This window comes from Barbus barbus (genome assembly GCF_936440315.1).
Source record: "Barbus barbus genome assembly, chromosome: 43".
In the NCBI taxonomy this organism is placed as follows: domain Eukaryota; kingdom Metazoa; phylum Chordata; class Actinopteri; order Cypriniformes; family Cyprinidae; genus Barbus; species Barbus barbus.
The window spans coordinates 17,850,492-17,966,790 of NC_136721.1; the positions used below are offsets into that span (position 1 = coordinate 17,850,492).

Consider the following 116,299-nt stretch of genomic DNA (forward strand, 5'->3'; position numbering starts at 1 on the left):
ACATTCAGCCAAGTATGGTGACCCATACTCGGAATTCGTGCTCTGCATTTAACCCATCCAACGTGCACACACACAGCAGTGAACACACACACCGTGAACATACACCCGGAGCAGTGGGCAGCCATTTTATGCTGCAGTTGGGGGTTCGGTGCCTTGCTCAAGGGCACCTCAGTCGAGGTATTGAGGGTGGCGAGAGCGCTGGACATTCACTCCCCCACCTACAATTCCTGCCGGCCGGGGACTCGAACCCGCAACCTTTGGATTACAAGTCCGACTCTCTAACCATTAGGCCACAACTTCCCCGGCTAACCAGCTACCGAGCGGATAGAGATTCATCACTATCTGGTAAGACCTGCGGAGGTGACTTGTGTGTGTCTATCAACAAAGACTGGTGTAACAATGCTGCGATAATATTAAAACACTGTTCATCGCTGGTGGAGTTTATGGTTGTGAAGTATTGACCGTTCTATCTGCCGCGGGAGTTCACGGCCATTGTTATTGTCACGGTTTACATTCCCCCGTGTGCAAACTCTAAAGACGCACTTTGTGAACTGTATAGCGCCATCAGCGAACAACAAACAAATAACCCCGTCAGCTTTTTCATCATAGCCGGTTACTTCAACCACGCAAACTTAAAGACAGTTTGACTACAAACCACCCCGCCCCCCTCTGAAACCCAATGCAAACCCCTACCTCCTGAAACATAGACCAACCCCAAACCTTACCACACCAAAGAAAAACCTGTGTGGAACTTTTTTTTGTGCAATTCGAAGTGTGCTACACACAGGTGAGTGGGCCTGTACAAACCACCTGTAGTAACACACTTTCTTCTATGTGCACTAGAAACTTTACACACACTGTTGCGTGTACACAATCCCACAAAAGACTCAGCAATATATGTATGTTTACATGCTCATGCACTACAAATCATCCTGCACTGTTCCCCAACCAGCTGCTTGACTCAAAATGTTTCTCTTTGCACATGTACAGTATATATGTGAAGCATTCGTATAGTTTTTTATTTTTTATCTTTTTTTTTTTTTTTTTAGGGTAAATATTTATATATAGTATACTTATAGTAAAAATCTGTCACTAGGTTAGTTGTCTATACGTTTATAGTTTTTTCTTTTATCTGTTTGTGCAGCAACACTTTGAGTTGATGGAAGCCAATATGTGAAGGAAGATTTGGTTTTGTACTGGTAAATGAAAACATAACTATAGCACTGGCATTTTCTCTTCCTGAAAGATATTTATATCACATTAAGTTTGGAGAGAGGCTGATTTACTTGTATTTAATTTAGTTCATGTCTTTTACATTTTAATAGAACAGCTCACCATCATAACATAACAGACAGTAACAAATGTGCTGGAGCAGCTTGCTGTATACCATAACTCACTGTTTATATTAACACACAGACTTTGTCCTCCTTAATTGTTTGGTCCTGGGTTATTCCAGTTCCTGAAGTCTTTCTCTCCCACCTTGAAGAAATCACTGTCCTCTAGAGCCCATTTCCAACTGTTCAGATCACCATAGAATCCTATCCAGGCCAAATAATTAGAAACATCATTCACTCCTTCCATAAACTGGAGAGTGTGTTTTTCATTTTCATTTGTGGCCAGACCAGTGTATTTATCTCTACAGTATCGCTGAGCTTCTGCCCAAGTCTTGTATTAATTCACAAAGACATACTGATGAGGAACACTCAAGATGAAGGTTATAAAACCTGTAGAATATACAGAAGTTGCTTCATATTGCTACAGTGAGCCCATTGCTAAAGTGGCCTTGGGAAGTAAACATTATACTGATACCCCCCCCCCCCCCCCCCCCCCCCAAATAAAATGTGTATATATATATATGTATATATATATATATATATATATATATTTATATATATATGGGGCGGGGGGCATACTCTAATGTAGTACTTCTAGGTCATACATATAATGTGTAAATGTAATGTAATGTGTAATAAAGGAAATATTTTAAAACAAACATATCTTGCATTTGTCAACTAGACACCCTTCTCCCACATATATTTTTAAATAAACAAGTATAAAAATAGGTATAAAAAATAAAAAATAAAAATAAAAATTCCATACCTGAGAAAAGTAGCAGTAAAACATGTCTGTGGAGAAGAAATATGCCTGTTTTATAATAATAATAATAATAATTTAGTAATTTTGTCAGTTAGGATTTCAAGACTTCAAGTCCCCTGTCTCAGCAGTTTCTGTTTAATATATATTTTTTTGCAGCTCTCTTTATTTGTGGATGTGGACATTTTCTTTCACAAAACCTGCAAGGTGGCATAAATAAACTACCAATATGGTTTTGTTTAACAGAAATGTACAAAATATAGATAGAATCTGTATGTGAACACAACATTACATTAACAAACCTGTTAGACTACGTTATTGAAAGCCTGAAAGTGAAAGACAAGCTGTAAACTGAAAATGTTTCTGTTCAGCAGTTTCTATGCTAGGTTTTCATACAACGTGCATCAGGATCTTTATTATTTTAGACAATGATTTAAATTAAAATTTGTTATAAAATAGGCCTACAAGAAACATGAATTGCCTACCAAAGTCAAGACCTGACAAAAACAAACTGTAAACACTGTTGACCTCCATGACTACCAGCAAATGTTTGGTTGCCAACAATCTTAAAAACTATTTTATTTTGTGTTCAACAGAAACACATACAGGTTTGGAACAAAATGAGGGTGAGTAAATCATAACACAATTTTCATTTTTGGGTGAACTAAAATAATAAACACTTTTATGATTTCTCCCTCCTCCTGAAACTAAAACACAAGTCCTTAACTTACAATACTTATAGTCTAAAAAAAAAATCTAAATATGTTTACAAATATTGTGATTTGTATGGATGTTTCTCTCCATTCAGCAATGGAAGACATAAGTCTGGCTGTTACAACCCTGAGTGTCCTCCTCATCTATTGGTGGCATATTGTGGGAGTTTCAAGTAATCAAGACTGATAGTCAAAGAGATGGCCATCACATGTGTTCCATGATAGAAATCACAAGCTTCCTTAGATTGACTTTTCCCCCACACATAGAAGACACAGACCAGACTGAAATGCCTTTGTCCACAGAACATGTCTTTTTGTTCTACACAGAACTTCAGAGACTGTCTTTTCCATATGCACCTAAAATAGGGTGACCAGACGTCCCGAAAAATTCGGGACAGTCCCGAAATCTAAGCTGCTGTCCCGAATCCCGAATCCCGCTCTAATTGTCCCGAAAATTATACTGAAGCAAAATCTTAAATAGTTATTGTTTGATAAAACATAAAAAACTGTCCGTGGAGCGAGGTTGAGTCATCCTGCAGCCTGGCAACCAGCCCCCGCCGGCTGCTCATTGGCTGCAGCATCTTGTTTTTTTTTTTTTTGGTTCATTAACTTCAGTTTGAAGTATAAAAATAGCCTAACGTTACTTCTATATTATATAAAATTATATGTATGTAGGCTACTTATATTAATAAAAACATGATTGGTTCAGTCACTTTCGTTTGAAATTCATTATCTTTATTATTCATTACCAATCCCCCCCCCCCCCCCCCCCCCCCCCCCGTCCTGAATTTCAACCAATCTCATCTGGTCACCCTAACCTAAAATCATCCTAAAAGGACGTATGAGCAACTAATCATTACCATGCATAAATTCAGAGCCGGCCCAAGGCATAAGCGAACTAAGCGGCTGCTTAGGGCCCCGTGGCCACCAGAGGGCCCCCAAGAGTAGTCTAGATGAAATGACCGTTTATTTTATTTTATCTTATATTCGTGATATGTCAATGGACAGTGGTAATTATACAAAAGTGAAATATTAAATAATTAAATATTCTATACATATATTTTTTTATTATTTCCATAGCGACGTGTCATGCAGGCACAATAATGAGCATGTTGATAATAACCTATGCGCTGCCGTGTGGATCTGTCGGATTAACATCACGTAAATTCACCTATTTCTCCCGAAATACATGAAAGTAAGTGGTCAGTTAGCTGGGAGAAAAACAGAGTAAACTTGATGTAGACTATTTGATAGGAATAAAACATGTCGTCCATTAATTGAAAGGATTATTATTGCCGCTTTCCACAGAAATCAGCGCGTAGCCTATTTAACAAATTAAATGTATTTTTTTTACTTAACTGAAGTGTATTTAAATGTCTGAAACCTAAAATAAACTGTATTTGTTTGAGAACACTGAACAGTTATGAAATATGAAAAGCACAGAGCGCGTCTTTCTTTTTATTTTTTTCTGAGCTTGTCTTTCTCAGGCTCAGCGCCAGCCAAAGCGATCGCGTTTTGGGGGGGGGGATTTCAACATGGCACAAATTTGTGGCACAAATCAGAGGTGCGTTTCTCAAAACCATTGTTAGCTAAATATGGTCGTTATTTCCACTGAACTCTATTTGTAACGACAGAGCTTGCGACCATAGTTGCTTTTGGGAAATGCACCCCTGGTCAGATCAGTAAAAATTGCCATAACTTTCCTGGGTATATATTTTTGTAATAACAATAAGCTTCTGTTTCATAAACTGATAACAGCTTAACATTATTTACTTCAGCCTACATTTTGCGTCTTTGCTATTATATTCCAATATCATTATGCCTCAATTAGCTAGATATAAATTAAGAGTTGTTGTTTTATATTTACAGATGCTCTCTGTTGTGTTTAATATTTATTATAAAAAGTATGACTTGTAATAAAAGTACAACTTCGATTAATATTTATGTTGTTAAAATAACATTCTGTTCTGTAAATGCATTGTCTGCTGGTTTATTTAGCTACTTTTCAGCACATTAAGTATGCCACTTAATACTTTACCCCCAGTTTCTTGTTTCACAGACAAGGCTTAAGCCTAGTCATAGACTAAAATGTAAATCTGAGCTATTTCAACTGAAAGAAACTTGCACTGACTGATCTTAAAACATGTCAGTGCTTTTGTTTTGTCTTATGATGAACACCAGTAATTTTTTTTCTAAGGCATGTTTATAAACATCACTTAAATGTCCTAATTGAACTATGGTTTAATCCTGGCTTAATCCTGGTTTAGTCTGTCTGTGAAACTTTGACCTAAGACTTTGAATGTTAAAGTGAAAATTAACACTTGACCACTGTTGTAAGTTTGCAACTAAATCACAGAAGGGTAAAAACATGCAGTATGATGTAAAAGGAAAGGGAAGTGGTCTGTGCCAAGTATGGTGACCCATACTCGGAATTTGAGCTCTGCATTTAACCCATCCAAGTGTACACACAGTAGTGAACATACACCCGGAGCAGTGGGCAGTTGGGGGTCCAGTGCCTTGCTCAAGGGTCTCACCTCAGTCATGGTATTGAAGGTGGAGAGAGTGTTGAGTATTCACTCTCACCCCCTACAATCCCTGCTGGACCCGAGACTCAAACCCACGACCTTCAGGTTATAAGGCCAACTCTCTATCCATTAGGCCACAACTGCCCCCTAAGCAACACAGCTACAACAAACACTGATAATGGGTGTGTTAGATTTATAGTGTGTGAATAATCAAGCTTTGACAATAACCAGTCATATTGGCGGCACCAAGGGGCCCCCAAATAAAATTCTGCTTAGGACCCCATAAAGGCTTGGGCCGGCCCTGCATAAATTCATATTATGTATGTAACCCACTCATTAGACTATCATGGTTTAATCACATATTATATACTGTATGTCTTTTTACTAACTATTGAATGACTTATTATGACTTATGAAGGATTTATATTCGTGTTTGGTACATTTACATTTATTCATTTAGCTGACGCTTTTATCCAAAGCGACTTACAATTGCTATATACAGTATGTCAGAGGTCGCACGCCTCTGGAGCAACTAGGGGTTAAGTGTCTTGCTCAGGGACACATTGGTGTCTCACAGTGGATTCGAACCCTGGTCTCTCACACCAAAGGCATGTGTCTTATCCACTGTGCCATCACCACCCGTATGTATGAGTTTGAAAAATCATGCTTTAAACGTTTCTTCCCATCAATTCTTTGTCAAATGTATCATAGTCTTGTTATAGAAATCATGTCCAAAATTATATTCTACAAGAGCGTGTAAAATTTAGACAATGTGACTGACCACGACATGTTGATTTATTGATTGGGTGGAGAAACAAAGCGATACCCCGAGCCAGGATAGGATCTAATTCGTCAAGACAACCATTGGGAGGTGTCAAAAAGCAGAGTTTAAAAACTCAGGACACCTTCTTCCCGCTCTCTCCTGTTTTTGCTTCAACTTTTGCCACAACGTTTTGACGTTGTTTTAGCGCTCTTTGAGCATGTGTTGGCCTACATGCCAGCTGCTACCACAATGAGAAGAAAAACTACCTAGTTTCGTTACATCCTTTTATCTTTTTATTTTAGTTTCTTTTCTTTCCGTTGAGTTTCGTGTTGAAAAGTTAAGTTTGCCGCAAAGTCCGGTTCGACCGCACCCGCTTCAAACTTCAACTAGCAACTTAAACCATCGCCAGCCAAAGCCCATTGGCTTCCCAAGACATCACTACAAATGACCACAGCCAATCAGCAACCTCGGGAAACCTCATGTGTTAGATTAGTTTATGTCTTAGGTTTTGTTACGGGGTCAACAAGACGTGAGACGTGCGGATCCATTTGCAAGGCTTTATTAGCAAACATGGTCGTAATACAGGCAGGGTCAATGGGAGCAAACCGGTATGGCATAGGTAAGACACAAGAGCAATCCTAGAGCAAGCGTGGGTCGACGATCGGCAAACAGTATCCAAACAGGGCAAGGCAGAGAGAATAATCCAGGAACACAGGCAGGAATCAAAACACAGGAAATCAAACAAGCTATACAGGAACGCCTTGTAAGGTAGCTAGGCTAGACAATACTCTGAATGGAAGTCCCAGGTTTATATAGTGTGTGATTGGGTGATGGTGATTGTGAAATGGTTCTCAGGTGTGGGCGTGATCAGTGTGAACAGCTGTGTCATGGCAGTGGCTGATGGGAAATGCAGTTCGACAGAGAATTGTAACAGTACTGTGGTGTAAAAGTCATTATGGTGAACGAGTGACCTCAGGTGGTGAATGAATGGAATTGCACGGACCAGATTCGTGACAGGTTTATATAAATAAAATCTTATTTATATTGAAAAGAGAAGTATCTTATGTTTTGTGCTTACAAGTTAATGTCTTAATCTGCCGATCTTGTTACTGTGCTATTAAATAGTGTTTTCACTATATTTTGGATTTTAATATCCAGTGCAGAGTTGATGTTATACGGCTGGTCCACTGAATCACTGCTGGCTCAGTGATCAGCTGTGAAACAGTGAGTCTGTTCAAATTCCCTATAAAATCATAAACGATTCCCTTTGAGCTAAATTAAACTGTTTGCTTTAAATTACATGTTACCCTTACATGGTCAAATGTGACTTTAAAGTAAACAAATGGTGGACAGCGGGCAAGAAGAAATGGAGATAATAGTGTTTGGACTGCTTTTTACAAAATATTGCTGAAATAAAAGATAAAAGTTTGGATGAAATTGTGGAAACAGCATGAACACAGAGTTTACAGGTGAGTAGATGAGTAATGATTCTTGATGTCTTCCGTCAGCTCGCTCTCTGATTGGGAATCGTTTCGTTCCACGTAACAATCTACAGAGTGTGAGCACATTTGTCCTGGGGATGTACCACACAACATTTCTGATTGTAAATATTATTGGATATTTACGATTTAAGATTGGTCCGGCGCCAACATTCTTCTGAGCAGATTCAATTACTCTTTAACACACACCACAAGCAAAACTGATAAAATCATCTGTAGAACCATCAACATAATCGTGACTTTGATTATCTTGTAGTGTGTGCCTCACTTTACTTTACTTTACTTGCCCATGCATTATGTGTACAGTACATGTTCATTTAGCTGACGCTTTTATCCAAAGCGACTTACAATTGCTACATATGTCAGAGGTCGCACGCCTCTGGAGCAACTAGGGGTTAAGTGTCTTGCTCAGGGACACATTTGTGTCTCATAGTGGATTTGAACCCGGGTCTCTCACACCAAAGGCATGTGTCTTATCCACTGCGCCATCACCACCCATATGTACAGTAGGACAACCATAGTTTCTGAGAGTTGTCAAAGCTGTACTAGTAAAATAAACGAAAGGTGAAATACCTTGATGTTCTGAGATAAGTGCACAGTACTTGTCACACAACATTTTTGTCCTGCATGATGCCAAGTCGTGACATTATGAACCCGCAACCAAATGTGCCTTTAAAGATGACAAGTACATCCAACATTTCCTACTGTGCTATGTGACCTAAACTATGTCTATGTTCGTCAAATCTACTGAGATAAATGTAGACTCATTCAAAAATCATGATTTTAAAGGAATGATGCAGTTCCACTATTATCATCCGTGACTTGCTTTAAATTTTCATAGATGTGTCTGACAAATCTTACATATCTCTCAGTTTTAAAAACACCAGAAGTCAAGCACTAACAATGGACATTTACGCTTCCACAGAGAAAGTTGTTGTTAGTGCTGCCTCACAACTTTATCATTAAAATTGTTTTGCAACTGAAAAGCCCCATATATGTCTCAATAGTGAGCTAGCAAAGTGCTGCTCTTGAAGCAGTAAAACATACAGGTTTTGCTATTAGTTGAAACACTGCTGCCGGACACTGTTGAAAGACACACAGACTGAGGTAATTCACATGCTCAGTCTCTCTCTAATAACTGCATTAGTCTGCTTATCAAGGGCTCAGTCCTCTGTTACCACCAGCTCTAGAATTATGTTTTGAAATTAGCAACAGAGGCTTCAGATGAGAGGTGTAAGAAACTGGCACTGGGGCAGTACCCTCAAAATGACTTCTTTGTACCCTATTTACCCATAAAATATTCATAGTACTTGAGTACATATTATTCTATGGTACTGACATGCATCTTTTAGGGTTAGATAAGGTATAAAGTTGCTGTTTTATGGGCACTACATCAGTGACAAGCAGTTGTACCTCTAAACGTACAGTTTTTACATATTTTTCCTGACAGTGTAATGATAGGTCAACTGAGGTGAGATGTCTTTCCCAGCGCAGACATCCGTCTTCCAAGGTAAGGATGGGAATCAACTTGCTGACAACACAGATATGCTAATTTGTTTAAACAGTCACATGTTGTTCTCTTCTAAAATGTTTGATTTAACTTTTTTTTTAATCATGGTTTTATGTGTGAATATTCCCCAAAACAAACACTGCTATATTTGATACATATCCAAAACAACATCAAATTACGTGTTTATTAAACTAAAAATGGATGGAAAACGTGTCTTAAAGGGGAAATTAAATTGCTGGTAGCCTATTTTCAGCATCTAGTTATTTTTTTATAATGCAACAGAATTGAGATTACATTAAATTAGCACATTATCGTGAATCACACAATATCTGCCTGTGATCTCGTAGGTGTCTGGCCCACTGCGAGAAGTGAGAACTATCCATCTTGACTGCACTGTTTCTCTGCTCCCCTGACTGCAGCCGTCTACTCTCATCTGCTTGACAACTCAAGGCTTTTGGTATCTCAAATTAGTAGTGACAGCTACTCTTTTTGTTTGTATGCAGTATGTTTATCCAGTTATGACACTGTATTTAATTGGGTTTCTTGAAAATCTGTGTTTTAAATCTTAATTATTTGCTACATCTTAATAATTAGTAAAGGAATAATTCACCTAAAAATTTAAACTCTTATTTCATATTCCATCTATGTTCTAAGTCCTAGTAAAGAAAACAGCTACTGGATGTGCAAAGGAGGGGAATTAGCAAACAGGAAAGTTTTGTTTTTATGTCCATATTCTTTCTTATTTTTGCACATGATGTATTTAGTTACATGCTCTTCAGCACCTTACTAGGTAAAACTGAGGAGAAGAAGGTTCACTATCATTAACTCTGTCGTTGATTCTATTGTGAAAGGCCCAGCAGAGGCTGTATTTCCTTTGCCATGCAGAAGTTGTTCAACTTGCCACAGGATCTGCTGAAACAGCTCTACCATCAATGAGTCTGTTCTGCATTCATCTATAACTGTTTGGTTTGGCTCAGCTACCAAATCAGAAATCAAGAGACTACAACTGACAGTCAGGACTGCTGAGAAGATTATTGGTGCTCCCCTGCCTGACCTTTCGAGAGCTTTACTATCCCAGAGTGAGAAAAAGGGCTCAAAAAATCATCCTGCACCCCTCACATCCAGCACAATTCCACTTTGAACTGTTGCTCTCTGGTCGGTGCTACAGAGCACTGAATACCAAAACAGCTAGACACATGTTTTCCTCCCAGGCCATATGCCACCTGAAAACATATAACACATCTCAGGACTTTACATCTGTCAACAACTTATCAAAACTTTAATAACAGCACAAGTGCATATTCAATATACTGTCTGTTGACATTTTCTTTTTCTCTAAATTTGTATTACTTCATTGTTATTCATAATTTATTGTCTGTTCTTATTATTAGTATTGCATTAAAATATACAGTATGTATGTATGCACTATGTCACTTTGTGTACTGGAAGCTCCTGACACCAAGACGAATTCCTTGTGTGTGTAAACACACCTGGCAATAAAGCTCTTTCTGATTCTGATTCTTTAATCATGTTTTCATCCCTATGACCCACAAAACAACCACAGCTTCCTTTCAAAATGTCAAACTTTATTTAATTTTACAGACACAACATTCAGTACCATTGTTATGCATAACTTCAAAACAAACACAAAATCCCCCATTAACTTATATTAATATTTTTCGTATTCAAATCATATTGATGTAAAAAATCATTGGTATAATGAGTATAATGTTATTGTTTTCACCTGATATCCCTTTACATGAAAAACTATTGATTATGTATAGCTGTACTTTAAGCCCAACTTTCCATCATTCTAGTGTTAAATTCAAGCTACATTCATTTAGAAACAAAGCCCTTCACTGATTTAATAGGTTCATTAAAGCATCCTCTGTCAGGGATTGATCTTACGATAGTCTCTTAAATTCATGGTGACGTTGCTGGGAAGTCCGAGCCTCATCAGCTCCTCTTGTAACTGAAAATACATGAGCTTTATGAGAGTCATGCACTGATATGATATGTCAGTCATATTGTTTAAGTATCAAATTTATTTATTTTATTTTATTTATTATTCAAATTTAAAAGTATTATTGTACTGTTGCCTAGTTGCCTCCATTCTTTTGAAATTAAATGTTTATATAGAAAATTATATGAAAACTAAATAAAGTATTAAATACAATATTTATGTAAAAACATGGTACATATTCATTACCGTAGATAAATGAGTTATATTGATTTTGACTTACCTGTATAATCACAAGCTCTTCAATCTGAGACTGTGATAAATGTTCTAGGCTTGTAACTTCTACTCGCATTCCCATCACTGATCAATTATAAAAAAAAATTTAAAAAGATGGAACAGGTCAGGTGTTAAAATGAACAATTATTACACTCACACTGTATAAGATTTTAGAGGTCAAAACTAAATATTTTGTTAAAAAAATATTTCAGTTCTGTTTTAGTCTCAGTTAAATAGTGTAAATATAAAACTTCAAAAATCCAAGACTTCCAAAATCTTTTACAATGCATTAATGTACTGAAAACAGCAGAAACAAATAGATCACATATATACTAAAACATACCATACTCATCTGAATAGGTTGATGTGAAGGTCATTAGGTTCAGCAAAAAAACAAAAAAGAAGTCTTACATTGGCAGTACTTTAGAATAAATATCATATGTTACATTCATTATATAGATTTTTTATTTTTTATTTTACAGAATCCATATTTACATCCACAATTTTTGTGTATAACAGCCTGATGTTTATTATTTTATGCCATTATAGTACTGTGGGTATATTTGCTCACCACTGTAACAGAAGAAAGGCAAACTGGCAAAGCATCTCTCATCTGTCCACTGACCAAAGTGTTGTAAAGACACAGCTGTGCAGTGTTGAGATCCCTGCTCTCCTGGAACATTTGCACCATTATCTGGTTGTGCAGCAACACCTTGAGTTGATGGAACCCAATATGTGAAGCTAGAGCTGCTCTGATCTGACCACAGTCTGTTTCTGTGCAAACCGATCCATATATACGGATAATAATAATACCAATAACTACGTCCAATGCTCAGTATCTGTTGATGTTCTGTTTCATTCCTCACACTGGCCAGGTCTGTGTATGTTTCTCTGCAGTAGCTCTGAGCTCCAGACCAGGTCCTCCCCTGAGATACCCAGACATATTTCTGAGTGGCGTTTTCTCTACCTAAAATAAAAACATAAAATTGAATAAGTCAGTTAATTGTTTAATTCATCTGACTATCCATCTTTTAAATGCATACAATTATATCTACAATATACTGACATTTACAATTATTTTTAAGTTTACAATTTGAACATTGAACATCTTTACACAAGTGTCTGCTTGTATCGACGTAACACTCAATAAACCTGATGTTTTTGGGTGGTACATTGGGTTTTTGATCCAGGCCAACAAAGGCAAGACACGTTCCAGAGATTTTAATACAATGACATTAACGTTGACTTAGGCTTTGACTTTGCAATTAGTGTTTTACAGAAAGGAATCTAAATATATACATTTGGTTTAAAAAAAAAAAAATTACTGGAATGTCTTACCATCATAACAGACAAATGGGTAATTACCATCACATGAATAATCAAACCATTGTCCATTATAATCCATGTAAACACACAGTTCATTCCCAGCCTCATTGTTTGGTTCATGATAAAAGTTTCTGAAATCTCTCTCTCCTTCCAGATAGAAATCATTGTCTTCCAGTGACCATCTCCAGCTGTTCACATCATCATACAGTCCAATCCAGGCTGAGCCATTGTAACTCCCATTAACTGTGTTAATCAGCCTGTTCATTTCCTCCATGCTATCAATGGTGGCCAGATCAGTGTAATTCTGTCTGCAGTATCTCTGAGCTTCAGTCCAGGTCTTAGATTCAGACACAAAGTGATACTGACGGGTGCATGAAGATTGCGTGCAGGTTCCTGTGAATTGTATTACAGCACAGAAAAAAAATGTTGCCATGAGCTGATCACTGATAAATCATAATATTGTGAACAACATTGTTCAAATTAGTTGTTAATTATTTTCCTGTCACGACTGCATACCAAATACAGTGGATTATAAAACAGATTAAATTTGTTTTATATCTGGACAAATTAAATCTTTCATGTTGGAGAAAGGAGATTAAAGTCTTTCTCATTCTTGCCAAATAATGGCATCCAACAAAGCAACTGAACTTACTGCTGTAGCAAAAGAAAGGCATCCTGGATACACAGATCTCATCTGTCCAACGGCCTGAATATCTGAATGATACTGCAGTGCAGTGCTGATATCCCTGTTCATAAGCATGGTAAAGGCCATTATCTGGTTGCGCCTGAAACCCAGGAATTTGTGGCCTCCAGTTTTGATATGTAGTATTCTGACTGTTTGACCAAATCCTGTTTCTGTACAGTCCTATCCATACTCCTCCACCTGTTTTCTCAAGGATCCTCTGGTTCTCAGTCTGATTTCTCACATTGGCGAGATCTGTGTAATGTTCTCTGCAGTATCTACGAGCCTCTGACCAGGTTTTCCAGTCATAGATAAAGATGCAACTCTGTGTTGCAGTCTCTCTACCTGAGATATGAAATATGACAAATGTAAATGCGCATTTGCTCTCACTGAAAAAAAATATCTAATTTATAAAAAAATTAAATGTCCTTACCATCATAGCAAACAAATCGCAGTGGTCTGTCACATGAAATATCATACCATATTCCATTATATAACCCAAGTAAACACACAGCTGGTTCCCCCCACTATTGTCCGGTTCATGATACCAGTTCCTGAAATCTCTCTCTCCTTCCTGATAGAAATCATTGTCTTCCAGTGACCATCTCCAGCTGTTCACATCATCATACTGTCCAATCCAGGCTAACTCCCATTAACTGTGTCAATCAGCCTGTTCATTTCCTCCATGCTATCAATGGTGGCCAGATCAGTGTAATTCTGTCTGCAGTATCTCTGAGCTTCAGTCCAGGTCAAAGACTCATTCACAAAGTGATACTGACGGGATGATGCTGATGCTATCAATAGAGGAAACAAATGAAGTTTTACAGTGTGTGTGTTTTGAATATATCAAAGTATCCTAAATATTTCTGATGAATTCAGTGGAGTCCAAAATCTGAGACCGCAACCAAAGATTTAGCAGTTTTTACATTTAATGAAATCTTTACTATTTTAAATTATGTGATCAGCACCGAGTGAAAAGATGGATTGAAAAATGGATGCAAATATCAAAATATATTGTTGTTTTTTTCCCTTTTACTTTAATGACATCAGCCATCAAACTGCATGAATTTCTTATGTTTGTGTCAAACCTTATGATAATGTTCTCAAACATGATTTGAGGTGATCCAAAAAGCATGTGCTTAGAAGCATAGAAGACAGAAATGCATACAGATTTGGAATAATATGAGGGTGAATAAATAATTAATAAAACATTGGCAGCGGCTATTTGCACTAAGTGTAAATAGCGATAGATGCCATTTACACTAAGTGCAAATAGCATATTTTTTAGCAATAGATGCTATTTACACTAAGTGCAAAGAGCATATTTTTTTAGTGATATTTACTATTTACACTAAGTGCAAATATCAATGGATTCTATTTACACCGAGTTAAAATAGCAGTATTTTTTAAAGATATGCTATTTACACTGCAAATAGCTATACATTCTATTTACACTGTTAAAATATTTTCTGCTATTTATACTACTTATTGCAAATAGTGGCAATTATCTGCACCTCAGTATTGTAGTACATTATAAAACATTACGCAATAACAATGTATTGAGTGCAAATTATAGTTTTAATTCAGATTATTAAAAGGATGCCACCTTATTGGGACAATAAAGCCCTCCCTACACCTACCCTAACCCTACCCGATACTCTTATTTTCAACTTTTTTATTATTTTCATCATTTTTATTTAAAATACATGTCTTTCTGATGCAATATGAGATTTGAAAAGGGAGAAAAAAGTTTGGCAAAAGGCAGACTCAAACTCTGGTCGATCGCGTCAAAAAGCAAGAACCTTATCAGCAAAGCCACTAAAACTGAAACTGAATTGGCATCTATTTTTAGTCTTGACTAACGCAATCACACGTTAGTGGGTGGAATTAGTGTAAATAGTCTTTGCCAACAAGACGGGCTATTTGCACTTAGTGTAAATAGACACTCTGTTAAAAATTTTGGGTGAACTATTAACCAATTAAAGGGCCGTTCACAACAAGAATGATAACTATAAAGTGTCCACACCAATGCACGATAAAATTATGTTTTTAAGCACACTGCATTTATGTTGTCTGCCACTTTAAATGCTCAAGTGAATTCTGATTTGCTATAGCTGTAAACGTTTTTATCATCCATCAGCTGGAAAAATCATTCTAAAAGAGATTCCAAGAGTGATATTGTTCCTTATCATTATTATAGTTGTGCTGTGCATTTTTATTGCTATTGTTAGATATCATCCTTGGTCTGAACGACCTTTGAGATCTACTCACCATTGTGGCAAAAGAAAGGAAATGCATAATTGCAGTTTTCATCAGTCCATTTGCCAGAGTCACTGAATGACACTGCAGTGCAGGTTCCTGCAATATCTGGTTGCCATGTGCTCCAGTAAGTAAATGAGGAGTTGCTCTGATCTGACCAAGATCTGGTTCTGTACAGTCCAATCCAAACATTTTGATAATAATAATAATAATAATAATAATAATGATTTCGTAATAAATCTTCTGGTTTTCAGCCTCATTTCTGATACTGACGAGGTCTGTGTGATGTTCTCTGCAGTAACTCTGAGCTTCAGTCCAAGTTCTGTACTGGTAAATGAAAACATAAGTATCACTGGCATTCCGTCTTCCTGAAAAAAATAAATATATACATATATATATGAATATCAAATTTAGATTAGAGAAAAGATGGTTTAATTTTTTTTTTCAATTTTGTTCATCATCTTATGCATTTTAAAGGAACAGCTCACCATCATAGCAGATCGTAAGATAAAATCCAGCAGAGCAGCTTGCTGCATACCATATCCCATTGTTTATATAAACACACACACTTTGTCCTCCAGAATTCCCGGGTCCTTGGTTATGCCAGTTCCTGAAGTTTTTCTCTTCAGCCTTGAAGAAATCACTGTCCTCTAGAGTCCATTTCCAACTGTTCAGATCATCATAGAGTCCAATCCAGGCCAAATCATTGGAATAATAATCATTCACTTTGTCAATCAACTGGACAGTTTGTTGTTCATTATCAATGGTTGCCAGATCAGTATATTTATCTCTACAGTATCTCTGAGCTTCTGCCCAAGTCTTGGATTCATTCACAAAGACATACTGAGGGGCACACAGTGTGAGGGTAAAGAAACCTGTTGAATACACAAAAGTTGTCTTATGTTGAGTTCACATTACCACATCACATGATACTCAGTTATGTTTGTCCATTATCAGATACAAAGGGACCCTGTCCCACTTTCCACATTTTCCTGATGCAATGGCACTTTGACTGTCAGGTAGATGCTGCTGTGGATCTCGCCTTGGTGTGGGCTCAGCTGAAGTGCGCATCGAGGGAGCATAGTGGCCACAAAGGGGGCCTTTGAGTGCACCCTTCATAACGTGACGAATGGGACACCGGTCTTGTGGACTTAATGGTCATGCACACAGAGCAGCCATTGGAAGTCTGCAAGAAAATCCATTTCTATAATGGCAGTGAAAATTGATCATTAATTATCCTGATAGGTGTCAGTATAAGGTCCAAACCACAAACCGCCATAAACCAAAACTATTTATTCACAAAATACACCACTGTGTCTCTCAAAATGACCTGTATTCAAAAGAAGACAAGAAAGAAAAATCTCTTTCTATAATGTGAAAAGGTATCCAAATATGAGGTCAAAACTCCCCACTTTTTTCATTCCTTCCTTGGCCATAACAAGTGTTTTTGTTTAGATCTGCAACCACACATTAACATTTTATATCACATAAATATAAAACATAATATTTTTCATAAGAAAGATTGATAGCCCTAACATGAAAGTTTTGTGTCTTTTAGATCATGTGTATCTTTGATCCCATTTATGTCTCCAAATATTGACAAAATTAACTTTTAGAAAAAAAACGAAAAAAAAAAAACATTTAACATATACAGACACTTTTAAAAGAAATACTGAAAATATTATTGACTCCCAGTGGTTGTTTTTACACTAAATTGTAGCAGAGATTTTTTTTTACTTCTTTAAAATGGCTTCTTTTGGTTACTTTTAGACTGGAAAATTAAGGAAATTACATTAAACAAGCCAAATGGTTGTAACACATTAACAAGGAAGAGCAGCAGTAGTTCTGATGTAAGGTTTACAATGGTGGAATTGCAAACAAGAAATGCACATTCTGAAGACAATAAATTAATAACTGGGAATTTTATAAAGCTGACTCATCTCAAACCGCACTGACTTTTATTCAACAAAATGCTCTCTAGAATGAGAATGTGCCTTCCTTAATACCTCCTGCCACCAACTAGTAAATCATGTTTATGGCTGACTTAAGATATTTGTTTTTTAAAGAGATTATATGATATGTCCAATTCCAACTTGTGTTTCAATATGTCACAGAAAAGAAAACTGTGCTCATCAAGCCAAGAATAACCTGCACATTCTTGACCATCTTTTCCCTGAACAACCAATGGGTGCCACCATGATCGCTGGCTACTGTTTTCCATGTCCAGGTATAAATTAAGCTGGTAAATGTGAAACAATTATCACTATATAAAAATTATTACCTGTTTTTTCAAGCAGCAATGCATGCTAGGAACTTGGATATATAATATAAAATTGGACACATTTTCAAAAGGTCAACAAAACAACTTTTGCTTTTGCATGACTACAATATTTTTGCTCAGTTTACACAAAACAACAAACTGACTATTATTATTATATATGATTTTTCCCCAAGCTCTCTTTATAGCAAAATGCATAATGTGGGTGTGACTCATTTCTTTAACATCACAAAACCTGTATGGTGGCTTAATTAACTTACCAACTTTTTTAAGCAGAACTTAACATTAACAAACTTGTCAAGATTACTTTATTATAAGCATAAAGTGAAAGTCTTGCTGTATACGGAAGAATATATGAATGTTATATGCTTTCCATTCAAATTCAACACTAGATTTTTATACAAAAAAAAAAAAAGCATCAGGATCTTTATCATTGTTGATGGTGATTTAAATTATGACTTATAAATTTAATATTTCAATAGCTTCATTCTCAAATACAAGAAACTGAAACTAAAACAGAAGTATTTTGCACTGGTCGACTGCCAGACACCCTCCCCCCACGTATATTTTTAAATAACCAAGATAAGGATTCAACATAAGTAAAAATGTTCCATACCTGATAATAATATCAGTGAAAACATGACTTTGGAGGAAAATTATGCCTGTTGTATTGTAATAGATAATTTGTATATGAGATAAAAAGTAACTAAGCACCAGTTCTGTCAAAGTCCCCAGTCTTGCTGATCGGTTTATGTTTGAAGCTGTATTTATATTTATTGCAAAATGTGGGTGGGATCTTCTTTAAAATCACAAAACCTGTTGGGTCGCCCAAGCTACCAGTATGAGTTTGTTCAGCAGAAATTTACAAAATGTAGACGTGATCTGTATAGCACGACATCAACAAATCTGTTAGACCTTAGTAAAAGCATAACGTAAGAGACATGCTGTAAATTAAAGAATACATGAATGAACTTCTGTTCATTGTCAGAGAGTTTCAGTCACCACAGTCACTGCAGTCATCGGCACCCACGTTCACAAAATCACAATCACCTGCATTCTGATTCCCTGCACCTGCTGCAGCTAATCAAGCTCCACTATATCTGCACACTCTCCCCACTCCTTCCTCGTCCGGTCTACCGTTCACATTACTGAACCAAGCCTGATCCCATTGATACTGGCCTGTGTGTTTCCCTACCGTAGTCGTTCATGTCATCTCCACTGCTCATGACGTTCCATGTGATTCCTGCAATTGAATCTAAGGACTGTTTCTGCCAACGAAGCCATCTGGATCCACTCTGACTGTTTTCTACTCACCCTCCGTCACCATCAGATTCTCTGCACTGTGTCTTACCAATAAATACCCCTGTTTGACCAATTACCTCTGTGTCTCCTAGCCTGTGTTGTGAGATTCATCAGCGTTCCATTCAATTTCTACAGTAGCTTTTCATACAAAAAAGGCATTGGAACTTCAAGAAACATGAACCCAGAACTTGATATCATGAAAAAGGGAATTGTGTACTAAAGTCAAGACCTGACAAAGCACAAGACAAACCACAATTAGTCAGGGAGAGGCATTGGGGAAAAAAAATCAAGTAAACAGAAATGACAAGTCAAAGCAAATCAATGTAACACACCCACAAGAAAACTTGCAAGAAACAATAGATTACAACAGGAACTACATTCCTTTTCAAAAGATTTTGTTCAACTAGGCCTCCTCTACCATTCTATAGTTAAATATATAAAAGTAATTCAATACAATAATACAGATTATCTCCAAGGAGGAATTTAAGTATCAGATGTCTGTTCGTCATGGTTATGTCTCTAAAGAAATATGATATACCGGTTTAAGTGTAGACTATGTTTGCACAGATTCAGTGAAAGAAACCATCCAAACATAGATTGTTTCAGAATGTGAACTGTTTACCTGAATTTATTGGCAACATTTATCTAACCTACTCTACTAAAATGGACCAGCATTTATATATATATATTTTTTGCCAGACCCATTAATATATATTTTTTATTTATTCATTTCTTTTTTTTATTTATTCATTTCTTTTTTTATTTTAAATCAGCAACATTGTGTAACTCACCACTATCCTTTACATTGTTTTCACAGCTGTTTTTGACTGCTCTGTAAATTCTTATTGCATTAATGGTGATTATACTAAATAGACATGATCGGGCTGAATGTGTTTTAAAAGAGAAAGCAACTGTCTGTACTTGTTGAACACAAAGACAGATGAACAAGGTGCCAGAGAGTTAAAACAAACCCTGTAAGTTAACATTTTACTTGCTATATGAAAACTGGAAGTGAGAAACACATGACAGAACCATATAGAAAACCTTTGATTATCTCAGTTCTTAATCAAAAACACCTGCGTATGCATGACATTTCCCTCATCCACCTGAATCTAACAGCTTTGTCGATGCTCTGAAGTGATGTGTATCATCAAACTTTTTTTTGTCCTGCTTGTATGGTAGCACTAGAGACAAAATTGTCCCAGCTATAGAGATCCAGCACTTAATATTATGTGAACCAATAAAACGTCTTTAAAAATTATAAATAAAGCCAACATTTCATATTGTGCTGCATGATCTTTAAGTTATGTCCAGGTAAGCAAGTTTACAGGTTTCGTGTCTGCTGAGATAAATTAAAAAATCTTACTTTAAAAGAATGTTGTGGTTTTAGATCAAGTAAAGCTCTACTAACAGCATTTGTGACATGCTTTCGATTGCCACAGACATATCGGACAAATCTTGACATATCTCTGTTTTAAAAACAAACAGAAGTCAAGCACTAACATTGGAAGTTATGCCCCAGATAGCAAGATGACATTGATTCAGTGTTGAAATTCCATCAGAATCATCATTTTGATTGAGGTTGAAAATTCAATAATATTGGATCAATGTTGATAATTCAATGCTTTTCAGTGTTGAAAAGACAAATATTGAATCAATGTTGATTTTTGGTCAGCATTTCACTGGTGAAAGTTTAGACTGTCAATCCCTCATTCCACACTTAAATATGGTACATTTTCCTGAAATAGTGAGCATATGCTCATCAAACAATCAATTCTGTAAATGTTGTTAACTTTTCACCACTAGCAGCACCGTTAAATAAACAAATAAAACTGTCTGAGTGTGTGGATTAACAAAGAACTGTGACCATTAGATAGAACTCAGATAAACCAGCAGGATTATTATTATTAGCAGTAGTAGCAGTAACGTTAGTTATGTTTTTACAGTAGTAATTAATGTGTTCATTACCTGTTTTTGGCTAGCTAGAGGAGTACATTCAGCCAGAGACTGATAATGACTAAATGCTCCAATGAATGTCCTTATAATTATTGTGGTCACCCAGTTCATTAACTTAAATTAAACATTTTTATTTTTAAACCAAAATACTTTTAAATTATAATTACACATTTAAATTATAATGATCATTAATATTATTTATAATTTATATATTCATTATAATTATTAGATTTAAATCATGTGCGCCACAATCCAGGCCATTAGGTGGCAGTAATGCAGCTAAAGCTGGCTGCCAACCGCCAATCAAATCAAAGCGCGGCAGAACAGATTTCAAATACGAAACGGACGGAGACTGGGCCTAAAGGGCAATGGCAGTGGGGTTTTTTATATTTAGAGGTAAGTAATAAAAGATTACTAAAAAAAAAAAAAAAACTTGACAAAACATAACGCCTAGAAATAATTATATATATATATATATATATATATATATAAAAAATCCTTGTAACTTAACTTACTTTCTTTACAGAGAGTTCCCTTTATGTGACTCCAGTTGACAGATGTTGATCCTTTACGTTTTTCCTCAGAAAAAAGAAGTGGTAGTGATTTCATTTAACGTGTATTTCACTATTATCTTCCGTTACAACTGCATGAATGAATGATGCATTTATATAGCGCTTTATTGTGTATTGCTGTACACCCAAAGCGCTTTACAATCATGTGGGGGGTCTGACACAACTGATGTGTTTTTCTGGACAAGTCCGAGTGAACTGTGAGTCACATGAACGCGCGCCGTCCAGACCAAGGTAAGCATTTTCCTTAAATATATTCATCAATTTCGCTTTGTTTTTCCACCAAACCCTACCAAACACAATAGAGAGAGTGTAAGGTTTGTGTTTGAACACTGTGTGTGACAGCACACGCAGCCTGATCGCGATTTTGACTTTCCTTCCTGAAAAATAAATAAAATAATGCGTAATAACCATGTAATAACGTTACATATTTCTATAATATTCGTGCCATCGACCTTATTTGAATTTCATGTGAGGGAAAATATGGAAAACCTTGTATTGTATGATATTACTTTTGTTTTACTGTACCTTTTGACACACCTTAAGTCAGTACCTCACAAAACCATTTACAACCAATATCTGGTTTACCTAATAGCTATGTTTTTCATTCTTCATTTTTCATTTTTTGTAGGCCCAGAAGAGGGACATTTCCTTGGTTTGCTCATGTCTGGTCAGAATGATTTTCTGATGATTGTAACTTACCTGTGACAGGTGTTGCATACTCTTAATTTTTACTTCTTTTTTTTAAATCTTGGTCAGAGGATGGACTCTCCTGGATCAAGGTTAATAATAAAAGGCAAGTCATTATTAAATGTACAAAATACATGTCTTGACTTAAAGCATCAGGGGGGGCCTGAGAACTGGAGCTGAGAAACTCTACACTAAAAATTAAGGCTGTGTATCATAGTTGTTGATATACTGTGTTTTTTTTTTTTTTTTTTCTCAAACTGCTTTCCCATTGCTTATTCTGAAATGACTAGAATACTGGCTGAACTAGTGTCTGGAGGTCTGGGATTTCATCATGAGATAGCAGCTACCAGAGCGGATTCTTCAAAGTGAAGATGCCAGATGTGTGATCATTTTAAGATTGATTTATTTTAGTTTTATTTATTTATTGACAAAAGCCAGTTTTTCATTCAACACGGAAACTACATTCCCATTACATTTATTTGTAACCTATCCATGTTTTGTGCAAATATGTTCCTGGCGCCCTTATAGGTTGGCTGTTTTTCTGTTGGAGGAGCATCAGTTGAGGCATGTATTAGGACGCTGGGCTGTACTCTAACCAATGAGCCGGCTTCTCAGATGAACTGGGCAGCAGGAGACCAAAAGATCAGCATGAACAAAAAAAAAAACAACTTATTTAGAGACACCAGGCCCCAAGATGTGCATGGTAAGTCTCCACATGGGTCCTTTGGTCTTAAATTCAGTTTGATCAAATTTAAATCCATTAAAATACTTAAATATCTTAAATGTAATGAGAAAAGCCTTAGTTATGTTTTCAAGAGGTCTTAAATTTGGAGACAGGAATTGCAAAATGGCCTAATATGGTTATTAAGGGTTAAGGCCCATTCAGACCAAGAGCGATAGCTTTAAAGATAACTATGTTCATCTGTTTATTCTAAGCACACTCATCTTCTTTTTAGAACCATATCTTTAGCGTTATCGTCCTTAGTGTGCACAGGCCTTCAGTTCACTCAAAAATTACAATTTTGCCATTTATCCGCCCACATGTTGTTCCAAACCTGTATCAGTTTTTTTTTTTTTTTTTTTTTTTTTTTTACAAAAGATATGTTTAAGAATGTTGCTAACCCAACGCTGACAGAAACCATTGACTTCCATTGTATGGGGAAAATATACTATGGAAGTTAATGGCTACTGTCAACTGTCTGGTTCCCAACATTCTTCAGAATATCTTATTTTATGTTCAACAGAAGAAAGAAACTCATACAGATTTTGAACATTTATATATTGACTATATACTCTTTGAGTTTGTATGATGTAATTTATAAACAATATAGAATGAAGCAATGCCATTTATATCAATATACAGTAGTTTGATATTATTGGCACATCTTAAAAATAGAGGGCACAGAGTGAGCTGCTGTGTGGAAAGTGCATAATCCAATTTGTTCCAAACATGAAAAATTATTTATATTAAGGGTTTCAAAATAATACGCATGTCTATAGGTGCTTAATTTCTATATTAAAATGAAATACTTAAATTTGAATTCACCATGTTTTAGCCTGAATGTAAACTTAAAAATGTCCAAATACTTAGGACCCACCTTCTTTCAGTTATACACTACCACTAATCAAATGTTTTACAACATTGTGCAGTTTTAACATCCTGTTTGTTTTTATACTTTAGATGCCTAACAACAACAAGGGAAAGCTGAAAAAAAGGTGTCAGAGATCATCTTTGCTGTGAGTGCAAAAATGGCTCCGTTGTGGTCCTGAACAGCTTGTGAGCATTGCCTTGTGGTGGAAAGCCCTGAGTTCATCAGACTATCCGTTTAATGAGGAGTAAAGACATCTTTTTTTAATCAAAAAAGTAGCTTCAATCCGTGAAAAGCTTCAAGTCCTAAACAGTAAACTGGTAATGTTTCAGTCTGTAGTACTTTAGTGTTTCTGCCTTTGATGGTGAGTTTTCATTTGTATTTACTTCCATTTTGCAGATGCAGTTTGCACTTGTTAGTCCTATATGTTGTCAGTTTTACAAGCTCTTCTCGTGGCATTTGCTTTATAAATTCAGAATTGACTGTTCCATGTAATTAAGTCACTTTGTCATTCATTTTATCATATTTTGTATGTAAATTGTATTTTAAGATCTGTCTCCCAGTTTCACAAGGCTAGTCCCAGACTAAAATGCATGTTTGAGCTGTCTTAACTGAAAATAACTTGCTTAATGTCATTGCCTGTCTCAAGATGCACACCAGTTATGTGTTTTATTTATTTTTTTGCATTTTTATAAAAGCAGTTTAAGTATCCTAATTTAAGGCCTAGTTCTGGTTTAAGCTAAGCCCTGTCTGTGAATCCATACCTATATGTTTTTGAAGTTTTTTGTTTTTAAAGAATCTCTTGTTTTACTTGAATGTAGTGTTATTTTCCTGTTCAAATAGTGTGTGGGGGCAAAAATAAATATTTTTGTATGTAAACTGACGGATGTTGTTTACTTTGAGTGACTTTTTGTTTCAAAACCATATTAATTGCAGTCCTGCATGTTCTCTGATTGAAAGAAGTAAGAAGCAGGATTGATTTGATATTGTTTCAATGTTGATTCAATGTTAAATAAGTGATTTAATTTAAGTTGAAGAAACTTTGATTTTAAACGTTGATCGATTTTTCATCATTGAATCAACGTTATCTGAGGGTGCAAATCTGACGAAAAATCGATGTTAAACCTCAACATCGATTCAATGATAATTCGATTGATGCATCAACATTGATTCAGTGTTGGTCTGCAATCTGGGGCATTATGGCAGGTTAAAAAACACAAGTTGTAAGTTGTGCAAACCATCCTTTCTAAAATGTTTCCTGAATAAAGTTAGACTGTTGTTTACAACATGCATGGACACACTAGATTTTTTCATTAACTACACTAAAATGATTAAAAACATTTATATTCATTAGAAATAAAGCTGAAAAACAAACCTCAGATGGATATTGAATAATTATATTATATAGCTATAATTAGAATTCATTTAATAAAATTATAAGCAGGTTTAATTCTAAAGAGCTTGCTTAGGTCATCTTATAATCAACAGTTCTCTTTTGTATGAGATACAGTAATCCTATCAACCAAATCTAACATGGTTTATCAAATTAATAAAAGTAACTTATTCACTTGTCTGCTGAATCATTGAATGAATGACAGTCTTAGGAAATAACATCTTTCACTTTTCACTCTGCTTGTTTCTTAAAGTGCCTCTATTATGGAATATGAAAGGTTAATATTTTGATTTTGGAAGTCGCCAACAAGGCTGACATGCATGCAAAGTCAAAAAACACTTTCATCGTCTTATATGCATTTATTTTTACCTTATTTGCTCAAAGACTCCCAAAGGATTCACTCACCGATTAATTTCTCCAAACCCCTCCTTTACGTGAGGCTAATCTGCGGTGATTGCTCTGATTTGTGATTTAATTTCCATTTCATCATGCCTGTAATGCCTGATAAAGCAGCATTTGTGAGGCAGTGCTGCTTTGTGTACAGCCGATACCGGGGAAAACCGCTATTTTACTGCTTCAAAAGCGACACCTAGTGGCAAAGAATGAATTTGTATTTTCATTCAGACCAACGCGAAAATCGACTGATGGTTTTATGCCACGATTGATTCATGATGCCAGTATTTTGTCTGGGACAGCCGAAAATCATGCAGTGTGTCTCAGGCTTAAGTCACTTCTTCATCATCGATTCTTCACAGCCTCGTCCTTTGGCAGTAAAAAAAAAAAAAGGGATCCAACCCCAGCATAATTTTGGAAAAATGTGCAAAGTAACCCATAGTATAGTTTTATGTTTAAATGTTGACATCAACATGAAATGGCTTGGGATTTGTTTTAATAACTAATTTAAATGATTCAGAGATGACACTTTCTTTTGAGAGACAATAACTTTATATACGGTGCACTTTCTTTGCAGGATGTTTTCATTCACTTAGAGCTGCATGATACATACCGCATGAAAGCTAATTTTCAAAACTCCATAATAGGGGACTTTAACTTTGCTGTAGCCTAGATTAAAACAGATATTAATGATAACTATGTCCCCATTTTTCAAAACGCTTATAAATGATACAGAGTGAGGGTTTTTTGAGAAAGTAAACTGCACAGTTTCCTGTGAGGGCTAAGATTAGGTGTAGGGCAATAGCACATACAGTTGGTACAGTATAAAAACCATTACGCCTATGGAATGTCCCCACTTTTCACAAAAACAAACATTTGTGCAAACCTATAACCCATTCTAACATAGTTTTATGTTTAATTTATATATTTATTATTGATTTTTATTTTCTGGATATTGTTTATTGCTAGAAATAACACACATCAGTGTTTAAACTATATTTCAGCGTGTCCTATTGCAAAAATGGCAAACCCCACTGAAAATGAATAGAAAATAAAACATCTACAAAATTTAGTTTGAGCTTCTTCTTTTTTGATGAATGTCAACTGATTCTCTGACTTTGTTTCTGTGTTCAGTTCAGTACAAGTTTACTGCGTGGGTCAAATCTGCGCTATCATTTTCACTTTCACTTTGTGATTTTCGTCTTGAATATGACTGGTATGCATCTTTCCTATGTACGTGCATACCAAAACTGTTAAAAAAAATATTGTAAAAGCTCACATATTATATTCAAATATATTTTTACAAACTAAAACAGCGCCACTGCATTCAGTCTCATGAAACACAATGCAACGAATCTGCGACTCTGAAACGCAATGTTCTTCAATACGCCATATTTGTTTCGGCGTGTGTTGATATGTGTTGGAGCAATTGTTAGCAGACATATTTTATCCCACTTTTCCCACCTTTAAAGAGATGGTTATACATTTCTAGCAGTTTATCGCTTATTTCGCATGTCTTGCGGATATTATCAGGAATGTATCGGCGCGGGGGAAGCAAGACGGGCCACAATAAGGCGACTAATAAGGAGCAGAGCGACAGCAGCAAGTATGCGGAGCTGCTGGTGTTCGGCTACGCCTGCAAGCTGTTCCGGGACGATGAGAGGGCCATCTACCACGATCAGGGCAAACACCTTATCCCATGGATGGGGGACAAGAGCATCATGATCGATAGGTCGGTTAAACAAACCTAATGGGAATCATTACTTAACCAACTTAATGTCTTCCAAAGGGACCTTGGATGTATTTGTTGTTTTGCAGCACAGGAGGAGCTGATGGCTTTGTGTGATGTTTACATGGCCAAACCTGAATAAAAGAAGCATGACATTGACAGATCAAAGATAACTTGCTTGGATTGTGATTATTTGTAAGCTCAATGCACTGACAACGTTGACAAATGTTTCAACAGAAAGATCAGCCTTCGATGGTTTGCTGGTCTTAGCTGGTTTAAGTTAGCTAGTCTCCCAGCCTGAGAGTGTAAAAAGTGCCCAGACCCCTCTAAAACCATTCAGGAGACCAGCAAACTAGTTTAGGCTGGTTTAAGAGTTTTTTTTTTTTTTTTTTGTGCAGGGTTAGGGGATGTTTTAAATCCAAAGCAGAGTCCTTGCTCACTTGGCCCTCACTTGTATAAATTAAAATAAATTGAATGATGTTACAATAAGTGAATATGAATCCAGTGTACTGGTCATGTGAGGCCACTTCAGGAATTTGCTTTGGTCACATGCATTTATTTCATTAAATGTGACCACAAAACCAGTCAGAAGGGTCAATTTTTTGAAATTGAGTATTTCCATGGTTTGTTAGGATAGGACAATATTTGGCCAATATAAAATTATTTGAAAATCTGGAATCTAAGGGTGCAAAAAAAATTAAAATAAAAATATTGAGAAAATCGCCTTTTAAAGTTGTCCAACTGAAGTTCTTAGCAATGCATATTACAAATACAAAAATAAATTGATATATTTATGATAGGACATTCCCTAAATATCTTCATGTAACATGATCTTCACTTAATATCCTAATGATTTTTGGAATAAAAGAAAAATGTATCATTTTGACCCATACAATGTATTGTTAGCTATTGCTACAAATATACCTATGCTACTTATGACTGGTGGTCCAGGGTCACAAATGCAAACCACAGCAAATTCACATTAGATTAACCAGCTACTGTAAATTAGTCCGTGCATTAAGGTGGTTCTCACATATGAAGTCTCATATGATTCAAATCTCATTATATGAATTCTGTCTATGTGCATAGATCCCAAGCCTAACATTGTTCTTTTGCAGGAAGTACTTTTAACACATAGTCAGTCGAATATTGCATTCTTTATCTACAGTATTTTGTCTTTTCCTCCACACCTTTTCCAGTTCAGCTGCAGTCCTTTTAAAAAATGTGAAAATTGGTAACGAGCCAGGAGTGTGTTGAAAAGCAGCGGGTTGCATTGAGCCACCTTAATCTGCATGGATCTGTTTTCTTGTTTCCTATGTGTATGTGTGTGTCTCTCTATCACATAATACAGAACTTATTTCCTCAGCAATTAAGGCTAAGGGGTCCCGCCAGGCCCCGATTGCCACCTCATCGCCCACTTCTCTCTTTTGCCGAAGAAACTGGAACTGAGAAGTGGAGTACAGGAGCGAGCGCAGGAAAATTTCCTCCATATGGGTTCTTACGGATAGGTATTTATGTTCTCGGGCTTGTGTGGATGTACTTCTTTTACAGTATATTTAGGAATGATGATGGCAGTTGTCTCAAAAATGGTTGGAATGGTTTGTTGAACCATGTAAGGTAAGATGAGAGTTGTTGTTTGCGTTTTTTTCCTGTTCTTTACTCAAGCCTGTTGCGTCTTTTTATGGTTTTAGTGAAGAATTAGACGGATTTAGTAAGTTTATCATGCAAATGCACTCATTTGTTGACCCGTATACCATCTGGAGTGCATCACATAGGCCGTCTGCTTTTTTCGCACCTCCTCATGCGAACCTTGTAAGCGAAGTAGCTTTTTGAAAGAAAGCATATATGTGAATATAAAAACGGCTTTACTTTTAGGGTTCTTCAGTGTGGTGAGTATTTCTTGTATGCAATCCAATGTTAATTTCCCCTCGCCTTTAACCACGTGATTCGTATTGCAGGTATGATGGCCGCGGTCATTTACACGATCTTTCGGAATATGACGCAGGCTCGTGGAATCATGATTACCAGCTGTCAGAGGAGGAGGCCAGGATAGAGGCTCTGTGTGATGAGGAGAGGTACCTGGCCATGCACACTGATCTACTGGAGGAGGAGGCCAGGCAAGGTAAATGCACATTGATCTATAATTAGCTCAGTCAGTCTTCATGCATTATTCAAATGTGTGAAGTTCATGTCAGCTCAAGTGCAACGTTGATTTTTACTTTTTTTTACTTTTTTTATTTACTCTTGACTGAAGTGGCATGTGGTTTTTGCTGGTTTAGGATACATTTGGGTGTAACCTTATTGAAACAAATCACTTTTTTGTGTTTTTCAAATTTTTCTGAAATATTTTCATAAAAATAGTTTGATATTATATTAAAACAAATTTGTCAACTGTGCTTTTTAAATGTTAATTTATAAATCATTTATTTTTCTTCATGACGCACATTTTTAAATTTTCATTTTATTTTTGTTGACTTTTTTTTTCTTTTTTTTGTCATTTAAATCTTAAGAGATTCTGAAATCTGTATTTGTCGTTTTTATTTAATTTCTTTATTTTCTTAAATGTGTATATATAGTATTTATAGAGTTTTAACTTATAGTTTTAGTAACTTTTTCTTATTTCTAAGTCGCTTTGGATAAAAGTTAATAGTTATTGGATAATAGTGGATAATATTGGATAATTGGAGCTGTTTTATAACTATAGATTTAATTTTAGACAAGTCGTGACAATTTGAGAAGGCTAAATATATCAAACATAGGCTATGATCAACTCACTGTCTGCCGCTGACCGCTTGCTCGTTACTTTAAAAAACAAAAAACTTACATTTAACAAAAAAAAAATGCTCCAAAATTTTTCTAAATTAACTTAATAAAATAACGAAACAAAATACCATCACTTTGCTATTTCATACAAAACTGAAGTATTTTAATAGCTGAAACAGTATAAGCTGTTTTGGGAGAAGGGGGAAAATAAGATGGGCTCGGGTCGGACTCGGGCCTGTAATTCTGATAAGCTGTCGGACACAGGCCGTGCTAGGGCCTGAGCGTTTCGGGCCAGGGCCGGGCTAGGGCCTATATTTTAGGCCACTCGCAGGGCTCTACTCTGTGATTATAGTAAGGGGTGTTACATTTCCAATGTGCACTTGTGGTGTTCAGCCAATCACAATGCACTGTGTCAGCTGGCCAATCAGAGCAGACTGCACTTGTCGGAAGGTGGGGCTTCGTAGAAAACGACAGATTTCAGAGAGGAGGGGCATAAAGGAACTACAATAATGCACAGTATTTGAAAAATAATGTGTTTTCTGAACATTAAAGCATGTCAACATATTCTGTTACACCAAATACACAAAATGATGATCTTTAAAATAGCATCATATGACCCCTTTAAAGCTGCAGTCCGTATGTTTTGCCTCTTTGTTGCCATGTCTGTTTGAAACCTGCAATTGCAGTCAGTTGTGGAATTATTTTCTTCACCTGCAGCATCCTCGCATGCGATATAGACTACTAGCTGGGACTCCTTCATGTTTACAAATGTGACACAATTACTCTGCGGCATGCTCGAATTTTCTGCGAAAACCTACCAGTACCACTCAAATTAGGGAAGTAAAATATATATATATATATATATATATATATATATATATATATATATATATATATATATATATAAAAATATAAATAAAATTCCATAATAAAAAAAATATATATTTCTAAAAAAATATCTAAAATTAACTGTAAAATTAATAGTAATTCTGTGATAACTGTCAGTCCTCTGTCGTGTGTGTCATGTGTTCCTGCCTCTTGTGTCCATATTTGGCTTGTTTCCTGTCCTTGTTAAATGTTATCATTAGTTAATTCTTGTCCAGCTGTGTTCGTCTCGTTATCTATGATTATCCCTTGTATAATAGTCCTGTCTGTTGAGTTTGATTTCGTCTGGTCTACTCGTTACTCCCCGGTGTTTGATGTCTGCCTTGCCTTGTCCTGCCCTGATGCCTTCATTAAAATCTATTATTTGAAGTTATTTCCTTGTCCGCGTGTTCTCGTGTTCCTCCTCGTGTGTGCATCGTGACAATAACATGATGGCAAAATAACTAAATAGAAGCTTTTCCACTTGCAATTTCAGACTTTTGGACTTAACCCATTTAAAGTTAATAATTTTTTTTGTACTTTTCTATAAATTCATAAACTATTAACATTTTTCTGTTAATGTTCTGTTAACGCCTGCTAACCTATTCAATTAGAAAAATGCAAAATAGATGCATTTTCATTAGCCGTTTCAGACATTTGTACCCTACTTAACTTAAGGTGCCATTTTGAAAGCAGTCTAAAAACTTTCACCAAAAGAGGAGCCCCTTAAATGTGCATTTTTTAGATGTTTAAGCCTTTATTTTAGGTAAGTTTCACTACTTACTGTAAAATTAAGAGATTAATGTTCATACATTTGCATATTATAACCTGGAACTTGAATTTGAGAAATAATTACATTAGATCCAAAAGATAGTTTTAGCAACACGGTATTCCGAGTATGGGTCACCATACTTGGCCACACACCACTTCGCTTTCCTTTCCCTTAACGACTTTGTAAATAGTCACAAAGGAAAACTGTCCATCATACACTAAACGACTGAGGATCACACACTAGCAGACTTTAAATTCCTTCCGATCACAACAGACTCACACAGAAATGTGCGCATTGTTTCTGTGTTCATGAAGGAAATGTTTTATTGAACGTGATTTACTGAACGTGGACTAGTCTTGATGTTGCAGTGTCCTTAAATGACACTTCACTATGTATAACTGTGTATATATATAACTGATCAAATTTAATGCCCTGTTGCTTGATTTTAGTGTTTAGCGCTTTTTTATTTACTTTGTACCTTCAAATAAAACATTTTCCAATTATTTTTTAAAAAGATTTTTAAAAATAAATAAGAATTTTTAATAAAACTTGATGTGAGCTTAATGGGAACAGGGGTGTGCTTAAAGGGTACACAAATGTACCCATTGAGCACAGCCAAACCTTTTGAATTTAATGATGTATATCTTAATCAAAATGTATTTGTCATTTTAAATAAAATTAAATATTTTTATGTGAGAGATTAATATTTTATTTTAGCATAACTTTTTGTACTGAAACCAATATCTTGTGCACTAAAAATGTCTCAATGTAGATTTTGGTAAGCTTAATGGGTACATTTACCCTAGCCGTCTTATAGACTTATAGGTTATAGACTGGTGCGGTCAGGCTTTAAGTGCTTTCCTCTAATATCTTTTTGATTGTATTACATTTCCACAATAGTGAAAGCTACTTGTGCTTGTTTTGTACACCATGAAGAGATCCATAGAATGTGAAAGTGTTGTTGCTATTGGTTTATACTAAGTCACCAGACTGGCTACCATGCATGTTATTGATGTAGATGTCGGTTAAAACTTGTTCTGAAATATTTCTGTTCAAGAATGCGGTCCAGAATGAAGTTTGTCCCTTGACTACACTTAAATTTAACTGTTTAATTTATTGACGCATGGTCTGATTAACACAAGATATTATCAAATATGAGTTCTAAGAAAGCAACAAGCAATGTATTGCTTCGGATGCACTAAAATATCATTCACAAATATTTATTTTACAAGGGTATCAATCATGCCTCATCCAAATCACTTTTTAGAGCCGGAACAGTTGGGTTTTTAATGTTTGTTGGAATGTTTTTAAACATTTTCGGAATGTTGTTTCGTGACTTCTTAGTCTTAGAATTTATTCTGATGAATCAAATAATGATAAATCATTATGGCACATTCTTATAACGCTGTAGATGCATCAACAGGTTAAAAAGTCCAAAATTATGCTCATGGGCTCAATTTTCAGTTTAACAATCTTTAAACAGAGGTGCGCAGTAAGTGGAAGTGAATTATGATGTCCTTTGCTGATAGTGTCAGTACGCCATAGTCATTATCTCTGTCGTCATCATGTGGATTCGCCCTTCAGGGGGAGACCTAACCTCATTAAACTTTTATCAATCTGTCTACATTAACATCCTATAAACTGTAATAAAGCATTGTGATTGTTTAATATTGGACTGTCCTTGTGCTGTATTGCAGTTGTAGTAGTTTTGATTTTGTAGTGAGATCATTAAAGATGAGAACTCACTGTGGCTGTTTGGATATGTGGATTGGTGTGAATATATGAGGGTTTCAGTCTCGGTTTTTAAGTTTTATTGTAGAATTAATACAGTTTTTGTGCAGCATTTTTGCTATAAATTATCTATGCACAAGAAAGAGAAATCTAAATATTATAGTTACAAAAGATTTATATTTCAAGCAAATGCTGTTCTTCTGAACACTCTAAACATCAAAGAATCCTGAAAAAACGGTTATGAGAAAAATGTTACTTGACCACCAAATGAACATATGTGACCCTGGACCACAAAACAAGTAGCACTGGTATATTTGTAGCAATAGCCAACAATACATTGTATGGGTCAAAATGATCGGGTTTTCTTTTATGCCAAAAATCATTAGGATATTAAGTACTGATCATGTTCCATGAAGACATTTTTCAAATTTTTTGATTTTTTTTTTTTGCACCCTCAGATTCCGGATTTTCAAATAGTTGTATCTTGGCCAAATATTGTCTTAACAAACTATACATCAGTGGAAAGCTTTAAGCTTATTTATTCCGCTTTCAGATGAAATAAATGTCAATCAGAAAAAAAAAAGACCCTTGTGAATGGTTTTGTGGTTCAGGGTCATTTCTGAAGAGTCACGTGACACTGAAGACTGGATTAATGGCTGCTGGAAATTCAGCTTTGTCATCACAGGAATAAATTGCTTTTTAAAATATATTTAAATATAAACGGTTATTTAACATTTTTGATCATTTTTCACAATATTACAGTTTTTTTAATGTATTTTTGATCAAATAAATGCAGCGTTGCTGAATGTAAGAAACTTTTAAATACATAAAAAATCTGAGCAAACATTTGAATGGTGTATGTAAAACAAAAATATAAACCTTGACTAAGGATAGAAAATCTGATAACACTTTAGTATAGGGACCAGTTCTCACCGTTTAATAGTTGCTTATTAGTATGTCTATTATTAACATATTGGCTGTTTATTAGTACTTATAAAGCACATATTCTGCATGACCAAATTCTACTGTACATTCCTAATACCTAAACTTAACAACTACCTTTCTAACTATTAATAAGCAGCAAGCAGCAAGCTTTTCTGAGGCAAAAGTCATAGTTAATGTTTTGTAAATAGCGAGAATTGGACCTTAAAATAAAGTGACTAAAAAACTTTTTTTTTGTGTAGCATTTCTATTTGAATTAAACTAGTTCAGTAATGCTTTGTTTAATCTAACTTTGCAATGTTTGAAACTTGTGAATCAGCTGTGGAAAAGAATAGAAAGAGAATATTTGAGTGTTTTTTTTCATGTGAATTTTTCCTGTGCATCATTCTGTTTTCAGAGGAGGAGTATAAAAGGCTGAGCGAAGCCTTGGCCGATGAAGGCACCTACAACGCAGTGGCCTTCCGTTACAGCGCTGACTACTATGACCCCTCCCAGCCCACTGAGGAAGATGAGGCCAGCAAAGAAGCAGGTGGGATCCGTACAAGTCTAGAAAACACACAACTTCAAAAACCACATGCTTACTTTGAAATGCTGCTTGTAAGTCTGCCTGAGGAGATTCCGTTTCTGAGACAACTTTCTCTGCATACTTTAGCCTACGAACTTCAAAATGCTCCGGGATGAAAAGAGGCCATTTCCCTTAGGTCAAATAAGTATCGTTTTTGAGCCTCAAGGCACTGAAAAGCTCAAAGTTTTTTAAAGACTGAGCGAGGCAGGCTGTGGATATGCAGGGACTGTTAATGACCAGCAAGGTCCTGCGGTTCACCACTACAGGGTTTTATCAAAAACATCGCACTCCATGGCTGATTGCTTTATAAATACAAGAGCCTGGAATTAGTTATCAGAGCTCGTCTCAAGCAGAAATTCGGTGACAAATGAGTTTCTAAAGCAAACAGTAATCACCCTCAATGCTTTTGTACTCCTCATTCACACCTGCTCGCACCAGCACTCTTCAGAGAACAAGACTTGGCCCACGGCGCATAGTCTTTGTCCACCCACTCACTGCGCACACACACACTGTGTCAACTAGTGGCATTGATGTCTTTTTCTTACAGTGACTGTAGGGATGCAATGATTATAGATTTTGCTGGTACGATTATTGTCTGATGAATAATCACGGTTTTACGATTATGACGATTATTAGGCATTTATTCATTTCCCAACATTAATAATGTATAAAATCACATGAACACTCTTTAGATGTTAAAGTGTTATTTATTGCTGGCTTTTGAAACAGAAATAACACAGTAACCAACAATACAGCACAAAATAATAATAAACAAACAACAAACAAAAGTCCATATCTTCCATTAGAATTAAAAAAGGTGACCGCTGCTCTGTAAACATCCATGACAGTATTTCTCTTTTGAAAATAATGAACGAAAGAACAATAGGTAGGTCCCATTTGTTAACATTAGTTAAAGCAGGTTAACATTAACTAAAAATGTGCAATAGCTAATTGTTGCAGTAGTTAATATTCTTTGTTAATGTTGATTAATAAAAAATACAACTATGTTAGTTAATGTTAGCTCCATTGAATTATATTAAGACAACTTTTGATTTTATAATGTATTATTAAAAGTTGAAATTAAGATAGCATTATTAATAAATGCAGTCATTGTTTTTTTCATGTTAACTAATGTAACTTGTGTTACTGAACAATAATAACGAATCAGTCGTTGATATATAGATAGGCCCACTGTTCTCTATTATAGATCAGTGGATGGGCCATGCTTTAGCTTAGAAAAAATGTTTGAAAATAAATAGCTCATTAAGTCTTTAAGTAAGAATTATTTGAGGCTATTGTGAAGACTAAAGTGAATATAAATATCTAAATGACTGTGAGTGTGAAACATTATTTACACAGTTTTAGGAAAGTAGCGCAGCTGATTTGTTTACTGGGTTACCGGGGGTAACGGCAGCGGCAGCGCCCTCTAGTGGCGAATGTGCGTCATTCAGCGCGTCTTCATATTACCTCGCTCCGCTTTTCTTCTCATCTGTGCTCATTTAAATTAAACCGTTGCCTTTTTAAAGTTCTAAAGTAATCATATGAGGCTGCATCGCAATTTTTCCATAAATAAACAGAATAAATTAATACGTTTGTTATAGGCTACTGTATAAGTTAGGCTGTTTTGTATTTTTTTTTTTTTGTATTCGCACTTGTGCTCCTAAATACATTTTCCAGTTCGCACACATCTATTTTTAGTCGCAAATGCGAGTGAAATGCTCGCACTGTGGAGCCCTGCACACTACTATCAACAGGCATTTCATTGGTGGAAATAAAGCTTTGCTGTTTAGTCCCTCTGTCACTAATGTAATTAGTGTAGTAGCCTCCGTGTCTCTGATAAGCAGCGCGTCATTTGAAGCTGGTGCACCACTAGTGTGACTTTGTTTTCATTTTGCACAAGCTGCAACAGTTCAGCTCCGTGCAACAGAAACACTCGGTTTTGCGAAACCTTTACGATTAATTAACCGTGACGTTTTAAAGCGCGGTTAATCGCTGCATCCCTAAGTGGCTGTGATGAAGTCATAAATTTTGTAGCTGCTGAACTGGAATCCAGACACCTTTCTATCCCCTTCAGGATCAGAGGAAGCGCATTCACAATCATCAGCCTCGGTAGTCATGCCCCAAAGTTCTTTCACTTGCCATCTGATATTGCCCACAAAATTGGAAAGCACTTTCTGGATGTGGCTAGTTCTGAGCTGATTGGCTGACTTTAGATGACTTATAAGGGTGGAATAAGGGTGCACATGTTTGTTTGTTTGTTTTTTTTTTTTTTTTTTTTTTTTTTTTTTTTAATCATTCCACCTGGAAATAAAGTCATGCTTACAAGGTACCAGTGCCTAACTGCTAGAAACCCCTAAAGTGAAGAAAACTCATAGTTGTAAGTGTAATATTACTATAAATTTCTTAACTTAAGGGATTTTAAGAAATTGGGTGCGAGTTTGTAGAACAAGAGCTTTTGAAGATGCAATATTTGCTAGTTTAATGCCGTTTAAGATAGTTCGCTGTGTTTAAGTAGGGATACACCAAAACTGGACTCCTGTACTCTTTAAAATGCTCCTATACCAAAAGCTGATACACAGCATGTAAACAGTGCTCCAGACAAAGAAACACTGACAAGAGAAAGCAGAATGTAGTTATTCCTGATTAAGGATGTCTATGAAGTACTTGTTGTATGGAATCAATATAATGTTAAACATTCAGTATTCATGTCTGTATAGCTGATGTGCGTGAGTTGATATGCAAATAGTGTGAGAGCTTGTCAAGACTATATCGCATTCTCACAAACATCACTGGGAAGTATGTAGTTCGTTCAGATATGTCAAAAAATAAAACAATGCAGAAGTTACTAAAGTTACTTGAGGGTAAAGAGAGGGAGAGAATCAAGCACTTCTGTTGCATGATCTTTATTGATGTTCACTCTATTAGCAGATGCATCATTTGGATTAAAACTAAATCGCAAATAAAAAAAAATATGGTTCGCCACATTATTACAGGATAACGTCTTGTGATTACACTACTGAGCTGCTGCAATGGAGCAGCTCTAATGCACTATTAAATTAAAGATGAAATACCATAATGCAATAAAATGAACAGTGAAAGTAACAAAGGCTTGTACAATACATTTTAACGGGCATAATTAAAGCTTCAGTTTGTAACTTTTGGTGCTCTAGCGGTTAATAAGCAGAACTGCGCGTGTCTTAGGGAAGAATATTGTAGCTGGAGCTGTTTATCTATGTTTATGTCTATGACGAACCACTGGGCTACTCATTTTGTACATTTTGAACACAAAAAAGTTACGGACTGCAGCTTTAAATGTGTGAAATTAACTGAACGAATTATCTGTTTGGTAAATAAAGCCAGCTAATATGTTTTATTTTATTAATTAATTTTTTTTATTACAAATGCAATGAAAATACAGGTATCTGTATTGGCAAGTACCAAGAATAAAAGCATTTCCATCCCCATTAATCTTACAGGAATACAGTGATAAATATTGCTATTTTATAAAGGGAAAGAGCATTGTGAGAATTATTTTTGGCCATATTGCCCAGCCCTATTTCTGAATTATTTCTGTGAAATATTCTATGCTTGTAACTTTTGAATGGGCAAAATATAAATTCTCAGCCTGTTCTCTAGGGTTTTCTGTATAACTGAATGACATGTTTTAATGCTAGTCTATTATTATTGTATAATCTAAATATAGAAAAACAAAACACACAGTGCTCAGTCATTTACATGTCATTCTGATGGTCTGTTTCTAATTGGCTGGCTCTTGGCCAAAATAATCTGCAGTGTAGACCAGACCTTATGCCATTTACACTAAGATTTGTGAGACCATGTGAGATGATTTGATTGTGACCAAAAGTGTTGAGCGCGATTATTTGATTGTAGCCATCAGTGTAAAAAAAAAAAAACGATCATGTGACATCTTACTATTTGTTGGATAGGTTTAGAAGAGCTGTTTGATTTATTAGAGCAACTAATGGGGCACTTTGTAACTACTAGATTTGATTATTTCCTCCATTAATGCACCAGCAGTGTGTTTCCATCTTCTGCCCCCATTTCCTTCACACTGTATTCTACATCAAATTTTAATTTGGTTTTTACCTGTCTTGGCCAATTCGTGGAGGCAGAGGGTGGAAGAGTGCATAGAGGCAGCAGCAGTAAACAGAGCTGACGGGGCTTGTGGTCTCTCAGAAAGTTGTAGTAACTCAAAATGAAACTTAAAGTGCCTCCGGTTCTTTTAAAGTGCCCTTAGTTAACGAAAGCTTCGCAGTTGCACTAGTGTGTGCGTGTTTTTCTCGTCTTGCTCCTGAAACTCTGATTCTTTGTCATTTAAAAAAAAAATAAAAAATGTTTTGCCATGCCAATCTGATTTTGGCTATTCATTCTGTTTTTCCCACCTTTGCCCTTCTCTCAGAACAAGAGCAGCAAGAAGAAGAGAGTGAGGAGCCGTTTGTGGCGCCCCCTGGCCTCCTCATCCCTCCGGATGTAGAGCTGGTGAGCAGATAATGAAGTAGAAAAATTCTGGTCGATACCCATAAAACAGTAATTATTTTCATGTTATGGCCTTTAAAAGATTCAATACTATTTTGTCTAAATAAATTAAACTTATGCACTAAACTAAAATCAATCATTTTTAAATTCTGCAAGTGAATTAGGCATCACAACATAATGCGTAATGTACAGCATAAAAATGGATATTCATTTGGAGATTTACTGAAGATTATATATAACCGTTTTTAAAGATTAACTAAAGCTAAATCGTTCATTTTAAATGCTACAAGTGAATTTAGGCTTCACTGCATTATATTGAACATCACAAAAATGGATATTTATTTGGAGATTTGCTGAAGATTACGTATAACACTATTTCTAAACATTAACTTTAAGTGAGTTAGATGGCGATTCAGAATCTGGGAAATGAGCACACACTTTTAAATATGCAGATCAATTAAAGGGTTGGTTCATTCAGAAATGAAAAGTTTGTCATCATTTATCCTCCCTCAAGTTGTTCCAAACTTTCTTTTTTTTTCCAACATTCTTCAAAATATCATCTTTTGTGTTCAGCAGAAGAAATAAATGTATAGAGATTTGGAACAGCTTCAGGATAAGTAAATTATGTTTTTAGGTGAACCTCTAATAAGTGAAATAAAAGTCTCTAATATCTGCAGATTAATAAATATATTGTGCATCCCTATTTGCAATCATCATTACCTACATATTTTAATTAAATAATATGTGCTTGATTTGCATTTCTGGCGTTGGATGTCTGATAACTATACTGAAAGATTGTTGATTTGCACTCTGCAAGAGGCCATTTATGACTATGCAAGTAAAGACTCTATTCTCTGGTCTTTTCTATTCAGAAGTTTCAGATTTTGATTGAGCTATAAAGATCTTCCTTTGTATAAACCAGCATGCACACGGTGGGATGCAAACGTCAATCTGTACAAACCAGACATGGGCTTTTATCGCCGCAGGATCCCTCGTTTGGGAGCCACACAATCACTGATCCTTTTTTTTTTTAAACTGTGTCTGTAGCTGAAAGCAAGTTGATCCCACCAAATTATACTTTTCTAAAAGCTCAGGAGTCTCGATGCCCCTCCTTTATCTTCTTAAACCGGGGATTTGTCAGCGCTTTTCCACAAAGGCCTGCTGGAAACATAGAAAACATAAATACTTCACCATCCAGTGAGCCACTTGCAACAGTATACCCCAACCAGCACTTTTTTTGGTGGAGGGAGTGATATTCGTCTCAAGGTTGGAGGATTAGTTGAAACCTTCCGTTTCTAAGGCTTGAAAACCCCAATTACTTTCAAATCTGTGAGGTTCTTTGAAGGAGCCTTTTGAATTATTAATCTTCAGCTGCTCTGATTATCTTGCTTATTGTACAGCACATAGCTTGAAGCAACATAAGAATCTGATTTTGAAACAAACGTTGGGTTGTTTATCTTCAAATTAGCAAGTCATTATTTGCCTCTCTAGGGCTTCGAATACAGTAGATTCTGGGTTTACCTGGACATTGGAGCTAAAGTGCAGCCCTTCGAAAAGTTCTTCTCATGCAGTATTCATGCTTCCCTCTAATGAAGGATATGTGTCATTTGGAGCACTATTGGTGCCATTTGTCATTTAAAATACAGCATCGCCATAAATCAGCTCGGTACATGAACATGATTTTGTCTGCAGCTTGAAAGATGTGTGACTATTTTAAATCTGCATGTGTAGCTGGAAATGAATTAATGATGTCCCTGGTTAGATTCATGGAATGCCAGCCGACACTCACTCATAAATTGTTTGTGTGAACTGCAGTAGCTAGAAAATCCTGCGCCCGAAGTCATTGATGATAAATACTCTATACGCATTTTTCCTTATACAAATTTTTAAATTAATCATTTTTTTTTTAAATGGCATGTTCTCTTATAAGCCTAATCAGAATTTCAGTCTTGTTTACCCCATTTCTTTGGCATCTATTTCAGCCTGCGACCACCAAGACACACGCTATTATTGAGCGCACCGCCAACTTTGTATGCAAGCAGGGGGCCCAATTTGAAATTGTGCTGAAGGCGAAGCAGGCTGGGAACTCCCAGTTTGATTTCCTGCGGTTCGACCACTACCTGAACCCTTACTACAAACATATTTTACGAGCTATGAAGGAGGGGAGGTACACACCGGCATCAGAGGGCAAAAAGGACCAGCAACAGGGTAAGTTTTTCATGTGTTACAGTTTAGTACTCTAAAGGCTAAAATATAGAAGTGCTGGTACTGTGTACCGACCCACTTCAAGCACTGACCGGAAATAAATGTCATTTTAAAATATGTTAAAATAGAAAACAGTCATTTTAAATTGTAATATTATTTCAAATTGTTATTTTTGATCAATCAAATGCAGCCTTTGGGAGTATAAGAGACTTCTCTTAAAAACAAAAATATTAAATATATTACCTCAAACATTTGAACGGTTGTATATATTGTATCATTTTGTAGTATATATTGTAAATTTAAGTTGAATTGAGTCAATTGTTTTCAGAATAATGAACAAATGTGTCATTTCTGAAGTCAGTTAACAATCCAATCAATTGGCTCTTTTGAAACAGAATCAAAGTCAGACAATTCTGACGATGACGATGATGACGATGGAGATGGAAACTACCTGCACCCGAGTTTGTTTGCATCCAAGAAGAGCTCTCGTCTGGAGGAGATAATGAAGGTGCGGCTTCAAACATACCCCATGCTGTTTAGGAATATTAGTACTCTTTTGACAGTTTTCAGACTGTGATTGTGTACCGTGTACCCTGGATCACATTTTTTACACACCTGTTCATAACCAAAACAGCAGTAACATGTAATTTACCCCCCTGCTATACACGCTGTGCTTTTTTCGCACTCAGTTAACCTAACTTAATAGGCTTTTGCTATTATTTTCTAATTCGATGGATAAGTGTTCAAAGCATTTCAAAATGTCAAATTGCTCTTAAGTTGCTATATTTCTTGGCAGAACTGGGCCTGAAGTGAAAGCATCTGACATCAAAGTGTTCCCTTTTTATGTATTTGTTCAAATAAGGATATGAAGTTCTCATCAGATGCTTATACCTTTGATTTCTTCATCTAATATTCTGTATGTTTAATCTGAGTTGCACTGGCACAGAGAGGCATTAGAGATAAAAGCCTGTAAAATAAACTAATGTTATATGATTTGGTTTCTTAATAGATGTCTTTCGCTCTCACCTTGACAGTATAAAGTTTGCGTTTCAATCATGAACTTTATATAAACTTTTTTTCTCTCTAAATTAGACTCATCTAATTTATTTAAAGGAGCTAACTCCTAGTTATTACAGTCAAGTACTGCCAGAATTGTCAGAAATTATTAAACTAAGTTTTGTGATGCTAAAAGAAGAGTGACTGTTGAACATTCATCTCAGGTCTTATGTTTGAGATCCCTCTGCGTGTCATGTTTTTCTGTGGCTTAGTCAACCTGTGTGTTCTGGTTCTTCCAGAAAATGGGATTTATGCCGCCCACATGTTATTGTGGATTGATAACTTAATAGCAGCTCAAGTAACCAGTCATGCATTCATAATGACACAAGCAGCTTTATCAAGTTTGCAGTTTGCAGGGCATGTACATGTAATTTGAATCAATGTAAAAACATAAAAGATTAAGATTTTTTTTAGGTCTGGTCAGGCAAGTAGTTTAGATTTTTACTTACACTGTTACATATAAATATTTTTTTTCCTGAAAAAAAAACAATGATTTAATGCCATATATATTAATGGTTCTCATAACGTGTCACAATAGTTGTAGCATTTTTTTTCTCAGAAAAGTATATATTTTTAATTAAATATGAATGTTATGTATGTAATGTAATGAAATTACATTTATAATATAGAATTATATAATGATGTTATATAATGCAACTCATTTTAATATAAATGTTACAGGATATACATTTATTAGGATTTAAATTACCAAGAAATTATGCAGTTCTAATGAAATTCCAGGACAACTATAAATTCATAAACAGACTTTAAATTATGGCATATGGTGGTTTGTTTATAATTGTCAACTCATTTTAAATTATGCTTCGAAGACTATCACAAATCATTTTTGCAATTTCCACAAGACCTCATGTAAGCCAGGTAAATGACTTCCTTGACATATTTAAATCATCAGAGATCACAATGTGAATGTTTTAATATATCACAGAAAACCAGATGTTTAGGTTTGGAAAGCACACAAACTTGATTGATTTCTAGTGATTTCTAGCTCTTTTTTTAATGATTTCTAGCTCTTTTTTTAGTGATTAATAGCTTGTTCCTATAGACATTTTCTTTTGCATACTTCTGTCGTTTCTCATACATTTTCTTTAGTCTGTATGAATGGAAATGTAAAAAATGAAGCCAATTTCTTACCCATAGGGTAGAACCTTTTTCCCAAAGAGTTCATTAATTTATAAGCTAGAAATATGAGCCCTTGAGGAATGATTTCTGCTGATGTGATGAATATTAAAGAGCTTTTACTTGTAATATTGCACTCCTGGTGGTGAAAAACAGTACTTCAGCTTCAGCTGCATAAGTTTGTCACCCAGAAATGAAAATTCTGTCATTATTTCCTCACCCCTATGTTGTATCTTAAAATACAAGTTTGTTATTCAGTGAGCAACAGGCGAGCAAATTGGATTTTGAAGGCATGGTGTCATAATTGCATGTAGACATTTGTAGAGACTAGACAGAAAATACACTGGAAGACAGAAAAAGCTGCATCTGGTGAACGGTACTTAAAAGGTCACCTCCTTAGGGGACAGAAGGGAGTCCAGTAAAGTGCGTCTTCAGCACATCATCTAAAAAGAAGTGGTCTCACTGGGTAGAGAATGAAACCGTTCATGCAGGATAGCAACAAGCAGAAGTGATGACAGCATGCAAAAGTCTATAAAGCATGGAGTGACATCCAGTGGCAGAAAGTACTGAGGAGAGACGAGTGCAGACTTTAAATCTTTGGTTCACAGTGACATCCCAATACGTCTTATTCTTATAATTTATTCTGGCTACCTTATACCCAATTGGAGATCTGTCTGATCACATGGACAAGGAAAATCCCTAAGTGCAGCCAAACTCTGTGAGAAACCTGGAAGACGCTGCCACAGAGCCACCTGAGAAAACTACAAACAATGTGCTATATTTTCTGGGTGGGATATATGTATATGGGATATAGATATATATGCTGAGGGAAATGTTATACACCCCGTTGACCTTATGTTTGCATGTGTTCTAGCCTCTTCAGGTCATTGATCCAGATCACCCGTTGGCTGCACTTGTTCGAAAAGCCCAACTGGAGAATAATGGCGCTGCAGCGATGGCGATCAAAGCAGAGGAAGCGCATCAGTCGTCGGCAGTAGCCACACAGGCAGAATACACATCTGACCGTGAGTATAATGGCAAATCAACATGTGATCTGTATGGTTGACAAAAGGTCCTCAAACAACTTTTTAAAAGTTAAAAGACCTTAGGTCTGCATAATTTATAAAAACTAAAATCAAAAATTGTGTCTGACTCACTCCATTTCTCCCAGCATACTGCCGTCCAATTTTACCATGCCACTTATGATGTTTACAAATTTCTTTCTTAATCAACAGATCGAATCAAACAAATATTTAAACATAATAATAATTTTCTTAAATGGATACAACAGTTATTATTGTTGTTATTATTATTATTATTATTGTTGTTAATATTATAGTTTTGTATCAATAATAATAATAATAATGCAGTTTAATCATTCCAATTGCATGCATATCATGATTGTGATTTTATTTCCAGTAATTACAGCTCTATGCATATTCTTATTCTTATTCATTACTACTAATAATAATCACAGTAATAAAGCAGTTCTAAAATTCCAAAACCATGTATATCATGATTTTAAATGTACTTTCCTAAATTGTGCAGCCCTGTGCATAAAAGTAGTAGTAGTAGTAATAATAATAATAATAATTTTTAAATATTTTATTTTTATTTAAATATTATTATTATAAATTATTTAATAGCATGCATACCATGGTTTCGATTTGTGCAGCTGCCCCCACCTCCAAAAAAAAAAATCATGTTCAATGTGCATGCTAAGACAACGTTTTTCAAATTCAGCAAACTTATTCATGAAAATTTCTGTATGCATTTTTTATGACATGCTTTAAAGTATTTGCCTGCATTGCATATACGCAATCATTTTGGTTGCTCTACTGAAAGAACAGATTTCGGTTTTTACACACAATGAACATAAATGGACTTGACATTTGCAGTGTGCTGAGACTTAAAATGCACCATAAAGCTTTACACGAATGAAACTGCAGCATGATAGAGTTCTGTGGGTTTTTTTGGATCAGGTTGGTCGCTCTTGTCTCTTACTGATGAACAAAGACACATGTCCTCTTAAAAAGAGCCTTTTAATGGATATGGGTGAGGACTACAATGCCAGCTCTTTAAAGACTGTGGCAAATCATTAACACCTTAAATTATTTTTAGGATGATTGATTTTAAGGGCGTCCTTGAGTGAACATGAAGCTGACCCTTCAATGCGAGCAAAGTTCATTAAATTAAGTACTAAAGTGGGCAGACTGCCCATCGTGACCTTACAACGTTAAAGGCATTTTTACTTTCACCACTTGAATTGATTCTCACTACACCCTCTGATTTTTGCAGCTGTTGAGTACCATAGCCAATCACAGACATGTTCGATGTGTTGGTGAATTGGAGGTGCTCAAAATAGTCTATAAGTCTATCAGAAACAACATCTGTTCCTAAAGAGTGAGTTTCAAGTAGTCTGATCCACAGATGTGTGCTTTCTGTGAGTGAGTGAGTGCACCTGATGCTCAGAAAGCAGCTTTAGAATCAAAGCAAAAAGTAATCTGTGGTAATTTGGAATAATATTGAATTTGCTTGATATTGCAGCACTTGCTTGCAGTGTAGCACCCGATATACACTGCAACTAGAAGAGTCCTATTATAATCAACAGTGCAAATAAGAGATTCGTGCAATAACAGATTTGCTGATTATAATGGGAAGGGAAAATTCTGCTTTTGTGTAGATCTATAAAAAAATAGTTTTTGCTGCTGCTAAAAGGACAGATATGAAGTTGAAGTTTTGATTTACTGATAAAATGGCAATGAATTACTTTAGGAACAACGTTCTCAGCGTGTTTTGAACATCTAGCTACAGATGTAAAAAAGTACATTAATGTACATTCTAAAATTCAGCATTGTAAAAACAGTGTTTTATCACTTTAAAATAGCTTTTTTTATTTTAGTTTTTCAGTTTTAAATTGATCTTACATTTTATTAAGGTTATTATGTACTTTGTTTATTATTTGCTCTATTTGCTATTTGGCTTTAATATATGTTTAGCTTTAGTAATTGCTGTGCTTCAACATATGTTTTATTCCAGGATATATAAAAATAATTAACATAAAAAAAAATTTTTTATCTGGTCAAAATACTAATGTTCTAGTAAGTGTGTAGTGTGTGTAGTAAGTGTATATATATAATATATATATTACTTATTTACTTTCGATTTAAATGCAATACAAACGTCTTTTTGGTCAAATAAATCTGCTGGTGCTTGCCATCATTATTTAGCTTGGCGGATCCGAATGTTAAACATATCATTGGTGATAGAACTACAGGACGATTATGACAAAATTATTTATGACATAATTATTGATATATATTGATTGTCCTACTACATGCTCAGATCTTTATCCTTGAACTGAGTCATACTTTTAAAAAAGTAACAAAAAAAATTAAAAAAGGAACTGCCCTGCCAATTAAAATAGCAAGTGCCAGCAGATTTAGTTTGACCAAAGAGAATAACAGAAGGTTTTGTCTTTTAGAATCCCATGGTGCTAAAACTTTTTTTAAACCAATTGCCGTTAGCTGGTCCTCTTACTTTAACTCATAAGGATTTAAGGTACTGTGGGGAACGAACAATTCACCTTTTATTGGAAATAGAGAATTTAGCACTCAGCTGGTGAAACACTCAAGCTGGGACTGCTGATTTGTCTCAATTAGCCTGACTGAAGGAGCTCTACTGGTTTCTTGAGGGAAGTGCCACAGGATAACAGTGCCCGAAGGCGCTTGAGTGGGCCAGTTTCTCAAAAGAAAAGCTACTTTGACTGCAAATGTGTATTTTCTAGGATTAACAGCGTGACAAAAAGGTTCTGTAGGCTTAACCACAGTCATCCTATAATCTCTGTCCAAATGTGAGGGTTATTTTTCCAAGGCTTTGGCCTGTATCTGAGGTTTGCTGTGTATTTGTCTTTGAGGGACGCCTGGCACTAAATTCGAAGTTCGGTTAAACATTGTTTCGCTCTCTGCCCAAATCAAGTTTGAATTACTTCCCCCTTCTTGATATATTTAAAATGGTTGCTATCAACTCCAGCCCGAGTTCCAGCCATGTGGTGCGAAGAAGCACAGAAATGCTTTATGAAAGCAGATTCCTTTGGTTAACTGGCAGCAGGATGTCATGGGGCTCATGTAAGTGCACACTCAGCGGGGCTTGAGAGACGTGCATGGCTCAAGCCATCTTGGATATCCTCGTTTACAACCACAGTTTAAGCAGACTGCAGGCTTATTACGTCACATACACTGTTCTGCTCATTCATCCCAGAATGCTCTGCTCATTGCCCGTGAATCACCCCGGCGCCACACCACACGCCATGCCAACCTCGACCTCCCCATAAAACATCACTCTTCTGCGGAAAAGAGCAGGCCGTTTTGTCCATTTCACATCACTAGGACAATTACTCTCTCATTTCATCAGGGCTCAGTAGACCTTGGTGATCTGCGTTCATTCAGCGCGCATGATTAATGAAGTTTATTAAATATGTTGACAGTGGGGAGGTGTGACCTTTGAACCGCTCAGTTACTGGACTAAGCTGCTGCCAAAACTGCAATCCCAGTAGAACAAGTTGTCTGTTTTTATTTAATGAGTCATGAGGGTGGTTAGAAGAGTGTTTGTAGGAACTGCATAATTGGGTTAATGTGTTATTGTTATAGAAGACCATACTGAACTACTCTGACAGTGTTTACTGTACGGCAAAAAAATAGTTTTGGCTGGGTTGTGATCTTACAGTTGAATGACTCTTCTGAGCCAGTTCTTTTAAATGAATCTAACCACTCACGAATGAGTCACAGATGAACTCAGAGGTCCAAAACAGATTACTCTCTCATTGAATTACTTGAAATAGGTTTTGAATGAACTTACTCACTGCCATACTGTTTGTATACACTTCTGTCTAAAACGTCTGGTGTCTGTAAGATTTGTTTTTGAAGGGAATGTTTGTAAGAAGTGTCTTATGCTCAACAAGGCTGCATTTATTTGATCAAAAACTTGTGAAATACTGAATACTGAAAAACTGTTTCTTATTTAAATGTTTCAAATGTATTTTATTATTATTATCAATAACGTTTGAATAGACGTTCAGAATAACATTTATTTGAGATATAACTTTTTACTGTCACTTTTGATCAATTCAATTTGTTCAAGAACCAAAATTGGTTCATTTCTTGTGATTTCCATTCCATTCTATTAGGACTTGTCTATTAACCTCTGAATGACATTTCATGCTCTGTTCCGGTCTCGGTATTATTTGGGGCTACAGCTTGTCTTAGCCAGCTGAGGTGTCTTGTGAGTTTCATATCGTAATTCCTTGAAGAGAAGTCACTCACAGACTTATTTGCCAGAGTAAGCATACACTTTTTTTGCGTTTTTGAGACGTGCTCCCTCCGGCATTGAGGATTGTCTGTTGATTCTTCTGGCTAATCTTTCTCAAATAGCGCTCGAGTCAAATTCAACAGCACGTGCTCGACTCCGGATCTTCCACAGCTCTCTGCCTCTTTATCTCCACAGGGAGACGTCATAAACGATTAGATCCCATCATTGAAAAGGAAGCCTGCTAAGCTGGAGGTGGAGTAAGGACCCATTTGTTATGAGATATGTGAATTCTGCTGTGGTTTTTAATGGAGCTGGGATGTCATTCAGTAATATGGTTATGATGGAACCAGGCCTGTCAAAATTATTTCATAATCATCCGTTCGTGATTATTAGATGATTATTGCAGGTATCTGATGAGACGGCGACTTCCACTTACAAACACAATTTTTATTTGAATTTCTTAAATATATTTGATGTACTATTATATTTAAATAAACGTTGTAGTTAAATGTGAATGTTTTCATATTTCTTCTAATATTATTATTATTTATAATTTGTTTATATTCATATTTACCATGCTGTGTGCTCAAGGGGTTTATTTTGCAATAATGAGTAGCTGTGCTTCATCTCACTTATTACAGTCTGCCTTTATATATAAATAAATAGAGAGAGAATATTGTTGCATATAGTTCTTCTTTATGTAGTTTATTCAGAATTTCATAATTGTGAGTCACAGCCCTACTTCTGCCACATATTTTATAAAATCTGGAGATACACATGCCACACACGTCTCTCGCTCTCTCCTTCTTTCCATTCCTTTTCTCCCAGAATCTCTTTGTGGCTCTCTCTCTTTTTCTTTCCCTTTGCTCATTTCTTTTTTGGCTCTCGTCCTCTTGTGCTTAGTTCCCCTCTCTCTCTCTCTTTCTCTCCACACTCACATGTGCGTTCACACATCCCAGTCAGTCATGAAGTAAATGTATCCAGATCCCTGCCGCCCCTCTCCTCTTCCTCTTTCAGCTCTCTTTGATGTGTTGCTGGAGTCAGACAGAATGCTAAACTCGCTTAAATGAGCAGGACTATTGGTCTCTTCTAGGTCTTGAACAGCCCTGACTTCAGGAGTACCCAGGAGATGGTGTTGCTTTAATCCCTCTAGCTTTTAAATTTCTTTATTGTTTCTTTTGTAGTGTTTCGTCAAGAGTGCTGCAGCTTCATCTCTTTACCTCTGTGAAGTCTAAACACCTTTATCCTCACTTAAAGGGACAGTTCACCTGAGAATGTACATTTTGTCATTTACTCACCCTCATGTTGTTCTGAACCTGTATGAGGGTGAGTAAATGATGACAATTTTATTCTTGAGTGAACTAAACCCTTAAAATGTTGCGCGTAACAGATATTTTCTCTATTTGCATAATAGCAGAGATTTGGTTGTGTTGATCTTAATAGAGCTTGAACTCACAGCTCTGTTTTCTTTGGGTTCTTATTAAACTGCTTTGTTTAATGGTTCTTTTTGCTGTTGTAACAGTTGACTGAAGGGAAGGAGCAGCGCTTGACTGCAATTAGGCTTTATTAAGTGTTTTTCAAGAACTGTATGTCTACATGCCTGCCATCTCAACATGAGGACAGTTTGATCCTAATTATTTGTGGTAGAGCAGAACAAACGAATGCGATTTTTCTCTTCCGCTAGCTTTTTATCTTCTACTTGAAAAGGAAATTTAATTATGCGGACAGTGATCCAAACGTAGATTATTTAAATTCTTAATTTGCATTAACAGTTCCCTCGATGTACTTTCCCGGGTATGTAACCAAAGCAGAAATGCTATTGATGACTAATGTTTAATGCAGGGCTCGGCAAATATCACCAAAAATATTCAGACAAGTAAAACTTCGAATGAAGCACTTCCTTTACATTTCAAGTGAGGCAGGGAAAAAAGGGGTTTGATTCAGAATTATTAAATGAGGCAGGCATACAATAATTGTATATAAAAATGTGTTATATAAATTCCCTAGCATTCTGTATTTTTGTTTGTTTTTTAAGGAAATTAATACTTTTATTAAGCAAAAATGCATTAAACCGATCAAAAGTAATAGTGAAAATATAACATTACAAAAGATTTCTATTTCAAATAAATTTAGCTCTTTCCAACTTTTAATGAACGAACCCAGACAAAATATTTTTTCCTGAAAAATATTAAGCAGCACAACTGTCTTCAGCTTTGAAATGTTTGTTGGAATGATTTCTGAAGGATCATGTGACACTGAAGACTGGAGTAATGGCTGCTGAAAATTCTGCTTTGCCATTGCAAAAATAAATTTCGTTTTAAAATATATTAAAATAGAATCCAGTTATTTTAAATTTTAATAACATTTCACAATATTATTGTTTTTTTCCCTTTATTTTGAATTAAATAAGAGCAGCCTTTACTAACTGTTTGTGTGTTTGTGTTTGTGTGTGTGTGTGTGTGTGTGTGTGTATTTCACACATCAAATGTGGCAGCAATGTACTATGGGTACTGTATGCTGCCTGATGGAACATACTGCCTTGCCCCGCCGCCTCCTGGGATTGATGCCAGTCCATATTACACCTCGCTGCCCACTGGCATGATGCCAGCTCCTCCTGCATCTGGCCCTCCTCCTCCCCCTGGCACTACACCTTTGATGGATCCTGTGGCTACAATCCCATCAGCCCCTACTGCAGGTCCAGTCACGGTGTCAGCTCCTGCGTCTGCCCCGCTCTCACATTCTGCTCCGGCCGCCCCTCCAACTTCCAGGTGTGCACCCTACCGTCTTTGCTTTCTTCAGAACAAGTGACATATTTCAAAAATCCTATATTTGGCTTTATTTTTCTTTTCATCCATCAGTTCTCGACCTCCTCAAACCACCGTTGCACCCACGGTGCCGGCGGCTGCCGCCCCTGTCGCAGCCATCATCCCTCCTCCTCCCGACATCCAGCCTGTCATTGACAAACTAGCTGAGTATGTGGCCAGAAACGGGGTGAAATTCGAGAGCAGTGTGCGTGCCAAGAATGACCCGCGGTAAGCAGTTATGCTCCTGCTCGTTACAGCCATCCTTTAGATACGAAGGTCTCACCGCTCCTATTAGATTACTGTAATATGTAATAACTATAACCCTCTCTCTGTGTGTATGCGTCTTTTACACCCTAAAGGTTTGACTTCCTGCAGTCCTGGCACCAGTACAACTCCTATTATGAGTTCAAAAAGCACTACTTCATGCAGAAAGAAGGCCTGAGCATGCAGGAGGTAGTTTATGCTTTTACTTTTACTTTCTCCTTTGTTTCCTCTCTCGCACACTGGTTTTTGTTGCTTTTAAATTCACTACTAATTACAATTAAGTGTATTTATGGAGCAAATGCTGTTATCTAAGGTGACTTAAGGGAATAGTTCACCCAAAAACGAATTTTGCTGAAATGTACTCATAATCAGGTCATACAAGATGTATGAGTTTGTTTCTTTATCTGAACAGATTTGGAGAAATTTAGCATTACATCACTTGATCACCAATGCAGTGAATGAGTGCCGTCAGAATGAGAGACCAGACAGCTGATAAAAACATCACAAGAAATCCACACGACTGCAGTCCATCAACTAATTTCTTGTGAAGTGAAAAGCTGCATGTTTGTTAAAAAAAATAAAAAATTAACAAAGGTGTTTCTAACTTCAAACTACTGATTCAGGCTAAAATGCAAGTCTTCTATCCATAATATTGCTTTCTGAAGTGAAAAAGCTGTCTCTGAATCAGGAGAGAAATATGCACAGATGAAACACTGTTTACAGGTAAACATAGTCCAAAACGTGTTGGTGGATTTTGATATGAACACATATCACATACTGGAGGAAGCGTTATTATGAATTATGCCGTCAGATTTTGGCCATAAGCTGTGGTTTAAATTTAAAATGCCACAGTGATGGAGTTGCTTCCTACAAACACACAGCTTTTCACTTTAAAAGTTGTTAATCGATGAACTGGACTACTTGTGAACTTGTGGATTACTTATGAATTATTGTGATATGTTTACCAGCTGTTTGAACTCTCAATCTGACGGCACCCATTCAGTGCAGAGGATCCAATGGTAAGCAAGTGATGTAATGCTAAAATTTGTCCAGATCTGTTCAGATAAAAAAATGCTCATCTACATTTTGGATGGCCTGAAGGTGAGTAAAATTTCAGCTAAATTACATTTTTAGACAAACTATTCTTTTAAAGTACAATTGTTACAGGAACAGCTCCTTGTCCTGTGTGAATGGCTTCTCAGTGTAGGACCTTGTCTTTTTGATACTCACAAACAGTTTTGCATGTTTATGGGATGCTAATAAAACAATATGGCATATCTAGCCTCTCATTAACTACTCATTTGGTTTGAGAAATTGATGTTTACCGACTTAAATAATCATGTTTCATAACCTTCAAGGTTTTTAATACTTGCTGGCTCTTCTCCAAGGCCACTTCTGCGGATTCTACATTACTGATTCACCCCCGTATATTTTTGTTCATTAATTTCTCACATTTTCAGTGAGAGAGCCTTGATTTGACATTGCTGCATGACTTGCATCAGTAGAAATATTCAAAATCATCCATATTCAAAATTCAGTATGCGGATTTTGAGAGAAATGTGTTTTACCAACCGCTCAAGATGGTAGCTTCTGTGACTGATGGTTTCTTGTGTACCGGTAGGATAAAACAATTGTAATACAGACGCAAAGCCCAAAATATCATTTTTCCAAGTAAAAAACCTATCTTAATGTAGACAAATTATAAGTCAGTGCAGTAGGCAGATTAGTGCCTTATGGTCCTCTTTAGTAATGTAGAAACAGTGCAATACAATACAGGAATGCCATTCAGTGTAATAGTAATTCAATAAGGCAATTCAGGACAGTGTAAAGAGTGTAATATAAGGGCAATTAGTAAAGAGTAGAGGTTTTGTGCAGTCGATACAGAAGTAGTTTATGCTGATCCTTGCTTTAGTTTAACACTGATGTACTATAGAGAGAGATTTGGCAGCTGTTTTCAGCAGATGTAAAATAGGATGCTTCTCATCAGTTAAGAAAATGTTTGCTGAATCAGTTTAATTGAATTTTGAAGAATTTTATTAGTCAACCTTTTATGTTTAGTATGATATTAATTCTAATAAAATTAGTATTAAATTAAGCTTATGTTTAAAAAAATACATTTCTTTCAATTATTAACATTGAATCAATCATTGATTAATCTTTAAAGCAAAAGTGATATCGGTGATAGGGATATTAAAGTAATTATTTAAATATTAAAATAGTCTCTCCTCTACCTGACTCAAACTCTGTAGCGCCACCGTCCAAATTTTCACTCATGTTTATGCTACTAACTTTTGATCCGTAAGACACAAAATGAAAATTCACAAAAATGTGAATTTTTTCCTCTGAATCCTTGGCTCAAGCCGAGTCGAAGGAAGTCCAAAATTCAAAAATCATAAGGTTTAGTTTTTTCCCTATTTTCAATTGTTCGTAAAACCTACTTTTTCGAACTCGTCCTAGACGGCTGTAACTCTCCGCGCGCCGACTCGTTCACTTTCAGATTTTCCTGATTCACAGAGAAACCTTAAATACTCAGATACATATAAAACTATAATCAATAGAATTGAAAAAGCTTGAAGTGTCTACTTTTAAATAAACTAATTCAAATCAAAACGAATATTCCTGATTATTTAATTCGTATGAAAGCAAGGTTCAGTCTTTCCCGTATCTGAAAGCTTGAAGTTTCTACTTTTAAATGAACTAATTCAAATCGAAAATTAATATTCCTGCAGCATTTTTGTTATAAGAAGGTTACATTTTTTTATAAAAAAAAGTTTACAGTTGTTTTAAAGCTAAAAGGCTAAACTATTTTATGTTTGACTCAAATTGAAGAAATAAATGCGGGAAAATTCCAACAGTGCTCCCGGAAGTAAACAAAGACAGGAGTAAAATGCAGCAGACAGCACACTGCTATTACATTATTATTATTACAAATTTCTATGAGGCTCCGCACCTCCTCACAACCCCAAGTTTGTCCGCGACCGGCCATGCTAAACTGCAAACTGTCAACAAACACTTCCTCATCCCACAATGCACAGTGCAGCTGACTACGGCAGCTGGTTTAGTCCATAAATGCGCAGTTCTTTTTGCAGTTGGGTCTGTTTGAGGTCGGATCGCGTTCTCACCACAAACGAACCGCTCCAGGGTTTGTTTGAAAGCGTGCCGAAACCACCTCTTCAAGGAGGTCTCGGTACGCTTGTTTGGTCCGCTTTTGGTGCACACCCGAGTGCGATTGCCGCATTCTCACCTGCCCAAACAAACCACACCAAGAGGGAAAACGACCTCTAGTGCGATTCAACCGAACTAAGTGAGGCAGGTGTGAAAGCACCCTTAGTCTCTCCTATCCCTTTTTCATGTTCAACCTGCTAAATTTTACACTCAGCCAGTGGTATTAGTTTGGGGCAGGATTGTTTTTTGACTAGTAGAAAATTGTTTACCAGATTATTTTTGGAAACCCATTTGGTAAAGCCAATAGCACACTTCAGCTTTAACATCACTGTGTGTACTCAGGCTAATCCAAGTTTATTAGCGACTGGTCTCAGACTGTGAACAGCAAATTATGCCAATCTTGACCGCTGACTGCCAGAAAATGACATCTTGATATATTTACCGGTCAATTAGTCATGTTGACTTGAAAAAGATGTCAAGAAGAACAGGAATAATTAGGGCTGTTAATTCCCATCTTGATTTTTTTTTTTTTTTGTGCTTTTTTTCTTAACTTTATTTGTCGTTGTGTATTCTGCCTCTAATGGTGTGTGTGTGACGCTGTAAATCCATTATGCTAAAACTACTTGTTTTCTCTGTCATTACTGCTTATTAACTCACTGGTCATCCTTAATGGATTGAGAAGCAAGATCGACTAACTGTGCAGCTGTGCGTCATTGAATATAAGGAACGTTCCAGTGAATTAAATTAGAATAAGGGTTTTTATGGATACATCTGCCTGTAAGTGCTCAGAGTGGCCTTTCTGTATTTCTCCCACGCATGGCACTAGCTAATTCAAATTTTGTAAGCAAGTGATAGACTGAAATTATGTTTATAGTAGAAAGGAGGTGGGATTCATCATAATATCTGTATGGTAGAACACATACATGCTTTAAGCGATCGTTGACCTGTGATCTCTGTAAATCAATCTTATGCTAATGAACCCATTCTCAGCTTTAAATTGATATTGCATGCGTGCAGTTCAACGTTGAAGTGATTTAAATTCAGAGTTGCCATAATCTGACTGTTTTCAGGTGTTGTAATGTGGCTTTATATTTAAGGAGCACATTTAGCCTGTAAATCAAACTGTAGAGCATGGCGCTAGTAACACTGAGGCCATGGATTGGATTCCCAGGGAATGCATGAACTAATAAAATGTAGACCTTGAATGTAATCCAAGCCGCTTTAGATAAAAGCATCTGCCAAATGCATAAATGTAAAGACCATAACAGTAATATGTGCTTCTGAATATTAATTATGCTTGCCAAGGGGAATTACCTGACTGGCTATTAGGAAGACATTAAGTATGTGCTAATCAACTGGTGAATTAAAAAATCCTATTATTGTAAAGGTGTCTTTGTGAATATTTATTAAATTACTTGACTGGACACTCATGGAAGGTTGCCAAGCAACTTCTGCATAATCTAATTAATATTCACTGTACCTTAAATTCACTGGGTGCACATACATAACAAGGTTAAATATTCAGAAACGGTTAGATGAAGAATGACATAATGAAATATGCATATATTAGATAGAAAGTAACAAAAAGCAGCCAATCAGTGTGAAGTGTAATTTGTATAGATTAACGAGTTTTTATTATGGTATTATAAGATTTGGTAGCAGATGTCACTTGCGCAAGTTTACATACATTGAGTTGAGTCTGTAGCTACTGTTTTTCCAGTGTGTGATTATGATCAACAGTTTGTTTGAAGATCCTCCTTTCCTTAATGAGACCGCCTGCTGCGAGCTTTGGCTGTGTGCCTCTGTCGGTGTGTGTTTAGGTCAGAAATGTGAGGATCAGGCTCTGATGTGCGGTTTTGTGTGCGCTGCACTGCTTTCATCCAGGGCTAAGAAGAGACTTTGGGAGCTCAGATGATATCGATTCCTTTTGCGGATGCCATTGTGTAGTCATCCCTGCAAAGTCTGGCTCTTTTTGATACCTCAGTGTGTTTTTGAGGGTAGAGTTCCTGCTTTGGTCAGTTAACATACCTTTAATGTTCTTGGATATCAGTTGAACGTGTTAATTTAGTGTGATTAATTATTAAAAAAGTAACATGTTTAAAACAACTCTAAGCAATTATTTATACTTAAATGTATTTTTCACAATTCAAGATTTAATTTGATTAATTAATCAGGCATATGCAATTAATTATATTTTAAACATTTGGGCATTGACAGCCCTAAATGTTGGGTATTTATTTTGCAGCATGGGTTGTTTTACATGTAGTTGCAGACAGAAAAATATGAAATAAGAATATGCCCAATTGTATGCCATAAAAGAAAATTTTTTTCTTGGTGTGAAGAACATCTTAAAAATCTAAAGAACTTTTTGTGCAGTGGAAAGGTTCCATGGATGTTTTTTTTGTTTTTTTTGGAACCGTAGATGCCAATAAAGAACCTATTTTTAAGACTGTACTATCATCACTGTGTGAGAAGAGATGTTAGATCTTCTGCCTACATCTGTCTAAATATGGAGCTTGGAACTAATAAGGAATGAAAGGAAATAAGAGCTTAGAAAATTGAGGAAAAAATGGAAGGAAAGTGTTTTAGTGGGAAAATTAGACGAAATGTTCCATTGCAATCAACGCAACAATGCAGTGCTCACAGCAGGATCTTATGTTATTTGCTTGCCCTGCCAGTAAATATTGTCTCCAGAGACAGAGCTGGGCTACGGCTTTAGCTAATTTCCCTGCTTGTTCAGAACTTTTTGCATTATAAGCTGTGAAATGTTTTGTTGTTTATTCATTTTGAATGTCTTCCACTCTTATTTGTACTTCCAACTGGGTGGCAATCATTTCAGCTGCCGGATATGCTGAATGCTTCCCAACCTCTTAAAGCTTTGGCTTTGCTTTGGGTGCACAAAATTCGACATGCATTCCCCAAATTAACTGGGTAGAGAGTTCTGGAGATCCCTTGAACTCGTTTTTGGACTGCTGCTAAGCATTGTCTGAAAGAGTGATCAAGTTATATACAGTGGTCCTAAGAAGTATTTGGATTCTCTTGGAAGCTTAAAGGAGTAGTTCACCCAAAAATGAAAGTTTTGCCATCATTTACTCATGACTTTGTTTCTTTCATGGAGCACAAAGGAAGGTATTTATTTATTTTTTTAAATGTCTTTTGCAGTCAAAGTAATCAAGGTTCAATATTATTTGAACCCCAGCTTTCTTCCCAATCTGTTTGTAACAGCTTTATGGTGAGTAAATTTCATTTTTAGGTTTAACTGACCCTTTAAATCACTCTTAAAATATCTGAATATCATTACATAAGACCAAGCAAAGCATCAAATCAAGAGGCAAATGCAAACAAATAATGCTGAGAGTATTACACTTTTCTTTAAAGTTTTTTTTTTTTTCCTTGAATTAAAAAAGAATCTTAATTCTTTTTTCTTTTCTCCCCATTTTATACGTATGTGGCTTAAGGCTGTAGTTTCTTTTATGCAAAATACTGCTCCATGGCCAGTAAATTTTCTCAGTTCAAGGCTGGCATCGCAAAAAAACATTTTAAATTATGCTTTTCCTGCATGAGCATTTTGTTTAATATCATCTTAAATTGCGCGTTTTATTACATCATTAGAGTGAGTAAGCGAACTGATAGAAAAACTGAACCATGTCTAAGCACTGTCAGATGAAGCGAGTTTGCAGTGCATCTGCGTTCATGCACACTTCAGTGCTTTTTCATTTAAGTCATTTTGGAGGATTTTTATTTGCGCGGTCAGGATAGAAATCCGAAGGTTCAGAGGAAGGACAGAGGAAGCCCCAAGCCTGTGCAAATCAATTTATTCTTGTAACTTGTGTGTATACCTCAAGGACACCATTCCTCAACCTAGTTCTTTGAGCATCATACTACGCGATGGAGGTTTATGTGGTTAGTCATATTTCACTAGCACCCACTGCCTCATTAAAACCAGTTTCCCACCAAGTGCCTGAAAGCCCTTTTTCTGCTTATGGATGAATAAAAGTTGTATCAAATTAATAATAAGGGCAGAATATCCCAAACGCACTCGCAGAAGAACCACAATATAATATCTCAACATGAATGTTTTTTGGGGTTTTTTGCATTGCATTGCATGATGTTCCTTTGTTCCTCCTCACTTTTTCAGGATCCACTGAGAATGCTTGGCTTGATTCGCAAAGTTTAGCATCCCTGTAAATTCGTCGGTCTCAGCCAGCATTTAAACTTGATGTTCTGGGATCTTCTTCAAAGGGAGTGATATTTGGTTCAGATTTCTCCATCTCAGCAATGTCTGACTGCTTTAAGTCAGCTATATTTAACCACATTTCAAGTGTTTTCCCCCCTTAGTATAATTTTTTTTTTTTTTTTTTGGAAATATGTGAGGGAACTTGTGCTGTAAAAAGCTTTTACAAGGCAGAATTGTGTCAGGAGACTCTCAGGGACTGCTGTGGCTTGACTTTTAGAGGAAAATGTATTGTATTGTTCTAGATGGTTCAAGAGCTTTGAATAATTTTTAAGGTCAGGTGAGGAGTTTGACTTTAAAGCTGGCAGGTTCTTAAAGTCACAATTCTTGTAATTGCAACCCAGTCTCGTATTAAAAACCGTCTGCTTTAGCCATCATCACAGTTCTTGAACTGTTCTCTGAAGAACTTGTACTTATGTTTAATAAGGTCTTTTTAAACATGATAATGGTTGTTCCGGAGCCCATTGCCCTGTATTATTTCTCCTTATCAGACTTTTCTCAGACAAGGTTTTTATATCAGTTCCATTAAAACAAGTCTAGTATGGCACATGATGTTTTTATCAAAGAAAAACAGGGTCTGGTGAGTATGTCAGATTATAGCATAATATTGTTGCTTCTGTGCTCTCATTAATGTTCTAATTATTTGATATTTCAATCTTTTGACTGTAAAACTGCTAAAGATCCTCCAAGTTATCGACTAAGTTTTGTTCTTGTTTGGCATTCTAGAAACCTGAATGGGGAGTATATTTTTGCTTGATTTGGTGAGGTCCTTGTTAATATTTTCTTGTGTAATAATGTAGGCTTTTTGGATGGTCCCTCAACTTCATAAATCATCAGTATTGTTTTTGTGCTGCAGCTTTTCAGCTTCTCCATAAGACATAAATGCTGCACCGCTGACGTTTCCAGCTCTGAGGTTTTGGCACGCACTCATGTTTAAATGAAATAGTCGGCCTTTTAGCTGCTTAGAATGAAAAGTGGAAACATTTCTCTGCCGTTCCAGACCTCTGTGTAACTGAGCTTTACATTTGATGTTTTTTTTTTTTTCTCCCCGCTTTCTTTTTATTGCACGTAATGGAAAGGAGCGGGTTGATATTTCATTTGTCGTACGTGTCTATACCACCAACAACTATATATATTCCCATTATAACATGTTATTAAAAATTTGATCAAGAACGAGCCTCCATTCTCCACCCTTGAGCAATTATTTTTATACAATAGAAGGATTTTTATAACTGCACAGAGCTTTCTTCTTGAATGCAATAGAGCATATTCTCTGCTTGGCTACATGGATCTCTAGAATACTTGATTCTTATAGGCTGATCGCAGTATCCTGCTGATATTTTTGTATAATGTCTACTGAACTAGATATGTGAATGTTGTCCCTGGCAGCCAATTTCCTAGATAGCTAGTTTCATCTCTCTCTCGTAGCACAGTGCATTCTTTTAATGTTAAAATAATTTCAACTTGGATCAATATTTCATGTCCTTTTTATTTATTTATTGATAAGCAGCCATCTAAGCAACATGATAATGAACTGTTGTTTGGTCATTATCGCAAAGTAAACCCCTTCAAGGTCTTACAAAGCCGCTCCACTTTGCATTGGGATCCAAATCAGCCTTTTGATGTTTAATTTGCAATAATGAATGGTGTTATCCCTTACATGTAATCTTTGATATTTTCTAATAAATGTGACGTTATTTTTTTTTATTAAATAATTAAAAAAATCCTCTCTGCTCTTTTTTTTTTCTCGAGTTTTTGCCTCTGCCAATATTTCGTTTTTAGAAGTGTTTATTTTTACCCTCTGGCATGGTTTCTGCATTCCCTTTCATATCCAACAGACTGCTTTTAAACATGAAAAGTGAAAGACAGGAATTATCTTTGTTGTGGTTTTTGAGGACGGTAGGAAGTGAAAGACATGTCCTCTGTACATATAATGTTTTCCAAATATTCCTCTGAAAATTATTATTAATTAAATTATTATTTTTATTTATTTATTTATTTTTTGAATTACACGTTTTGTTTAATCAAAAGAATTCTGAATATTTTTCGATGATTAGTGGTGTTACCTTGAGGCGGTTAAAAAAAATAGAGGGCTGCAATAATATCATCATGTTTTACTTTGGCAGATGGATGAGCGCTACACGTCAGTGACTTTGAGAAATGCCTTCGAGCACCAGTATCTCAGCTACGACAGTGGCGCTTAAAGGCTGTCTGCACATTTCTAGCAGTGTCCCACTTTACAGCACCTCTCTAGGGCACTTTTACCTCAGCTAAACCATTTTTGATCATGTGTCCCTCTCTCTTTTTTATGTACATCCAAGGCTGCAGCTTCCCTTTGGTTTCTGGTGACTTACAATTCTTGAAAAAAGAGAAAGAAACCCACAGGGTCTTGAATATAGACTACAGGTTGTATGTGGAGGAGGAGACTGACCACTTGTAGAAAAATGTATCATAAATTGCTGTGCTCAGTATAGTGGGTGTAGAAAAGGATGTGATTGTTTTGTAGGAAAGAGAGCATTTTTTAATTTCAAGCAGTCAATTAGCTTATTGGTAAAGGCTTATTCTGGTCTAGTGGATTATCTGGACTAGCCTCAAGAGTACAATATATTTGAATGATTTGAGGTAAAGAGTTGAATTTTAATACCATAGATGTAAGATGTTTTGGTTATTCGACCAAATATCGTGTTTTTGTACACTGACATTCAAAAGTTTGGAATCAAGGTATTTAAAGTTTTTGAATAAAATCTCTTATCCAAGGCTGCATTTATTTTAATAAATAAATAAATTGTAAGGAAAACATAATAATGTGAATTTATTTCGAAATATAATTTTTCCTGTGATGCCAAAGCTGAATTTCCAGCCGACATTACTGCAGTCTTCAGTGTCAAGTGATTCTTCTTTCATTTTTGTTTGTGTCTCTCCTCATACTCTCTTGCAACATGTTTGCTTCTCATCTTGTCCTGTCTCACGTCTCACATAGTTCACTTAAGGACCAACTGAGGTGCCAGGTTATCTGCTTTCTGTCAAGTCCCAAGACTCCCTTATTCTCTCGTACCTACTTTAAAAGCACAGTCTGTAATTATTGCACCTGGCAGGCCATTTAGCAGTGGTGCAAGAACAAACAGCAGCTCTTCCTGTTCACTTCTGTGGTGATTAAGCAGACATATTTGCAAACCCCAACCTCTGTTTTAAGCCTATGTGCTGAGTCTTTGTCTTTGAGCGTCTGCTTCATCAATTATAGATTGTATCTGTAATTAGAATCTCTCTGTCAATCCTAGCATTTTGCACTCCATAACCTCCTTTATTACGTCTGTTCTAATTGTAAAGAAAATTATCGAGTGTGTTCAATCAAAGCCTTGATGATTACAGTCTTACAGTAAGAATGCCTCAGTGTTTCTGTGGCTATTTTTGAAATAATTATTTAGTTTCATCCCTCAGTTTGTAAAAATTACAGATGGGTCACAATGGATGACATCCATTTTATTTTTTTTTTTACTTCTAAATGCACCAGTTTTCTTAAGTCACAGTATACATTTAAAAAGAATGATTATTTCTAATTTTTTTTTTCCATCAAAAAATACGTCCTTAGTAGCAGAGGGAGCTCCCGAACAAAAACCATTATTATATTTTTTTGACATACACGGAGCATAAATAAACACTAAATACTAAATAAACAACGCTAATGTTACATGATTGTGATAGAGAATGAGAAGCTGACGTCTGATTTCTTCAAGCGGTCGTAACTTATTTACCATGTTTACTACGGTAACGTTAATGGCCAGTGTGCATGGTCTTGCATCGCTTATAAATATTTCTGCCTTGTATGGTGATCATAATCCACATTGAATCTTAAACAGAAGTTATTTCAAACGCTCGCTGCTGTCTGAAAGTGAGTTTTGAGGTAAAATTATTTTAAAAGTCTTTAATGCTGGTGTTATATCTGTTAACTGAAATGATCCGCGGCGCTGATGTTCTCCAGATGCGGAGAAACTCCGCCTTTGTTCATAACCACTCCTCTAGCCCCAGCTGGCCCGCTTCAGCCCAAAGTTTTCGTCGGGCCAAAAAACCATGGTCGTTGTCCCCGAGGAAGCACCGATGAGGCATGATCAAGCCCTGGAAATGACAGTGGAAAGCGCGACTGGCCCTGGCACGCACTAGCACGCCCGCTTTTGGCCCGACTGGAAACACGGCTATTGTAAATGCCTTGCCCTGTAGACTTCCACTGCAAATGCCTTGCCCTGTGGACTTTCATTCTAAATGTATTGCCTCTAGACTTCCATTTTGAATGCTTTGTCACATTGGCTTCCATTGTAAATGCCTTGGCCAGTAGACGTCCATTGTAAATGCCTTGCCTCATAGATGTCCGTTGTGAATGCTTTGCCCCATTGAAATCCACTGTAAATGCCTTGCCTCATAGACTTCAGCTGTAATTGCATGCCTGTAGACGTTTTTTCATATGCAAGCGATGTGTAGTATATTTTTTTTTTCGTTTTCCATCCCTCTCTTTTCCCTCAGTCTCCTCAGTCCTCCTGTTCATTGTTGTCCTTACCGTATCTCCATGTATTTTATCTAACTTTATAGTCCAGTTAGCTCTGTGCTTGCAGCTTGAAAACAATTGTTCTTGATTTGTGCCTGTCTCTTTACTTGGTCTGCAGTACTTCATCTTGCCTTTGAATAGGTGAAAGAGCCAAAGAGTGCTTCAGTCACCCTGCTTTCTTTGTTTGCCGCCTTTCGTTGTATTCTCCTCTGGGGAAATGAACCACATTTGCACCTCTCCTCCCTCACCCTTCCTTCCCTTGTTATTCCAATTTGTTTTGTCGCTTTTTTATCCATTGTTGGAGTGCCCTGCATTTCTGTGAGCAGGAAGGGAACGCTGTGACAGGGCGGCAGTAGATTCGCAAGATTACCCAACCGTATTCGGGCCAATGCGTTGATGGCTTGATTAGTGGAGATGATCAAACTGTACACAAGGCCTCCAACACTTCATTTAAACTGAATAATTAAGAGAACAGGGGCAGCATCACTAAATAAGTCACCAGTTTCTTTAAAGCAGTATTTTTGTTTTGTTGTGGAATGCACTTTTGTTTTACTTCTGATTTTCTGGAATAAGAAACCTACTTTTGTTGTCACTTTCTGTGCTTTCTGCCACCTGAACTTTTAGAGAATCCTTACATGTTGTTACAAAAGTGGTTTTGCCACTGCTCAGAAGAAAGTCTGTTTTGTGAACATTGTACTTTCAGCATAAGATACGCTAGAGTTTTCCGTCTGTTTGACATCATCAAAGTTCAGTTCGGTTTGAGTTAGGATGTGAGGAACCTCACTGAGGAAGAGTCTGGGATTCGATTTGGAGAATATTCTGGTTTCATTTGCCCAAGTGAACTGATACTGATGATGTACTGATGACGACCGCACTTGCGGGGCATCAGTCCCACGGCACCAAATCCTTTCCTTTTGCTGTTTGTCTCTGCAGAAAAAGCCTTAGGTGAACAGCTAACGTTCTTCGCATCTTTGATGTAAGACAGATGCAATAAGCATGTAATACGGATCACAACCATTTGCTTTTGTAAATTTACATTTCTTACAACATGACAGGTTTTAACACATAATTGTATAATGTTTGGTATGACTTTTCAGCTTAGGATGTGGACTGAAATGTTATGATACAGTCAGTTGAAATATTGAAGCATCTTCAAATAAGATGAGGTACAACAATCCTGTTGATCGAACATTTATCAACATTGTTTTCTTGCAGTTGAGGGTGTTTTGAATGGCAGCATGTAACCTATTGTGACAGAAAGGTTTTAAACTATTTTTTGGTGTGGCTTTATCTTTTGTTGTTTTTATCTGAACTTGTGTAATAAATAATTAACATGTTATGCCCAATTTTTTATGCCTTTCTTTTATTGCAGTAATAAGAAAATAAACTACACTTAAAGACTCCTAGACTATTTAGTTTGTTTCCCCTTGTTAACCTTTCCTGTTGTTAACGACTTTATTTTAAGATTAAAAAACACGTGCCATCCTTTAGCTGCTTTTTGTTCAGACTTTTGCTTTAGCATTGCACATGTAGGTTTCAGTACTGCACCAAATGGACAAAAACATGAGTTTAAAAAAAACAACAACACTATTTTTGATGCCTTCCCTTCACATTTGTTACCTAGCTACAGAGCTAAACAGCTGTTGCTATTCATGGTTGAACTGTGTTAATGACGCAACTTTGCTACTGTTCAGAACCAATTAATGCAATCTTTGGCGTCAAGGGAATAGGGCTGAAATGTGAACTCAGAAATGTGAAAATATTCTGAAATGGACATTGTGTGAACTGAGCAATTTTGTTAGTGAGTAGTCTGATTGAACAAGATCACTAAAGAGTGTATTTGATAATGGGCAGATCATTATTTTCTTAGAGATGATGGCAGAATCATAATTCCCATGGCATAACATCTCTTCGTATGCCTTCATGAGTGACACCTACCATCATACTCTAAAATTACAGCATGCTAACTCTCCCATAGTCACATTGCTCATCCGTGTTTTGCTTTTATAGAGCTACTTTCACATGCCATGGTCCATCAGCATGCATTTCTTCTGCTGACTTTACCCATAAACCGGATTATGGGATTACCACCTTTATATGAGAGGATGAAGACATTCTGTATGGCACCATCTCTACAGGGGAGAATGTCTTTAAGGAAACCCAAGGCTGAAGAAGTAATGTTGCTCACAGGGGGAGACTTTAGAACAACCCTTGATTTGTTATTAATGTTCATTTGATATTAATTCAGTGATGTATGTGGACAGCTAATGAAGGATTCTCTGAGAACCAAAGCTCACTGAAGTTTAAAACAGAGCAAACAGGCGGAAACAAATGGACCGCTCAGGAGAGAGCTTGGAATTCACAGCAGTTTTCTTCTTTATGTAGGAGTAGTGATGGGAATCGTAAGGTTCTGCTTCTGATTTTAAATATATATATTTAAATTGGAATGGAATAACCTGTTTTTTTTTTTTTTTACTTTTTTTTACTTTTGTTATTTAAAAAAAAAAAAAAATGAATCTGAATAAAGCTCATCAAATCTGAATGAAAACCAGTTCTTAATTCTCAACACTAGGTTGGAGGACAGGCTACACTGAAACATTCACTCTCCCCACAGTGACTCTCTTCCCTTTTTTTTTTTTATCAAGTTTCTGGTCACAGATCCAATCTCCCGCTTTAAATCCTTCATCTTGTCTTTCATCTTTGGGCGAGAGATTTCTAACTGGGTTTAATGTCCTCCTGACCCTTCATCTTACCCAGGGCTACAGTGAGGATCTACAGACACTTCTTTAATAGAGCTGTAAAATATTGAAAACGTCCATTAGGAACACTAAACTCTCAGAATCTCTCTCTTTCGTCCTCTCACTCTGTCATTTGTTTCTTGTTACATAAAAACCCGGCTGTGAGATTATGGATTATCACAGCGTGTGTGATTCTCTTTATTATTAGTGGCTATGACCATTAGCGTACAGCGGTGTAGAATATTCATTTGTACACTTCCGCTGACTCAAACAAAAGAATAAAAAACACACAGATTTGGGTCAGTATAAGCAAAACAACATCTCATTAGTGTGGAAACACTGTAGCTCATTAATAAGTTTTTCACCACCCCACAGTATGGAGTCCAGTCGTCCACATTTATTGAGGTGGAGTCAGAAATTTTTGAGCATGCAATCTGCAGGCAGATGGTTGATAAATGAGCATCAGTCCTGCATTGCTCTCACGCTGCATGACCGTGAAGGATCTTGTTGTGATTTTCTCTGCTGCAGAACGTTCCTGAGATTATACTCGTCCATCAGTGTAGCTCCCTGAGTGATACTCAAACCCTGCATCTCATCCTAATAAAGCTCAGACCAAAGTGCATGTAGCAAGTCGGAAATGCTCTTTTTGTTTTTCTTAGTTTAAAGTAATTTCTGTTGCATGAAACATAATTGCAAAAATAATCATTGTTTCCAAACAAAGCTTACAATGTTTCTACACATTAATCAGAGTGAAACGTATATATATTTTTTTCTTTCCTGTAGTATAGATTTTAGGAAGGAAGGGAAAATGGAATGAAGGAAGGAATTTTAAATGGATTGAAGGAAGGAATGGAAAAGCGGAACAAAGGAAGGAAGGAATGGAAAATGGAAGGATAGAAAGAAGGAAGGAATGTAAAGTTGAAGAAAGGAAGGTAAAATTAAAGAAAGGAAGGAATGTAAAATGGAAAGAAAGAACTAAGTTGGAAGGAAGGAAGGAAGGAAGAAGGAAGGAATGGAAAATGGAAGGAAGGAAGGAGGAACCGTAGGGGATGACAACAGGAAGGAAAAAATAAAAAGTTAGGGATAAAATCAGGAGGGAAGAAAGGAAAAAAAGCAGGAAGAAAGTAAGGCGAAGAAACTAGAAATGAAGAGTAAACAAGCAGGAAGAAAGTAAATAGGAAAGAAAGCAGTATAGAAAGAGAGGGAAGGAAAGAGCACATAGAAAGAACTTTAACATCAAAATATTACACATGTGGCCTTTAAAGGATGAGGTGTTTTTTCTCTCAGGCTCTTCCTGTAGCCTGAACTCCTTCCATTTCCCTCTGTGCCTCCTCTTCTTCACCTGTGAACAGTATAGAGGAATTACTGGCTCAGAATAACCACATTCGGTACAAAGAAAGTCCTTTAAAATACTTACAAGCTCTTGAGAGAGCCTTTGTCTGAAAACTGAGAGCTCAGGATTTTCATCCATAACCTGTCTGTAAAGTAAAGTAACTTTGTGTCTCTCTTCCCTGTCTCTCTCTGTTCCATGTCCTCACAGGATTCGCTGCTTTACAGCAGTGGGGGGGATAACACAGCGAACTGCTCTTCTGACAAGCAGCAGAACGAGGGCAAGCTCATTAAAGGTAAGACAGCTCTGCGCTCCATGATCAAGCCCCCTACAAGCTGACCTCAGAACATCCATGTCAGCCATACTGACATTTCAGAATGTCCTCATGCACCATCCCATGTCTCTCCGTCTGTTAATTGCTGTTGTTGTGCTCAAGCTGCGTCACTTAGCTTTCAAAAATGGCGCGCTGACCCCTGTCTCTCTGCTGATGTAAATACAGATGAGCTGTTTGGGCTTGACTGTAATAATCACATCTTTGACCGTAATGACAGTACTTATGCAGCAGATTTGTGCTAAGTGAGGAAGGTTAACGACAGTAACTAAATAAAAGCGTGTCTTTTATTGTCTACTTCCCAGCCTCCTTTGCGCCCATCTGCTTTGCTATAAAGTCAAAAGAAAACGACCTTCTGCCTCTGGAGAAGAACCGTGTGAGACTGGATGATGACTCGGATGAGGATGGGATTAAGGGGGAGGTGCAAGAGGGAACGGAGTTAGCGATAGGATTGGTCGAAGCAGCCACCAGAGAGCCACCTCAACCTCCATTGGCTGAGGAGAAGAAACCGGTACTGTCCCAGGAAGAGCTCGAGGCCAAACAAGGTACATCAAAATCTTTCACTCGAAATTAAACATTCTGTCAGCATTTACTCACCCGCTTGTTGATCCAAACTCTGTGGAGTTTTGTGCTAAAGTCTGAAGTCATAGTAGCTTTAAATGACAAATTAACCAAGATTTAAATCTGCAGAAGGAAGGAGGGATGAACAAAGGACAGGAAAAAAGGAAGTAAGGTAGGTGCAGTTGGTAGGACGGACATAAGAGAAGAAATTAATTAAGGAAGATGAGAAGAATAGACGGAAGCAGAAATGAAATACGGGAAGAAGGAAGGATAAATAACAGGAAAGAATGTAGGAAAAATGAATGAACAGAGAGGAAAGGAAGGTTGAAGAAAGAATGAAGGAAAGAAAAATGGAAGATATGAAGAATGCAAAGAAACAGAAATGAAGGATGGAAAGATGAAGAAACAAAACAGGAATAGAGGAGGGATGTAGGAAGGAAGAATGGATGAATTACAGAAAGAGGGAAAATAGGTGGAATGGAAATAAAGGGAAAAGAAGGCCAGGAAGGAGGAAATAAGAAAGATTGGAGGGAAGAACTAAGAACAGGAAGAAGAAAAAAGGGAAGGGAAATGGAGACGAAAGATGAGAAGAAGGAAAAGAAAAATTAAGAAACAGAGCAGTAGAAGGTCTGTCAGGAAGTAAGAGGGATGAATGGTTAGAGGGAATATAGAATGAATATGAAGAAAGGAATGGTGGTTGGGAAAAAGAAAGGATGGATCAAGTAACAAAGAACAGGAAGAAGGTATGGAGAAAAAATAGTAAGAGGGACGAGAGGGAAAAGATGAAGGAAGAAGAATGGGATGGGAATAGAAAAGGAAGGAACAGGAAGAAAGAAAGAAGAATAATGGAAGGTATTTGGATGATATTAAGGGCAGGACGTGGGGGAAACGAAGAATGGCAGTAAAAAAGGAAGCATAAAAGGAATAAAGGCTGGAAAGAATAAGTAAAGAAGATTATTTAAATTTGATGGTGCTCTTTTGAATTTTTTTGAGTTTCAAAGTCTCTGCTCACTTTCATTATGTGTAAAAGAGTGGCCTCTCAAAATGAAGAAGTCAAAGGGGGTTGGAAAAACATTAAATCAGTTGTTCATTTTTGAACCATCCCATTAAAACCACTAGACTCTGTTCTGGACCATTGTCCATCTTTTTAAATGCCAAGTGTATCAGCACATTTTAGACTTGAATCCCTGTCTGTAGAGTTCAGAAGTTAAGTTTCGTAAGTGTGTCATAATTGAAATAATTCCTTGTCTGCTGTTTTCAAGGCTGTTCTTTTGTAAATGTTCTGAAAAAAATTGTTCAAACAGAAGAGATGAGTCAGTTTGTGGATTATTACAGAAATAACTCATGCTGATTTCCCTCACTGTAATTGTTGCAGCCCAAATGTAATTTCTCATTGGCCAGAAGCTTAGAAGCCAGACTTGTACTGTAACAAGAAATATTGAGAAACAAACTGAAGTTTATCATGATCGCATTAGGCCAAGAGTTACCGGATTTTGCTGCACTTCTAGTTCTTCTTCATTGTTCTTTTGACCATCAGAGACTTAAAATAGTGAGCTGATCTGATCGCTGTCACATCACAATGACTGGCAGCACATTAAATTACTCCGACGAGGGCCAGGGATCTAATGTAATAGCTCTGTCCATATGGACCAGTAACTGTCCCCTGTAATTAAGCGAGTGTTTCACACAGATAAAAACGAGAAGGACACCTCTCAATCAAAGACACCGACAACGTCTACACTGGAAATGGGATCTGCAGATGTGCGTGAGAGATTGTAAATGTGTTTTTGCCTCAAACACTAAATTTTCGGGTACAACTACACTACCATTCAAACGTTTGGGGTCAGTAAGATTTTTGAAATAAGTCTGCATTTATTTGATCTAAATACACTAAAAATAGCTTTTCTATTTTAATACTTTTTTTAATGTTTACTTTTTATTCCTGTAATGACAAATCTGAATTTTCATCAGCCATTACAATCTAAAATGCAGATTTTCTGCTCAAAAAAACATTTCTTATTATTACCAATATTGAAAAGAGTTGTGCTGCTTACATTTTTTGGAAACTGATACTTTTTTTTCTATGAATTTTTGATGAATGGAAAGTTTATAAAAGAACCATTTTTAATAGGTTTTTATTTGTACAGTCTTTACTGATACTTTTATCAGTTAAAAGGATAATTCACTGCAAAAAAAAAAAAAAAAGTCTCACCCTCAATTTGTTCCGACCCTGTGTGAGTTTCTTTTTGTTAAACAAAAAAGAAGATATTGTGAAGAATGTCTCCATTGACTTCCATAGTAGGAAAAAAAGCATGGAGACCATATGGGGACCAGAAAATTATCACTTTAAAGACACTGATTAAAAATATAATTTATTAAATATGTCGATATTAATAAAAAAAAAAAGATCAATATTAATTTCTTAAGGAAAAAGACATAGCAACCCTAAACTTTTGAATGGTAGTGTATATATGATGTTTTTACTATAATAATTCATTAGTATATTTTGGATAGTTCATCCAAAAATGAAGCTCTGCATCCTTTATTCACTCTCATGGCATTCCAAAATCATATGACTGACTGACTTTCTTATAACAGTAAAGGATATTTAAAAAAAAAAAAAAAAAAGATGAACTAGTTGCTGATTTCAATATAATGACGGTCAGTAGGGATCCATCTCCAAAATGACTGAAAATCACGTCAGAAGTCATATTATTTAATATGATGGTCTAATTTTGTGTGAGACTCATTCATCTAAAATCTTGCCTTTTGCAGTCAGCATCTATTAAAATATGACAGGTTTTAGATGTACAACATCACTTTTTATTTCTCTGATTTGCCATTGCATCAACTCATTGTCAGCTAGGGGGAAGACTAAGTGCATAAGTATACAGATACTGTTTGGACTACTTTTATGCTCCTTTTTTATGTTTGAGCTTGACAGCTCCAGTCCTCATTTACTTTCATTATATGGAAAAGGGTTGAGCCAGGATATTGTTCAATATTTCATTTTCCATGGAAGACAGAAAGTCATAGAGTTTGGAACGACACGAGGGAGAGGAAATGATGACAGATGTTCGCTTTGGGTGAACTATTTGTTTAACAAGAGATGTACCTTTCATTATAACATGCAGACTTTGCATTGGTTTTAGATGTTCCCCATTAAAAAATAATTTATTTAAATCTCATCACTGACACTGGACTGCACAGGGCAGACACCGCTGCTGAGCAATAATGGTTCTGGAACGCAGGGTAATTACAGTAATAAGACCAGATGCCCAGAGGAAGTTTACTGCATGAGGAAGTGAAATAAATGGCACTGCAGCAAAGAAGGCCTCACTCAGTGGCAAACTAGCTTAGATTGCATGACTATCGACCCATCCAGAGGAACATAATCTGCATTGATGAGCTGTTAAAGAATCACAGATGCACGATTCAGCAAACACTCATGTGTCCATCTATTACCTTTAGTTTATTTACTGAATGGAGTAAGTTTGCGTGATCATGAGTGTGAGTTTTATTGGGTCAACTCTCTCCTGTTTCTTGTGGTTGCTAAAGCAGCGAGGCAAAGTATCTACACCCCTTGTGTATTTACCAGAGCTTACCTGTTTATATTGCAAATTGTAGTTTCAAAATTAAACCTCAAAAGGTAGCCTTATTGGATTTTGTCAATGTTATTTGCTGCCTCAATTGCAGATTGACTTCTGAAGTGTGCAGATGAGAAATCATGCAAGAGAAGGGGAAATTTGCTGGAAAATGCTGGAAATTACTAGAGTCATTGCTTTTAGAAATGCCACAAGCAAATTACAGGCGTTAAGTGCTGTGGGTTGCATTGAAAAGGCTTGTCATGTATAACTTTATTGCAGTCCTTTTTCTAGGGATGCGCTTTGAAAAGACAAAAATGATCAATAATATAAAAACAAATGAATTACATGTGACTTGATTTGTTTGCAACTTCAATGCATTGTAAGCCAATCGAATTCTTGTAACAACTGTCAAAATGGCTCATCTTTTTATTTATTTATTTTATGTTTTATATATATATATATATATATATATATTTATTTAATTTTTTTTTATATATATATATGATTCATAAGTTGGAGTGATCCGATTCCTCAAGGATTAGATAAAGACTAATATTGTAATATTATAATACAGTATTACAATAGTATATTATAATATTGTGCAAGTAATCTACACAATACTTTCTTTCTTTCTTTTCCCTTCCAAGAACACATCTGAAATAATTTAAGAGTAGCTGCTCTTCATTTCATTGCGGTTTGTCTCTGAGCTCTTTCATTAAGGTGAGGACACAATGCCTTGCACTAACAGAGGGTTAGGGTAAATTGTAACAGGGACAGCAAGGCTTCAAGATTGCTTTTGTTTCAAGGCAGTGAAAATAACTTATGACTGTCAAAATAATTGTGGGAAGTAGCTTTGCTGATTGAGGGACATCTCAAAAAATTTCTTTGCCATCTCCTCTTTCTTTGTCACTGTTACACACAGTATTATCTCACTCTCAGTGACGTAATGAAGGAGAACCCTCTGTTCTCTGCAGTTGCATTTGTTCCTGAGTTGTACGTGATTGTCTGTGGCAGGGAGCCTATTTTTAGTGTGGACACTGACAGGGTGCTCTTCTTGTTCTTGTATAATATAATGACTTGTTTTTTTCCCCCGTTTTCCTTTTGTTATTACTGTTCCCATGAACAAAACCTGAAAAATTATACATGAGTACATAGCCTAAACTGAGACGCCGTCGACCGTTATACAATCTGCAGCCAGGCAGCATTTAACACCTAAGCAGAGAGTTAATGTCAGAAAGGATAATTCTATCACGGTAGATGAGAAACATTAAAATGCAACGCATTGTAATCTTGTAGCTTTTTAAGCTCCATGCAGTTTTTATGAGGTTACAAAACCAGGTAAGTCACGAGCAGACTAGAAAGGTTTTACATTTGCTTAGCAGCAGAAACACAATGCACTTATGCATGCAAGCTCCCTTGCTTTTATTTGCCAGAGCATATGGTGTGTCAGGAAAAATGTGTGCATGTGTGACCTTTCTTCCCTGTTCTCTTCCAGCCAAACAGAAGCTGGAGGACCGGTTAGCAGCCGCAGCGAGAGAGAAACTGGCCCAGGCCTCCAAAGAGTCCAAAGAGAGGCAGCTTCAGGCTGAGCGTAAGAGGAAAGCTGCCCTCTTCCTGCAGACTCTGCGAGGGCCAGAGCCTGAGGTCAAGCGTACTGAGGAAACCGCTGCTGCGCCTGAGGTTTGTTTGTTTGTGTGTGTGTGTGTGCGCGCGCGTTTTCCAGCATTGTCCGTCTACCACCACATACACCCAGGCTTCCTCTTTTTTTTCTTGTACTAGTAAGAACTGAATTTGAAATACAAATCAAATACGTATTATATACTTTACCCACCATTTTGACATTGAACTTTGACATTTAAATGAACAGTTTCGTGTTACTATAATGCTTACACTTGCAAAGAGCTGCCCGCACTTAATTTTCGCATTCATTGCATTGCTTGACATGCTCGCCCTGACAAAAAATTCTTTGTTTTTGCTGTGCGCTTCAGAATCATGCTCAGTGCCGTTACGGGTGTAGATTTTGGTGTTTTTATTTAATCGGTCAGCATCACGTCAGGATTCCTACTCGATAACGCTGCTCTGGTTTCCTTGTGGTTTGCTTAGTCAAGTCCTCCTGTAAAAATAAGCAACATAGTTTATCGATCCATCAAGAATCTTGGGGAAATGCTCATTACTGCAAAATGATTCCTGACAACCGTTTTTTCAGCAGTCTCTGGGGGTCAAATGTGACTTTGCGTGCTGACAGACTGGATGAGATGAAATGAGAACGTATAGACGCTGTTAATTCTATCCCTGTTGTATTTTTATGGACTTGCAAGAGGAGTTGTTCCTAATTAGTTGTGCTGACAAAGCTGGTGTCTCCCAGGATAAACGTCTGTTTGTACTTGAGTTTATTTGGATTTGTTTATCTTGTGTCAGCGTTTGTAGCCAGTGAAGCAGTCCTGATGATTTCTAAATCCATTTTCCTCTTTTACTTCACCAGCTATGTACACTACCATTCAAATGTTTGGGTACAGTAAGATTTTTTTCACCTAGTTCACCTAAAATTAAAAATGGTCGTCATTTACTCATCTGGTATGACTTCCTTCAAAAAGATATTCTGAAGAATGTTACAGCTCCAAAAGCATAACAGCACCGTTAAACAATTTTCAGTGAAAAATTACTTCATAAAGACACACAAAGTCATATGGTCCACTGTTATGGTACTTTTTTGGATTTCGAAAGTTTGTAGAGATACCCATTCCAGAGTTAGTTGAGTTGTTAAAGGATTTCTGTCTTTCTCTCTAGCTACATATTGTGTATGGTATATTCTTAGAGTGGTTTCGCAGCAGGTGTTTTTGAGATCATAACCATGATCTTCCTATACTCTTGCTATAATGGCCAGTGCTGCCTGTGTACAGCTTATATATCCCCTGATCTTCTCAGCAGGCTGCAAACACAGTTTCTCCTCCAGAAAGTTTGCTCCACGGTGTCCACGGAGGGAGAACGAGAAAGGCAGAAGTGTGAGAGTGAGAGATGCCATTAGGAAAAGCGAGAGAGACTAGGAGTAGGAGAGTGGCGAAGACTAATCTCGCCGTTTGTCTCCACAGGCGTACGGTTCAGCTCCACATTAATGAGGCCAATGAAGCGTGAAATCAGAAGAAGCAGCTGGTGGATGCAGGACTGCTTCCTCTGGGATTTTACCGTCCTATAGAGTCTCTCGCTCACATATACACAACACTACTCGTACGTTCCTAACCAACTAATCCATTATGAATGTCCCTTCTGCTTTTTATTCTTGGACCCCCAATTACTTGCGGTGGACGCCTTATTTAGTTTCCAACTTATTACTTTACTTTACTCTAAGGCCTGATTTAAGATGCACCTTCCAATAGCTTACGGCGGTTCTGTCATTCACCCTCAGGAAAGAAACAAAGATAGTTTGGCTACCCAGGCAAGACGCAAAAAAAGTGATGTGCGAAAAAAACTTTCTCTTGTATCTAAATAGTTTTTGTCTTAACTAGCTCTGTCCACAAAGTCTGACAGGATATTTTGGAATTATTAAAAACATTTTTTTTTTTTTTTTTGCTCATCTGTTTGAATCTATGTAGGTTTTTTGCAGTTTAATCAGGAATTAAAACTGCATAATATCATTTTTATTTTCAAATTCTAATTCAAATAGTTATACTATACTATAATACCAATAGTTTCACCTTGAGTGTAAATAGATTAATTGTTTGTTGCTGGGAACTTTGCATCGCTCTTGTTGTAATGTTGTTCCTGTCTAAATGTTTGAAGTCCTAAAGGCCTGATTTATGTTTATGCAGGCTTATTTTTCCGGCCTGTAAATATGGATGCATCCTGCTTTTATCTGCTGACTGGACTCTATTGAACCCACTTTAAGGCTTCACGGCTTCAAGGATTTTTGTTGCATCTTCAATGCAAATCGGTGCGATCGGTCATCGCTCATGACTGCAGTATCATCCTTTGCATTGCCTCGCCATTATCTTTTTCCATCTTTTTCCGGTGACTCAGTAGTGGTAATGATTTCAGTCAATTTACGCTTAATGCCAGCTAGCACACTGGTTTGAAAACTGAAAATGAGTGGTTTAAGTTAGCCTATAACTATATCATAACTAGTTACCTAGCTGGGGACTACTTTCAGGTGCTGCATCATATCACTGCGCCTCCTGCACCCATGGTACGGCAGCAAATTTCCTTGATTATTACGCTGGAACGAGAGTATAGTTCCAAGCTATACATTATAAAAGTAACATACATTTATTTTTTTCATATATATTTTTATATAATTTTTCATTATTATTATTTTTTTAATTATAATAATAAAAAACACTTTTATTGTATTACCTTTCTTTTGTTACACTTTTAAGATAGCATGTCCTGGCTGAAAATTTGTGTTTTTGTTTTGTTTTTTGTTTTTTTACTTTATTAATGCTTTTAACTGCATTCTGTGTCATTTGTGATATACTCCTTTCAGCTTTTTTTTTTTGTGCTGCAATATAGAAACAAGTTCTGTGCACCACTAATTCCTTTCTAGATCTTTCCGCAGGTGAGAAAATAGCACAGCTGAGAGACGCATTCAGAATGCACAGAGCTCCCATTGTGTTTGCAGCTCCCGCTATCCAGATATACAGCCTTTGGCACTTTACTGATTGCTATGGCAACAAAAATCAAATCTAGCCAATACATCATGCATCAGGTCATGTTCCCTAGCTTTTACCAAACCAAGGACATGCTACAATGTCTATAGATACATTTAATAACTGCAAATAACTGCGTTTTACAGAGAACTCGGCAGAGGCTGGGGTGGTCAATGGTTGTACATTTTCGCCGCGTTGAACCAACAGTCGTCTCATTCCATCACAGCCGGCCGTGACTGCAGCCCTGTTTGTTCAATGAGAGTTTCTTCTGGAGATAGCATAGAGTGCTTCTGGCAGAGCTCGTATTTGTAGTATTTCATCTCTTGTTTGCTGGAGAACATGATTGTGCCACAAGATCACAGAAGCTTCACAGAGGCTTGATCTGCACTGCTGTCGCAGGGCTTAGTAAGATAGATTTGTTGTGAAAGACAGGAGCGCTTTAAAGTGGAAATAAGACCCTGCTAATTGTTTGATGTTTAGCTAGAACCTTTCGTCACGCTAAATGCTGTTTGGCAGGTCTCTCTCAGAAAAAGCCAAGTTTGAAACAGGAAATGTGGACAGTCATCTGTGCAGCCAGGTGGCCATTTGCAGCGAAGCCCAGCAGAGTCTCTCTCTGCTTCCATCAGCAACTTCTTCTATATTGCATCAATGGTTTTAAGCTCTTTTGTTTAAATTATTTAGCTCATTGTTTTATTTATTTTGTTTTATTTATTGACAATTCAGTTTTTTATTTTAAGTTTATCTTATCCAGCTTTTTCCATTTTCTTATTTTAACATATTTCCTCTTTATTAATATATAATAAAACAGGAGCTTGAATTGAGGAATTGTTTTTAGATATATATAATTTACATCAGTAAGTAGGCAAGTATAATACTTAATGGAAAATAATGTTGATTTATCAAAAATAAATAAGCTATATAAATAGTAAATAGATGATTTGCTATTGACATTATTATTATTTTATTTTTAAATTATAATAATAAAAACTGCTTTTATGTTTTTACCTTGTACCTTGAAGTCACTTTCTAATACTTTTAATTCTTCTTAGTTTCTGTGCTCCTACTGGTTCTTGAATTTAAAATAAATAAGAAATAATTTAATAAACTGCATCATAAAGTAAGCAAGTATAATTCATAATGGAAATTAAAATGGATTAATTAAAAACAAATAAGTTAGCTGAGTTGGAAAAAAATGGACAAAGAACATCTGCCAAAGCACAGTTTATACAACTGTTTCTCAGTCTGTCCAAAGCTTTAGCTGGATGTAGTGAAAATATGTGTATCTGAATCAATAAAAGCTGATACGGGGATACAAGTTGTCCAGTTTCAGCGTTTTCTGCAATTGATTTCAATCAGTAAGAGCAGCAGAATTGAGAACGCAGCAGCCAAAGACACATTTATTGAATGCAGGAATGAGATCAGGACATTCAAAGATGCATCTTTTTTTGCTGCGACCACCATAATGTTGTGATGGAAGTCAATATTTATTCATGTTTGTTCGTTGTGTTATTTTGTTCACGGCTTCAGACACGCTGTGATTTGAAACATCGTTTTCTCCTGATGGCATTGGTTTTGTCAAATAGTCTACTGTGATTTTGCATCTTGTTGAGTGATAGATGATGTTTTAACGTCTGTACAGCTGAATTGAAATGACGGACCATATTCTTTCCCCATTTTGGGTTAGACCCTATACAAAGTAAAACAAAAATTTTAACCAGAGAGTTTAGACATAGAATGTTGTCTAGCAAAACCCAATGAGAAATAATATAAAATAGCATTTCATGTATTATCTTATATCAGGGATCTCAAACTGAAACCCCCTGAAGTGTTAATATTTTATCCTTAAATCCAGCCTACAAATTTAATTTACTTTCTGTTGTTTGCTCTGTGCTGTAGTTCTAGATTTTTGTACTGTAGGTTAATATTTATTTTTCCACAGGCCATATAACCAGTTCTAGTGATGGTAACAACAACAAAACAAGCCTACGTGTTTGAAACTGTCAAATAAAAAAAAGTTTGGTTCCGTTTGTGTGCTGACAGTTGCTGTGTCCGCAATCTCTCGCTTGTTTGCTTGTTTGCAATTCGCTATATAGTGGATTCCATGTAGTGGCTGATAATCAAGGAAAAAATGGCAGTTCTCAAGGAATGCAATTGTTAGTCCACAAAACTTTTTTTTTTTGTAACGGGCAACTTGAGCTTGAAGCTTCAAGCACTGCCGTTATGAAAGAATTATGATATTAACTTAAGCAATTCTGTGTTCAAGATCTAAAATGAGACTAAAGACAGAACCTGTAAGTCAGCTTGCATCAGAAATTCAGAAAGAACATGGCAGGCCTCGGAAGACTTGGGGAAGAAGGAGACAAAGAGAGCTCCTTTGTCAGTGTCTGCAGTTTTTTCATCGCTGCTAGATTCAAGATTCAAGATTTTTATTCGTCACATACACAATTATACAGAGTATAACCAGCAGTGAAATGTAGGTATCGCTGCTATACCTTCTGTGAAACAAGAAAATATTTTTTTTCCTGTTTTTTGTGAGTATGTGTATTCAGAGGGTTTGAAAATCTTAACAAATGAGTATGCAACTCAGTCTGTCCAAAGCTTTGTCTGGGTTTAGTGAATTTTTTTAATATAATTGTTATTTTTATAATCATACTTCAACAGTTTCTGTGTAGTGTAGTCCAAAATCAGTCTATTTGTGTTTCCCCTCAGACAGGAACAAAATACTCCAAATTAGCACTTTGGAAAAACTGCTAAATCAGTGCAGTGCTTTTTGTGCTTCATTGCCATTGGATGTTCTGCCAATAGCAGTACAGCTTCGGGAGGGCTGCTTGCCAACATATGGTCTGGAGTAAGTGTCCTCTGACCACTGTTCCGGTGTCAGACATTGGCATGTTTACTGGAAAAAACCCAGCGGTCAATCGAGCACACCTCAAAACTGTATTGGATTTGTGCTTATGGATCTGTCTGTCACTATGAGACGGTATCAGGACAGCTTATCCTGTAGCCTCTTTCTGTAGTATCCGTGTGCATCCTCACGCCTCTGTGCTGTTTTCCTTTAAACAAATAGTTTGCTCCCCAGTGTAATCCTCCACTTAACACCCACAGCCAAACGCGAGCTTAGCAGTGATCGATGGGCTCCGACAGATTACAGTTTTAAAGAACGCTATACTGACTAGAACCGACTAACCTTAATCACAGCTCTCCGGATTTCATCTGAAGTAAGTCTTAATGGGCTGTTGCCATGCAGCCAATTGAATTAATTGAAAATCTAGTTTAAATAGCTGTGATTACTATTGGACACTTGGCTTAGTGGTTCGCTATGTTGGTTTAAGTCTGAAATTATTATTTTTTTTAAATGGTGTTTTTTGTTTTTGTTTTATTATGTGGCGCTTTTGAGAAGTCAACCTTTATTATAGGCCGGCAACTGATGAAACAAGGTGTGATGAATTAAAAACCAACCATCAAATGGAAAACCTGTTTTCGGTTAAAGCAAATATTTTACTGGAGCCATCCTTTTTCCTGCTCATAGTCACAAGACGGAATTAAAAAGGGGAATGGAATCAATAGACCCTGAGGAAATGAGGCGATCTGAAACTGTTGAGGCTCCCCGCCACTGTGCCTGTGCTTGCTCTAATTAGTTTATACATAAATCCATAGCAAAGATTTAAGAGCCCACTATAACTTTTATCCTGACCTAAATGGAGTAAATTGGCTACGGATTAGCTCTCAGCGAATAGAAGAATTTTTACCTCAACAAAGACCTTGTTTTCACTGGTGAACCATTTGTCACAAATCCCAAATGTCATTCAGAAGACAGAAACAACTTCTTAAATGGGTTAGTTCACCCATAAATGAAAAGTCTGTCGTCTTTTAAGCCCCTTTCATGTCTTTTGAAACCAAAAACCTGTTTTTAAACAAGTTATACATTCTTAAAAAAAAAAAAAATGCCAGATGATTTTGCCAACTTTGAACATCAACAGAAACTTCTGACTGCACAAAAGGTTCTTTTTAGGAGAAAGGGTTAGATTATTAATGTTTTTATACTAAGAATGCTGAGAACTGTTCCATGAAAGCTTCTTTAAGGAAAGCTTCTTCAGTTACATTGCTGTGAAAACCCCTTTTTGGAATCTAAAGAGTGTAGTACAATATTTGAGATGTTTTTTTTCCAATAGAATGAAAGTGAATTGTGACCATGATTGTTTTTAAAGTAAGATTTCCAGTGAATAACAACATAAATTTCAATCTGTGCTTCATACAAAGACTTCAGAAGACTCTGAATATTGCGTAAGAATATTGTGATTAATTTTGTGGACATTTTTTGGCCTTTGGTCCCCATCCACTTACATTATATGAGAAAGAGCAGCTCAGAAAGAAAGAAAGGCATACGGCTTTAGAATGACATGAGTAAATGCACATTTTTATATGAAATTTATATTTAATAGTGGTGGTCTACTGCTTTTTAGTGTTTTTACTCTCTCTTTTTCCCTCTGCCATTCTTGTATGTTTTATCACAGGGCTCAAAGCATGCATGTGCAGATGATGTCAAAGAGAGGTTAGAAGAGGTTGCCTCAGTCCCTGTTGTGCTGGCATTTTAACACAGAGCTTTTACAGCATTTGTGTTTGCATTTGTCAATGCTTTTGTATGTGTTCATCTGAAAAACTGTATGTTGGCTGTGCAGTCTTCAAAATGGCATATTTTTGGCATTTCCACCTCCTGCCTCAACGGCTGGGAAAATTTAGATGCGTTGCAGGCTTTGACTCAGTATGTTGTCGAGAATTATTCTGGGTGCTAAATAAACAGCCGGCGTGTAATCATTAAAGCCATATTTTTCACCTTGAGTGTATTCGGATTAATTGGGAAATGTTCCGGCCTGCAGAAAATCTTTGTGCCAGCTGGTCGTTCCGCTGTCTTTCGCTTGACGAATGCACCGTAAATTGTTCACAGTGGATTGCCGACTCTCCAGCGACCCTTGTGTCATCAGTCTTAGATTGACTTTTTTATTACTATGGCTTTTACTTTAATCCTGTTTCTTATTATTGACCTTTCATTATTAAGTTGAACACATAGTGGAGTTTACAGCATGCCTAATCATTGCCGTTCTGTTTGAAGGGGAAGAATATCAGATGTGACAATATGGCCACCTTGTTGACCTTCACTTTTGATTTAGTGTTTTCGCTTAGGACTGTGCCCATTGTTCAGGTCAACCACATACTGTCAGAGTTTAAGAAATAACAATACCCAGAAGCCACACAGATCTCACAACGGCTGAAATAGAAACCAGGCCAGTTCCCACCTCTCTAATTCTTGTATTTACCGTCCATCTTTATTTTAAGACACCAATTTATTGGTGCCTTTTCTTTTTGAAGAGCAGGTTGTGTGACTGTTGTTTCATAATAGAGCAAGGTTTTTCAACCTGGTGTCCGTGATGTGTGATGATATATAAATTATAGACTTCGTCAGTCATTTTTAATGTAGGTTATTTAAATATTTAAAACAACCAACAACATGTTTCATATGCTATTTATGTGTGTTTATCTTCAAATACCAAAAAAAAAAATCCTGTGAATATCTTTAAATGATTTGATGCCACTTACCTGGCAAACGCTGGCAAATTTAACCCTCAAACGTGTTGTTATATCAGCCCAGTCCCTTGTTAACATGACTTAAAAAAACAATCCTTGTGTGCTCTTACACTACTTGCCAAGGCAGCCAATCAGAGTCGAGCTTACCAGGTGGATAAAGTGTTTTTCCTTTATTTAAGCAGTATTTATCAGATTGAGTATAAGGGCAGCAGACATCTGAAGCTAAGACTAAGGTCTCCCTAGTGTCACATTTACATTTTCTTTCATGTGTGTTAGTTTTTACCCTGGATGCGATGTTGTCGGGACCTGTTTGATGTGCCCTTAGTGTGCGTCAGTGTAAATGAGCTTGTTCACGCTCCCAGTTGCACACACTCCTGCCCCAGGGCTGTGGCGTTTCTCTTTCTCTGATGTGTGATTTACCATTTAATTGATTGGGCGCTTTGTGTCCGAGCTGCTCTTTTTAAAAGAAGCTCTCATGGGAGAGGTGTTTCCAGCAGGTACTGCTTTAACAAGACAGTCAGCACTCAGGAGGGAACACGCTCCTGATTAGTGACAAAAGCAGGGGTGCAGAGGTGAGACTCGGTGCCATTGCACTTCTCTTTTGTCCGTGTTAAATGAGAATGCAGGGATTGGCGGTGTCACTGAAGTGTTTTGTGTGTATCATGGCTGGGATAGATATTTCTGAAGCTGGTGTTGAACTCTCTGCTTATTTGACATGCAGAAATTGTGTAGGCCGTGCCTCATTTCCCTAAGAAATAATATTCATAGGTTGATTTCATCAAAGAGTAAACACTGTGTGTCAGTGGTGCTTTCAAAACATAGCTTTGTTTGTTTGGGCATCCCAACCAGCTCAACACGGCAACAGTAAGTCAACCAATGGTGTGAGTTTGGGGTAGGGCTAACTGTTTTTTTCTGACCAATGGCAGGTGGGTAGGTTTTGTTTAAAAAAAAACAAATCATTATTTACTTCCTCTTGTCATTCCAAACCTGCATGACATTCATTCTTGTGTGGAACACAAAAGTACTGAATTGAGTTTGCAAATTTATTGCACTTAAACAGTTAAAGGGGTCATATGATGTGATTTCAAGTTTTCCTTTCTCTTTGGAGTGTTACAAGCTGTTTGTGCATAGATAAGATACTCACCCTCATGTTGTTTCAAACCTATATGAGTTTCTTTCTTATGTTGAGCATAAAAGAAGATATTTAGAAGAATGCTGGCAATCAAACAGTTGATGATCCCCATTGACGTCCATAGTATTTCATTCCCTATGGAAGTCAATGGGGACCAACAACTGTTTGGTTCTTCAAAATTCTCTAAAAATTTTTCTTTTGTGTTCAACATAAGAAACTTAAACGAGTTTGGAATGAAATGAGGGTCAGTAAATAATGACAATTTTCATTTTTGGGTGAACTAATTCTTTAACTTTAATTGTTATAAATTTTGATTTAACTTTCAACTAGGGATGCTCCGATCAGGATTTTTACAGCCGATACGAGTACCGATTTCTTGTCATGGTGATCGGCCGATACTGATGCCGATTCTGATGCGTCAAGCTTTATATAACATATGTAATAATATTATATAATCATAAAAATTATTCCTTATACAGTGAACATTTTAATATTCCTTTAAAATGGTGTTTATGCATAACATTATGTATATCAGGGATACTTAATATAAGACAAAAATAAATGCAAACAAAATGTATGATGCAACCCAAGGCAGAGATGGGCTAGGACTCGAGTCGCATTTTTATAGCCTTCAGACTTGATTTGACCTGAAATGACTCCAGACTTTATTCGACTCGAGGAAAAGGACTTGTGAATATTTTAATAGCAACTCGAGTCTTTTATCCTTAAATACTTCTATAAGTGCATCCGCACCCTGGCATCCATCCAAACTCCGAGCCGTAACAGCAGCACCATTTTAAGTAAGCGGCGCATCAAAACAGCGGAGCGGATCACATTACAAGCGCTCCGGGTTGTTTATGGTAAATATCTTTCAGTGCTATATCCTCGTATATTTATCTAAAGCGAAACACGCTTTATTCAAGCCCTTTCAGCTCCGTGCGCTTTCTCTCTCCGCATGCGCGCCGGTGCCAAGTTCAAGAGCTGCCGTGGTTATTTTAACAACAACAGAAACACGGTGAGAGGCAAAATTATTGATTACTTTCACTAAAATACAGCAGAAAAAAAACAATGCTGCAAATACAGTTATTTTTCTTACTATTTATCTATCTATAACTTATGACTCAAACCAGATGTAACAAGATGTTTCTGATCTACATTTAGCAATATATATATACACACATATATATAAACTTCAATATGGCAAAGTCTGATGTAACTCATAAGGTTTAATGCTGTCCAATATAAGACTGAAGAGGAAAAAAGAAATTTAAACTACTGAAAGAACAAAACGGATCGCCGCGATCAGCTCCGGTGCCCGTGCCGTTAAGCCTGCGCTCCACAGACGCGTGCAGTGATGCGTAGATCAGCTCTATCGTCACTGAATCTGCTGTTAAAAATGAACCATACATTCATAGTATCATAATGCAAAACATACATGACATATAGTCAAACAATTTTTCATTGTTTCTTGAAATGTCATAGGATTTCCACATTGGCGATGACTGCAGCATATGTCCCCATGCATCATATACGTCGCCACACGTTGACGTCATCAAATTGTGATCGGTACATGAGATCGGCCAAATGTATGAGTACCGATCGAGTCATAAAATGTGAATATCGGCCTATACCGATCTCCGGCCGATCGATCGGAGCATCCCTACTTTCAACAGAGTCTGTTTAAACAAATAACACAAATTTTCTTGTGTCTATTGAACACAGTGTGAAAATACTAACATTGCAAGGAGAAAAAACTATGCAAAGTCTAAAGTCTCAAAACCAAAGAGATATTCTTTATAAAGTTAAGACACGACCATGCCCTCTTAAAATGGCTTATTCAAACACACCCCCACATGTCTACGTCACTGTGTGGGAAGATTTGCAAAACACCGCCCAAATGTGTACGCAAAGAAAGAGGGTATTTTTTCTGTAGTATTGTTGCTGCCACCCGCCGGCGCCATGTCGTGGAGACGCTGTGTTTCGTTGTGAAAGCGAAAGCTTTTGGGCTTCCAAAAGAGGACACAACTAGAAATCAGTGGTTAAGTTGTATTTACAACACTGTCCCAGAACAGTTCAACCCAAATATTAGAGTATGTGCAGCGCATTTTACGCAGGACTATTTCCTGAATCTGGAAGAGTTTTGAGCAGTGTAGAGTAGCGCTTGTTGCTTATCGTTTTGCCGATCATAAATTTACATTTACATTTATTCATTTAGCTGAATAAATGTATTCATAAATGCAGACATAAGCCCTATTCGCACAGGATTAGTATTATCTGGGGACAATGTGTGATTCTGAAATTACCCCCCCACACATCTGAATTTCGTGTGGTGCATTTGCACGGGATAAGCAAAGCCTGCGATTTTACTTGAAATTACTGACTTATCACCCGGATGTCAAGGCTTTGAGAATCCCGTTCTATGGTCCAATTAGATGGATTAAAAAAAAAAAAAAAAAAAACTAATATAGTTTTGTGCCCCGTGTCATTTACATTTCATCAAGTTAAAATAATATCTCAAACTTTATGCTTGATTTATTTGTAACGCATTAAACCTTTTCAGCATTCTCTTTCTGCAAATTGTATGGTGTAGCGATATGACAGCACCCAAGATACTATCAAACACTCCAACGTAGCTCCATTCTTTGCGAAAGATGGATAAAAAGGCGCACAGGAAACAAAAACCTTGAAAAATGATATACGACCCGCCAAATGCTGGCCAAATCACAGAGATGCCCATTCGCACGGGACTAATATTATCATAGGACCGCGGTGTTCGGCGAAATATGGTAGGTCATTTGCGGGAGAATTTTTACTTTACAAATTACAGACATGGCCGATTCGCACGGGATTAAGATCACAGGCAACCTCCGCAATTATTACAAATGACTGGAGGTCACCAGGTAATACTAATCCCGTGCGAATAGGGCTATAGTAATATTTACGCAATGCAACGCAACGTGTAAAAAGACAGTATAAGTCATTATAAACAGTAATTATGTCCCCACAGGATGCAACAAATACCTCATTTATAATGGGTTTTTATTGGTTTTGTGTCCTCGCGCCAGGACACGACATCACAATATGGTAAGGGGCATAACATTTCTGGCTCAAACTTGAGGTATTCGGTCAATCACAACGCACTGGATAGCTGGCCAATCAGAGCATGCCTTGCTTCTCAGAACGATGAGCTTTGTAAAAAGCGGCGCATTTCAGAAAGGCGGGGCATGGAGGAGCAAAAATAATGTACAGTATGTGGAAAGTAATGTGTTTTTCAGAATCAGAATGAGCTTTATTGCCAGGTATGTTTACACATACAAGGAATTTGTTTTAGTGACAAACTCCACAGTGCAACAGAATGACAGCGACAAGACAAGATGCAGATAATAAAAAGAATAATATACAAAATAGCAAAAAACACAATATATAATATAGACAATTATATATGTACAGTTATGATATGTGCAAATTTGAATTGTAAATAAGTATGTGTGTTAAATAAATGTATAATAGTGTTGTGTGTTCCACATTTATTGTCAAGTGTTCAGGAGATGGATTGCCTGAGGGAAGAAACTGTTTCTCTGCCTGGTCATTCTGGTGCTCAGAGCTCTGTAGCGTCGACCAGACAGCAACAGTTCAAAGAGGGAGTGTGCTGGATGTGAGGGGTCCAGAGTGATTTTCTTAGCCCTTTTGCTCACTCTGGATAAGTACAGTTCTTGGAGAGTTTGAGAGGGTTGTACCAATGATTTGCTCAGCAGTCCGGACTACCCTCTGTAGTCTTCTGAGGTCAGATTTGGTAGCTGAGCTGAACCAGACTCTTATAGAAGTGCAGAGGATGGATTCAGTGATGGCGGAGTAGAACTGTTTCAGCAGCTCCTGTGGTAGGTTAACTTCCCCAGCTGGCGAAGGTAGAACAATGTCTGCTGGGCCTTTTTCACAATGGACTCAATGTGATTGTCCCACTTCAGGTCCTGGGAGATTGTGGTGCCGAGGAATCTAAATGACTCCACTGCAACCACAGTGCTGTTCATGATGGTGAATGGGGGGAGAGCAGGACTTTCTCCTGAAGTCCACGGTCATCTCCACTGTTTTGAGTGTGTTAAGCTCCAGGTTGTTGAGACTGCACCAGATAGCCAGCTCTTTAACCTCCTGGACTCGTCACCGTCCTGAATGAGGCCGATCAGTGTGGTGTTGTCTGCAAACTTCAGGAGCTTGACAGAGGGGACTTTAGATGTGCAGTCGTTGGTGTACAGGGAGAAGAGTAGTGGGGAGAGAACACAGCCCTGAGGTGCTGTAAAAAGGAATACTGCAAAATTGACAAATATCAAGTGGTAATTGCTTCTAAAGGAGAGTTTATGAGTAAATATAAGGGTTTGTATTTTTCCACCCTGCACTGTAGTGTTCAATAAAGACATGAATTTCTGTGTTACTTGTAATAGACTGTAAATATTGGACCTTAAACCGCATAAACACATTGCATTACACCAAATACACAAAATAATGTTCTTTTTTAATATGCAACTTAATATGACCCCTTTAAATGCACAAAGTAATTTCAAAATGTTCAAAGGCAATATTGTTGTGGTATCAAAATATGGTATATCTCACCTAGGGATGGGTATCGTTAAGGTTTTAATGGTATTACTACTCTTACCGATACTGCTTATCGATCCGGTACTTTAACGGTATTCTTATCGGTACTTTTTGTTTTACTTTGTTTCTTTGTTCATATTCTTACAGTATCTTATCTTATGTATATAAAACACTAAAAATGCCTGCACTTCATCAATTTGTAAATGCACCAGTGTGCAGGTATTTTTAGTGTTGTATATACATAAGATAAGATACAGTAACAACATGAACAAAGAAACAAAGTAAAATAAACTGACAAATACAATAAAACAAAAACACAAACGAAATGAAATGAAATAAACAGTGCTTTAATTTTTCCATGAAGGTCTACTAATATTAATGTTCAGGTAAGTAATAGTTTTCACTGTATGTACTGATAGATTTATGTTTATTAAAGCTATAACGTTGTTCAGATTAAGAGCTGTGGGTGATTTTCTCTTTGCATTTTGTTCTTTGATTAACATTGATGGCTCAAGCTCCAGTCTTACACTTTAAGACAATATACTGACACGCATCGGATTTTCTCCCAACTGTTCTCGTCCACTTAAAACATAAAAGTGAAGACTCTCATAACCAGCCATTTTGACACATTGTGTGTGTATTTTTTGGCATATTTTTGTGTGTTATTTCGACGCGCCCGAAGCGTCCGTTTTGGAGCACGCCGCCGCGCAGGCACACGCGCGCACACACATTTCAGCCTGGGGAAACAGCATCACTTGTGCAGATTGTACTTTCAAAGTTTTAGTATCAAATATGTCCTGCAATGTAGCAACAGTAAAGACGGCATTTTATAACAATCACTGATTGAGCTGATTCAGATGTTAAGTTTTGGTTCGGAGGAACGAATCCGCGCCGCTATGAAGGGAAGTGTGCTAGAAGAAATGCGGCTATAATCCTTGGAAGCCAAAATCGAAAGAAAAAAAATACTTGGCTTAATATAACAGCCACAGGCCTAAAGTGTGAGCAGATGTTTGAATAGTTGGTTCTCTCTTCTATCATAATTAAACAGGACTTTCATGTTGCGTGTGCTGAAGCTCCTCCGCGTGAGCGCGATCTGGCTTCTGAATTGCGCATAGCAAAAATGCATCAGACAAATGTTTGAATATTATTGCACATAAAAACAGCTGGCGACATTATATATATATATATATATATAGAGAGAGAGAGAGAGAGCGAGAGAGAGAGAGAGAGCAACAATAAATGTATGTGTGTTTTCTTAATTTCTCCAATACCGACAGAAGTACCGATAACGTCAGAGCTTATCGATACTCCGGTCTTTCATAATTTAGCCCCGAGACCGATTTAATACCGAGTTTCGGTACCCATCCCTAATCTCACCCCTTTTAGACGCTCTTCAAAAAATAAATTACACAGAACAAAGTCATACAGGTTTGAAAAAAAACATAAATAATGAATTATTAAAGTTATAATCATCAACTATCCCTTTAAATACGTTTTTGTGTTAGTTTGTTTGACTCATTTGAGAATGGCTGATTATTTTGTTTTCTTCCATGTAATTGCATATAATTGCATTTTACAGATTTTGAATTGCAACAAGTCCGCAGGTCATCGTTTTTCTAGCAAATTTGTTATTCAGCAAAGCCATTGTTATAATAGTTCCCATCAGGATTGCCCGACAGTTAAATAATCAGTGTTTCTTTTATAGTTCACTTCCCTGGTGGGAACCTTCCAGAATGTCAGTAAGAACCCGTTGTGTTGCTTTTACTTTGCCAAGCAGTTCCTGACAGATGTCCATTCATCATATTGGCATACTGCAGAAAAACAAGCTAATTATTTTGACTTAGAAGCAATATTTCTACCCCTCTGAAGATGAGAGCTGCACCAGCATTGAAACATTAATGTATTGTTCATAATAACTTGCCAGTTTTTAGATTATGCATTGTTTGCTTGATCCATCGTTCACTGCTCATCCACCAGCACTGACCAGAAGAGCTGCAACAATTTCCATTTAAAATCACTGATGTTCAGTATCCCTATTTGATGGGAGTTGGTAACCTGCAATCTCTCAGGTTTAAGACTTTTTTTATTAAAGGCTATTGTAAGATTGAAGACTTGATGTCGTACATTTACTGGGAAAAGTATGTGCACCCTTTATATTTATCTGAATTTCTACATGAATTAAATTTAATAGACAGAACATTGCAAGGAGAAAAAAATGTGAATACGTAGGCCAATACATAGTCTGTTACAAGTAACACAGCAATTCATGTCTTTATTGAACACTACAGTGCAGGGTGGAAAAAATGCAAACCTTTATATTTACTCATAAACCCTCCTTTAGAAGCAATTACCACTTGATATTTCAGTTTTTCAGTATTTTTCTTTAAAGACTTTTCAGTATAGAAAATTCTTAGAATATCTTATAGAACTCAATCTCTTGAGGTCATGCCGAAGCATCTCAAGTCAGAATATTTTGCACAGTAGAGAGATGGTACACCCAGGTGCTCTCTTGCAAACTCGCAAGTATTGTTTTGGAAAGACAATCAGTCTTACCAAGGACTGATGAACAACAAGGCTTTTAGAGACCCCTTTCAGTTTTCTGCAGGTCAACAATTCTCAATCTCGGATGTTCTTAGCACTCTTTTGCTTGAGGTTTGGTACACATCAGGCAATGCTTTTTGTGATTAGCAAATCCAAAAGTATAGGTCGGCACTGACCAACACCACCAATCTTGCCTCTCTTACTGAACTCTAGGTTAGTTGAACCCAAGATTACCTGAGTAGCCATTAGCCTACGTATTCACAGTTTTTTCTCCTTGCAATGTTAGTATTTTCACACTGTGTTCAATAGACACAAGAAAATATCAAACAGTTGATGGTCCCCATTGACGTCCATAGTATTTCATTCCCTATGGAAGTCAATGGGGACCATCAACTGTTTGATTGCCAGCATTCTTCAAAATATCTTTTTTTATGTTCAACATAAGAAAGAAACTCATATAGGTAAATAATGACCAAATCTTCATTTTTGGGTGAACTATCCCTTTAATCGAAAGAGTTCCCATAGTTTTTCCATGTATCACTTATTAAAGACAGGATATGCTGTATCACTCAGATGATTGAATGCAAAAATGTGACCAGCTTGCATTGTTTGCATGGACTTAGGGAATTTACTCTAAACTAGCCTCTCAGTAATTTTTTCCCCCATAATCCCTCGCTTGCCATCCAGCAAGATGCAATGGCTTTACCGCTTCCTTTCAATTGCTTACTACGTCTCTCCCCTTCCAACACTCAGAAATCAACAAATCATTCTTCACCCTACAGCACTTACTTAGTTTTGAATTTCCACTGTCCATCAGATGCCAAGGCGATTTGGCAGGTACCTAACCATGTGTACGGAGTAGTGCAATTGCACACAGCAGCTTTCAGAATCTCTAAAATTCCTTCATCTACCTCAATCAGAGATCCTGTGGGAAGGAAAGTGTCGTAATGTTTCATGCGAATGTCGGGTGAGATTAAAGCTTCCCTGTGGTCCCTAACACCACTACAGTGCTCCTTTAAGAGTAGTGTGAAAAGTGCTTCAGACGTTCGCTACCATGATTTGGAGATCAAAAGTGTGGTGTTGAATTTGTGTTTGAGAGAAAACATTTTTCTTGTGGCAAAGAAAATTCGAGAAGTAAATAATGAAGCCCATTACTCTTTACGAAGATAATAGCTTTTTAGGCTCCCATTAGTTGTGACATATTGTGTGTGTGGAGAGAAATCATAAATAACTTCAACTCCTGTTTCCCTGAAGTACCTTTGGAATGATTGTCCTAAACTTCAAGCTCACCAGATGCTCCTCCAGAATTAGAGAAACAATAGCCTTTCATTTAGAGAAGCTAAAGAGTATCATAAATAATGGTTCGTTTCAGGAAGCCCAAGTTAATTAGCGTAGCGCTGAGTGTCAGCGCGTTGTCTGTGCCAGAGTCGCTGCGCCTCAGTATCCGAGGAATAGAGAGCGAAGTAAACTGTGCAAAGATCAAAGAGACTCATTCTAGGTATCGTTATTTGAATGAAAAAGGGTGTCTGTACTTTTGCTGGCTATAGGAGAGAGAGAGATGTCGACTATCTAGAATGTTGTGTTGCTGCTCATGCATTTAAATGCCTCTTATAACACACTGAATCTGCCTTGTGCAGTCAATGTTTGGGGAAAATCTGAGGAGATTGAGGTGATTGTGTCAAAAGTTGAGGAAGACTGATCTGCTGGCTCGTCTCTGATGACGCTTCCCCGCCCTTTGTGACCTGGAGTGTGTATTTACTGTGAGAAATGTATACAAGGAAAAGGCTGCTGGCTGTAATTGCACACTTCCACCTGAGGCACTTCCTCCATGACATTTTCTCTTAAGCTGTCAGTCCAAACACTTTCAATCCATTGGAGATGGTTTAAAAAATAAAACAACTACTGTGGTAAAAACTTCGGATTCTGGCAGTGTCTCCAGAGAATGTGAACTAAATAGCAGCAATTTACCCCACTTATGGTTGTTTTTCTCTGCAAGTATGAAGAACAGATGGATTAAATATGCTGTACACTTCTCACTGCAGACGGATTTAGCACCGGCGCTGTAATGACTCCATTCTTCTGATGTTTTAGGTACCACTTCTTTGAATGCGTTTCATTGTCTCTTATTGTCTCAGAATATTTATTTTATAGTTGATAGATACATATAGATGTATGTATGTAGATAGGTATGTATATACCTACGTATGTTTGTACTGTATGTGTGCGAGTGTGTACATTTTTATTTTATTTTTTATTTATAATATCAATGTAATTTTATAGTTTTCTTTTTCTCCCCTTAAGAAGCTGTGAATATTCCAATAATAATCAGTTATTTATTTATTTTATTTTAGTTTTTTTGCCTTTGGGGCAGTTCTCAAATACAGTCAGTGAATTAATCGAAATATTGTATAATTAATTTGATTATTTATTTATTTAATGCAACTTAGGTGCTCTAAATTGCTCTTATTTAGGCAAACCTTGTAAGTGGTTGAATTTAACCCATTATCAATTAATACACTTCAAAAAGCGGAGACAGGCCTGTTTTGCAATCATATTCCCAAGTGCCTTTATTGACCAAGTAAGGCTGTGATTAACCCCTAAAGCTGTCGAAGCAAACTACCATTCACATACCGTTTCTTTACTCAGGCTGATTTGCTTTAGTCACAGTCTCAGGTTGAACAAACACAGTGTTTGATTTATTTATAGATCGATAGATGACATACAATCTTCAGATTGCGATTTGTACCATGTTTGTGTGTGAAGGACCAAATGAAAACGTTTACGAAAGAAATGAAAGATTAGACCTTGCTGTTTGTCTCCTATTAGCACTCCCACCTTTCTCTCAGACTCAATCTTCCTCGCTCTCTCCCTTTCACTTGGATTTCTTATAGAGTTCTAATAGCGGAACAGCAGCTGTTTTTTTTATACTGTAGGGATTTGGACGAACACTTTCTCCTTATTAACATGCGCAGTGACTAAGCTCTCTAGCTTTGCTGACCTGGCATTCTCAGCTCTTCTCTGAAGCTGTGTACTTGGTGATACTTAAAAGGCAAAGCATCACTATTGCTCATACCTTGGGTTATGGATTTTAACAAACCCCTAACCCTAAGTATTAAACTTCTTAAGTCATCCTACACAGTTTGTCTTACAAAGGTTGTGCACAAATCATGTGGTATGTTGCACTATTACAAATAAAACTGTTCAGAAAATCTCAAAAAATCCATGTTGAAGGTGGCACCCAAGCTATAACTAGTGACCAGAACATCATAGAGACTTGAGGCTGTCCTTGCGTGACTTTGCCCAGTAAGCAACATGATAGAAACTTTTTTTTTTTTTTTAGTAAATCCAAAAATATACACATGCCCGATTACATGGGCTCTAGCAGGCTTGATATTTTGGAGGGCACTTTGTCCCTATCTCTTGAAAACAGACATGAGAGACCGGACACTTGTGCCACGCTCTCCTTTAGGGTTTATCTAGCCAAATGTCAACGCAAAACCCCTGAAATCAAACCCAACCCTGTGTCCCATTATGTAACACCAGTTAGAGAGTTATCAAATTGAATGCACTTTTCTAATCTTCCATCTACAGCACCTACTCCAACACCCTCTTGCCCTGAGCAGTACTATCTTTTACATAAGAGACGTTCCCATGCTAGATATAGAGAGAAAACACTATTTCTAGATTAATTGGGACACGTTTAAAAATACTTTAGAATGATATTGCGTCCTGGTTCCGTTTAAGCTCTCCAGAGCTGTATTATATGACCTGTAGCCCTTAGATTTCAAGCCTGACTTTGAGTCCATCGCCTTTTCTGCCTCGTGATAAAATAGACTTTTTATTTCCTTGCGTGTGATGAACCGGGACCCGCAGATGTGGTTTCGACGGCGTGAGCTGCGGCATTGATTGATGAAATTCCATTTCTGATGTGAATCCAACAGCAGAGGGGATCTCATTTAACCAGACAGACACATATTGAAGTGATTACGACAGAAGAGAATGGCCAATTATGTTTCTGCCAGACCCATATTATGCTGCGAAACAACCAGTATTTTTAATTAGCGCTATTTCGGGGGTGGAAGGAGCGAAGTGGAGTTATTAAGACCAGGGATAAAAAAGTAACTGCTCTGGGGAGCCCTCCACATACATAGTACCATTGCTTCCTTTCACATGGAGACATACACTGATGGCAAAAACCTTTCTAAATTGGATACGGTCCCCGAGACCGCTCAAAGCCAGTTGCGGCTCTATTGATCGTTGCAGATGCGCAAATTTAGAAAGCCACTGGGACCACCTTTCATCTCACGTGTGTCGTAATTTTGTCCAGAGAAAGCAGCCTGATTGGATTTTGCTCATTAAAATGTCAGTTTTCTTTCATGTGCCCGTCTGAGTTAAGCTTCAGGTCTAATGTGTCTAATCCCTCTTTCTTTGTTGTGTCTCTCCAGCCATTGATGTCCTCCCTTCCCATGAGCGGCATCCCTCAACACATGTCTCGTATACCAGGCTTTGACTACCAGCCTTTGGAAACTGCACTAACAAGACGTGCAAACACCCCTGCTTCTCATGTGCCCACTTCTTCTGCCTCGTCTTCTTCCCGTGGGCCTGAAAGGGATCGGGATCGAGAACGGGATAAGAGGAAGAAGAAACATAAGAGAAGGTCTCGGTCCAGGTCCAGGTCCAGATCCCGCTCGCGCTCCAGATCCAAATCCAAAACCAAGCACTCTTTGCCTAGTGCCTACCGCACCTTCAGGAAATCCAGGTAATGTCTTGGGAGTTGTAACATATTTCCAGGAACGATTTAAACTGTTAAGAAATAGCTTGTTAATTGCTAATGGCATGTACCTAGGGCTACATTTACTGAAATGTAATTATGTTTTTAAACTGCCTTTTCCACCTTATCCATCCAAAAATGTGTTAATCTAAGTGGCCTTTTAAGTTAAAAGTTAAATGTGGTTTTAGGGCTTAAAATTTGGAATTAATCATTTGAATATTTCACTTCTTAAACTTAGTTGCAGAAAAAAGTATGTTAGCCCTTGGGTTAATATAAATTTGTAATATATAAATTTGTTATAAAATGTGATCTAATCTTCAACAAAGTCGGAACTTTAGATCTGCTTAAATAAAACACAAACAATGAAATGCTTTAATTGAACACGCAGTGTAAACATTCAGTGCAGGGTGGAATGAGCATGTGGAAACTTAAACTTAAAGGTGATAGTTCACCCAAAAAGTTTCTCATTTTCTCTTCTTCATGTCATTCTAAACCTGCCTGTCTTTTTTCTTCTGCACAAAAGAAGATATTTTGAAGTTGAAAATTAAGCATTGACTTTCATTATATGGACAAAAAAATTACCCAGACATTTCTCAAAATATCTTCTTTTATGTTCCTATACAGGTTTGGAACAATATGAGGGTTGGAAAATGGTAATAGTATTGAATTTTTGGGTGAACTCTAAATTTAGGATCTCAGTGTGCATCAAATGATTCCTGTGATTTCAGCTCATTTTCAAATAGGAATATCTGAAAGAATTTAGGAGTAATTGTGACTTTAATGACCAGTATATGCAGAAATCAATAGTAATAGTCCAAGGGTTCACATACTATTTTTTTTTTTTTTTTTACTGCATCTATATCAATAAATACATGTGGGGAGAGTGGCTTGTCAAAAGTTTTACTCCCAGAAGCTCAAGGGATGGATGCAATACCCCACCTCTAAACTTTTGTTCACCCCTCCACCGCCCTTGTTTTTTTATTCGTCCTCTTTATTGGAAATCAAGGCCGATTTGTCATTATCCGCTGCTGAAGTTGCAGTAATTACAGTCCCCTCATCATGCCCGTCCTGACACGCTGTAATATAATTTCTGGAGATTAAATCATTTCGGCCCCAGCATTTAAATCACTTACAGTGTGTAAAGGGCCTCGCTTTCTTCTTTCTCTCTCTCTCTCTCTCTCTCTCTCTCTCTCTCTCCATCTTTCACAATCTCTGGCTCCTTTCCTTGGTTATATTTCCATGCAAACTTGCCAAACAAGGGTAAAAAGTGTGGCTATAACTCAGATGAATTTAAGTAAAATTGCTTCCTCTAATATGAGATAAGGAATGACCTCGTTCTCTCTCTCTCTCTTTATGTGTGTGTATATATATTTATATAGATAGATAGATTTATATATATATATATATATATTTATATAGATTTGTAGAATAAATCTTGTGTCTGAGCAAGAGAAAGATTGAGTTGAGTTTTGGGCAGAAGCTCTTCTTAGACTACTAATCTAGTTTGGCTGAGCCCCTGTGGGGCTCTGTAGATATCGCCTTGGCTTTAGCCATGTTCTCCAGCTAAGAGCTATATGAGAAATCTTTCTATCCCTGGTGGTTTTCTTATTCCTCTGTTATTGAACTGCAGTTCATCCGCTTACTTCATAGGCTTTGCACCACTGCGCAGACTGCAGCGTCTGCATTAAGATGACAATCCCATCTCCATCTAATCCAGATCGTCTCACTTCCGAGTTAATTTCTCATCGGGTACAGCCTCATCATGGCCTTCCAGTGTTGCCCTTTCCCATTAGTCCTCAGATGACCTGAGATAATGAGTGTCTAGAGTGGCACTACACCTTTGTCCACACTCACCCTATCTGTCATGTCCTTCCACAACCGTGTCATTAACAGGCATGGACATGTTCGTTTCTCAAGCCAGACACGTGACCTTGTGGTTTTGACCTTGTTCCCTGATTGCTGTTAAGCGGCGGAGAGCCTTTAGACCACGAGTGTTTGTTTTACAGCAGGTCAGCTTGTGTTTAGGCCGAGTCCTGGTCTAGGATGTCTGAGTATCGCCACTTCAGTAAAGGAAATGAGTGTTAAAGTGTTCAGCTGTCACCTTTTGTACTTTCCCCCAGTAAGTGCCATTCTTTGTGAGCTGATTTTGAATCTAAGAGGAATTTAATAAACTATTTGTGTCATGTAGTCTTGAGAATATTGAGGTCAAGAGCTAAAGTGCATGTCAAGCTTTCAAATACTAGGAAGCAGGTTTTTAAAGAGATTTATGGTTTTATATTTAGATCTGATTCTTACAACCTGTGAGTATTACCTTTCTTTTTGACTTAACTTTGTCTTAACTTTTAAATTGGTAGAATAGTTAACATTTTTTAAATCTAACCAACATTATTTGCATACTGAATCTCCTATGCTTACCTTGGTGAAAAGAGTAATATTATTACAGTTGATGGCAGCTGTTAATTAAAATGGGTTATCAGATGCTACATGCACTTTTACAAGTTGTTTGAACTGAAATGTGTGTTGGCAGTGTGTGTACACAACCACCCTATAATGATAAAAATCCACCCAGTGTTGTTTTTTTTTTTTAATCTGGTTAAATCTTTACCCCTTTCTCAAATCGAGCCGATCTCAGATGCCTGTCTGTGTGACATCACATAGATAGGCCCCTCCCACGATAGTTTGATTGACAGTAGCGTTTCAGCACAGACTGGACTGGTGTCTTACCTTAGACCCGCCCTGAGTGAGCTGTCATCAGTCCGCCATTGTTTTGACGCCGGAGCAGATGTAGACAAGAATGTCTCCATAGTGATTGAGGTGTTTTGTTGTTGGATGTTATAATGAACGTAGCAGTCGTCATTTACTCCCAACATCTGAGCTGCTGAAGATGCAGTGGATTACGTTTGTTTGTGAAGGGAATGCACCCCCAAACTACCTAAATGTGTTTGTTCTTGCGAATCATTCGTGATCCAGCTTCACCAACAGATGAAGTGAGTATAAGTTTTTTTTTTATGAATCTTTGCTAATCGCCTTTCCTTATAATGTGCTAATTAGCAAGTTTCACGATGAATGCGACTAAAGTAAACAGTGCCTCAGAGAGCGGCTTGGAAGAGAGGGTCGGAGTCAGCAGAGCTCATTTGCATTTAAAGGAAAATGCTACAAAACAGCTTGCTCTGAAAAGAGCTGTTTTTGACACTACCATTGAGAAATTTTAACCAAAGTGTTACAGACTTTTCATTAAGACCCTAAAAAATCATATCAACTAGTGGAAAATGGGCATCCGATGACGCCTTTAAATATATTTTAAAATGTAATTTATTAATGTGATGACAGCTGAAATTTAGCCATTACTCCAATTTTCAGTGTCACATGATCATATTAGAAATCATTTTAATATGCTGATTTGGTGCTCAAGAGACATTTCTTATTATTATCAATGCAGTTGTATTATTATCAATTGAAAACAGTTGTGCTAATTAATATTTTTGTTGGAAACCATAATACAAAATAACTGTTTTAATTGAAATAGAAATTGAATGCAACTTTGCTGAATAAAGTATTAATTTCTTTAAAAAAAAAAAATTGTTTTGAATGGGAGTGTATATTGACCGATATTGGATTTATTTATTTTTACTTCATTTTGACAGATTAGTATAGAATTTTTGTATAAAATTTATTATTTATTGGTTATAAAAGAAGTAGCATTTAAATAATTCAACCCAAAGCCTAAAACCTGATTCCAGTCTGGAATTCTAGTTTTATCTCCAATATTTTACCATATCATACCAATAGGCTAATATACCAATTATAGCAAATATCTACCTTTTATTTCATCTATAATTATAATACGACATCATAAAGAAAACTAGAAAATGGCTCATTTGACTAGATAACATTTTATACATAGCATTAGTAAGTGGTATAAATCAAACTTCACCACAAACCATGAGCTTGTTGTTTATATTATAGCCTTCATTAATAACAAGCCCATATCTCAGTCGGTGACTCTGACAGTGAGCATGGACATTGAATTGGCAATCCTAGGGCCACAAGTAATTATAAAGCGGCTGTTTTTTGTGACATCAAACATGACCAGTGTTATGCCTCTAATTGTGTTACTACTAATAATACCGGTGTCAGTATTTAAAGCTACTCACTCATTTTTATTTCCTGCCTCCTGACATCTCGTCTCCAGTCAGTGCGTCAGCACTAGGAACCAGCCACACATTTATCCTTAATGAGTATATCTGTCCAGTGTAGCGGAAAAAGAAAAGAAAAATGAAATTCACACTGGACACAATTATAATAAATGGATGCAAATGTGTTATGGTGGGAAAAAAAAACTTTCCTCTTCATCAAATAATATCTTTGACACCCCTGCAGTAGATTATTAATGATTAGATTTAATATCTGTTTTACGTTCTTCTTCCTGTCTGTATAAATATATATTTCTGTCTCTCTCTCTGCCTGTTCCTGATCCCCACATTTTCATTGCTCTACTTGTTTGAAGTGCACGTGCATATAAGATATTTATTTTAATTCACATTATCCTTCTGTTTGGTTATATGCACATATGATTACATTTCAGCCTACGCACAACTCTTAATAACAGTCCATCCGTTTTGTTACAGGAATCTGTTCATTCGTCGTCATTACGAGCATTTCCCAGGATCAGTGAGGCTCATTTTGTACGGTTATTGAACATTAAAAATAATGATGCGGCCGTGCCCTGCAATGAATTAAATGCATAAATCTTATTGAAACTGAATGGAATTGATATTTTATAGAATTTGGAGAGATGTTTCACAAGGTGTTTGTTCTTTTACTCTGAATTTTATTTGTCAAATTCACAGCATCGCAGTATACTGCAGTACTTGCTGTCAGTGAAATCTGCTATAAATGTGCCAGTTGCTGCTTCATTTACAACTGTAAACTGTAAACTCTTGACATTTATGATGCACCAGTTGAGATCCACTCAGGTCTAGTGTCAGTCCCAGACGGCTTGCACTGGACAGCAGTGCTCACTGATTTGCCCAAATTTTCCAGGTCCATGACATTTCTTCAGTGTATTTGCAGTGTTTACATTGATGTCTGCTGTGCATGGCACATAAGTCTAGGACTGTCAAAGATAAAAAATGTGACAGCTATTTCAGTGATTTATGCCATATACTAACAGGACATTTTGTGTGTGTGCTTTTCCCAAAAAACTGTAATAGCTTGCAACATGTTTTAATTGTCATCAAAAATTAACAATGAAATCTCACAAGCAAAACATATTTACCGTCATGGTTTTAATGTCATCCACACAAAATTTAGCTTTTTTTCAGCTTTTTTTTTTTAATATTAAAAGTAATTAAAAATTTTACTTTATCTAATAGTTTTTGTTTGTAATAATAACCTTCAGTGTCCAAGACCTCAACTCCTCATTACTTATTTTTTGAACTTTCTCATCTGTCAAAAAGGTTTTAAAGCAGTAATAGAGAGCAAAGAGTAAAGGACCATCATCAGCTGACAGTTAATTTAACAGCATCAAGAAGTCTAACCTGTGGGTTGGTTTCTTGAGCAAGACTTCTAAGTTTACCATGTTTCTTTCCTTTAATCTCTTTTTCTCTTTCTCCACTCTCAGTTCTCAGTCTCATTCCCCGAGCCGCAGAGACAGACAAGTTCTCTCCTCGGACAGAAAGCGTGATGAGAGAGAGAAGGAGAGCTATGGGCCAAGCACCTACCGCCTTGGCAGCAACCCAGCACGGGGCAGGAAGCGCTCCAGATCAAGGTGGGGTGGCACTTTAGGGTTCTGTGACAAAAACAAAACAAAAATTGTTTTCTAAATATACACTGTTTGTGTTTTTATTCAGTAAGAAATTAATACTTTAGCAAAGATGCATAAATTGAAACGTAACATTAAAGAGTATAATGTTACATTTTGATTTTTTTGATTTCAAATAAATACTGTTCTTTTGAACTTTCTATTCATTAAATAAATCCTGATAAAAATGTATCATGGTTTCTACGAAAATGTTAAGGAGCAGCCAATATGGAAAATATAGTGATATTATAATAATAATAATAATAATAGTATAACAATAAGAATAACAATAATAAGAAGAAATGTTTCTTGAGCACCAAATTAGAATATTAGCATGATTTCTGAAGGTCATTTAAGGTCATTTGCCACTGAAGACTGGAGTAATGGCAGGTGAAAATTCAGTTTTGAAACAGGAATAAATTAAAGTGTAACACATTGAAATCCAAAACAGTTATTTTAAATTGTAATTGTATTTAACAGTATTCCTGTTTTTACTCTTTTTGGTCAAATAAAAGCAGTTATTGTGAGCATAGGAGACTAAAATACATTTTAGAAAAATGTACCAACCACAAACTTTTGAACAGTAGTGTATAGCCATTCAACTTTGCATTATAATTAAGAGCTATCAATTTGATCTTTTATTAGACTTTAAAAATAACTTCTGATTTAAGTGAACTTAAAACAATCTTCACATAAACCCATTATAATAAATGAATATGAAGATTGTGACATATCTACCTTTGTCCCTCAGGAGAAATATACAGAAATTGAACACTAAATTTTTAAACTAAATACAGATGAATCCTTAAAACTATCAAAGTTATTGATTTCCTCTTTTGTTCTTGATGAACAGACATCACAGCAGCTGGTTATTAGGTTGTTTTGGCTGCTATTTCTTTAAGAGCTGCCGCTACCGAACATGACGCGGGTCTGACACGCATCATATTTTCATATTCGGACCCATTTCAGTCTCTTCTAATGAGCTGACGAGTTGAATCGAGTGGAGACAGATGCTCCAGGACAGTTTTGAAAACCATTTCAGAGACAAGTTCTTAACTCGTATATAACATACTACATGCACGCACAGTTTTATGGCAGCTTTAATTTAACCTTTTTGGTAACTTCATGACTTAACTGATTGTGACATTGAATGCTCGTAGTTTCTTTCACGATTTGATATGAAATGATACAGGCTGTGCGCGCACCGGCACCTTTGTGCTTGTATTGAAGAGCAAGCACTGCGAGCACAGTACAGTTTCTGCACTCGTTTGACTCGCGCCTGCCGCTGAAATGAAGTTGAAGCGCGCGATTGAAACGTCTCCTGTTTGATGTGCTCCTAAAGATGTTCTGCGACTGAAATAAATGCACTTCTTGTCAAGAAAAAAGAGACAGAATTAGCAGTTATGAGTGGGGTTGCCAACCCTAGGTCCTGCCCCAGCGTTAACGACGTTAATAATTTTAAGGTGTTAAACTGAAAAAATGAATCAGCACTAATATAATATATATATATATATATATATATATATATATATATACATACTATAGATTTGTATTTTTTAATTTACAGATTTACAGTGCCACACTGCTGTGAATACAAAATATAATGACAGCAGGAAGATCGTGTGTTTATATTAACGGCAGCTGTGATATGGCTTCATTTTAAACCCTCTAGCTGTATATCATCACAAGGAGCAGTTTGACTGATTGTCACCATACATGCTGCTGTTCAAAGTGGGTAAAAAGTGCTTTCCTGGTGTTTCCTCAGATTCTGCAGCAGGCATGATCTTTTCATTCTCTGTAGTCCTATTGAAGAGTCCTGTGAGACTCCACTCCATGACACTGCTATCATCACCCTACCCTCTCTCTTATTTCCTCTACCTTCCCATGATTTTCTTACCGACACCTATAAGGTGCTAAATCACCACAAAAAGAGATGGTCATGGTGACTTCTCAGATCTCACCCGTCTTTTATGTCATTGGTTTTTATCTGGGCAGCCCACTCTCTCCAGTGCTCTTTAAAGCTTAGCTGAGACGTTTCTTCATATTCTGCTGCCGAGGAGGTTGCAAAGACAAGCTTTTTACACATCTCCTACAAAAGAAAAAAAGTTCAGCATCTTTCATTACACCCTCGACCCTTTTTGGTTTGAACTGTGGGAAGAATTGAGAGGGAGAGATGGATGGTCGGATCACTTACAGGGTTTTAGTGAGGTTTGGTTTGTTAGAGTGATGATAGAAGCGTCTCAGATGCAGAACCTAGCTTGCATGCAAGCAGAGGAAGATTGAGTGCCTGTCTTGGACCAGGCAGCAGCTGTCTTGTAAATATAGCATATAACGGTTGGGTTACGGAAGTAAAATATTATTTATTCTCTCCATGGGAAAATATATTTTTACAAAATATGTAAATCTTTCAAGACAGACCAGCCACGAGCTCTGAGGTTAAGCGATGGTATATGCTTCTGTAGAAGCCATAAGTCACAGTGAGTCACTGCTTCGTATTTAAAATGAAATGTTTTACAGCCTAATTCTTTGTAAATACCTACACTACCCATGATTTTGAAGATTCATTATTCAAATAAATCATAATCCTATGTATTTGTGTATTCGTTTGCATGTTATACTTTTAAATGCTTTAGAATGTATTATTTTTAAACTTTTAGTCATACATGTGTGTATATATTGCATATAAAATTATTAACCGCTATAATTTAAGTAATATAATTAAAGTAATATAATTGACTAGAACGATATAAAAAATGATTAGAATAATATTTACTTGATGTATAAAGTTTATCAAATAAAATATCAGTAATACATAATATGCAAATATATACACTATATTGTCAAAAGTATTGAGTCACCCCCTTCTAATGAACATGTTTGACTACTTTAGTAATTTCTATGAGTACAAATCTTAATGATGTTTAAGCATATAATGATATTCAAGGGAATTGTGTGCTTCTAATTTTATAGCAACAGTTTGGACAGGACCCTTTTCTATTCTAACATGACAGTGCCTCTGTGTATAAGACACGGTTCAAAAAGACATGATTGATTCAGTCAGTGTGGAAGAACTTGACTGGTCTGCAGAAAGCCAAGTCCTGATCCCAGCTGAACTCCTCTGGTGTGACTTTAAATGCAGACCTTGAGCCGAAAACTCATCACCAAACACCAATGAGCAGCATACTTGATAACGTCAGTCAGCTCACCTTGGCTGCTGCCGTCTTCCTCACTGTATTTACAGACAAAATATATCAAAAACCACTGCCTCTTTTCGTTTTCATTTAAACATATTAATAGCCGCAGAAATGTAGTTCAGGGAACGTACATACATTACAATGAAACTAAATATTATATCAAACATTGCCTGTTTTCATTTTCATTTTGACATATTAATAGAACAATAGAATAAAGACCAAAGATTACCTGTTAGATTTACCCAAAACTAATGATATCTTATGTTTAACCACTACAGAGACATCAGAGCCAGCGGCAAATGTCAGAAGGACTAGCTGAGGTTATGCTCCTCTCTTTGGGATACACGAAGCACATTTTCAAATAGGCACTATTTTTATAAATAAACTGCAGATTTGAGTTTTAAACAACTACTTTCTCACTTGAAATACACGCGTCCAGTGTAGGCAGGCTTTAGATGTTGCGGCCCGGCGTGCCTGGTGTAGACACGGTGTTACTCACCTATTGGAAGGAAACAAAGCAACCTCGGTGTCCGATTGCAGGCCTTCCTCTCCCTGAGTTCTCTCCAGCGCTGGAAAGCTGATCCGATATTTACATGGGTTCTACTTCTTGCCTTATCGTTTCGCAGATGTTTTCCTCTTTTGTTTTTTATCCGCCATCTCTATCTTTCTGTCACTCAGCTCGGCTTTTCACTGAACGCTCTCTCCTCCATAACATGAGTAGACACGCCCCTTACTGCTGATTGGCTACAAGTTTGTTTTGGTACTCAGCCCCGACTCTGTGTTCTAAAACATTTTTGAAAAATTACATACCCCACCTTTAATTAAGCTCTTGTTTTGAACTGTTGTAAAAAATCAATATTACATTTGTAATCATGGTAATATTTGGAGAAAAAACTGCATTCTTTCTGTGATATTGATAGAAGTATATCAAATGATATAAATATATACATTTTCTGTTCCCATATCTTGAATTTTGTGATCATTGTAAATGTATTGTAATAGACTGAATCATGCAGTGAAAGAATGCGTGCTAATCTAGACTTCACGTAATGTAAGCATGCACTCTGTAGGAATGTTTTGAATGGGTTTTGCAAAATACTCGATAATGTCAAATCGCACTGTTGAAACAACAATTACGATATAAACACAGACGATATATATTGCACACCCCTAATAAATCATATTTGTACATATATTTATTTATATATATATATATATATATATATATTTTACTTACTTTACTTTGTCATTTAGCAGACGCTTTTATCCAAAGCGACTTACAAATAAGAAAAAGTAACTAAAACTAAAAGTTAAAACTCTGTAAATACTCTATACACACACATTTAAGAAAATACAGAAATGAAATGACTAAAAGTAAATTATTACTTTTTGAAGTTGAATGAAAATAATTGCATAAATAATTGAAGAAAATAAACTCATTAAAAAATAAAGGCCAACATGCCATTATTAACATAAAATGTTTCCCCTCTCAAATTTTATTGGTCTTTTGATGCAAAACATCTGGGCCCGTATTCATAAAGATTCTAAGAATGCTCTCAGAGAGCTCCTATTTTAGCCAATCTGAGAGCAACTCTGAGCAAGGAAAAGACAAAAACTTTTATCTTAGTGAGGAGGCGGGGCTGACCCCGTTGCTAGGAATGACACAGTCTTTTGAAAACTGCGATTGGTTGGTTGCCAAGAAGGAAATAAAAGAGCGCTTTTAAGAGTAGGGTTTATTATAAGCCTTCACTTTGAAATTACAGGCGTAATTTTTCCTCTCGCTTTTTCTCCTCGTCCGTACTCCTAACAATTTTGGACCTTAAGACCTCTTTTAAGGGTTAAGATGCTTTCTGAATTACTTTTTTCTTTACTAGGATCTTTTCTTTAATTTTAAGAGGAAACTTAGTTTGACTAAGAAAGAATTTTCTTAGAATTTTGTTAGTAACTCTTAGCACTAAATTTCTTCATGAATACGGGCCCAGATCTGATTTGGGGAAAATGAAAATGAATGGCAGTAGTTTTTGTAACAAACCGTGCAGCAGAATATGTGTGTTTGTTTTGAGCTGATCTATTATATTAATAACTTTTTCAGATCACCTCATGAAAAGAAAAAGAAGGGTTCAAAGACATCGCATCAATTTAAGGGGTCCTCCTGTTCGCCCTCGGCATCCCCTTACAGAGCCGGAGCCATGGCCAGAGTTTCTGCAAGCCCCTCCCCTGTCACAAGCCCCGCCTCCAGCCTGGGGAGGTCCAGGTAAAGGGTATCTCGCTCTGTTCCCATTACTAACCAATCAGTCAGCGTGAACCTCGCGAGAGAGCCGCCCACCCTCTGAAGCTCAGTCCGCTTCAGTCAGAATCATAGATTTCCAGAATATTTTTTCCCCACTTTGTTGCAATATTAATTTAAGCTTTGCCAAGAGCACAGCTTGTGAGACACAAAGACGGTCTGCGCTGTAGCTTTTTGATTTGGAAGCTATAATGGTTTTAGGTATGATTTGACAACTTGACTAATTACCTGTTGAACGCTTCAGATGCTCAAAATCAGCCATGATGACATTTTGATCAAACACAGCATAAAATGCATGAATTTTACAAGATATTTGTACATTATGGAGAGGTTTTGATTCAAAAACCTGAGAAAGCACCACACTACTAAAGGTTATTGTGTACAGGTACTGACTTTTTTCATACAACTTCAAGTTTCATCAAAAAGTTACTCTAAACTCCCTCGACCTTCAGTTGTTTTTGCTGCTTCTTCTTTACCTCCCACTGTGTCTCTCTCTCTCTAGACTTTGTTTTATTTGTGCAGTTGTTGTGTCTCTTCCGGCATTGGGTGAATATTTCATGACCTTCTGGTCGCTCAGTTTCAGCTTGAGATGTCTGCGGTGCTTACGTAGTCACCAGTCATCATAAATACTGTATTAAGTTGTTTTTCACAAACCGTGCCAATTGGCAGACCTCTGTCTGTCTGTCACTGTCTCACTCTTTCTTTATTTTTGTTTGTTAAACAGGGATGGCTCTCAGGAGAAAGACAAGCAAGTGTCCTCCACTATTGTCTCTTCAGTGCAAAGCAAAATCGCTCAGGTATGTCAGTAAGCAACAAAGCTTTTGTGTAAACTAGGGCTTTCACTTGATTAAAATCTGTAAATGAATTAATTACAGTATGTCGCCTAATTAAATGTAATCAATTTTATTTATATCTGTATTTGCAGAGAAATATCATCAAATGAAGATAGTAATGAAGACATTGCATTTTATTTATTCACTCTTTATTACATAGGACACTGGAGATTTATCAGGACTGCTTTCTGTGCCACACTTTGACCAAAAGCATAGATTTTTTTTATGGTGGTTATATTAAAAATGCTAGACAGCCATAATTGACCAGTGTGTCATAATTTATATAATATTAAATATAATATACGGGCCCATAAACCCTCAAACTTCAGGGATTTTTTTTATGTTCAAAAATGTTCAAAACAGGCTTTTGTGTCTTGACAAACTTTATTTTTCTAATTAAAAATTATACGTATATGAAATTCAGTTCATTTTTATTCTATTTCTCTAAATTCACATTTTAATTGGAATTCTACATCAGCATTAAAGCATATTTTTCTTTTTTTTTCTTTTTTTGATAATATAGGACATTGAAGGTTTATCAGAACCTGGTTTTTCTAAGTAAAAGTGCTAGATAGCTGTAATTTACCATTATGTTGTATCTTGCTGCTTTTTCAGTGTCTCGCCATATTGAAAGTTAAAATAATTGTTATTTTTAAGAATGTGTTTTGACATCCTGCATTCTTCTCCATTCTTTGGTGTAGCACCTTCCGTTTTAATGCAACATGATCTATGCAAATGCCCCCTTGGACTGATGCTTTTAAATGAAGTTTTGATTGCATTTTGTACGTTAAGCAGTTTCAGGCTGAATTCATTTGTAAGGTTGAGGGTTTAGAATAAACCTAAGCAGAATGCTTGAGAAATATCAATACAGCGCTGCCTTGCAAACACTGTAATACACTAAAAAACACAAAACTTTTGCTATTTCTCTCGTTTTAATTCAGCGCCTAAGGGGAAAACAGACCGAAATTATGTAGCAGAGCTGATGAGTCGCTTAGTATAGCTTTAATATGTAATTTAGAGCCAGACGGTCTCTGTGGTCTCTGTTTGCAGAGCCTTACGTGCTGAAACTGAGAAATACAGTTATTTGGTTGCATGACCCTGTCGTTAGGGGTGGGTATGTAGGTGTGTGTGTATGTTTATGTGAGAAAGTTAGCTTGTCGCTATCGCATGCTGATTCAGTGCAGCTGTCAGTCCCTGCAGCTCTGTTATGATCTCTGGACTGGTGCGGCAAGGATGAAATGCAGAGTGCACTTGCTTTCATTCCCTTTTGCTTATTGTTATACAAAGTAGATGAAAGTTAGTTACTATATGTATTAAAAAAATGCAGTTGTGTCAGAGAGAAGAGGATGCAGGAAATGCAGAACGTAAGAAGATAAACAAAGTACACCGTACTGTGTTTCGCTTGCAGACTTTCAGCAGAAAGAGAAGTCAGCAGGATAACAGCCTTTTATTCGCTCTTTGTACTAAAAAAGTCCACAGTCTTGACATGGTTTCAGATCTTTTGGAAACCTAATTTACTTCCCTTTTCTCCCAGCGCATGAAATCACTTCTGACACCTCAGAACTGGGGCAGGACTTCCAGGGGGCCGTGTCTTGCAAAAACGAGTTGGCTCTTATTAAAACCAGCAACTGCTGCTTGAATCAATAGAAGCGCGGTTCACCTTGACAAATAACTACCGGCAGAAATTTCTGCAGGCCTGTGCATGCTTGCATTTCGGTTGCGTGAGGAAGTCCCTTCGTCCCCATTTCCCCCTCTATCCCAGGGAACGAAAGCTCTTGGCTGCGCAGACCACCCGTAGATCCTACGGTAGAGAAGCAGGTTTCAGCTCGGCTCAGTTAATCTTTTGCCCGTAGCCCTACCTCACGCAACTATATCGGATCCTCCAGAGGAGAATGTTCCAGCTCTGACATGCACATCCCGACTATTGATAGAGGAAGAAGTGCTCTCATGAGGCACCCCGGTATAGACTGGTGGGGTTTTTACAACCGGCAAAAGAAAAAGCTGTAACATTAAAGGCTGGGGAAGCGTGTTCTCAATCTTAGCACTACTCCCCTGGGATTTTACCAACCCTCTATCTGCCTGTCAGACGAACAACAAGGGAGGCTGGTTTATGATTCTCCCTGAGGAACACAATAGTCTCTTTTTCTTTTCTAGTGTTCTGTGCTGCCCTCCCCATGCTTAAAATGTTGGTGCTCCTTTCTTATTTTCCTCTCTTTAGAATGGGCTGTGTGTAAAGGGTGGCAGGTGACTGATGGTTTGATTAGGAGTCGTTTATGGGTTGCAAAATGCACCTTGGCAGGTTATGAGCACATTATTGTTGTTGTGTGCAAGATAAGAAACCGAAATGCATTGTGTTCTCGAGTACCCCCCACTGTGACTCGGAGGGGAAAAGGAATTTCTCGTATTAACTGATGTGAACAACATGTAAAGGTCCTCACAGTATAGTAACATTAAAATGAGACCGTATCAGAGCTGTGTTCTTTCCACTTTATCTAAGGTTCTGAATGTTTGAGAATGACTTTAAAACACTGTAAGGAACTTTTAAAGAAATCTTGAAATCTCCTAGCCCAAAACCATCTCTAACCAACAACTACGCATGCAGTGCTAGCAAGAAAATATGGACACCATCATCATGAGAACTTGATTGGAGCTGAACATTCATCACTTGGATTGGCCTCTTCTGGAAACCAGAGGGAAAACAAAAGAGAGAAAGCAGAATTGAAGCTTCTAAACCTCACCTGGGACACCATTCTGAAGCTGGCCTAAAACAGACAGGAGTAAAGGGCCATGAAGAAAGCGACTAAATGACTGAGTCAGAATGTTTTCAGAAATTGTGATTGAAGTGCAACCTCTTTGAACTGAAAATAGGGTGATCCTCTGAACTCTGAAAATGTAGGTACAAATGTGGGTTATCTGTCAGATTGGTTGGAGGTCTGGACCCAAATACCTACAGAGAAACCAGCCAACTGCAAAAAGCAGTTCTCAGTCCCAATTACGACTAGCTCTTGTTTGGTCATTTGATGTCAGAAAGCAACATCTCTTAAGTTTCCATCGAGCAAGAGTAGACTTAGGTAGACATATTTTCAGATGTCCACGGACTTCAGCCAGCTGTGGTCTGGTAATGAGCTCTAATCATACTGAAGATATCCTCCTTTCATTGCAGTAATCTGCTTGGGTCAGCTGGAAGCTTTGAAAGCCCTTTATCCCAGCTTAGTCCTGTCACTCCAATGTACTGGATCAACACACTATGATCAGAGAGACATATTCTCACTGGTTCTTCGCCTTTTAGCAATGTATATGCGTTTGGATAGTGGTGTATGTGTTGGAATTTGAATTGAATTGGTCACAATACAGGAAGCTGATGTGGAATTTGGATTGGAATGACAAGAAAACTAATTTTATCCATCCATCCATTTTTAGGTTTATTATGAATTGTGCACAAACCTGGCGGGTGGTGATATGCAAGATCCCCCAAGTCATAGTCTCTGTACACTATTTAATGCAATCCATGTAATAGTGTGCTTTCACTTCTCCAAAACAACTTTAATAATGATTTCACCCCATGAAGTACAACAGCAGACCCTTCTCTCTAGAGGCACGTTCGTCCTTGCCTGCGTTGTTTGTGCTTTTCTTAAGCACTTGTTTGTTTAATGATTAATTCTGCAGGGGCTTTATTGGAAATTCAGGGTTAATAACTTTCCTTCGACTGGACGAGGGGGTGGAAGACAGCGGTGACTTTAATTCTGCAAACGTCAATGAGCAAACCTTGCTCCTATGACAACCGTGCAATTCAGCCACCTGTTTCAAAAGATTATTTTACTGATTTGATATGTAATGCCAAGTTGAGCTGCTTTCAAATTTAAAACCAGTAAAGAACCTTTGAAGTGATTTTACACTAGTGGCAGAGAAAGGCGTCATTATAAGGGAACAGAACGAAGTTTATCTTAACTGTAGTTTAACTGATATGTTCTTGTGCATTTTATTAGTATTTTAATGTAATATTACTTCTTTTTTTATGTAATCAACATTATAGAGCTTACCTTCTACCGAACCCCGCAATATTTCATTAAGTACTTTTTTGTTTGGAGTTTCCTCAATGCAAATTCCATTCCTGTGAAATCAATGACACCAGTTAATGTGCATATTCATTAAGCAAATGTTTATTCAAGTGCCAAACTGTGAGTTCTCTGGTGTCCCATTCTCCCTATGGGCTCTTAGCATGCAACCGGCCTTGGGTAAGGCAACCTGAGCCGCATAGACTGAGGGGGAGGCATTTGAAGAGCAGGAATCCAGCTCTATTTGCCCATGGCCTTCTCTTCTATAGGATGCCACTAGACATCCGTATGCATATTTAGCACGTTGGATTCTCATACATACAAAGCCAGAAGCCAATCTGAAGTTCAAATTGCTAAAAGTTGTCTGCAAGCTTATGAATTAGTGTTTCTGTTATATTGTCCTGTGAATTTATATACTATGATTAGTTTCTTTCCCAGCTCTGCTCCCTTACAAAATGCTGTACTAACTTTTCCTCCATTTCTCTTTGCTTGTAGGACCTCATGGCGAAAGTGCGAGCAATGCTTGCTGCCTCCAAAGGCCTTCAGCCGAACCCCTCCTGAGTGAGTTCCACCACATCCAGACAGGATCAATCTCCAGCTACATCTCGCAAGACAGCAACAGCCTTCTGGCTAACTACTGGATCGCTGTTTGCCTGACAAGCTGCACAATGCTGGACGCTTTTATCCCTTTATTTATGCCTGTTTGGACCTTGCGTTAGATGTTTGTATTTCACCTCCAGATCAGCATTAGGCACGGAGAACTCCTTTATTTTGAAGGTGCAGGTGGAACCCAAGCAGGTGTAGAACAAATGGAAGCAGCAGCAGATGGTGGAGCCTCAGTCTTGCTGTGTGTTTTAGCTGTAAAACAACAAGAAGAAAATATTACAGGCGTAATTCCTTGGATGCAACTAAAAACGTTTTTTTCTTTGTAATATCGTATCTACCAGAAGGATGCCTTTATATCCTTCTGTGAAGGATAATGCTGTTTATTTCTTTCCTATCTCCTTTTTCCCTCTGAGCTCTTTTCGATACGAAGTCATCTGCTTTTTTTCGATTATGTGGCCTTCAGTTTTTCATTTCTAAGTTTGTACGGGCCTAATTTTGAAGCTACTTTGTAAAACCATCAATAAAGTTTGAATTATGGAACACAAGTGTGGTTGCCTTACTTTCCGCAAGTGACAGCTCGTCATGTTCGCCTCTTGCTCCGTCTGTTTTTCATTTCCTGCACCTGCGAGCTCTGGCCTTTCGACCGTCGACGCATGTACTGCATCCCAGCATGCACTCTGCATGATAATTAGGCCCCATGTTCTGTTGAAGGGTTCATATGAGAGGGGTTCTCAAGAGAGGGAGAGAGCGAGAGCGAACGGTGGGAATCGTGGTCTGTTTTAAGTGAGCCTTTAATCTGGTGGTGGTTCAGCCTGCAGAGACGACGTGGTGAGTCTCATTTGGACTGGTAAGAGATTCCTGGAGCAGGTCTGTCCCATCCAAACCCATATTTACACTCACTCCCAAACTCTTTTGACATGGGGAACTTGACGCTTTCCCATATTCAAATTATGCTGAGTCCGATTCAAGTCAGATTTTCCTGGAAAAGGGCACAGAGGAAGTGTTTTTTGGCAAAAATAAATTTCAAATGTCCATCTGGTGTGCTTTTCATTGATCATCTGGTTTTCATTGTTCACTCTGTCCCGCATGTTCAGCCATTTAATCAAAGTCATTTTTGAATTGCATTATATCAAAAAATGTTCTTGTTTGTAATTTGATGCTTAATGTTCCATAATTGCACCAATCACGATAATCGTACATGCTTTTGAAAAGGGCAGCTTTGAACTAGACTTAATAATAGACCCTGCATTTTTATTACACTCTCATTTGAATTTTAACAATATAAATTCACAGTTGTTTTGATCTTATGCTTTTTTTTTTTTTTTTTTTTTTTTGGTAAATTACATGAAGAACTTGAAATTACAAAAAGTATATATTTTAAAATGTTATTTTAATTGTTCAATTACTATGTAGAACAAATTCTATAATTATATTATTTTTAGTGCTGGGCAACAATTAATTGCATCCAAAAATGTTTGTGTGTACATAATATATGTGTGTGTACTGGGTATATTTCTTATGTATATAAAAAACACACACTCATACAGTATACATGTAGAAAATATTTACATGTGTGTATATATATTCATATAATGTATTATATAAATATATTTAATATATAAACAACATTTTTCTTAAATGCATACATGCATGTTTGTATTTATAGATACATAATAAATATACACAGTACATGTATATTATCTACACAAAACTTTAATTTTGGATGCCATTAATCGTTGGCCAGCACTAATTACTTTTAATATTTTGTGTATTATTTTATTTTAAATGAATGTATATAAATATTTAATTATTAGTAGTAATAGTAGTAGCAGTATGTGTCCGTTTCAATAGGCTTACAAAAGCCAAGTTTCTAAAATGAAATTCGTGCTTTACAAATGCTTTGTTGTGAACTGAACCTGTGTGAAGTGAACCATTCACTTTGAAACAGACCTTAATGTATATTCCTGATGGCCTCCTTCCCCTCTAGTTTTCCATTATTCTGTTGATTATTTTTATCCTTTTATCGAATTCACTACATACCGAGTATTGGAAATAAAAGGCTTTGCTAGAGTGGAAGTTTCTCGCTGTTTGCTGGAGTACAATATTTCATTGTGACACGGTTGTTAAGGCAATTTTCAGGCCAAGTCTTTATAGGCAATTAACTAATTATAATCATTAAATGGAACTGTATTAGCTGGATTGAAACCGAAGGCGCCATCTCTGGAGAGTTGTTTTTTGCGTCGACATTGATCTCTTGTCAGAGCCTGTAGACAGAAGATGAGTGGAGTACAAGGCTTCTTGCAGGCCGGGACGTCTTTTTTCTTTCTCGCCGGAGAGCCTGTGTTCATCATTACACACCAGCAATCTGCTCAGCCAGCGAGTAAACACACAGCTCATTTTTGGCCAAAGCTTCACTCGTTCCAGGCTCGTAATGGCCACAATATTCTCTCCAATAACTGGATTGCCTCGTATAGCATTAAATAATGGATTTATATGCAATTAAATGCACCTCATAACATCATTGATTTAATTCCGAAGGGCTGCATTCAAGGTTTCGCCCACTCGCTCTGAGTTTTTGTGTATGACAAATAAAATGGCTTTGTGGTATCGAAGAAGTCACTTATAGGGCAGAATGAGGAGACCGTTAAGGAGATTTTTTAACTTTATGAGAATTGAGGAATACTGGTTTCAGTCTGGTCCAGTGAAATGCTGGAACGAACAGCCTTCTGTAGACGGAAGGTTTGTTGATTTGATCTCTGGGTGGTTTGCACTTTTTTAAAAAATCAATGGAAAATACATGCACAATTTACTATCTAAAAGTCAAATGAACTTGGGTTGGGTTGGTAATGACATTTCATGGCCTGTTCTTAAGTTTTATTTCCCTTTGCTTCCCACCTCAGTGGAAACCCTGCTAGAATGAAAGCAGTCGTGCAGTGACACGTTGGAAATCCAACCGAGTATGTGAAATTAAAAATCCAGAAGCATGTGTCTGAGAGCTTTCGATTCTCTTGATGTGGTTATTCAGCAGAGGGTTGTTGCGCTTTTCAAAGTTGTGGCCTGAACTCCTTAGCAGCTTTGCTGAATTTCCCACAAGGAAAAAAAAAAATCTCAGCCAGCTGTGATGTATCCTGAATATTACGAAATACAAAGGCCTTTTTGGAAGTGCAGAGAATATTTTCTGAGCGGAAAAAAATATACATGAAAACCCTAATCCTCAAAGGCATCATTCTATGTGATGTAGGTGCTGATTGTGTTAAAGGCTTTAATGTGGTAATTGAGATGTGTTCTCTCTCTATATGCCCTCCTGCAAAAGTAGAAGTAGGGATTTGTGATGCAGAGAACCCAAATGAAATGGACCATTGGTATGA

The 116,299-nt window shown here is 36.9% G+C and overlaps 1 protein-coding gene and 1 long non-coding RNA gene across 4 annotated transcripts; both read left to right on the forward strand.

Moving 5' to 3' along the window:
• The first annotated feature begins 21,458 nt into the window (after positions 1 to 21,458).
• Positions 21,459 to 24,871, forward strand: LOC306862445. Its single transcript, XR_013783564.1, has 8 exons — positions 21,459 to 21,539; positions 21,670 to 21,739; positions 21,847 to 21,946; positions 22,344 to 22,382; positions 22,472 to 22,508; positions 22,693 to 22,782; positions 22,931 to 23,105; positions 24,084 to 24,871. It is a non-coding gene; the product is annotated as an uncharacterized lncRNA (long non-coding RNA).
• A 2,297-nt stretch (positions 24,872 to 27,168) lies between these two features.
• LOC306862064 (splicing factor, suppressor of white-apricot homolog) lies at positions 27,169 to 113,474 on the forward strand. Of its 3 annotated transcripts, none has more exons than XR_013783520.1 (18): positions 27,169 to 27,509; positions 29,465 to 29,628; positions 34,976 to 35,107; positions 39,564 to 39,643; positions 41,623 to 41,848; positions 42,241 to 42,353; positions 44,913 to 45,063; positions 51,840 to 52,113; positions 52,204 to 52,377; positions 52,509 to 52,602; positions 68,628 to 68,712; positions 69,054 to 69,293; positions 74,392 to 74,576; positions 95,828 to 96,141; positions 101,777 to 101,923; positions 107,243 to 107,411; positions 108,162 to 108,234; positions 112,821 to 113,469. XR_013783520.1 is itself a non-coding variant. In XM_079404664.1 (18 exons), exons 1-18 carry the CDS (start codon positions 27,313 to 27,315, stop codon positions 112,884 to 112,886), a joined length of 2,877 nt encoding a protein of 958 aa, XP_079260790.1. In that variant the 5' UTR covers positions 27,186 to 27,312; the 3' UTR covers positions 112,887 to 113,474. The 3 variants fall into 3 exon arrangements, 2 of the variants coding, with proteins under 2 accessions (XP_079260790.1, XP_079260791.1); XM_079404664.1 differs by having other exon boundaries at positions 27,186 to 27,509; positions 107,243 to 107,404; positions 112,821 to 113,474; XM_079404665.1 differs by having other exon boundaries at positions 27,190 to 29,014; positions 107,243 to 107,404; positions 112,821 to 113,474.
• The last annotated feature ends 2,825 nt before the right edge of the window (positions 113,475 to 116,299 follow it).

What these genes read in the sequence shown, in the direction of transcription:
- LOC306862064 (XM_079404664.1), top strand. Translation starts at nt 27,313, where the DNA reads ATGTATCGGCGCGGGGGAAGCAAGACGGGCCACAATAAGGCGACTAAT. An exon ending in GGCAGAATACACATCTGACC is followed by an intron (nt 45,064 to 51,839) that starts GTGAGTATAATG and finishes CAAATGTGGCAG; the next exon opens with CAATGTACTATGGGTACTGT. An exon ending in AAGGCCTGAGCATGCAGGAG is followed by an intron (nt 52,603 to 68,627) that starts GTAGTTTATGCT and finishes ATGTCCTCACAG; the next exon opens with GATTCGCTGCTTTACAGCAG.